The sequence below is a fragment of the Hirundo rustica genome, chromosome 9 (assembly GCF_015227805.2).
Source record: "Hirundo rustica isolate bHirRus1 chromosome 9, bHirRus1.pri.v3, whole genome shotgun sequence".
Taxonomy (NCBI): Eukaryota; Metazoa; Chordata; class Aves; order Passeriformes; family Hirundinidae; genus Hirundo; species Hirundo rustica.
In genome coordinates, this window is record NC_053458.1 from 6,587,667 (window position 1) to 6,709,562 (window position 121,896).

At 41.1% G+C, this 121,896-nt stretch overlaps 1 protein-coding gene and 1 long non-coding RNA gene across 9 annotated transcripts; both read right to left on the minus strand.

Moving 5' to 3' along the window:
• Positions 1–1,105: 1,105 nt before the first annotated feature.
• LOC120756241 (uncharacterized) lies at positions 1,106–2,248 on the minus strand. The gene is made up of 2 exons (XR_005702093.1): positions 2,113–2,248; positions 1,106–1,223 (listed from the first exon to the last, which is right to left on the minus strand). It is a non-coding gene; the product is annotated as an uncharacterized LOC120756241 (long non-coding RNA).
• A 33,325-nt stretch (positions 2,249–35,573) lies between these two features.
• ELAVL4 (ELAV like RNA binding protein 4) lies at positions 35,574–115,320 on the minus strand. Of its 8 annotated transcripts, none has more exons than XM_040072772.2 (7): positions 115,267–115,320; positions 76,784–77,024; positions 54,279–54,382; positions 44,091–44,244; positions 43,491–43,716; positions 42,058–42,096; positions 35,574–37,814 (listed from the first exon to the last, which is right to left on the minus strand). In XM_040072772.2, exons 1-7 carry the CDS (start codon positions 115,309–115,311, stop codon positions 37,487–37,489), a joined length of 1,137 nt encoding a protein of 378 aa, XP_039928706.1. In that variant the 5' UTR covers positions 115,312–115,320; the 3' UTR covers positions 35,574–37,486. The 8 variants fall into 8 exon arrangements, with proteins under 8 accessions (XP_039928706.1, XP_039928705.1, XP_039928703.1 ...); XM_040072771.2 differs by lacking the exon at positions 115,267–115,320 and adding an exon at positions 99,143–99,413; XM_040072769.2 differs by lacking the exon at positions 115,267–115,320 and adding an exon at positions 98,711–98,894.
• Positions 115,321–121,896: the final 6,576 nt, after the last annotated feature.

The following is a 121,896-nucleotide window of genomic DNA, read 5'->3' on the forward strand; positions in this document are numbered from 1 at the left end:
CCTTCTTCTCTGATAGGAAGGTGAAAGTAAGGACAGGAGTCATATCTTTCTGTCTAGGTGCTTTTAAGTTCATAGTAATTATGTTTCCACAGCAAAACCCATGTGTTTCTTAAATGTGCATACTTTGTACAAACACATGCATATGTGCAATTTTAGTACTTGAAATATGGATGGATTCTTTCATTCTTCTCTAAACTCTCCTTTATTCCCTTCTAAAAATCACTCAAAAAGAAGAATATTTGATTGCCCAGTTTGACTCACAAGGATTTTCATTGTCCAATCCTTTAACAACAATCTGTGGCTGTTCCTGCAGGCAAAGGTGCAGTTGTGGGATAACTGGGGCCAGTCACCCTTTCCTACCAGTCCTGATGGGTGAAGGATGGTGCAGATCCCAAAGCAAAGTGCTTCAAAACAATTTAAAAGAAGGAAAAAAAAAAACCAAAAAAGATTTATCTTGTGCATACTGCCTATTTGCTGCAGTTTACCTTCAGAGTCTTGGTGAGGTAGCAGTACCAGTGTTATCAAGTTAATGTTTTTGAATTTGCAACTGTTCAGTCTCATTGTGTTTTCTTGTACTTCTGGAAGGACAAACACAATCACAAGGAACAGAGCGGGGCTGTTAAACTGCTTTTTTGACTTTTATCATAACCTCTCAATCTTTTTTTAGTGTAAATAGTCCCAATATCTGCAATTTCTCTTCACATTCAGTTTATGTTTCCATCCAGTAAAATAAAACCATTTTATGTTACCTTAAAAAAAAAAAAAAAAAAAAATCATTAGATTGGGAATGGTGCAGACACTAATGTTAATGTTTTTTTCCCCAGTATTTGTGACTATTCCTGTTTATTTGTGATTTTATGCTTCAGCAAAACTGTATGCAGCTTCCAAACTCTTCAGCTGCAATCTGGTGGGCTCTGATGGAATTAATTTTGACTTTATCTGCTCTTAAATATTTACCAGTACACCATAATCTCTTCTCTGTCCAACACTTTGTTCAAGGCATTTTTAAAATTTGTTCCATGTTCTTTTAGAGTCTGACTGTAATAATGGCATTACATGATGTCACTGCCTTTTCCTTACAAATATTTCAGGTCTAATGGTATGATCACTGAATTCTAATTGTGTGTTTTATTGCTCAGCTTTGTCCATTTTTGGAAACAAAGCCCAGGGCACTTATGGATCCTCTTGCATCTCCCGCAGGTGGGGTATAAACCCAACAGACTCTGAAATAGAGAGAGTCCATCAAAAATGATGGTTTTGCTACTGTTTTTTCCCTCCCCAATTGCTGCTAACATAGTTTTCAAATTGTGAATATTGGTAATCCTGCTTGATACTTTTTTTTTTTTTTGATATCTTTAAATCTACCTACACATTTATATTCTGTTTTGAAGATTTATTTATACATATAACTCTCTTTCTAGCTCTTCCTTCTTATGTTCCCCTTCTCCTGCTTCTATCACTGCTGTGAAATCTAGAGGATTTTTTTCTGTATTACTGGATTTCCATGATTTACTCGAGTCTATATTATTTTGGAAATTAATATTATCAATTTTTAGGCTTCTTAATGCAAAAAATATAATTCAAGCATTATACACACTGTATAAAATTTGTTCCAATACGGAAAAAAATAGGCTTCACTTAATTTTTTTTATTGATAATAACATTTTCTTGCTGGAAGGAGCAATCAGCCATTCCATTTTCTCTTACCTTGTTTTTCTCATTATACCTTTTCAGATTAATAGTATTTTGCTATCACCTACTTTCACCTGAGATTCAATGTTTCCGTTCCACTGTATATCCAGTCCTACAATTAGCACTTGCTAATTAAAAACACCATATTTCACCGTTAATAGCCACTGTGTCCTCTTCATTTCTTTGTTCATGTACAGTTTATTTTTCTTAGTCTGCATTGTTTAAGTACCATGTCAGGACTGCCTCAATGCAGATTCAGAGCCTTCATCCATCAGTGACAAACTGAACTGTTTGTTCATCAAAAATTTTTGCTTAACTCCCAGATTCCTGAATGACTATAAGTGAGCTTGAACTCTTTCCCTCTCCTCATCTCCCTCACTTCACCCCGGGGACTTAAATCTTGTTTTTGATGCCACCTACCTGGTCTGAATTCTGGCCCCCACTTCTCAGTAGTCTCTGGTTTTTTTTGTGTGCTCATGGACTCTCCTCTTCATGTCAGCTCAGAGGCAATGGTTGCCAAAAAATACCTAGCACCGGGTTTCCAGCCTGGTTCCATGCGAGGCTGCCAGCAGAGACAATGGAAAGAGAAAGACACAGCCACAGAGCAATTAATGTTATCTTAGGCACCTGCCTCAGGACAGGCAGGAAGCTCTGCATTGGCAGTTTCTCTTTCTCTCTGCAGTTTGAGCTCAGGTGACCAGCTCAAAGTTAGTGCCTTGTCTTACCTTGGGTGACCAAAGCAGGTGTGATGAATCCCACCCCCAGGCTCGGAGCATGGCACCCAGTGATGCAGAAGATGTTACCCCATAAACCAGTCCTGTCAGCAAGGAACTGACTGGTCCATTTGGGATCCAGGCTTTTAGGCACTGTGGAAAGAAGCAGGCAGCCCCACTCCACATGGACATGGTCTGGACTGAGTAATCTCACTGCCCAGAAGGGAGTTTGCTGCTGATGCTGTCACTGATGGAGCCTTCAGCTCCTACCAGCACTGGCAGGTTGTTCAAAGGCCCTGGGTATCCACACGCTGGAGCACAAAGCCTGTACTGCATTTTTCACAAGTTGGCATCTCATGCAGCCAACATGTGTACCCCAGTGACCTGTGAGGTCATTAATTTAATGTGTATTTAATCCTGTCTCCCTTATTTCTGGTCTGTCAAAAAATTTCAAATTCACCTTCGAGCTTAATTTTATAATAACCCACAGGTAGTTTAAATATTTCAGTCAGTTCACCTCCTAATCACCTTTCCTTGAGGCTAAATAATTCCCATTTCATCTTTCTCTCAGCTACTCTGCCAGCATTCTCCAGTACATTAATCATGTTGGTTGCCCTCTGCTGTACTTTCTCCATTTTATTTACATCTGTCTTCCACTCTCATGACCAAAAATGGACATTATATTTCAGATTTGGTCTACCACCACAGGGTCTTACATAGTAAAAATGTAATTTTATTGGCTTTGCTACAGATATACTTCTTTCTTAATGTGTACTAGCATCTTACCAACCCTCTTCAGTGCTGAAGGAGAGCAGGAGCTGGATCAGTCAAGTACACCCAGGGCTTTTCCCTCTTCATGTTAACTACTTCATTGCCAACTCATCCTTTTTTAGTTTAGTGCATCTCTGTTAATAACAACATTATTCACTGTGTATGCACTAATTTTCTGCGAAAAGAAGAGGACATTGTAATATGAAGTGAGGATATTGAAACTAATCAGTGATGTCTTTTCCCAAAAACCTGGATGATTTCATTGGAATTTGTCTTCTCTTCTGCTTTATATTTCATGTTTCCTTTATGCCCTTCACATTTACATAAGTGCTATCAAAGATATTCTATAAACATAAATCTTTCAGAGTTTCAATGACCAGCCCTATTTCAGTGTCATTTGTATTATTTAATAAATTTAGAGCAAGTTCTTGAAAGGGACAGTCTGAGGATAGCAGAGTAGGGGATATAGGGAATGTTAAAAATCCTATCTGAATTGTTGGTCTGATTTTCTCAGAGGTACAAGTTCATATTTTTCCTAAAACACCCGAAGAAAATACTACCATAACCAACCAACCAACCAACCAACCACCCTCACAACTCATGTGTAACGTGGACAAAGTTTCTGTCCAGGTAAATATGGATGATCCTATTTTCTGGACAAAACCAAGTCTAATTTTCTTCCCTCAAACACTTTGTCATGTAATCTTCCTAGGATTTCATGGAACATATTTAACATATTTAGACAGATTCAGAATTATGAACCTTATCATAAATCAAGACACTTTGTTCTTAAAAATTTATAAGATACTGATCCAGAGTAAAGAAACAGAATCAAACACCATATAAGGTAAGTAGAGAGGAGCATGGGTAGAGCATACTATTTTCTTCTAAATTTCTTATTATTTTAGTGACAGATGATTCCAGTAGTTGTCAGGTTGGGACTCGGGAAATCTGAGTTCAGTCTGAGTTCAATTGAGTTCAGTTTCAGGGCAAGTCATGTAATTTATCTTTGCCTCAGTTTCTCACTGGTGATGAGTCCCCTGTAAATGCTGAGCACACTGGATACCACGGTCATAGAGACCATATAACAAAATAAAGGGCTCAGATGACAAGCTCATTTTAATTCCATTTTACTGGAAGCAAGGGCAATGCTTTTATGCAGCAATTAGACTTAAGATGCTGATGACCAAATCTTGAGACATGGCCAGGAATCCTGCCTGCCTGGGTTTAAATAAGCTGGAGGAAAGGACAGCGGTGATTTCTGGAGCAGCCACACATCATCAAACCAGTTTGCCTCCTGCACTTACCGGTAAAAAAAAAGTGACTTCCATATATCTCATGAATCCTTGTGAACAATGCAGCCAGAAAGGTATGAAGAGGATTTGCAGGGGCTAAAAACACGGGCCAGGATTCCCTGGAGATTAGTATTGTAACTAGACATTGTATTCTGAAAAAATATTCTGTGTCCTCCGAGAACAAAGCTACGATGAAGACATTCAGGAAAAAGTACGCCTTTTGACTGGAAACATTCCAGGTTGTTTGGATAACTTGGTCACTTAAAAAAATAGGAAAGATATACATGTAAAGTTTTTCATTAACCATCTAGAGCCTTCCTCTATTCCTTTCTGCTCACATCCTGCCTTTATTTCAACCTGGATACCAACAGGATGCCATTGAGAGCTATATTTAACATATATTTAACAGTTACAGATTTTTATTTGCTGTAGATATTTAATAGTTATGGGCAACTCATTGAAATATGATGCTTAACTACATTCAAGTGGTAAATAAAATATTTGAGGAGCCCCGAGTTTCTCCCTGCCTAGAGTAGCAGCAAATATTTCAATAGCTGTAAACAAATAAAGGAGATGCAACTTGCTACTCATCTGACAAAGCTCTGCTAATTCAGCTCACATGAGGACTTGACTCCAGTGTTTAGACTGAATACATATGATGGTATTTATTTCTGCCCAGAAGGCAATCAGAGGTAGGATTTCAAAACACAAATTGTACTGGCATAATCCATTTAAGGATGGGATTTAAGGATTAAAAAAGAGAGTAAGAGAATGACTTGGATGCTCATGATGTAAATAAGATTAGATAATGAATCATTTCCTCATGTGTTGAGAAAATAAGATTAGATTGTTGGTGGTCATGTGAACAGTTTTTCACTGATGACCAAATCCAAACCTCTGAAAATAATCCTTTGCTTGTCCTCATCTCTCACACTGTATCAGGAACATGTTCCTGTTGCTGATAATTTTAGACATCAAGAGTGAATACTGCAGTTTTGTGTGACTCTAGGATATGAGATAACAGAGGATTGGCAGTCCCCAGTTTACCACCATTTCTGTTGCTCAATTTTTGCCATTATAGTGAGTTTATGAAGATTGGAAGCAAGCTGAGGACATGGGAAATAATGGAGTTCTGCCACCACTTTCATCACAGCCAGAGTTTATTTGGGGGTTTTTATGTAGTTTTTCTTTCCACCATATGAGGAGCTGAACTCGACCAATTTGTTGTGGGATAATAACTAATAGTCCTGGAAAACAGCACTTGTTTAGCCATCAGCTAAACCTGGAAAGCAGACAGAGCAAATGCTTCATTCATTGAATCTCCATCTTTTATACCTTTCAGGTTTTAGCTGTCATTCAACTTTTTTTTTACCAAAGTAGTTTTAAATTGCCACATTAATTTCAAAATCAAGCTAAGTTCCTTAGTAAGTAAACCATTTTCATCAGTATCTGAAAGATAAAGTTGATTCACAAAGAGCTCTCAACTTACTACATCAAAAGAACATCACAATTTTCACTATTCATTATATTCTTGCAGTAGAGATTCAAAACATTTATTGAGCTGCTTACATTAGGGGATTCATGTAAAACATTATAAAAGTATTGCTGATTTTTTTTGGCCTTTTTTTTTGTAGCAATTTTTCTTCCCATACATACATATGGGGTCAGTATGCCATGGCAGATGCATATTCAGCTGCTCTAAATCAGCACAGGTCTATTGACCTCCTCCAAGCTACTCCAGTTCATAGAGATCTGACCTATGAAAAATCTTTATTTCTGCTTTTGCATGTTTATATCCTAGTCAATTTTCGGTGATGGGAAAGGTTGAGATGAAGGACTAGATCAATGTGAGACCAATTGTTAAAATTTTAACTGTGTTCATTTGTAGAAATAATGTATTACTGTGAGATTTATATAACACAAAGCAGTGGGGTCCATTTATGAGATGAGCTCTTCTGTGCCACCACAACACAAATAAAACCCTTGTTTTTCTCATCTAGCAGTGGCAGGTAATAAAACTGAAAGAATAACTGTACAGGGGAGAAGGCAAGCAAAGGGTTTGGACAATTGTTTACCCAAATCCTCAGTACTGTGGTGATGTGTTTGCATCAGCCCTTTTTTCTTGATTGCTTTGTATTTGTAATGGAGTTTTGATGTAGTTTGAAGGAACTGTATTTGCCAAAATCAAAAGTATATTCTACTGAGTAAACAGCAGGAAAATCTTAGTATAGTCCTTGTTTTGTAAGTGAAATGAAACAATTCCCTTCAAAATGGTGTTTCCTATTGCATTGAGCGTCCTGTTAAACTGAAAGTTAGAAAATTGTGCTCACAGCTAGTGAGCAGTTTCCCGGGAAATCTGATTTTACATTCGACATGGCAAAGTGACTTCACCAAAATAACACAATCACTGTGCTGCCTGTCACACCTCTACTGTAATAGAGCTTTCCTGTCAGAGAGCAGATGGGAGATACCGGTCCCAGAGACAGCCTAGAGGCTCCAGGCTGTGATGATATTGGTTTAGAACTCTGAATGTCCCTTTTCATAGCATGTTATAGTGAGCAACTATGGCTTGTTCCAGTCTTTATTGGTAGCCTGCCCCATATGAATCATTCCTGTGCTTCTGAAAACCATGGCTTATAGGGAATTTGTCAGAGAATAGTTCTGGAGTTTATCATTCCTGAAGAAATTCTTCTCTTGGACATTTTCATGGAAAGAGATGCTTGGTTCCAACATTTCCAAAAGCAGATCAATATCTACAAAAGCAATAAAACATCTCAGCAGAAGGACAGCAAGAGCAATTCAAGAGCAATTTGCCTCTGCCAGGAGAGCCTTGGGCAACAGGAAGCTTGGTGAGGAGCCGTGGATCACAGCAGCACCGTGTTCCACACCCAGCACGGACAGAGCAGGAACAGGGCACAGGGAAGGATAAGAGGCCTGATTACGAAGAGGAGACAGGTCTAGAGCAACTAACACCTTGCCAGAAGAGTTATTAAACCAGGAGTTAATGAATTACATGAACTGGATGTTTTCTGTAGGGTACATGTTGCTCGTGCTCTCCAGGGCAGCACCTTATGCTGGCAAAGGAAAGGTTTGGAAGTCAAGGGCTCATGGACACGGTGGACAGTCCTTCACCCAGCTGGCCTCTGGATCACCAGAGTAACCTAGAGCATCTTTCACCTTCTAGAAGAACTTGCCCCCAGCAGTGCTGTACAACTACTCCCAGGTGGTAACCTGTTCTTCCTAAATTCAGGGATGTTCAGGAGCCCGAATGTTGGGATCTTCTTCCAGAAATGTAACGCTGCACTTTCAGATTGGATATCTATATGCAGGCAGTGTATCAGTGTGTTAATATTCTCTGGAGGAGAAGGCCCTGGGGGATTTGTTTAACTACTTGATGCCTCTGGGTGCATCACGTACCATTTGGGTGCTTTGTGTGTTCTGGCAGTGGGATATAAACTCAGAAAAACTTTCAGCTGTGACAGCAGCATTTGCTACTTTGCCTCCATGAATAACTGAAAAGAAACGCCAAGGGTGTCAGAACCTGCTTCTAGAGAAATTATCAAAGAACATTTGGGGTGTTCAGGCTATGGAGAGGAGTTGTTCTGTGGCAGCACTTTCTGTGGGGAAGTCACATTGTGCAGCAGGTAAGTTTCTGTTTTTATATTATACATTTCTGATTATCCAAAGTTAGATTAGCAGGGGCTGATTTAGGAATTCATTGAAATGAGCTTGTACCTTCCATAAAGGTTAACTTTGACTTGTAAAAATGCATTAAAGATGAACAGTCTTCAGTACTATGCTCCTCAGAATTTTATAGTGAACGAGCTACATGTCATTGATTATTTACAGAGCACTCCACACCACAGTAATTCCAAAGTAATATCAAGATATATGTATCCTGAAGCTTGTTGGAATGGAAAAAAAAACGTTACCAGTGATATTTTGTAAAATAAGTACAGTATAAAGGTCATTGTGGGGAGGTGTAAAATTACGGGATATCTTGACCATGAAATTCAGTTGAAATAAGTTCAGAAATTATTAATCTGTCCTTAGAGTGAAATGATGCATTGGCAAATATGCAGTGAACTGAATTTCACTTAGGTTTTTGTTTTAAGTGGAAAACTGAAGGGAAGAGAAACCCCAGCTGCACAAAGATTTTCGATTTCACCATGTTCCCACAGAAGAACTGCAGTTTTGACAGGGTTTCAGCTTCAACTGGCAGCACGTCCCACAAGAGATTTTTTCCTTTCCTTTCTTATACAAAGACAGTGTTTAGTATTGTACTCTGTGTGTTTGCCTCAAGCAATCTAAGGTACGATGGCTTTTCTAATAGCAATTCACATTTGATTTTCATACTGTGGCTGTTTAAGGTTTGCAGTAGCGTTTTAGTTTTAATTTGACAGAAAATAATAAGTTTAAGGAGAAAGATATCATACATCAGTGCTGTACAGCAGTATTGTCACATTTCCTAATTTGTTAGACAATAAGAATAATCTACCACTTCCAATTTAGACTCAGTAAAATAAACACATGTATATTAATGATTTAAAAATATTTCTGTTCAGTCAAGCATGTCTTCTTTGTGCAGAATAGCATCAGATCAATAATTAGTTGCCATGCATTTTAATAACAAGAGTTTTTGCTTGGGATTTTTTTCATAATTTTGCATTTATGTTTGACAAGTTCAGGAACTTGTCTTATTTGAAAGAAAAATATTAATGCAGAAATTACTTCTCATTGTATTATTGCTTGCCAAATCTAATATGTAAATACCCAGTAGAACTCATGTTTATGTTAATGGAGAGAGGATCATAGAAATCTTGTAGACAGAGTCTATTTGTCCCACTTTGTTCCACACATCAGTATTCTCTGTGGTACTTAATTATTCAGCATTTTAATTTTAAATTAAAAATAAATACTGTACACGAATGATAATTTGAGTGAAATGATAGGAAAACATTGTCACACTGAAATGCCAGATAAGTTTCCTTATGGTGTTCTCCTGGTCAAAAAAAGTGTCATGGAGAATGGCTCCTTATATTTCCTAAATTTAACTCCTTGCCATCATTATGGATCTAAAGAACACATATCAGTGACTGGTTATAATGTGTAAAAGAAAGGCAGTTGAAACCATTGTATAGTCAAAGGCACAGTGAAATTATTATTTAATGCTGGATTTATTACCTCTGTGCACATTTTCTGGAGCATGAGGATTGCCACTTTTAGTTACAAAATTCACGCCTGGCATAAGATGATTTTATGTATAGATTCTCATTTTTCCTAATAAATTTCCTCAAAATAATTAATTACCAACAAGCTTATAGCTGGAAATTTTGCCAATATGTGAGTGACCTAGAAGGTTGCTCTGACTGTAGTTGTTGGGTGGGCTGCAACACCGTCTGAAACAAGAGGAAACTTTTAATTCCTGCATGGACACATCTGCAGAAGTGACCTTCCTCTAGAAAACGGGTTTTCATTTCCTCTAAATGCAGAGATTGACATCAGACGCAGTTTTCTCGCGATAACAAAATGCTACGGTTATGTGAAAGACCTAAAAATGGACTCCTTTAATTCAATGGCAGGATGGATATGAAGCTTGATCACAGGAATAAAGAACTAGAACTATCTGCTTTCCAATCCACTTTTGAATTTTTGGTGTGATCAACAATGGCAAATGATGGTGACCGCTACCATGAGGCTGTCACACCAATACACCCCTCCTAATACACCCCTGCTACCACATACCTGCATAATGAGAGAAGAAGCCTCTTTTCCATCTCTGCTTTGAACATGGATTTTGGTAGCTGCAGCCTTCCGTGTCACACTGAAAAGAATATTTATTTGTGTCACCTTTCACTTAGAGATTACAATTTTAAAGGTGTTCAATATTATTATTTAAAATAATAGGTGTACTATGGGTGGGAATGTGGATTAATGCAACCAGGTGTTAAATTGTATGGAAATAGATTTAGTCACTTGCCTCTAGGTTTCAGAACATGTCAAAATAATCTTATCATAGAAATAGGGCTAGAATTAGAAGGATCTTAATGGGTCACTTTCAGGATTTAAAAATACTCAGCTGTAAATTTTGAAGTTAAATACAGGTGCTGACCTCTTTTCAGAGTTATCATGTATTTATTCTTCAATGCCCCATTTGTGTTTAGGTGGCTGTGCTGTTACTTGATACAGGGCCACCAACAATGATCTAGATATTAAAACTCTTGCTTCCATTCTCCCTCAGCCTTCAAACCTATACTAATATGTAGAAGCAAATCAAATGTCACAATTCCTTTACCTCGCTTTCTCCCTCTCAGGAACCTGATTTCACTTGTGGGCTTCACCTGCAGACAAGGGTTTTGTGACCAGGGATCTCCCTTCTTCTCAGCCCAGCTCTGGGATAGTTCCCTGGAGGGCTCTCTGTCTCCCTTCTTGGTTGTGTGTGAGTTATGGTTATATGGTTATGGTTTTCTTTGCTCTCTTTACATTAGAAACTATCTCAGATTTTTCTTTACTGTGGTTTGCCACCTTTGCTTTTCCAGACAAGTTTGGACCTGGACTAAGTTGTGATCCGGTCACTTTCCACCTCATTCCTTTTTGACACATTCCACTTCAATCACATTTTCAAACTCACCAGCTTGTTAGCTGCTTTTGCACTCATTGCATTTCCTTTGGGGAGTTTGGAAGATGACCTGAGCTCTAGCAATACACAAACCATAAAATTACACATTGTTTTTGATAATACAGTTCAAGTAAAAGTCTAATTGTTGCATTGTTAATTCACAGTGGAAACAAGCAGGAGGTCAAACTCCCAGTTGTTTCTGGTGCTCAAATCACATAAACCTGTACATTTATACTGAGTTCCATCTTGCAGGTAGCTGGACTTTCTTTTGTTGCACTACTCTTATGGAAGTCTCTTCTAGAACAACTTGGCTCTTATGATTAGAAACCTTCTCCTTAAGTTATCGCATTTATACTTTTTTCTTTAGTGCCAACAACTACCTGTAGCAGAGATTTTTTTTTCTCTCCAAGGCTTTTTTTTCCGTGTTAAACTGTTTATCCCTCTTTCTCTTGCTTTTGCCTCTCATCCCTCCTGTCTCAATTGTCCTTCTTTTCACCTGGTGGAGTTTTTTATTCTCGATTCTGAGGATGGTTTCAAAGGAGGTGATGATACAAGTTCCTTGTGCAGTGGTGTCAGTCCTTTGCAGCTGGAAATACCTTCCTGGATGCATCCTGCAGTTGCATTTGTCTTTTTGGCAAGTGCATTACTCTGACACCTCACAGTACCTGCAATCATGGGGGAGCCTGGGCTGGTAAATCCAGCAGCTGCTGTGAGCAAGCTGGGCAAATGCTGCTTGTGCATGAAGGATGGGAATATTTTTTGCAATAAATCAACACTTAAATCTTCACTTTGAAAAAAGTATCTGTCAGTTCTAATTGGTAAATTTTAATAGTTTGTAGGCTATAATTTAATAATGAAGGGCTGGGAATTCTAAATGAAACAGAAGACAAGTATCAAAGCAAAATTCATGATAGAAAAAAGTTACTGCTAAAAGTCACATTATCCATTTATTATATATGGCCTTGTGGTTATCTGAATAAATATTCTTCTTTCTGTGCCAATGAACAAAATGGAAAGGTTTGCTTCAAATGTTGAAGCATGAAATAATATATTATTTTTTGCCATCTTGTTAATGGAAGCAAGATAATTTTCAGTATAGGGGAGCCGGCTTCCTTCACTTAGAGGACAATTCAATAAAGAAAGGGCTAGAAGTAAGCCACTCACCTTAGCAACACATTCCTGTTAAGTGGGGCAGCAAATCAATACCACAAGACCAGAGGTATAGGACATTAATCATCTTTTCTAGATGTTAAGGCAAGAATAGCCTTTTCAGTGGTACCAAGTCCAGGATGTAACTGTGTACTAATAGGAGATACTTAAAATTAAGATTGGAGCCATGTTTAATAATTAATTCCTACTTCACAGAGAAACTCTAATCTGATTTATGAAGCAGGGTAGGATTTCAGTTGGTTTTGAAATGAGTTACAGACATATCTCACATTAAAGTGAACTGACCATGTGCATGAGGCTGAAATGGTGAATTCAGTTTTGACTTGGCAGTCAAAATGGAATTCTCAGTTATATATATATCAGTCCTGTCATTAGATAAATCACTGAACCTGTATGTTTCCATTCCTATACATGAAACCTTCCATCAGGTACTAACAGTTACAATCAAGCATCCCTGAGCATATCTAATATACCAAATATTAGGAATGGACAGATTTGATATTACAAAGAAATTATTTGAAATACATCTGCTTCTGTATGAAACAAGATCACAACTGCAGCCAAGAGCACTCAAAACTTTCTCTTCTAGCTCTTGATTTGATGGAAATAAACTATGGATCCATGGCATTGTTTTGGAGACTAAACTGCATGGTGGGAACAACAGCGTGGATCTTCGTGCATTGCAGAGACATTTCCACTCCCCAAACTTGTAAACCTCCAGAACCGTGCACCTTGCTAGGAGTGCCCATGTCCAGAGAAAGGGCTCTGCAAGTGTGGAACCTTGTGTTTAACCTGGAACTCTGATGAGTTCGTATTCTAGAGAGTTGTTTTTCCCTCTGTCAACACAATCTCCGTTGGACTCCACAATACAATTTTAAGCTCAAAGCCCTACAAAGTCAAAATTACTGTGGAGAGATGGTTGGATTGCCATATCCCCTCTGTAGTTCCAATTGAAAGGGTCTGATTATGAAACGAGCTCACACTTTGGGCTTTGCAGTGGGTCCTGAACTGTCATTCATTTGCTGATCACACAGCCTGGTGCTGGTGATCAGGGAGGAGGAAATAAAGGCAGGACTTTACTGCAGACCTCAAAGTGAGATTTCAAAGCTGACATAAGAGAAACCCTCTTTTGACTTGCAAACTTAACACAGAGTCAGAGAAAGATTAAATCCAGGAGCTTTGTTTTGATGGGGGGATATTTCCAGCTGCAGTGACACATTGCATGGATGGGTTTTAGCTGAATCAAGATGCTTGATGGATGGGCCATACAGAACCCTGGTCCAACTGCTCACAGCATCAGAAGTTTGCTTTCCAATCAGACTTGCATGTTCAGCTTCAGTGAATTTGCTGTTCTGAACCTGTGGAGCAATGCTTTCAAATATAAGACATTATTGAAGTCAATAAATATAAAGAAATTGTGTTATACTGTAAAAAGAATATTTTGGCAATTTTGTAAAAAGAAACAAATATTTTGTAAAAAGAAATTTTGGCAATGCCTTCGAATATAACGTTCTTCTGATATTGTTCCATTGCAGGTGTTTTTACTGAGAGGAAATGATGAAATTTCAAAATGGTAAAGTCTCCGAGGAATGCAAACAGTGACCAACAGGAAGAGTAAGATCCAGAATCACAGAGGTAGAATGGGAATTGAAGTCAACTCAAAAGTAGCAATAGAAATGTAAAAGAAACCGTGGAGTTTTCAGCCATCAAAATTAGATGACAGTAAGAAAAGTAAGTGAGGTTGGCTTGTGGGAGGATGGGTTTAAGATTGGCATAGCTGCTTTCCAAAACTGAGATGATTTTATGGCTCAGTGTTCAATTTGGACAATGGCTCTGAGCTTGGATGGGAGAAAATTGGCTTTATGGGAGTGAGCTTGGAAGGGTGAAAATGATGCCTTTGAGGTAGAAGTAAAATTCAAGGAGTGGTTTCCAAGCATCTGCGTCCCAGCTGTCTGAAGGAATTGGCATTCACAACTGCACTTCTGCTTGAAGGGTATTTAGAACTGTGTTAAAGTAGGAGTGGCAAGAGAAATTTCAAATATGATTCTTGTATTCAAAATAGGAAAAAAAATTGTGTTCTAGTTAAATGTAGGCGTATTAACATGGCATCAGTAGCACACAAGGCATTAGAGTGCTTCTGGAAAGCAGAGGAATAGGGAGCATAGCAAATGGAAAAAGTAGGATAACACACAGAATAGGTTTACTGAAAGCAGATTTACGAGATTAACTTGATAATCTTTAGATTATCCTGATCTTTTTAGACAAAGAAAATGGCATTGGATGTGATGTGTATGTACTGTGAGAGAAACATCTGACACAGAGCTACATGGAGAATTGTTTGATTGGGAATGATGGAGATTAGGCTCAGGATTGTAAAATAAATAGAAACTGGCTAAAGGAGATAATAACAGATGATGCTGAAAGAGGAAATAACCAGGCTGGAGAGAGCTAAAAGCAGAATTTCTGAAGGCACAGTCTGGGGACCAATATCACTTAATATTTTCATTAATCAACTAGGCACAAAAAGAACCTGCTAGAGGAATGTGCTGATGGCTGGAGGTGGGAGGGTTTGTCAATAGCAAGGAGGCTGACAGCATACAGAAAACCAGAATATCCTCAGGGACAGGAAGATACAAATGGGATTACACTGAACAGTTCAAGTAGCAAGGTCAGGTAGCTGCCAACTAACGACAATTTCTAATGTTAGGTGAGGCTTGTTGGTTGGACAGATGCAGAAGGATGGGGCATATATTTGGCACTATAACAAAAAAAGCATTTCCAGTCAAGCTGGGAAAAAAAATAAACCCTTTAGAAGGCCACAGTAAGACTTTTTCAGGAATGTAGTGACCAGCTGTAGCCACCTGTGTTGAAAGAAAGAAATTCAACCTAGAGCAGGAGCAGAGAATGGTGAATAGTTCAGTGAGAGAAGAGGAATTGTGCCTTAGTGGATTAAAGCCTGCAGAGAATCATCCATAAACATGGTAGGAATGAAGGGGATTGTTTTAAGATTAGACAAGAAAAACCTGTAAGCTAGTCATCAGCAAGTGACCCTGTATTTTAGGAAAAGCTTTCTAATGGGAGTTTCTGGAGAAGCCCTCCACAGCAGCAGTGAGGAGAACCCGTCAGTGTTTCTGTGAGGGAGGTGGGTATGTGTCTGGGGGATGCTGCAGAGTTCTGTCTGCTGTAGCAGCACACTGGGCTCTGTGACCACTGGACTCTGTCCTCTCCTCCTGCTCTCATTCATTGTGATCCCACATTCACATAAATCCATCTCAGCTTTTTCCCCTGAAGTCCCCTCAGGTGAGCTCCCAGCACCCCTGATACAAAGCAGCGTTACAAGAGTTCTGCAGCTTTGGCAGACAGGGGCAGCAAGGAGATCCTACAGCCTTAGGAAATTGGGGAAAGGAAAATATTTTGCATGTATCCACCTCTTTGGTAGCGAGAAATGTGGGGGTTGGAAGGGGTGGGAAGCAGTCTCAACTTTATTGCATAAATATTTGAAATAGAGCTCCTCATAAATAAGAGGTGAGTTTGTCCAGTTATTATTTTGCCTAGTCAGGCCATGGCTATTTTAATCCAAAATGTTCAGCTGGAAATATCAGCTGCTCATTGACAAAATGAATACTGTCCCCTTCCCTCGCCATTAGGGTTTCTGGGTATCTGCTAATACCTTTTCCATTTTCCATATTTAATTTGCCTAGCAGAATGGAATAAAAACACGCTGACATTTTCAAGGAAATCAGATACTTCCCCGGAAAGTTTTGATGGATTTTTTTTTTTTTTTTTTCCCCCCGAAGAGCCCCGAGATCAGGAGCTGCTCGCATCGGGGTGTGGCCAGCTAAACCCGCCGCCTGAATCAGCGGGGGCGATGCCTGAGCATCTCCCAGCCCCTCCGGACCTCCGGGTGATTAGTTCTCGGAGGAAAAAGCTCTTTTCCAGCACCCCACGTGCCCTGGGTGGCTCCGGCTCTGCTCTCGCAGCAGTTTCTGGCTGACCTTGATGCGAGTGGTGCAGAACGCGGAGCCGCCGCTGCCTCCCCCTCCCCTTCCTCCCCCTCGCACTGCGGAGGCGCAGGAGAACTGACCACAGCCCAGCCCTTAAACGCCTTATTTTTAACTTTCGCCAGGCGACACGTGTATCCGAGGCCGAACAAAAAGAGCCCGAGAATGGGGTGTAAGCGCTCGTCAGTGTCAGCCCCGATCATTGTCAGAGAGGGGCTGCATCCTGCAGCTCGGCGCATGCAGGGCTCGGGATCCTCGGTGCCGCTCGGGAGCCGCAGCCGTGGATGCCTGGAGAGATGGATAAAGGCAGACAGACATAGATACAGGCTGACACAATCAACACCCGGACGGACGTTGCTTGAATTTACCAGAAATTAAGATGCCGAACTGCTTAAGAAAGAGTTCAGTGATCTGATTAAGTCTCTTTTATGTCTCCCATTCTATTTTATCCTCCACCCTCTTACAAAAAAACCCCCAAACCCCCCCAAGGTACTTCCTGTTATTTGCAGATTGAATTAGAGGAAAATTGTCTATGGGCTAAATAAAATGTTTGCATACTTTTGTACTAGCATTGTGGTTTTTTTAAAGGAGAATGCAGTAGGACATAATAATGTCATACATTCCGACTTGCTCTTGCAAATCAGGACTTCATGATATTTTCTTTTTCAATAAAAATGCTATTTATCATCATCAAATGAACTGTTAACGGAATCAACTCGAACACAAACTCATGCATATATATACATCTATATAAATAAATATAATATATACATTAAAAAATTCCTCACTGCTGAGAATGATCAAGCACCTTGTCAGCAATCCATATTATATTCGTTAATTTGATTCCTGCCAAAAAATCACTTAAGTGAGACCTTCTGATTTCTTTCTTTAACGCTTGAGGCTCCTTTCATCTAAGCAATGTTTATTAACCTATTTCTGAAAATCAGAATAAGCACAAACTATATTTAATTTGTTCTTTTCTTGTGCTTTGGGTTTGGTTGTTTTTTTTGCTTGGTTGTTTTTTTTACTCCCAATGTGGTTTCTTTTAAAATCCAGTATAAGAATTAGAAATTGAATGTTGGTCAGTATGACAATAAACCACTGGTTCAGAGTGTAACAACTGAGAGGACAAAAAGTAAGACTTTTTATATTCTTTTATGTTCTTTCATTTTTCTCTTTAGGAGAGACTGAATTTAGTTTAATTCCAGGACTAATAGTAGTGACAACAAGGAAAGGCACCTGAAGAATAGCACTGTGACATGATGTCTGTGGTGTGGGGCACAGCTGCACACTCTCTGCTCACTCCCTGTCTTGCCAGTGTTCCCCTTCTGCTCTCCCAAATAGCAGCTCTCACTGGGTCCCCATCAGAAAGGTGGGTGAAAATTTACTGAACTCCTCAGTTAATTTGGAATATGCATATTAAAAGTGATTTAAAACTAGATAAACTAGATTTAAAACTAGATAATCTTCATACTTCCACACCAAAAAATGACTTAAACACCCAGTAATCAATAAACTCTGCAGCAAAACCAGGACAAGTTTGGAGACAAGCAACCATCATAATTTCTGCAGACCTGGTAGATTCAGCTATCCCTGCATGGAAGAAACCTGGTCCCATTCCCATGAAAGGGGTTTTGCCACTGAGGTGAATGTGTCCAGGGTTTCACTCACAATTTCCAACACCCAGGCTCGAACAAGGCAGACTGGAACAAGGCAAACTTGCCCCCGTGTTCAGCAGGGTTTGTCCTTTTCCCAGCTCTGCAGCCAAGAAAAAAACACTTGCCAAAACTAAACTACCTCTTGTAGAATTTACCTGAGGTGAGGTTGTGGCTCCAGATTGATATAGGAGGGAGCTGTCCTGTCTGGACACTCCCAGGATTCCTACCAGGAAGGATAAATTTATTTTCCAAGTTGCTGCAAGAAGATGATTGTGGTAGTGAAATAGTCCTTATAAAAATGATCATGATTTGAGAGCTGGAGCAGAGAGATACCAAATGGGGGAAGGTAAGGTAAAGGTTTCTTTTTATTTTTTGACCCTGTTTATTCAGAGAAGTGGATGGCCCTCTGTCAGGACTTGACATTGCATCCCTTAGAGGAAGTCCTTCACCTTCCTCGTCAGGCAAGCAGGAAATCAATAGGATAACTTGAAGAAATTTAGAGGCTGAATCGCCCTCAAATTTTCTGAGAAACCCAAAGAAATGAGCTTTGCTCCAGTCACTCAGTTCAAACACATGCCTGAAAGATGTTATAGCTCACAAGTATCACTTGCATTTGTATACATTGGGAAATAGAGTGGGTAATAAATCTTCTTACTATTTATTGCTCTGCCAATATGTATCTTGGCAATATTAAAATATATGCATGCATGCTTATGAATTTTATTTCTCTTCAAAGGAACCAGCTCCTTGTACTAACAACCACAGCTCTGACTTGATAGACTCCTCTTTACCTGGCATGCCTATAGAAATCTCTAGAGAATTAGAATTCTCATTAAGTGCACTGGAAAGCAGAATTTAATCAAATGTACGCCGAAGCTCGCTGTTAAAAATATGCAACTATAAATTGCATTTCTGTAGAAGTTGTTGCAGTCCTACAGTGACCACTGAAGTCTTTTTATTTATTGTACCATGAATACAGAATAGATCAAATTAAATTCCCCATAATCAATGGCTCCCATTTACATGTGTTGCTTGTCAAAGTGACTTTCTCCGGTCCCCACAAAATGCAATATAATGTGACATCTCGCAAGTCTTCAGGAACATCCTAAGATGAATCTGAAAGATAAATATTGCGGTTGTGAGTCTTTCTGTCATGACTCAAATAATTTTAAAATTGCAGAGATATATTCCTCTAACAATGTTAAAATTGTTCTAATGCAGGATAAAATTGTAGTTTTACTCTCTGTAATTTTTATAGCAGCTTGTAATTTCCACACACTCGTTACAATTCTCAGATCAGGAAAAATTACAGAAGAAACTGTTTTCAATGGAAAATCTGCTCTGCTGCTCACCTTCCCTGTGAAGAATGCACTCAATATTTAGAATCCAGGAAGGCTTTTATGAGTTGTTTGATGCAGTGTCAAAGACAGACCATTTGACTTGGATTACTCATTCCTGGAGTCTGTTAAAGGGATAAGTATGAGCCCACCTCCTGCTTTCTCCCCAAATATACTTGCCCAAGTGCTGATGAACTCATTCAATCTCTTCTGTTTAGGCCACTCACAAGCAGGCTGGGAGAGGTTTGAGAACCATAGAAAGTCAGAGTGAAAATTTTTTGTCCTTTGGTTCTGCTCTGAATTGGTTTTAAGCTCCCCAAATTAGATGATTATGCTATGATTACCCCAAAAGAGGTTTTAGAACAAGCACTTGAGCAGTAAACCCCCTCAAAATGCAGGTACCTGAGGTCTGCTGGAGAGCTGTTGACATGTGCCACTATCAGTAAACAGACTGCACTGGGGTGTGAGGCTGGTGTGGGGATTTGTACCTCAGTGATCCTTTCAGGTGCCTGTGAAGGTTAATGCTGTGCCAGGCTGCACAGACAGGCACAGATCCATGTTTTCCTTGGATTGAACTGCTGGGGATACGCTCTGGAGAGGTACAAGGCAGCCCAGGGGAAACCCTGCATGGGTGTTTCGGTACATATGGAGGGTGGTATTACTCCAGGTAGAATTTAGAGGAGGGTTTAGGCAGCTGAGGAAGGAAGAGTCCCTTAGGAGATGTGAAAACATACAAGGAGATATTTTGAGTTTGTGTACAAGGGGACAAAAAGGAAAATCATCTGCTTTTTGTGTGTCCAGAGCCAGCATCCCTGTGCCTTTCCGTGTACCTTTGGGAATAGTCTGAGTTTCCTGGCTGGAGAAGGGTCAGTTATTCTTTATGCCTGTGGTTGGTAGAGAACTGCCTGCATCCCTGCTCCATCCCCACGACAGGGAAAATAACTCTGCACTTAGGACAAAGAAGTTGTCCACAAAGCAAAGAGAGCAGACTCCCCAGGGTAGGATAAGGGACCAAAATGGCACATCCTGTCCTAAATCCATCAGGCTGGAATTAAGGGGAGGCGCAATATCACTGGCAGTACCTGGCAGGAGGGAATTGGAACTGGGGAGTGAGATGTTTTAAGGGCATGAATAAATAACACTAATTGCTTGTGTTTGACACTGAGAAACATTTTGTAACTCTGAAGCAGGTTTTGAGAGACCTTATTTTGAGACCTGTTTTCTTCCTCTTATAGATAGTGCACAGCCTGTGTGCTAAACCCTGTTCTGGTGCCTCGAGGCTGGCGGAATATGGGGTTGAGACCAGGCTCTCTGTGCAGTCTTTGCCCCTTTCTCATTCTCTGACTGCCAGGACTGTCTCTGAGACATGGCCCTAAATAACAAACCTAGAGAGGAACAAACCTGGCCTAACGCTGCCTGTGCTTTTACACCCTTGACCTTATCTGAGTCAGAACCCAAATAAACACCTTCATTATTCAAAGAGAAACCGCTGGAACACCAGTGCTGTAGCACTCAGAAGCCAGTTTGCCTGAGTGCTCGGTGCTAAACCCAGCCTTTCTGCATCAAATCACATCTTTTTAGCTCATTCTCCTCATTCGTGATGTCTGAAATTCTATAATTACAAATTAAGACAAGTGGGCAATACAGACTTTGAGCTAGAAACTGATAAACTTCCCTCCTCTCTTAAAATACATTTTGTTCCCATAAAGAGCTGTTGGATACAGCATCACCTCAATTATAATGAAACAGCAAAGAGACTCCACGATGGGAAAGGTTTTCTGAGGCTATATTCTCAGTTACTGCTGAAGATTAAAAATAACCTTCTCAAGCAATAAATTGGTTGAGACAGTAACAGGACCAAAATCATAGTGAAATCTACTAATGAAATATTAATGCTAGCATGTTAAGATGGGAAAATAATAAAAATTCATCTTGCAGAGCTGCCTGGATCATATTAGTGGTGTCCTGAGCAATCTCGATTTTAATGTGCAGAGCTTTCTACCTGCACGCTCTTCCTGTGTACGATTCCTCAATTCCTATTAGCAGAAAAGATGACCGAACTCTTAAGTCAGGTAACTGCTTCAGGAAAGCAAAGAAACCCTGTTGGAGTACATGGCAGTAGCTCTCCAGAATTAGAAGGCGTGTTGCGAGTGACACAAAAAGAGCTGTCAAGTACCCGGTGCTTTGCTTTAGTGCTCCACTGAATGGCCATTGTAGAGCTGCGCCAGACATACTGGGGAATTTCATTTCTAGGGCAACATTATTTTGCGTGAACTGAAATAAGATAAAAACTAAGCGTAAAGGTATGTTTGAATTTCAGATTGTGCTTGATCTTTGTATGCCAAGAGGACCTCCCTTGGATACTCAGCTTAGCTGCAGGCTTTCTTTCAGGTCCTGGAACCTGCAGCTTTCAGAACTCAGGCCAATTTAAATTGTGTAGACTGTGCTGCTCTACATAACCCATTTGAATTTAAAAAACTGCAAGGTAAATAGGTACATTCTGCATACGCCTGTCCTACTGGCTTAGGGGTAGCTTTAATGTCACACAATTAAACCAAGTGAGGAGAGGAAGCCCAGCAAGGTCCGGCCATGTGGCTCTAGGTGTGCACAGTGTTCTCTGGAGCAGGAATGGTGGCTGATTCAGTGCCCAGCTGAGCTTACTCCATTGCACGGGTGTCCCTCATCACCCAGCTCCAGGGCCTCGTGACTCCACAGGGCATCCCCTGTGTTGTTGGCAGAGGTTGTATCCCAGCTGGAGGTGGCTGAATTGGGCTCATGGGTGTAACAGGACTGTATTTGTTACTCCGTACAGCAGGATCTCCAGAAGGGCAACGCTGGAAGCAAGGGGCTGGGCCTGAGATGGGCAATGAAACCCACAGGACAGACATAAAGGCCTTGGAACAAATCCACTCTGAGGGGAAGGGATGTAAATAAGGATTGAGGCTTTTTACAAGGGGGAATGGCTTTAAACTGATAGAAAGCAGACACAGATTAGCTATTAGGGGGGATTATCCCTGTGAGGGTGGTGAGGCCCTGGCACAGGTTGCCCAGAGAAGCTGTGGCTGTCCCATCCCTGGCAGTGTCCAAGGCCGGGATGGATCGGGCTCTGAGCAACCTGGGACAGTGGAAGGTGACCCTGCCCATGGCACAGGGTTGGAACAAGGTGATTTTTAAGGTCCCTTCCAACACAAACCATTCTGTGAGTTATGATTTTGTGAAATACCACAGGCTTGTTCCAAAGGCCTTCAGAAACCCTGCTCCTCACTCCAGGCCGGGGTCTCTCCTGATGCCAAGCAGCCACCGAGTTTCAAGTCTGAATTAGCTCCAGGACATCACTAAGGAGCATTTATTTTGCCTCCCTAGGGCCTGAACACTCTAGGGGTTTGCTCCCCTTGAAGCCTCAGTGAAACCAAATACAGAGCTGCTTTGCTGCCCGCGTGTCAAGGATAAGAAATCTAAAAAACCATCGCAGCAGATTCCTGGAGATCTTCCTGCCCATGAGCATTCCTGGACAGCCTTCCTGCTAACATCACCTGGCACCAGGCCCCTCAGGGACAGACCCCCTGGATTTGGCCTGGATTTGGCCTGGATTTGGCCTGGATTTGGCCTGGATTTGGCCTGTCCCTCTGAGATTAACCTCACAGCCCTTTGAGGGGCCACTCCAGGGTGACTTTGCAGAGCGTGGGTGCGTGTGCCCCGGGGCAGAGCCTCGGCAGGGTGATCCCGGAGGATGAGGACAGAAATGGAGCACAGAGCATAATCTGTTTTAATGGATCCTTCTGCTGCTGCTGAATAACTCCCCAGTTTGGATTACTTTTACTGCAGGCACGATTAGTTAGCAATTGACAGGGCAGGGGGTATCAGTGGGGAGTCCGCAGCTAGCTAAGAATATGAGCCAAACAAACATTATTTTCCAGCTTATTGGGAGAAAAGCCTGCAGAGAGCAGAAAGTTTTTCCCTCACTGTTTTCCTGGGTAGGGGTGCAGTCTTGAAAGTGATGAGACAAACACTTGAGGATTGCTGATAGCGCTGGAGTGCAGAAAAAACAAGGAAATGATACTGGATCCCAAGGTGTAGGAAAAAAAAAAGACCTGCTAAAGGCAGCTCAGTATTAGAAGAAAAGCTTCCTGAAACCATGTGAATTCACTAAAACAAGTCTCTGAAATGCTACACAAATGGTTCTCACCTCCTTCCACCTGAGAGAAGCAGGCACGTTCACAACGTGTTTCTTCAGTGTTTGCCTTTGAATAATGAAACAAAATATACATGGTTAGCGAAGTTAAGCCACTAAGAGTAGATCAGTTCTGTTTCCCTCAGAAAGCAGGCTGAAATACCCAGTGCCACTGAAGCCATCTGTAGCTCCCACATCGATTTTCCTCTCTGCAGCACCAAACATACAAAATCAGCAGGTGCCTTTGAGTGCTCTCTCAGCCACATGGAGAAAACAGATAAAAGCCCTCTGGGCCTCCTGTATGTCTATGTGCAACCTCACCTGTGTGACACCCGGCTGTGCCCAGCACAGAAATAAGCACAGGCAGGCTTGGCAGCCTGCTGAATCCATGTATTTGTGCTGGAGGAGAAAGTGCTGCCAGGAAGCAGTGACCTGCCTCTCTGCAGGGATGATGGGCAGTGTCCCACCAGGAGCAGCCTTGCTGTGTGCCAAGCACCTCTAAGACCAAGGAGGCCGTGCCCAGTTTGGTAGCAATAAAGCTCAACCTCCTCATTCTCTTATTTGCTGTTCTTGTGGAAACTGCTTCCCCCGATCCACTGCAAAAGGCTGTTCTGCTGTTTTAGCTTTTCAAATTTCACAACCACAATTGTGGCCTTTTCAAGAGCAAATGCCTTTTTAAATGCATCTGAGGGCATGGCAGCTTCCTCACTACCCTTAATGTTCCATTCTCCTGCCCCTGCCTTGCCCAGGCAATGGCACGGTGCTGTTTCCATCTGAGGCAGCTCCTGGCGTGTTCAGTGCCTGGAAAACGCGCTGTCTCCATTTTCTCAATGGCTGAGCACTCACAATTCCTGTGTTCCTCCTTTAATTAGACACTCTAAAAACTGAGAACACCATCAAACAAGGTGAGGTCCCACTATTACTAACTAGCAATTGACTGTATATTTAGATACTAAGAAAAATCCAAGTAAAAACCTGTGAGCTTAAGATCAGAGACAAAAAAACCCCTCTTTTATCTTTCTGAGCTCATTTGAGCTCTCAAGTCAGGGAATGAGCCCACTTCCCAAGCCCTCCGAGCCAGAGCTGTGCCTAACCTCTGCATTCAGCATTTCTGCCACTGGTCACAGCACAGGCAGCAGAGACCTTGGCAGTCATGACCTGCCCACCTTGCAGTGCAGGGGTGTCCCCTAGAAATTTGCTTTTGCTGGGCACCCAGGGCACCAAATTCAAGGGAACCCAGGGCGCCTGCAAAGCAGAAGCAGAGGAGCAGGTGCCTGCCTCTTTCTCGGGGTGTTTGCTGTGCTGGCAGGTGTGGGCAGCAGGGCAGCAGTGAGCCCTGTGTCCTGCAGAAAGCCACAAATGCCAGAGGAAGATGAAGTATGAATCCAAAGGTTAGGATATTTTTTTGCCCCTAAGCTCTAAAGGAGGGAATCACTACCTTCTGAGATGGATAGCATCATTAATCAGGCACTGGGAGTTCAGTCCCTTGTAGGATGCCAAATCATCTGGACTTTTATCTTCCTAGCCCAGCACAGAAGACAAATCCAGGCCTGCTAGTGCTTGGGAAGGGGGGTGGGGAAGAAGTTGTTAGGAGAAAATTTCTGAAGCATAAACAAAATTTCAGCAAAAGATTGTTCCCGCCATGACACGATTATAAATGAGTTGATAAGCCACAGAGAACACTCTTTTTTCGTGGCTTTAGCAAAATTCTGTTTCTGTTCTAATGGTAGAAGTAAAATATTTAAAGGGAGAAGGAGAGGGCTCCTTTAAAAATTCCAGATATTTTAATTAATGCCAATAGCATTAAAATATTATGGCTTGAGATGCTTATGAAAAGTCTCTTTTATTCATTAAATTTTCCAGACCCGACATAATTAGAATTCTTAACATTCGTGATCTCTCAGCATTGGCTTCCAAAATTAATGGTCTGAGTAATTTCTTACAGCAGATGAACTGAGTTTCAAAATAAATGTATTGCAGTAGTAAACATCAGCTTTCTGTAAAGGAAGGACATGCCAGTCAAAGACAACTCTCAAGAAAGAAAGCACCCTCCATTTTCTCTCTCCTGGATTTTCATATTCACAGGGCATAATGAAGGATTGTATTCCTGTAGTTAAAATTTAGGGAATCCACAAACAGCAGCTGCCTGCATCACTTGTGTGTGCAAACCACGCTGTGGTTTCGGTGTCACACGTTCCCTCTGCCACCCTGGGTGCAGGAGAGGTTTGGGTTTGGGAGCACAGGTGAGTCAGGGATGCTTTTCCCACAGGTGCCTGTTTTGTTTGCCCTGAGGTTGAGAGGGCTGTGGGAATGCAGCTGGAGGCTGCCCCAGTTCAGCTGCTTGGATCCTCCTGCCAAAAGCTCTGTGGGCCTGAGAAGGACGTTTAACCTAGCGTTTTGCATGGGGTCACTAAATGTTTGCTGCTCATTTTGGCACCTGATTTCCAGAGTGTGGAGCACTTCCAGCTGCAATTCCTGCTGGTGGGCTGTGAACCCAGGAAAAGCCACGCCGAGCTCGGAGCTGTAAAACCTGCCGCATCCAACTGGGCACAGTGGGATCCCCCAGCACTTCCTGGCAGCCTCCTGATGGTGAGACTCAGGATCCTGGATCCCATTCCCAGCCCTAGAAAGCCAGCAACTCTGGTGGGTGCAAATCACTCTGCCTGTTGCCCTCCATCCCCTCCTTTTTCCAGTTCTGCCTTTTCTCTCTTTGCCTTTGGGATGGAGCCACTCCCTTCTGCACAAGCTGGAGGGCAAGATGAGTCCAGCTCCTCAGAGTTTTTAGGATTCCCAATGAAAGAAAAGTGTTTGCTGAAGAAGTCATGTTGGAATTTTTCCAAAGGCTTTCACTTGGCCACACTTGCATAGATTTTCATGGCAGTAACAAAAAGGCACATCCTTAATACAAAGGTCACAGATCGACTAAATTTCTACTCCCCTATCCAAACTGCGAGGAGCCGTGGTGCATCTTAAAGAAGAGGATGTCAGTTCTTTTTCTCTTTTACCATTACAAAACAGTGCATTGTTCCCTGGCCTTGCCCTTGGGAATAGCTATATTGTTTTGGCTGAAGCTTTCCAAAAAAATTCAGCCTGCGGCAGATGCCCAGGATGGAAAAATGACAAGTTACTGGTCAAAATATGACAGTTATAAGCAGCTGAAAATAGAGTCTTGTAACTGGAAATGTCAGACGTTCTTGACAGTAGGCAGTGCTACCAGCCCACCAACCTCGGGAAGTTTGCTCAGGATTTCATGGGTAGGTAGAGGCAGCGTGTGCAGCTCCTGGTAGTCTTGGTAATACTGTAAGTGGCACAAAAAGGAGTAGCAAAGTTTTCTGGGTGTCAAAGCATGGTGTGAACAGCATTCCTGATGCTGGCAGCTTTGCCATCTATTTGGGCAGAAGCTGGAGAACTGCTGTGCCAGCTTAGCACAACCCCACTGCTATCCCCTGCCTCTGGGGCCAGGGGTGGCTCCCATCCACTCCTCAGCTTCCCTGAAGCTGGTGCTTTGAGAGCAGAGCTGGATTCCCTGGCATATGAGTTGCTAGAATGAAGGCAGTTTTGCAGGGAGGGAGGGCAGGTCTGTATCTCCCAGCCCCTGTGAGCAGAGATCTGGCCCCAGCACTGCTGTGTGGTGGGAGTGTTGGATCTGCACTGCTTTTCCACTCAATTCTTGGCCTGGTGTGTGTGCAGAGACTGGGTTTGATTCTCACAGCTTTCCAACTTTAGCCACCCATTAGATTTTAGAAAGCCATTTGACTTCTGTGAAGTTTAGAAGGCTCCAGCCAGAGCTTGCACTTGAACCAGCCGGTCACTGCCTGCCTTTCAGACACCTTCCCAGGAGGGAAATTCACCTTTCCCTGGTGCAGGGGCAACCAGCCAGCCCTGCAGTCAGTCACAACAGTTTCATTAAGTTTTATATTTAACTTCCCCTCAGCACCTGGGACCAGAAGGACAGTGTTAGTGTCTTGGAGCTGGAACACTACATTGAATTACCTTGTTGGTTTATCTGGTCATAATAGTAGGAGAGATCCCAGTGCTCCCGTTAAGAGTCTGTCAGCATTTCCATTATAAACCCCGTAGTCTCAGGGGGTTTTAACTTAGCTTTAAAAATCTGTTCCATTGCACAAACTTAGTTTATAACATGGCAAAGAACAGAATTTTACCTCTTAATATTGAAAATACACACAGAGTCAGTTCATATTGAAATATATATGTGTGTAGCCAAAGGTACACTGGGTTTAGGCAGTGACCAACCTGATTGGTGTCTTCTCTGCTTTTTAATTTAGCTGACATGATATTATTGCTCTGGCTATTTTAATAGATAACGACTGTGGTTTCACAATCTCTTCCATTACTGGCACACAACTCCTCTAATATATGTTAATATGATTATTCACAAGTGCAGCAGAGCCACACTGGGGGAAGCATAAGAGGTTTGGCACAAAGGGTGCTTGCCCTCCTTTTCCCTTTATTCCAGACACTCATTCAAGGACACTTAACTTACCCTCTGAAAAGCAAAAGCCTTGACCAGCTGCTTGGCACTAAAGATTTGGCAAATGTGTTTCTTAAAACAAAAAGTTTCTTGATTTCCTAGCAGAAAGCAGCTGGGGCAGGGTTGTTCAGAGGAGCAGTTGCCTGTTTGTCTCACCTGAAGATCCAACCAAAGGATAATGTCTGTGGATGGGAGGGTTTGAACTCCATGACAAAAACTCCACGACAAAAACTCCATGACACTATTCCCATCTGGGGCACGGGGCCGGACAGCAGGGCTGCTGCACATGATCCTGCAGGGCTCACTGAATTGTTTCCAAGGGTTTGGGGTTTTTTCCCAGACAAAAGCTGGCATGGAAAGGAAGCTCCTCTTCTCAAAGCCTCCAGCCATCCTGAGAGCAGGTGAAGCTTGCTAGGCACCGGGCAGGGTAAGCCTTGCAAGGAGCCTCCACAAGGAGTGTCAAATAAAACATATCCCCGTGACATTTACCTTTTTACTTTTGCTCTTTATGTATTAAGGATTTCCCCCCCCCCCCCCCGCCCCCCCAGCCTCTCTGACTTCTGAAAGCCCAAGGCAAGGTAGCTCATGCCCAGGAGACCCAGAGGTGCTCCCATTTCCTGGTATGGTTGCATTGGTGCTACAGCCTGGTTACTTTTGCTTTCTATCCCCACCCATAGCACATGTCCCTCATTTCTTCCTGCCCTTCCCTTGGTGGGGCTGTGGAATTTGAGGTGGGGTTTGCTCAAGCTGGGATGCACCTGCAGCTGCTGCCTCTGGCTGTGCTTGTCGGAGGCAGCTTCCAGGTGGAGTCAGGATTTTCTTTCTCACAGCTTTCCTCTCTCTTCTCTTGAGCTCCACTTCCCTTTTGACACTCGTGGTTGGAGTCTCTTCTCATACACACACTCCCACCCCTTTGACACGGCTATTTTTCAGGTCTGAGATTTTTAAGATTCTATTTCTCATAAAAACGCTGGCAAAGGGCCACGCAGGTCTCTGGACCAGCTGATAGGGATTAATCTCAATCCCAGGCTGCTGGTTTCCCATCGATAGCCAGGACTATGCAGGCACGGCTGCAAGCCCATGATTCAGCAACTTCCACTGATTAATCAAATCACTTGATTTTTTATGCATGCGAGTGTGCCCAAGGCAGCTGCGATAAGTCAGCTTCCAGGCAGAGTGTTAGCAGTGCTGGGGATGTCAAAGGGTTGGTGATATTGATATAAATATATAGAGAGGCGTAGTATTCTGATTAGGTTGTGGTTTTAAAGAGTCTTCGGCAGTATTCGTTCCGTTGATAGAATCCTTTCTGCAAATTTCCATGCACGTTGTACCTCTGATGCAGCATTTCTTAATTACGGATACACTTTATCTGAGTTAAACACGTAGCAGGCCCCTCAGCATAAATTATACTCAGGGTGTGTGTGCTGAGAGCACTTCCCAGGTGTGCGAGAGGATAAGTGCGTGCTAAAGCAGTACATGCATCTCAGAAAAGATTTAGGAAATAATTTCATTTTTCAAAAAAATCCCCACCCTGCTAAAATCCCTGAGAACACCAACCCAGAGCGTTTTTTTGTCTGTGGCAAGGGAATGCTGTGCCTTGTGTTTCCTACCCCATTGTTTTGGGATGTGCAGGTAGAACTCCAGATGCTGATGGGCTCAGTGGCATAAGTGTGTGCTTTGAGACAGCGTTTATAGCTCTTTTATTGATACAATCAAGGAGTAACCAGGGAAAATGCCAGTACGTTTTCCCAGCATCCCATTAAAAAAGAATGGAGAAGGGCACCTGCATTTCAGAGATGACTGGCACAGCTTTGGTCATCCTAAAGCTGTGAAAGATAACTTTTTTGAGGTGCACGGCTGGTGAGAGTGTGAGGAGCAGGTCCCAGGCTCATTTACAGCCCACTGCTGCCAGCACGTGCCCAGCAGACCTGGGGGGTCAAAGCCAAACACAAAAAAGGCAGAGGTGCAAAGAGTTTGGCTTCCAGGCTGCTCCAGCCTCCTCCTCCAGCCTCCACACAACCCTGTGTTTTACTGGTGTGTCCAGGTCCAGAGGCTTCACTGCCCTTCTTGGCTATCAAGGTTTCATGGCCACTTCCCCAGTGCAGGAGATCAGGAAACGTGACCTAGTCTCAGGTGGTTCTGCCAGGTGTAAAAAAAAAATGAAGAGCAGTGTGTTTGAAGGACATGGGAGGCAAAATCAGAGAATGAAGGCTTGGCTCCAAAGGAGTCAAAGGGATGAGGATATTTGTGCTTGTCAGAGTTTTTTCATGGCAGCAGTAATTGTTGATATTTATTTTTCCTCACTTCAGTGGAACAGTGTTTGTTAATAAATCTAATAATAAAACATCCACAACAATTGCCAGATTTGCCAATTATTTTTTTCTTCAATAAACTGAGTATGAAAAAAAAGGAATTTTGTTTTCTGTTTTGTTTTGTTTTTCCTCCCTGTAAGAATAGAAGACCTGGGTTAAAGGAACTGTAAGGAGCACCTCCAAGAGTGACTCTTCCTGGCCAGGAGAGCTCAAATATAGTTTACAAAACTTGCATTGTGAGCTGCATTTATTGCAAATGCAGCAATATTAAAAAAACAAAACAAAACAAAACAAAACCCCAACTCTGCTAAAACTGACTCACAGATGGACAAATTTGTTATTGTTTTCATGATCTTTTGCAATGTGTTTGCAGGTTTCCACAGCCTTGTTTAAATTCAAGCAAGGACCTTTTTGCACCAACTTTGCAGGATTTAATTTGTGAGTTGTACATTTAATTCTCCACAGCAGATGGTGATGTGTGGGTGTACTGCTGTATATTTGCAACAGATTCCTTATCTTACAAAATTAATTGTCTCGTGTGCTGATTTAAAATCAGAATTGTATTGTTCGTAAAAAGCTAATTCTTGCATATCATTTTGTTGGGACCTGTGCAATTCCGACAAAATGCAAGGGAAGAAAAGTCTAAGTGCTGCTTTAAAACAAATTGATAGTGGCAGCTCTAGTCAGTCCTGATGCTCAGACTGAGGAGGTAATGACTGTGTGTGTTTAAAAGTCACTAAATAACATTTTGTATTTTGGGACTGCCAGGTTGCCTCGATGTTGCTTGAGAAGGTTTCTGGGGCAGTTCAGCCACGCTCAGTGACACACAGTGACACCCCAGCACAGCCAAGGCATCCAAACTGAACCCCTTTTCCTTTGGCAGAGTTTTTTTCTTTTTTTCCTTAGTAGGGATTTGTAAATGATTGCTCTTCCAAATGTTAATTTTTAGAGGTCAGGGGATTTTTGTTTCCCCTAATTGGAGAAACTCTTGTACCATTATGAAACACCCGTGCTTTGACCGTGCAGCATCTCTCTGCCTGGGTCTTGGAGGAGAAAGAGAAGTTGTGAGCATTTCAGTGGAGGTCAGGCACTGCCAGACTCACCAGCCCCACGGCACCACCTGCTTGGGCAGCCTTGGGTGACACCAAAAATGTAGTTTTGTCTAGGACAGGGTCACACTGGTGGCCTTGGAAAGGGGGAACCCAGGGCCTGCATGGCTGTGGTGTTAAGCAAGCGTTCAGGATGGACACAGCAAGGCCAGAGGTGGTCTTTCACCTGCTCCTCCTCTTGAGTGATGGCTACTGGGCCACTGGCTGGCTTATCAGAAATGGAATTTAGGGAATTTGGTTGTTTTAAGTGAGGACAGAATGCAGTGGGTGCTGCGGGCCAGGCAAGAGAATGGCCTGCAGGGAGAGTCCCCAGTGCCAGGGATCCTGCCATGGGCTGGACTGACAGAGAAGGAAATCCTGTCCCATTTGTCCTTCAGACACCGGAGCAAGGCTGGGCTCACCCTAAGGATCACCCCGTGGCAGGATGAGGATGTCTCACCTGACAAGGCCCAGGGGTCTCAGCAGAATGAGGCTGGTGGCTTGGCTGGAGGGATTGGGGACAAGACATGCATTTTTGTTGACAAAAACAAGCTTCTGGACTCGTTGGCAGAGCAATGCTCCATTCAGCACATGGGTGTGCTTGCTCCCTGGGAGAGGAAATAGGAACCTGCTTCAGATTGTGCTTGCCTGGAAGCAGCAGTAGCTGGGTCTTGCTTGCTAGCAGCTCCAAACCCCAATGATGTGAGACAGGAGGTTTATTGTGTGATGTGGCATGAATAGAATAGTGGTTTTAGGATTTTTTTTTTTCTGTAACATTTAAAATCTCAATGAAATTCGAGATGAAATATTTTAAAATATGCTGGACTAGCATGTAAAAATATCGGTAATACCTTAGGAGCGTGGCAAGTAAAACTTCCATGTCTGAAAAGCAGCTGTTGCACACGTGTGTGTGTGTGTGTATCCATCTTCCCAGTTATTTCTACTGGGAGTAGAAAGAGTCTTTCAAAAAATTGCTAATCTGGAAGAAGCAGTCTGATTTCTTTAACTGTGGGTGAGTTAAATCCAGGTGCCTTTGTATGACCCCCTCCTTTTGGGCACTTCCTAAGCCCTTTCTAATGCTCAGCTCTGGAAGATACACAGAACAGGCTTTTTAAAACACAGGTTTTGTGTTATGGGAGGTAGAAACAATTCAAGCTTGGCGACTCTTCAGAGTTTCTGTTCTCCTGCTCACCCTGGTGCCGTACTGCATGTGATCCCACTGGAATTTCTCGAGCACACCGTTTCTTGGAGAGGCCTCAGAAGCACCTCTCGCACCAGCACCACCACTCCCCTGGGCGCTGAAGGCACCCCCAAAGCACCTGTGATGAAAGCACTGCCCCGAGCATGGGGACAGGGGCTGCCCTGCAGCAATGCCCCGCTGCAGCATCCCGCAGCATTTGTGTCTTTGTGTGTGGTTGTTGCCTCACGTTTCCCTCCTGCAGCAGTCCCTGTTTGCGCCCAGGTGACGTGTCCCCTTGTCAGCTACTGAGAATCAGCTGGATTTGGCTCCATCCCATCTCCTGGGTTTAGGAAGTCAGGTAGTTTTAGAACAGATGCCATTTTAGTTAGTCTGAGATGTCAGCGCTTTTGCGAAGTTACGCTGGATTTGATCTCCTTTCATTTTGCTCTGTATACACAATGAATTACTTCTGTGCAGGGACCTCAGTCTGCAAGGTGCCCAGGGCAGGGAGCAAATCTTTACTGTCACCATGCTCAGACCCGGCTTTACCTCATCTCTGTAACCACGTGAGTGAGATGAGCTCGGCAACAGCCTTGCCTGGTTCTGGTGGTGGAAAAGGCTTCCCTGGACCTGCTCTGGGATTGCCTCTCCCCTCAGTTTTCCTGAGGCTGATCCAAGTACCCAGGCAGCCGCCTCCACCTGATGCAGCACATCCAGACCCCCCTCCCCACCCTTCCCACTGGAAAGGAGGAGCAGCAGAGTGCTTGTGTGTCTGGCTGCTACAAGTTCAGGGGCAGCAGGAAAGCTGAATGGCCCCAGAATGGACTGAAGGGTAGCTCCTTGCTCCCCTTGGAGCTGCCAGCCATCATTTCCCAACACACTCTCCCCTCCCAGTGCATTCCACACCCAGCTCCGTGGCTAAGGTAAGCTGAAGTGGAACTCGAAGTGAATGCACTTGAAACACCCTCCCCCAGGTGATTTTCCATTTATGCAGCAGGCTCACTAATTGCAGAAAGAGTGATTACCCTTTCAAGAAGGAAATATAAACCTTGATTACTTTGAATGTGTGTTAGTGAAATGTGATTCTGATCCCAGCTGGGCAGAAACTGTGTTTCAGTAAAACTTTCTGAAAACGCTCCCATAGGAACAGCATGGGGAACCTGTCTGTGATTGTTTTTATCCTGTTCCCATTTGTGATACCCTCAAAAGGGGGACTGAACTCTGCATCCCAGATCCCTAAAGCTGGCAGAGTCCTTTCTCTCTTGTTTACTGGCGTGCTACAGCTCACAGGAGCTCACCAAGCTGCTGAACAGAGAAACAGGTACTTTATGAGATGTAAAGACAAGGAGCCAACCTTTAAGTGGAAGTGGGGAGATAATCTGAATCAAGTGACCCCAAATGCCAGACGTGTTCTGCCTTAAGAGCACCCAGATTGTACAATGATTTTGGTCTCACCACTTTCTGAAGAAAGGACTGCAGAAAAATTAGGTGACAACCCTAACAAATGCTATAAAGCAGGCAGAACCACGGTAAATAGTGCTGCTTAGAAAAATATCACTTTCATAAATGGAAAGTGCATTTTTTTTAAAAATGGGCTGGTGCATGTTGTAGAGTGTATATATGTATATAATCAAAATATGTGTATATACATATATATATAGGTACATGGATGATGTTTTTCAGAGCCAAATCTTTAAACATACCAAATTAACCACTTCTGCTTTTTGCTATGGCATGGTGAGGTGGATACAAGGATGAATTAAGCAAGCTGTAAATTTAAGAACAGACTCATTCTGTGGCTTGAAATTAATTATTATAACCAACATGGTAACTTAATCTCACAAAAACACGAGTTTATTAATAGGTGAAGGAGCTGAAGAACCACACAGTCCATCCAGCCCTCTGATAGAGTTTCCTAATCTCAGTTACGAAATTCAATGCTGCAGTTTTACAAGGTACATATTCTCAATTAGTGAATGTTACAGAACATAAACATGAAGTGAATATTTGTATTAATGAGATTCAAACAAGTCAACTGAAAGAAGTATCAACTCTAGTTATAACACATGGTGAAAAGAATCAAATTTGGAATGTGATCATATATACTGTTGTACATCAGACAATATGTACACTGTTTCATATTGCATGACATTCATAGCATATTCATAGAAAAGTCAAACTAAATGATGGCTTAAAAACTGTTACCACTGAAATTTGCTCGCTATGTTTTAAAGTGTTGATATTGACTGAGTTAATATTTTCATTGTGTAAAAATACTGTATATAGTAGAAACCCTTCAGCATCTTCCACATTCAAATAAATGAAAGTTACAGTTTGGTATTTGGTGTTCAACATCTTAAATTAAACGGCCGATTCTTTCTGGCCTTCGGAAGGAAAAACAAATCATGAATATGCTCAATCTGGTTTGACTAGAACGCTTCTCTCTTGAAGACCTTGCTTCTGAAATCAGAGACTAAACCTCTGCCTCGGCTGAGGTGCGGCTGGGAATACTAAAACATCTGAACACACTTAAAAAGGTGGAAAGTCCATAGCCATTCTACACACTTTCATTTATTGTCTGGACAATTAAAGTACAAATAATTCAAACACAACAAGGTTATGAAAAAAACATTTACAATACTTTCCCTCAGAAATGATCTAAACTAGCAAGGTTAACATGAAGTCATTCATTATAACTAAAGTATACAACTGCCTGGTCCTAAGAAAGATTTTTTAAATTATTATTATTATTCAGATAGTAAAACACATCGTAGAGAAAAGATTCTGACATGCCTTCCCCACTAATGCTTAGCAAATGCATCAAAACTTTCCCAGCAAACTGCGCTCATTCATAGCAGATGATGTATAAAGGTTTCCCTGAACATTGAATGAGTGTTCCTTTAAACTAAAATCTAACATTGTTAAAGTAAAAAACTGATAAAATTATGATGCAGCCTTTGCTTTTAGTTATTTGTCTACTACAAAAGTTTGCCTCTTCAGTGTGAAAAAACAATACTTAGTCTACATGCAGTTAGTGGGTATAGCATGGAAAAAATGCACAAAATAAGCACAAGTTATAAATAACCATAACGTTTTATTACCATTAAGACTAAACTTGTATTGAAAAGATTTTATATAACAAGACAAGAAAAGCAATAGCAAATTTAACTATCAACTAGATTATGCATAGCGAGTAACTGTTTCTAGTACTCAGGGAAGAGCATGACCCTTTTTTGTTTTAAATATATAACCGTACAAAGCACAAACATACTAAAATGATCAGTGCACTGGACATGGGAGAGCACCCCCTCAGTCATTTTGTTCCCTTAGCTCTGTTTTCCCCAATCTGAATTACATTAAAATAAAGACCCAGTTGTTTTCTTTTCTACTGTGCAGTAAGAAAAAATATTCACAACAAACATGACAATATATCAAACAATATTTCTACACAAGTTACCTTGATACCTCTGTCACTTAAGTATCATAAGAAAACATTTTAAGACATATACAAACAAAACTAGCAAAGTGTTACAACTTATAATAAATTAACCAAAAGAAAAAATAACTTTATATATATATATATTTATATTATATATACACATACACACACAACAAAATGACACAATAATATGCTTCTTCCCATAGTTTAAGTAAACAAATAAGTAGACTAGCCAAACTAGCTATATTTGATTTTGGCCATATGCATCACATCGGCAATTAAATAAATAAGTGTTTCAAGCAACATAAACAGTGTTCCAAATGTGCCAACACAGCCCAATTATATTAGCTTGGGCTATAAAGTGAATTTGAAAATTCTTAACAAATTTAAAGCAAATGTATTTTTTTCTAAACACATTACATTTAACTATGATACTAAGATATGTAAATAATTTTGTAGCACCTACTGCTCAAACCAAGGAAGTTTTTGATCAAAAATTAATTTTTTTAACTTTTGTTCTGCTGATATCCCATACTGATGACTTAAAGAAAAACCGTCTTGCAACTCATCTCCTTGCTTTTGGGTTTTGACTGTGGGTAACTGCGTGCCTGGGAAGAACACTCTCCCGTACTGTATTTAATATTTTTATTACATGCTATGAAAAGATACGAAGATCATCTGTTTGTAGCCCATCCTTCAAAAAACAATCTACTAATCCAGTTTAAAACACACATCTTGATCTCTAAAAAGTTACCAGTGCAGTATGAACATGACAAAGTTGTCAATTTCCCCTAAATTAGCCAGTCAAAATATTTTTTCTCAAATCCAGATTCTCTTGTAAAAATTCTTTATATTTTATAAAAATAGATTTTTCTTGAAACCCATTTTCAGCAAAGAGACCACCTCTTTGGCAACATTGTTAATGTTATTTAAATTGTTATGTCATCAGGTATCCCCCGTTACCCCATTCCCTAACAGAAGACTGTTTAGTTCACATGATACAAAAGAAAAAAGGAAAAATAAAAAAAGTTGCAAAATTATGTTCTTCTTTTTGCAATTTTTATTGTTCCTCTTTAATTTGTGTGGGGGGTTTACCAATCTGATTCAATCAATGTTTTGAAAAAACGGAAAAGAAAACAAAAATCTTTTTTTTTTTCTTGCTTTTAATCCCATTAGTTCGTAAAAATTGTTTTTTGTTTTATTATTTTTTCAAATGAGTGAATGGTCATCTTAAAAAGACCCACCTTCAAGGAAGGTAGTAAAACTAGCTGGCCGGGTAAAAATCCCTGCACATTGTTATCTATGTATATTATATTCAACAACGACAGCTATGAAAGAACATTCAATGCATCAAAGGTTTTTTTTTTTTCTAAGCATTATAAAATCCTTTCCTGTTCCTCACAGGATATCCAATGTTTTAATACTTAGGCAACACTGGCTTATAAAGTCCATGGTTGAATATAAGCCTCGAAGAGTTTTTTTTTTTTGTTTTGTTTTGTTCGTATATATATTTATATATATATATTTTAGTAAGTAAGGATATGAAATTCAGGATTTGTGGGTTTTATTGGTTTTAAAGGAAACTTGCAATACTCTGTCTCCTAAACGGTATCCATTAAGGCTGGCAATCGCCATGGCAGCTTCGTCGTAGTTGGTCATGGTGACAAAGCCAAATCCCTTGCACTTGTTGGTGTTGAAATCACGGATCACCTTGACATTATTGACCGCTCCAAAGGGACCAAACAACTGCCACAGCACGCTCTCATCCGAGTCGGGGGACAAGTTGTAGACGAAGATGCACCATCCAGTCCCGGTGTGACCAGGGATATTCATTCCCACAAGGCTCGTCATGCCATCAATTGTGATCGGAGAAAACCTACCGAGCAAAAAGAGGGGTCTATTCTAAATATATCTCTTGGCACGAGCTACAGGGGTCCAAGACTTTAAAGTATATAAGCTAATGATACTGAAGGTTCTGGATCCTGTCCCCGGAAGATGACCACAGAGCCACCCTTGCTCTCTAACTCCTGCTGAAGCGGAGGGGAGCTGTACTAAATAAAATCGCCAAATCCGGGCAAAAATGCACCTCCCTCCGAGGATAAGCCCTGCTTAGATGTATGTGCACAAAGACCTCAGAAAAGAAATGCTCGAGGACAATCTGAGTCAGAGAGGGCCTGCACATGCTGTGATAAACAACAGCTCGTGTAAAAAGGGCCTGTAGAAATTTGCCACTAATTCCCAGCACTGATGTAAGTTTCAGGACAACCGAGAGCTAATGCTTTATCTCCTACTAGTCTGCAGTGAAAAAACCCACGCAAACTTCAAGACCTATTTTAAAGATTAATAAGAAATGCCTTTGTCAGGATTCAGCTGTAACGGTAGCTTCTTCAGCTAAAAATACTATTAGGGAGATGTCTCTAAGTGAAAGATTTTATTTCTCCTCCTAACATAGTCCTTAATTGACATACACCGGGGAAAAAAATCCGGGTAATAAAAAGTCCTAAAGCCAGCCACATATCAAAGAAGGTTTATGCAGCAATTGTAGAATAAGTTGAACATAAATACAATTAATGAGCACATCACTTGATACCTTCATACTGTGAGGCTTCATTTCCATGACAGCTTAAGGTTCTTCAAGAAGTCAATGGAGGGACTAACTCCCAGAATTCAACAGAGATCCCTAACGGTTTCTCCCTCCTTGTCCTTTGGGACTTTACCTCGAATATCCAAAGAGAGCAAATAAAGCCAGGTGTTTATGAACACAGATCCATCATGGGATAACAAAGGCTGGGCAGGATCTATGGAGATCATCTGATCAGCCTCCTGCTCCAAGCAAGGCAAACTCCTCAAATGAGATCTGCTGCTCATGGCCCTGCAGAAGGAAGCTTAGGAAATCTCCAAGGACACGAGCTCTGCTCCTGCAGCCCCTGCAGCAGGACTCCATCCTCACTGAGAATGAGTTTCCCTTATCCCCAGTTGGAATTTCCTCTGCTGCAGCCTGTCACTGCTGACTCTTGTCCTCCTTCGTTTGACCTCCGCGAAAAGCTCGGCTTCACCTTCTTTCTAAAGCCCCTTGTAGGCAGCTGAAGGCAGCAGTCAGGGGCTAAACGCTGCATTTGCCTTTCCCGAATCTCAGCGCGTTCCTGCAGCTTTCCAAGGTCTCCCCAGTGGCAGCCGTGGCCAGCAGCAGTGACAGCCCCTGCTCCTCACCAATTTAGTGTCACCCGCTAATGCGAGCAGGGCGCGGCGCAGCCCATGACTCAGGTTATTAATGAAGATGTTAAGCAGTATCAGCCCTCAGGATCAACGTAATTTTCCTTTCATCAGTGTGGAAAAAAAACATGACATGCTTTTTCTGAAGCTACACTTTGGGATATGTTTTAAAATAACAACTGCACAGTGGAAACGTCTTAAAAATCCGGTTTCACGTGTACCTTCAATATGATGAGTTTTAATACCAGAACAGAATAATAATTCCTCAGGATTTTCTGAGCGATGATTGAGGGAGCAGAGGGAGGGAGGGACTCTGCCGCTGAGCGAGCTCTTGTGCTCTCCAAAACTTTTTACACTTGTAATAATTTTCACATACTTTTAGCAATCTGCACAGTATTATGCAGCGTATATTAAATAACCATAAAGGAAACTACACACTTGATGGCTGCTCACTGTTCTGTTGACGCCTGACGGCGCTTTTTATGTATATTCAGGGAAAAAGAAGACACTTGGAATATACATCTTAAGCTGAGGATCATCACTGGGGTGTAGCTACGCTGTAAATGAGCAGTTCACAAATGCTCACAGCATCAGATCCTCAGGAAGGTTTGCAGACAGTTTATTAAAAATACATGGCAATTTTCCAACTCAACTTCACTTCTGCAAATCCTCCTCTCGACACATTTTAGTTTCTCTCCTGCACAGCGAAACCAGTGACATTATCGCAACGGTTCAGCACAGAAAGGCTGGACAAGGCCAATTTCTACTGCTCCTTCCACCGCGGGTGGAAATAAGGATTGGAAATAAGGCACAGCCAGGGCTTGTAGAAGCCAGCAGCCACAGCTCACTTTGAAATCTGGAAGATGGGACTTTGAGCCCATCGCTGGCAACTGCTAACTGTGCCAGTAACCTACACAAAGCCAGCAAACACTGCTTTTCTGTAATGTTTAAATTTAATGTGAAATACAACACTAAGGGATACACCACCCTCTAAGTAAGGATGAGGTAAAACCTGTACAATACATAGCTGTGCATACCACAATGCATTATAAGGCTTTGCATTTTAAAGAAATGCTGCATTAATGTCAAGGGTTAAAGCTTCCTACAGTTCACTGGAGAGCAGCTTTTCCCTGGAAACCTTTAGGAGCTATGCAGCTTTCAACTATTTATGTGCCATGAGCACAGCAGCTGCTCTAAATCCAACAAAACACGCACGAAACTGGTGCAAGTGTATTGACACAAATACAAGATCACCTATCGCATAAGGAGCTTTGCTACTAGCAAGTGATCTGAAATTAGCCTCAATAAAGCCTTTTTTCCACATCAGCATGTCTCATTTTCCATCAGTACCACACAGTTAGCAACGGAGAGCCAATCTCCTGTTTCTGAAGCAGCTTCAGAAATTATCAGTGCGGTATTTTTTGTGACCCTGCACCTATAAATTCAGGTTTTGCTAGTGCAGGTACAATTGCCAAGGTTTGCTGAGAGGAGATAAGAATTAATTTAAGATGCCTGCAAAACCACTTTAAACACTGCTGTGTTTTTAGAGTAACACTGCAGACAATGTTGAGAAAGCAGATGCATAACCTATAAAGGCAGGTAATTGCTCTTTTCCTCGGTTCAGACTAAGCCTATCCTGCACCACATGCCGGCCCAATTCCAGGGAAGGAGCAGCAGCAGCAAAAACCCAGGGAAACCTCCCAGAACGAACCCATCCTTCTGACATTGACTTACACCTGGACAGACACTCAACTGGGAGCTCTCCATGTTTCTGACAAGATATCAAGGAACAAATAAGGTGGGAGAAGGCAGGAGAAGGGACGTGTGATAAAATCAGGCAGGGAGTTCCGACTCACCACATCCCCACCACCACTAAGCATCACCTGACACAACTAACCTGCCCATCAACACCAGCACTGGTGCCTCTGGGGAGAAGCTCTGCTTTGACTTTCCTCTTGTGAGTACCCAAGATTTCAGATCTGTACTGAGTTACTGAGGAGTTAAACCCCATCTTACTGTCTGCTACTAGCTAGTGTAAAGATATACTTACCATACCTTTTTAGAGGATGAGCTTCAAAAGAAAAAAAAAAAGCTCAAGCAATTTTCAAGCATGGTGAGTAGACCATTTCAGAAGATTAAGTAGTACTTTCTCATCTTAATCTGGACATTTTAGGGTAACATCAGGAATAAGACTACACCTTTGTTTTGCTGCAAGGGTCGCTTATGCTGATGTTGCCATTAAAGGAAACACTAACAACACATCTCATTTTTGCTACCAAACATACTCATGGAACAGCAGAAATGTGGACAAATCAGCTGATCTTTCACACATGCGTGCACATACAAACACACAGCTATTTTAAACGAACAAACAAAAATTTTCAAGGACTGAAAAAAAATCCAAAGTATTAAACCTGTAACAAAAGAAACTTCGGGCTGATTGAGGTGCACACAGCTGTTATTTTCAAGTCAAATTTATGATGCCAGATGTGGGAGAAACGTGGTCTTACTTGTGAGACAGAAGAGCAGCCTAATTCTGATTTTTGACTTAAATTTTCCATTACCAGATCAGAGATCTGTTAAAATCTCAAGTTAATAGTTTTGGTTCTGGAGAAAGCACCACTTAGCAGAGAAACTGCAATTTAAATGTTTGTAGCTGTGGCACCTAAACCATTTGAGAAGCCCACCTGTAAATCAAAAAAGGTTGAAAAACCCCACAAGAACTTGCGTGTGAGGCCTTTAAAGTAACAAAACCAACTGAAGTCCAAACTTAAAAAGAATTTGACATGCTGGTGGAAGAAAAGAAGGGATAAAAAAAATAAAGTTAGTGAATTAAAAAAAAAAATAAATTGTAGCACCAATCTGTGCCAACACGGACATCTGGCAATCTGTGGAATTCTAATTACCTCTTTACGCCATAGGCCATATTAAGCAAATTGTCCAGCCTGAAAAGAGAAGGAGGGTCTTTGGGTTAATGTCTCACAGATGGCAAGATCGCTCAATGGAACTATTATTAATAGTGTTCCATTTTCAAAGAAGAAACGTTCAACAAGTTTCCCACACATCTAAGGAGCCTAACAACTCCCAGCCTGCTTTGTTAAGTCTGAGGTTGTGCTTAAATTTTCACCAGAGCATTTAAAAGCCCTTTTTTAAACTTGTCTACAGTCTTAGAGAAAAGCTTAACCTCCAGAGTTTGGTTTAAAAAAAAAAAAATCACTTAGTATTTCTTTTTTTAATAATTCAACTTTTTCTTGGTAATTCAACTGCTCACTTTATATTTACAGTTAATTTGGAAATAAAATATTAAGTCCAAAACTGCTGGAACTGGAAAAAATTCTTGATAATCTGCTTTAATGTAATACATTTCCCCCATTTTATTATATATATTTAGTATTAATCCTTCATGACATATCAATCTAAACTGACCACCAAATTTTGCAGAATATAATCATCTGGTTTCCATGGCAGTACAATAAAGTCCTTCTGTCCATGGAATGATTCAGTGATAACCTCAATGGACACAGCTGCGTGCCAAAGACACAAAAACAAGTGTAAATTTAATGTATCCAATGACTGACTTTTTATGATCTTTAATTCATTAGCACTTTTCATCACTGACAAACTAAAATTACTTCTGAATAATTCTCTAAAGCCAGTTTGCGACTCAGTTATGCAAATATGTCCAAGTTTTCTTTCTTGAAGGCAGATTTTATTTGAAAGCTGGGTTGCCTGAGAACTATTAAGTATAAAAGTAATAGGAACATCACATATTGCTAGCTCTGCCTTATGCATCAGATGGAAACAGTATATTCAAAATGCAAAGCATAAAACATCCCCAAAAGCATCTGAAGACTCACACCGAAGACTAACACAAGGGCTCTTTATACTAAGAGCAGTTATCTCAGGCTAATAAATTTAATGATACTCCTGCTGACTGGGACAGACTCAGCTTTTTTCCTGCTACCAATCCACTGCCATTAACATCAAAGTCTAAGCTGCATCAAAACTGTAATAATATAGCAGAAAATAAAAGCATTACCCAAAAAGAGAGAAAGAACAGGACAGTCACTGCTCATTTGATTACCAGCGTAACTCTATCCTGTCCTCCCTTTTTCTGTGAGCCTTCATGAGATCTGATTGTACAGTACTTCAGCTGTTTTAGTAAATACAACATGACTACTGCTGTCAGCAGATTTTCCTCCTCAGTCTCCAGGAAAGAATATTTAATTTTACAAAGAAAATCAGGTCAGCCTACACAACTAAAGCTTATTTTCCTGCACAGCACCTGCCCCACATCGTTGTCACTGGTGGAAACTTCAGGTCTTTTCCAGGTAATTACCTGAATCTCTGAGCCTGGTGGTGAAGTGGTCCAGGGTAGCGTCTGTTGGGAGACTGATACAGCTGTGAAAGGAGTGCCTGGCTTGTTTTCTGGCTGGGGTTATTGGCAAACTTCACAGTAATTGGTTCTGTAGCACCACTAGGCTTCTGGCCATTTAGTCCCTTTATGGCTTCTTCTGCCTCTATTCTCTTATCAAAACGGATAAATCCCACACCTCGAGAAACCCCTGGGAAGTAAAAACATGTGAAGAGATGAATATTTGTCGGAACAGCCTCATCTATGTAATGAACATAAACTGAACGCTGGGTTTGACTTCACACAATGGGTGGTCTGCAAATTAAGTCCTGTAAAGAAGAACCCTCTTCCCAACCTGTATTCTCCAAAATCAGCCCCTACCGTATTTAACAACGATTTTAAGTAATATTCTGCTTTTTGACAGCCTCTCATTAAAGAGGCAGCAGTTATATTTCCAGTTATGTTTATAAGGAAACAGGTATTGCATTTTACACTAAAAGTCAAAAAAACCCCCAGCTGCAGACGTTCGCAATTTTGCCATTTCCAGAAAAAACATGCACTTATCAAGAAAAGTTTTCTTTTAACCTGTGACTTGATCAACCAGAATCCGTGAGGTGATGATGCGCCCATATTGTGAGAATAACTGCTCTAATTCTTTCTGGGTCATGGTTTTGGGAAGGCCGCTGACATACAGGTTCGCATCCCGGATGGATGCTGAACTTGGACGGGCATACGACACCTACGGAGAGAAAACGAGAGGAGTGTTAGTGAGCTACAGCCACCCTCGGCATTTTGGACAGATAATGTTCTGTTCTTTCACAAGACACAACCCTGCACTTCAGACAGGATCTGCTCTGTGAAACCAGCAGAGCCAGGAAAGGCTGTAAGAACAAAGGAAGAGCTACAGAGACCTTAAAACAGACAATTCTTGAATAAACCAGTGATAAAATAACTATTGTTCAGAGGTAGATTAATGTGCAACTTCCCACGCGTGGCTTTGTGAATTTGCCCCCCTGGGTGTGGGTTGTGTGGATGATTTGCCGTAGCAAACCTCGCATGCTGAAGTTCCTGCATGTTTTTCTTTTTCCCCTCCGAGTGTCTGAAACCGATCAGGTTATTTGCAGAGTGATCTTTTGTGCTCTCTCTCTTTGTGTTTGCATCCTGAGCTGGCAAGATCTGTTCTGGATGAACAGTAAAGTACTGGTGAAATTAGACTAAATGAACATCTGCTCAGGGAGCTGTAGACTGACACTCATTGTCAGATCTGCAATTTATCACAAGAAGTTCCCTTGCATTATAAAGCCCAGAACCAGACCATAAAATATTATGACCAAGCAAACAAGAAAATCTAGCTGTGGCACTGCATGTGTGCTGTTGGAAAATTACTAATTCAAGCCTCTTAACTGCTCTTCCACCTGTGAATCAGATTTATAATTATAATAGGTGCATAAAAAGCCTTCTGCACTTTTAAAATAATATATACATTTAGAATAAACACACTTAACATCATAAAAACACTTCCTGGAAAAAGCCTAATGGTAAATATTCAGCACAGATCATGAATTACACTTTGCAGCTCATCTGAAAAAGCACTGGAACCCAAGCTGAATATTCTGCACTTCATTTTGATTTATTTCAATACAAACAGATCAGTAGTCTCTTGCATTATGTCTTAAAAATGTGTCTAGAAAGGAAGTAGGAGGGGTTCCCATCACAAATACAATACATTTAGCAATTTTCTTTCCCTCTTGCCAAGCCCCAGCCTGAACACAGATGATGTCAAATGCGTGTCTGTGTGTTTTATGTGTCAAAGAGTTGTCTTTATGCGCTCCACACCTAAAAATAGATGTTGACTCAACACAGAAAATTATGTTAATGACTAATATTTTCTTCCATAATCTTTTCTGCATAACAGCAGACAAACTCTGAAGACTCTGTATTTTAAGGTTTTTGGCAATTTCTTTATAACTTACATGTTTGTCCATAACCTTTTAAATCTAACATTTACAGAGAAGGCTGGAGAGAGGAAGTGGAAAATTCAGGGTAAGAAATATGAAATCGAGGTTAGATAAAACATTTGCATCAATGGAGGCACTTGGGCACACAGCACAAAGGCTCAAGCAGACAAGAGGAGCAGAGAAACCTTGAGGTGCCGAAAGGAAGAAGGTTATTGGGGTACAAGTTATTTTGTGTCACAGCCCATGAACTCCTGATGGGGTGCAGCTTTTCCATCACTTCCCTGCTGGTCCTCAACACCCCTCTGATGGATCCAGGACCGGAACACACACGGATGGCACCACTTGGCTTTTATGTAACAGAGCTCAATCCAGGCCCTGGGGGACACCAGGGATAATCACATGGTGCTTTCACCTACAGCCTGGTTTGGTGCTGGGGCATTTGGAAAAGCAGCATCTCCCTCCCCACTCTGCAAATGCCTCACCTTGAGAGGGTACTCTAAGAGTTCAGGCACCTACAGTTTAACCTACTTTATGAATAACAGTTTAAAAAACACTTAAGAGCCTCTCTGGAGTGAGGGTAGGGATCTTACCTGTTCCTCAAACCTGAGAACAGCAAAATGAATAAAGTTCCTGGGAAAACAGCCAGGGGTTTCCTTTGGGTTTCTCATTCTGGCACATTCATTAACCAAATGCCACATTACAGGGAGGGTGAAAAGTATGGGGATATGCAAAAAACACTACTTCCCAGAGCAATGAGTGCCTGACATTTTATACATATATATATACACACACACTTCTACTTACAGAAGGCTCTCTGCTCTCAGGGGCCTTGCAGGCAGGCAGAGGAAGGCGAGCTGCTCACACTCCCAATCCTCCACTCTCAGCACATGTGAACACCTATGGCTGCTCAGGTCTAGTTTTTATTTCCACCCGCAATCAAACATTCAGGCTGCAGGGGAGCCTGAGCCAAAGAAAGAAGCTGCCAAAAGCAACTCAGCCGTCTTTAATATCAAGGAGAAAAGGTTGCGGAGCTGAATGGACTCAAGGCTAGTAATGTCAATTATTTATCTGCTTTTGAATCTTTTTCATCTTCCCTCTGAGGTCAGCCAATGACAAATCGATCGGTTAGAGTGTGCCATCCTGCTTTCAAGCTATTATTCAGTTAGTGCTGAGGACGGGATGTCTTCCCATGTGTGAGCTATCAAAGGAAGAAATCGCCCACCCTGACCCTCCATCGCACCAGAAGCTCCTTATGCTGTGCGAGTTAAAATGGGAGCAAAAACCAGCTTCCATTTTATCGCTGCAAACTGCTGGGTGAGGATGCTGCATTAATTCTTTATATTCACACTTAAAAATGATTTTTTTCCCCCCCCTTCCTTTGCTCACAGCAGTGTTAGCACCCTGCACTGAAACAGAGCGTTGAAAAAGAAGAGTATGGAATCCTAGCCACCACAGAGAATTCAAATAATAAGCTGGAGAACACCAAGCTACTGTCTGACCCAGGGATTTCTCAGCATTAAAATGTTTGTCCTCTTGTACAACAGTTGAAGGTCGAACCATGGTGTTAGATTTCACTGCATAAGATCATTTTGGAGCTCTGTGGTCAAATTTGCAGGGAAAATAATAAAGTACTGTACAATTCATTTAATGGCTTGCTGGCCTCAGATGTTAGTTTCTATAAATAAATATATAATAACTATGAAAAACATTTAATAGGACATTTCTCATCTGACATTGAGCATTAGCCTGTGTAAAAGGCATCTCTTCATAATAAACATCCATCTCCAGAGGCTGCACCACTCTCTCCCAACACCACTGCAGCATCAGAAGGTCTAGCATTTCATATCTTCCATGAAAAAACACATTTTTGTTCATGTGCACAGAAAATACCTCCAAGTTCAAGTAATTATCTTCCCTATTGATTTCCTACCTGTTTTCCGATATAGAAAACTTTTTGAAGAATTACTAACCTCAAGTCTCTTCAGAACATAAATTGAAGTGGTCTGGCCTTTCCAAGCCACAGCCCACAGCAAAGGCACCCAGAGGCACGAACGCATCCCATTTGTCTTATGGAATGAGCAGCAGCAGCCATTTGAACACTGACACTTAACCACTTTGCTGCTGCTCCCTCTAAGAGAAGCCTTCAGCTCCTGCACTAATCCTGGACCTCTCAAAGTCCATTTGTAAAAGCCTCCTCGTAAAATTTAACTCTGGTCTGCTCTGAAGAGGAACTGCATCATCCTTTCCTGGAATGATACGCTCTGCCAGCAGAGTCACCCTGCCCTGGACACATCTGAGCAGCAGCCAAAAAGCCGCTCATTTTGCAGATACCAACCTTCTCCGAGATGCGTCTTGCTCTGCATCTACCATTCCTCACCGGAGAATGGGGAACCATGCAGGAGCCTTGAACCAGGGAGCAGCACAGGCAGCCAAGGACCACCAAGCCACCACCCAGGGCACCTGCAGTCCCTGGGACACCTCTCCAGCCACAAGCAGTTAAGGTGCAGTCAGTGTTAAGTGACTCCCAGGGCAGCTTTCAAAAAGTTTGTGTAACGCTCAAAAATACCAGACTTCTTGGTGACCTTCTTGGTACAGAGAACTCTGCTTTGTCCTTTTGTGACACTCTCCAAGATACAGCATTTCTTTTATGATTTTTGGGGTGAGACACTTGGCTTTTTTCTGTCTGAAGTCCAGTTTAGAATGGGGACAGCCCTTCCCTCACTTGGCTGCCCCTTGTCCCACTGATACAGACTGGAAGGGCTTTAACACAACCTCTCAAAAGCCTCACACACAAATAAAGCACAGTCTCACTTATTTAATGCACATCCAGAACTAGAAGTAAAATCTGCTTAGCACCAGTGAACGGGCTATGGCAGAAAGGGATATTTCCCACAGCCACTTCAGATCCTCAACTGTGCCCTAATTTTGTGCAAAACCAGATTTGAAACACTCTCCTGTGAAAGCTCTGTGCTTTGTCAGAACAAGCAAACACAAAAGCCCTCTGGTCCAGAGGCTGTAGACCAGGATCTGGAATACTTTCACATCTGATGCTTGCACTGCTCTGTCCTTTCTCTTCCCTAAGCCTTTGGCTGGGGGATGGGGAGGAGTGACGATGCACTTTACTGTTGAGCAATTCAATGCCATTTTACAAGAGATTAATTATAATTGCAGGTACAATGGTCTATCCCATCATTTCAGGAAAGACGTCCATAGATAATAACCTAGAAACACTCTTGGCTGTATCAAGAGCAAGGCTAAGAGAAATAATTGCTCTGGCTCTACATGGAATGAAAAGGACTCATTGGCAAAACTGAGGCAGTAAAAAAGAGAAATCACGATTAAGAGAAGATGGATGAAATTAAGAGGCAGAGACTCTGGTGCCTTCCGAAAGCAGCAGAACCAAAGCTAAACCTTCAAATGCAGCACTGAAAGGTCCTCTGAGCACCAATATCATTGCAGGCACAAAGGGTGGATGAAGGACTGTTAACAAGTGCTACCAAGTCCAAAGGGTTACGCTGACAGAGGGTCCCTAAAGAGCAAAACAGGAATAAACTTAGTTGAAGCTTTCCAGGTCTGCAGCATCTTGTCCAAGACTTTATCTTGGGGAGCAGCAGCCACAGCAGACAACCCCTCTTTGACTAACTGAGCTACCATAAAAGAGAACAAGCAGTTACCTCAATTTTAGAAGGAGCTATAAAATAGCTACCTCCTAAATCTGCAGTTGGTGCCTGCAATGTGAATTTTCAGGAAAGGGGAAAAAAGGAGGTCCAATGCAACTGCACACAAGACACTCAAAAATGCAAATCCCTCCTTGCTGCAGTCCAACATACTCAGCTACTCCCAGAATCTTCCAACACCCCAACCTTCCATCTCCTCCTTGCAGAGCATGCAAGCTCCTCCTGTACCTTGCCCTGATTTCTCTGTACGTGCTCTCCTTACCACCCAGCTTCGCACAACATCCCATTTCTTCTGGGATAGGAGGCTGCAGGCAGTGTCCAGCAGGCTTGGTGGCCCTGGGGAGGCTATGGAAGAACGAGCTTGGAGAACACCGGGTTTCGGCCCAGCACTGCACCAAGAGCACCCAACACCAGATCTCTGCTACCATCACTGCCAGTAACCCGGCGCTTTCTGGCTGCCACCCAAATTGTGCTGAGCTCCCCCCACACCTCCCAAGGAGTCTGAGATAGGGTGCAGGAGATGCAGGTCTCTTCCCCAGCACTCCCTGCTGCAATTCCTCCTCCCGCCCCGCACTTCCCACGCCGCTGCTTCCTCCGCCGAGCACGGCTGGAAGGCAATCTTTTTGACAAATGACTTTGTAGGACAGAGAAGTCTGAGGATGCTGTTATTTGGTTACCATACAGTGACAGGATGGTGTGTAGTTTCGTGGACAATTACAAGAATTAACATGGACAGATTTAGAGCCTGAGTTTTGTGGAAATAGCTGGCATTTTGAAAAATGCCAGAGAAACCAAGATAAATGGGAGGATCTTTCAGCAGTAATGTTAATACTTTATTTTAGAAAAAGCAGGACTGCTTTCTCCCACAGCCTTATTTGCTCTATTTTAAACTAGGACCACCCAAGACCTATTGATCAAAACAAGTGAGCAAAGCAGAAGTACAGAATTCCATGCTACTTATTCACTTTAACTGAAAATTAAAATAACTAGAAAAAGCCTCTGAGCACAGAGGAATCATCTTATCCATTTGGTATTTTACCATCGGATAGATATAATGGATTTAAAAAACTGGAGGTTAACATGGCTCAGAGAACCCAGATTCCTTTCTCCCCTCTCTGGGGACATCTCCCTTGGCTCCAGCAGTGTCACAGCATGTACCTGCTCCTGCAAGGCAAGGAAGAAGCAAACCTATTTCTCAGGCAACAGAGAAAAAGGAAAAGAGGGGTGCACAAGACCGCACTTCAGGGGGTCACTGGCTCTTTTTAGATTTAAAACTTCCTTTCAAAACTGTTCTGCCCTTGTTCCAGTGAAGCCAGGTCACCTGCATCTCCAACTAAATTGTAAAACACTTCCTTCACATCCTTTCAGGCACTGTCCTTTTTTCAGGGCAACCCAGCAGTTTAAACAATCCGTACCTCATGCATCACACATCTTATTTTCCTTCTGATATTTGATGCAACTGAATTGCCAGGCAATCTTCAACAGCAGCAGTGACCTTTCATATGCTTTTATGGATGGGCAAATTTAATTTCTAAAAATAGATTCAATTTCTGGAATATATATTTATTTCAACACACACTGTCTCTTCCCTCATTCTAAGCTGTTTTGCAGAATTATGTCAAGCTTTAGCTGTAAAAATAAAGTGAAGCTTTTCTCCCTCACAAGAAGATGATGCTGCTATGAAATGGCGTAAATAAAATATGCACTATGATCAATTGAGGAGGAACAAAACGTGTATAACCTATTACCACCAAACAGCACTCTCTCCAGTGCTTTTCCCAAGCAGACACCGGGTAAAATAGTCACCTCTCAACTTTGACTTGAAAGGGCATCATGACTTAAATAAAATGCACATAAATATTTTAGCTGCTAGAGTGAAAAGGGATTATTTATCATAACAATGACAGAATAAAAAGAACATTTCTTCAGTTATTTTAGTCCACACATCAGAGCCGACTGCGCCTGGCTGTTCTGCTGATCCTGCTATTAAGCCAGCTCCTCCTGTGACTGCATGGCTGTTTTGCAAGGCATCAGGAGAGAGAGAACATTAAGCTGCCACAAAAACGTTACAGAAGTGAAAAGGACAGCATCTGGGGCCACGTGTAAAATATATATATTCTTTTTAAACAGGAATTAAGCCTGGCAGGGTCAAAAAATGAGTGCAAATACAACTCCCCAGAGCCACCTCATGTTCAGTCTAGGTGCAAGGAACAGCAGAGCCCACAACACAGATGGGACACAGCCAGCAGGACCACACTGACCTCGGCAAACAGAGGGAATTTGCCACTGTTAAAGGGCTTTCACAGATAACTAATTGCAACTTTCTTTCCATCAAAACAGCTTCCAAAAGGCAGCCAGAGAAATTCTACCTGCAGGACTGCAGCTACCCAACATACATGGACAGGGGCCAAGGTTCAGCCCATCCATCGATAAGATATTTACAGATTCATTCTGGGGCAAAAAACCCAGCCACATTCATGAAAAAAAAGCAGAAAAAAGTAATGTTCAGTACTTTTCCAGCTCAACGTTATTCTACTAAATATTTTTTAGCCTACAAAACTATATAGCACCAAATTCCCTTCTAGATGTTCTCTTGAGAGAGGTTTTTTTTAACGCACCAACAGCGCATTTTTAGTAACTGTAAAGGGCATCTGTAACTAAAGTAATTGGGTCTGACAATTAAATATAGTATTTCCACAAGTTTAAATACTTCAATCATACAAGGAATGACAGCGAGATGATGGAAAGCAGCACGTGGGGGCAACAGGCAATTGAGAAGGCTCAGCAGTGCTGAGTCCCATTCCTCATCACCTTGAAATCCTTTGGAAACCAGAGATATTTCAAAAACTCAGCAACACAAATGCCACTGGCAGCACTAAATACACCTGATTTACCCCTACAACAAACACTGGGAAACCTCCATCCCCACTGCACAGTACCAAGGAAAGCAGACCTAATTTATCAGGATTTCTAGAAATAACACAATTAAAAACAGAAAAAACCCAAGGGGGTAAAGGTAAGGTAATACCATTCTGCAATGAAAAATTGGGTTGGAAACTGCTGATTAGATGCCCCTGTGTTCAAAACTTTGGCTGTCGGGATAGAGAGCTCCCTGTAGGCAACTGAACGAATAAACCCTATTTTATTAAAAAAAAAAACCCAAACCCTATGCTCCCTCCCAGTCATAGAAGAACTCATGCATCTCCCATGCATACAGATAAAAATCACTCTTTGCTTATTATTAAATTGTAACAGCTGTCAAGAACCCCCCACAAAGGTCCTTTATTCTACACCAGTCTACGAGCTACTAATAAACATCAAAACACCCAAACAAACAAATCACTGAATTACTAAAATTTATACTGAATTAAAAAAAAGAACCTCACAAAGAAGATTTTGCATAAGAAGTTCCCAGATAACAGAGGTCTTACTAGAGATGATTAAGAAAGGCATAATAGTTTAATTTTGCATATGAGAAATGTATAACAATAATTGCTGTGGGCTGCAGTTTCTGGAGGCCTTTTCCAGCATGAGTTTCCTGTTACCTTGAAATATTATGAATGCAATAGCATTACTCTGGTTCACAAAAAAGAAAAACAGAGGCAAAGCAACAGAGGTACTTAGGGATAAGAAATGCAGTTCCTTCCTAAGGCTGAATAATGTCCAAAATACGCATGTGCTGCATGAAAAACCGATCTAGATTTTTCAAGTTCTCCTGAGTTTTTAATAAGTATTTTCAAAATATTTTTTCCCCCAATAATGTGCCTTTAAAAGCAATTTGGACAGCAACTTTTCCGTCTAAGTGGAAAGTGCTGAGTCCAAGCCTGCATTTCCACCTGCAGCAGTTGATAAGATGGTAGATTTTGCTGCCTTGCCTTACATATTCCTGTAAGTGTTTCCATTAACTCCACAAAACCATGGAGTGAGCATTTTGATGTATGGCCCACATGCCTATCTGTGGGATGGAATCTGGATGGTCTGAGAAAGGTCTGGAAGCAGCCTTTCCTATAAAATTGGTACAGCTCCTCCACTACTTTCATAACCCTCAGCTCAGCACTTCTGCTCTTCACTGCTCAAACAGATCAGGGGAAAAACCTGCTCGAAACAATCCTTAGAGATACACCAGAATCCAAGAAATATTTCTGCTTCAGGGAATACCACTTGGTCCAAACCACAGTCTTTAGCCAGAATGCCAAAACCTATAACACTGACCGCATTACATTGTATCTTTTCTGCAAGATACAAGATCACGGACATTACTTGTACCAATATTCAATACAGTAAAAATTCTATTTTTATACTACCATTTTTTAGCTTTGAAATACAAATTAACTACAGAGGAAAAATTAAGAAAATGGTGCAAATCAAAAGCCAGCATTTGAAAAAATGATCAAAGCAGTTTCAGATAATTTGAATCTGATCTGCTGTTTGTTCCCCTTCAATTTTTTGATTCACATCCCTTAAGCTGTATTATTTGTCAGAATTTGGGATGTGGAAATCTTCTGTAAGCTGTTTCAGAACAGCTTTATCAGCCATGCAGCAAAAACTGAGACAGTGTAGAATCTTGCTTTTCTTGTGAGACCACTAAAGAAGGTCATTGAATAACTAATGGTCTATTACAAACAATGAAATAAGAGACTTCAGTGGGAAGCCTCCAGCTTTTAAAAGAATAAATCAAATTAAGGACATGGAAACTGAGAAAAAAATTTTTTTGGAGAATGAACATATTCTAACTTGTGAGAAACATGCTTTCAACACCTGATAACAACAGGAGTGTCACTAAAAGAGAACTCTGTGACAAAGTATTTCCCATTAAAACATATAAAAACATAACTTGTTAATACACCATCACATACTTCACCTGTTTATGGATAATGGTGTCACTCTGGCTGTTTTATTCTACATTTAAGCCTCACTGTCACATTTTAAAATGCTTCCTGCTACTTTCCCCCCTCTTTAAAAATAGCAACAATTTCAGAGAAGAGATTTCATCTTCTGCATGTCTGCTCATTGTTCCAAGGAGGAGCTTGTTAACCCCCTTACAAAGGAAAACAAAATAGTGGTGAAATTGTCAGAAACAGCTCCAATTACTTTCTCCCCTTCCTGAACTGAGCAAAAGGCATTTTATATTATCTTACCTTTATGGTTTTGGTCTGGAGTCTGAGTCCATTTAAAGTGTTAATGGCTTTCTCTGCATCCTTTGGATCAATGTAGTTAACGAATCCATACCCTAAACTCTGCCCTGTTGAAACACAAGAAATAAAGAAAAAACAACTCAGTATTTTTCAGCAGAGGAAAAACTTCCAAGAGTGGAAGCACAATTTTCTTACACTGTTTGTTTCCTCCCTGCTTTCCTTTACCGTCTCCAGGCTGTTTTTCACCATTTCTTTATCTCCTTTATACAGGGGGAGCCATCCTAACTTTAAATTGCTGCTCTGAAGATCCTTCTGTAAGAAGGAGAAGCAGCAACCCCCCAAGCCTGCCTTCCCCAGGAGTTTACTGAAAAGCACATATGAGGCTTGACAGCAACAGAATTGTGTAATAGTTTTGTGCTGAGCTCCTAACAAATATAACTGGCTGACCTGCCAGTAACGAGGCCACCTCTTAAAATTAAATAAACACACACATATAATCTCGCTGCTGTTTATAAACAAGCCTTGAAGTATTTAAACCGCAAAATTAGGAAAACTGTAATTTTACACTAACCTTGAAGGAGCTGAGGAACAGAAAACCACCTCTACATCTCGTTTAACTGCTCAGTGAGCAGCAGTAAATAGGAGAAGGGACAGCCCAAATTGCAGCCGGGCGAGGGACGGCGTTAAAGCTCCCCTCCGAGTATCTGAGATGACAGCAAACCCAAACAGCGCAACAACTGCTGCTGTGCACGGGATGGCAGGAGCCCACTTCAGCAGCCAAAAGCGTTTTAACAGCTTCTGCTTCAGCAGCGAGACCCGTGCGTGTGCTTGCAGCAGAGACAGACCGGTTAATAGCTGGGGTAAGTGACACGGGGCTGGAGAGGCCGTGCTGTGGGCACTGCAGGGATCATGGACACGCACAGGGCTGGGAGAACCCACTCCACAGGCATCTTTTCCCCACTCCCAAACAGCGGCTCTACAGCACCAATTCTATTAATGCAATGTGACAGACAGCCGCTTCCAGATCCCTTCCTGCGAGCATCCTACTGAAGTTATTTTGCATGTTTGGAAAACACAGCTTTTTTTTTTTTGTTAAGGCCCATGAACTTAGAAACACACACAGATAATCACATTTAAAGAATCAGCGAGCCCGAGCAGACACAGGTGAATTGTCCTGTATTCCAACAACGCTCCCTCTCATACACTCTTCTGTGTATCCAGCACAGCTAGCCAGAAATCCACCTGCCTCTCAGCACTGATGTGCAAGAGATCAAAATGCTCCTGCTCCCAGGCAGTGAGAACGGAAACATGTGAAAATCCCTCCCCCAAGGAGAGGAGCAGCATTTGTGGAGGTTTCTATCCACGGGAGCAGCAAACAGCAACCCAGCTCCTGCTCACCAGGAGGAAGGGGAGGTTGGGAAGGCAGCTGCACACCAAGTGCCTTGATGTCCCCTGGAGGCACAGATCCTGCCTCCTAGCACAAAGCTTTGTTTCTTTGTCTCCTGGACTACAAAAAAGCATCTGTGTGTTTCTCAAAGTCAGACGCCACCAAAAATACAGCGTTTGCTGTAACACAAATACAGGGAGCGCTTCTGTCTTACGAAATCAGATCAAAGCCCTAAAAGCTGCTAACTATGCAATGGAAGACTAAAAATCCATGGAAACACTGCAGTTCATGACTGAAATGCCCACATACAGGCATAAGGATAAGAAATGGCTGCTTTAACGTACAATACAGCCAGAGAGCAATTCCATTCCATCAATTTAGCTTCAGAAAAAAGTATAAAAACATACTCAGTCTTCCTGGAGAGCTGAACTAATCTCAACAAAAATATTCTTACCCAAGTTACATGACATTAACCAAGAATGACCTGAAGTCTGGCTGAGCACAAAGCCTGGAGCAGAAACTCTGTAAAGATACTTTCCTTGCCATGCCTTCCTCTGCTTGCCTACCTGAGGTATTTTATACAGCCCAAACCCCTGTGCTTCTGAACACAGCAAGTCTTTGATACATTTAACACTATACAATCCTAGGGAGAGGAAAGCCATTCTCTAGGAAACAAACTTCATTTTATAGTTTGAAGGAGACTCAGGGATCAGAGCTTGGATAACCTGTGTTTGCATCCTTTTCCTGTTAATCACCTCTGGACTTCAGAGGTACACAGAGAGCAGGAGTAGCTGCTGAAATTGAGATTTATGTCCAGTGTCTGATCCTGGGTTTCCATGTCCAGCCACTGCTATTCTGAAGGCACATGGAATAACAAACCTCTACAATGTATACACTGCTTATCAACAATCTCCCAAAGAAACATTCTCACTTCTCTAAGTACTCCCACAAGAGAGACCACGGACAGCAAATCCACAGACAAAACCAGCAGTAGGAAAGGGAAATTAATGGCAAAACAAGAACAGAATGAGCTCACAATTACGCAGAACCTTTTTTCTGAGTCCCCCAGCAACATTCAAGTTTAGACACCATCATCTCTCATTCTCACTACCAACTGGCAATGGATAAATATATTTTCTATTAGGTGAAGGAAAATAAATACCAAAATGAATAAAGCTGGTCTTGTCTGCATGTAGGACTGCAGAACCTGGCTTAATAAAAACTATTACACTGCCAAACCATTCTTCTTTCAAATAGCAAGTCTGTGGAAAATGATTTCTTCTTCTTAGTGTATATACTCCTGAACATCAAGAAATATATGAAATTTGTAACAGGATTGCAGGCGTGTTACTCAGAAGCATTTGGTCATGAATTCATATCCCCACTGATTGCTATATTAGCTGTTCTGTACTCTCACAAAAAAGGGTGAATGCTCAGAATTTTGAGCACTGAATTTCTGTTAATTCAATGAATACCCCTTTTATCTTAAAAACTCTCAAACTCCACACCCTTCACAGCCCATTGAAATCTCAGTGCAGTTGTTCCCATCAGCAAATTCCTTCTGCTGCTTCCTGGCACAGACCTCACTGTACCAGTGAAGCCGAAGGGAAAAAACCTTCCCATTAAGAACTTTCCACTTCAGGGGTCTATTTTATTTGGTTGCTTTATGTTTTCAAACATCTCTCCTAAATATTATGTGTTTGAAGATTGACACAAACACCCCAGTCTCAAAAAACTGAAAAGAAAAACTCAGATTAGATTTTTGTCTGTGAAAAGCTTTATGACTACTGTGGCAAACATCAAAGTTTTACTGTGCTAAACATTTACAGTTAAGAAGCCAAAAAGAATTATACATGCAGCTAAAAACACAAGTTTCAAATTCCTCTCAAGAGCAATGTACTGTATGTCAGACAAAACAGACTCTAGATATGAAAGAACTAAAACCGTAACAGGTGAAGAAAGGAAAGGATTTGTTCCAGAATACAATAAACAGTATGAACTTCCCTGTTTTCTTCATCATGTGCTCTTACTGCATGCACTCCAAAAGGGTAACACTTCTTTGGACACAATCTGGCAGCACAAAGCAAGCAGCTGGACCTCTCAGTGGGATCCCACACAGACACTGTAGTTCATTCCCATGCTACACTTCCCAGGAACAGCACCGTAAATAGTAAATATTTTCTGTGATTTGGAATCCAATAGTTCATCACATGCTGTGATTCAGTAGGTCAGGCAAGAGATATTTCTAGATGATCCTAAAACAACACCTTGTTATCTTGCTATTCCCACTGCTCTTTCTGAACGTTTTCTCTAGCAGCAGAAAATGTATAGTGGACCTCCCAGAATCTGGTAAGGAATAGGTCTAAAAATAAGCAGTAACAGGGTTAGAAGTTATCAAGGACTTGACAGTCTTAAAAAAAAAAAGAAAAACAATCCCAAAACAAGCAAAGCCAAGCCCAAGCTGGTAATGTACATGTTTTGCATTTCAGAAAGTTCCATTTCAGAGCTAAAAATTATGCTCAAAACAAGCAGAGAGAATGATGATAGGAAAAAAAAAAGTTATCAATTTACCCTGCATCACTTATCCACACAGCCAAAAACTTGCAACTGTGAAACAGACAGTGTTAAAGATCTGTACTTCCCTCTGTAAGCCAGTCTTCCTTGGACAATTCCATATTTACATTAAGAGGTAAACGGAAAACACATTAAAAAAATCCTGAGAGTTAGAACAGAAATGTCATAGAAAACAGGTAAAAAAGGCATAAAACCCCTCTGGCTAGTAAAAGTTGGAATAAAAAAAATAGGCTTTTATTTTTAGGTTACAGAAAAAAAGATCCCTTAACACTCATCCTGACTCACCAGGAGATACTAACAGTAACAGCACAGAGGCATCAGACATTATGTGCACCTGAAGAAGTATGTGAAGACATCACTAGCAACCCAGGAGAATGCTAAACAGCAGCTCCTAAAATTATGTATGTTTAAAAGAAATGATCTGGATTACTTACATAGAACAGACACAAAAAAAAAGGGGAGGGTCTAATGGCTCCCTTCTGTGATCAACAAAAATTCCAGAAGCCTGGAGGAAAAATGTTTGCACTGAAATCCAAAGAGGGAGGACTGGATGGCCCAAGTACTTACAAGCCCAGCAGTCTAACGTCAAGCTAGGCAAAATTACAGAATATTCAATACTAGACTTTATTATTAAAGAATTAGTGAGGGGTAATAAAATTAATGTCAATCAATTTACATCTATGGAAAACAGATGCTGTCAAACTAAACTGACAACCTTCTTGATGAGATTACAAGTCTGACCTATACATTTTAAGAATGCCATTAAATCAACATTGATATACTTGGTCTTCTCGAAAGGACTTGATTTGGTACTGCTTATTAATTGACTAAAACAAAATTAACATAGCACACATTAAATGGATTAAAAAAAGCCAACTGATCTGTTACTGGGAATTGTGAACAGGAAACCATGAGCAAGATGCTTTCCTACAGATCTATCTCAGGAAACAGATCTTGGCCCTAAGTTGTTTATTTCCACCAGTAAGTGGAAAAAACCCAAAGTCCTTGCTCAAGAAAATTGACTGCAGAAAGACAGGAGGAGGAGAGAATAAATACAAAGAGGACAGAGGGAAGGTACAAAGCAATTTAAGTTCTCAGTAAACCACAAATACACACACTTGTGCAGCACAAAGATTACATCCTGACAAACCAAGTTAACTGTGGCATGCTTTAGGGATGCTGAAATCAATGACTGACACAGGCTACATCAAGCCTGCAACACTGACACAAGAGTTAAAATATTCTTGCCATAAAAGCCACACAATCAGAAAGAGAAATAAAAATTGCTGCTTCTGATCTGCCTGTGCTTTGCTGAGGAAGAGCCCAGTCCTGGCGCACTTGGTGATGGGCCATGAGAATTGACTACAGCACAAGAACTCCTTCAGTTGAGATAAGGGGGTCAAATCTACCTGCCTGATCAAAAAACTCATGATAGTAATTTGAATGAAGCTGAACTTGAACACTACCACACTAGCATTCACCTGAAGTACAGGTTTTTTTTCCAACTGATGTCTGCCCATGGAGTTATGTATCCCAAGTCCCACTGCTTGGCAAGTGAAACCAGACTAGAAGCAATACAGCAAATGCTGTTTTCCTGTGGAAGCCATTTGCTCTGTGTTTCTGACATTGAAGGTAACACAAATTTAAGTACTTACCAACCATTTTGTTAGTCCTACCACTGGAAATTCTGAAGGCTTTTTTTTCCCTGAAAGCTATACTCCAGCTCAAGCAGAAATAAACCCAGGGAATGTTTTGGCAAGATGTGTTAAGAGTTCTATAACCTCTTCCACTCTGAAGCTCTACAAATACACTGTTCCTGCTGGTTCTATGAAGAACAATCATTGCCACAAGCAGAGCAGAAGCAAACTACTTTCTCAGAAAGTCTGAAGCCTTCCTATTGCAGGACACTGTTCTAATAGCAGCTTAGAGATGAGTACAACTTTTAACTGCCCACCTGTGACCAAGTTAAAAAGTGGTTAGAAACTTGTTTTTTATTTGGAAATAAATTACTGTGGGAACGTAACATCACACTGAAGGACTGAGGTCCACACCGTAAGCAGTCACCCATGAGAACAGGCACAGAATGGGACAGCAGCGATCCAAACCGCCTTAAATGAAGGTTTTGTTGTCCCCTGCCGAAATGTAAAACCTAATTAAAGCTGCCCCCCAACAGCCGTACTGCAAGCGCCAATGCTTCCCTGACACAATCGCTCCCTTCAGAAGTAGGGCACGTCTGACAGCTCATCTCGCATCAGCCAGGCAGGAGCCGTCAGACAGGAACAGCCTTCAGTCACTCCGGCTTGGGGACCACAAGATAAATAATGCTCACTGCCAATTCTCCACATCTCCCCAGATCTGTTTTTGCCTGTTCGAACCTCGATGAAATTTAGGGAAGAAACTGGTCACGGGGTGAATTTCCCTCTATTGCAAAAGCTCAGCGCAGCTTGTTGTGCACCTGTGGCTCTTCCAAGCAAACCTACACGTACCGTTCCACTTTTCCCAGTGTTTCTCAAGATTGAAGTGTTTGTAATAAATAGCACCTATGCATGGCTGGCAGGGAGATTGCTTTCTGTCTTTTAAGCAAGAGTAACCAAAGAATTCTGACATTCAAGGCAGTCCCTGCTCCAGCTGGCACATCCATTTCAGAATGCCACCCTATGAGCCCTCAAACCAATTCAGAAGTGTTTAAATACATTCCTGGGATGAAAAGGAATGACTGCAACTCAAAAAAAGCTGTATGAAGCAGAGGCTTTTGGAGAAGGTTATATAAATACCCTTGAGATGATATATTCATAATGTACAAAGAGGGTCAAGTGAAATGACTTTCATTTTTTTTCCTTGTTGCTGTTTCCACAACAGTCACCAACAAGTAGAGCTGTTCACCTAAAAAAGGAGGTAAGCTATGGAGAGAAAATTCAGATCAAGGGAAAATGAGATCTGATCATGAGACCAGCTCAAAACCTGCTCCTTGTCTGATGCTTTTTCACACCAGTAATGTCAGTCTCATTCATCCTCCACCTCTTTACTAAGGAGAATCACTTGCTGTCACCCCAGCCATGCACACTGCAGTCTCAGGAGAAGCAATCCAGGAGGGAAGCATCTCCTGCACACAGTGCTCCTAGGACCAAACAACTAAGCTAAAGGCTGTCACTGTCACAATCCACTGCAACCCATCTATGCAGGGTAACTTGCTCTGGGCTCAGTGCAGCTCCATCACAGCACCCATTTAGTCTATAGCTTACTTAAAATGCAGACTCCTTATGTTTGTACCAACTAGGATTTATTTAATGCATGTTGTCCATGAAGAGCAAGAAAGCATTCTCCCCCTGTTAACTCTCATTTCTGCAAGAATTTAGGGAAAAATGCACAACCTTTCTCACAGCAAAAACCAGACAATCATGAGTGATAAATCACTTGGGTTTTGCCTTTTGCAGGAAGGTTTCTGGGTAAAAGCTTTGTTTCGGAACCTTCCATCAAACTACAGTACTTGGATTATCCTTAGTTCTTTTGAGAAGATCTCACTTCTCCATTAGGAAAGATCAGCTATATTTAAATGCAATCCAACCTAGAGCCCCAGATACGATGTGATGCTACAGTGTCCCTACAGTTAAGAACCATGACTTGTTCTCAGTTATAAACAGCCATTAGCATTATCTCAGTTCAGTAGATCCTTCTTAAAATGCTACTGGAAACAAAAGCCAGGTTGCAGACAAACGGTGAAATGCACTTTCAATAGACCTACTCCTAAGAAACATGCCTGTATTTTCACAAAAAAAAAAAGTAAAGATTTTCCCAAGTCTCTGGGAAAAATCTTCTATGTTCCACAGCTAGAGTACCTGCAAAGGCTACACAACAACACAAAGATCCTCAGGTGGGACAAGATCCCTCAAGCAAACTCTCCTCCCAAGCATCAGAGCTCTGATAACCAAAGAGCAATGGCCCTCCCCATCAAGAATCTACACAGAGAAAATTCCTATCACTGCCTTAATGCCAGAGAGACTCAGATAAAAGCTCATTCATGCAGGAGTGAGGCCTTTTTCGGGGAGCTCAAGGGGAGACATGAGTTGCACAATAATGTCCCACGGGAGCCTTATGCACACAGGATTTAATAAACTCCAGCCCAAGTGGAAGGGGCTTCTTCACACCAGGCCTTCCCCAACAGAGACGCTGCTACGTGATTAAAAAATCCCCCAAAGGAAGCCCTTGCAAACAGTGCGCTACATCCCACGTAAAACTTTCCCTCGGGGAGAGGATAAGAGGGAAAATGAACCAGACGTACAGACACCACTCACTCAATTTTAATATCTGAATGGGAAGTGCCAGATACCATGACAACAAGCCTAGCAAAATAAAAAGGGGAATAAAAAGAAGCGTTGCCCAAAATGTGAAACAAATCCTATAAATGTAGCTAAAGCAAATTATTGCTGCTGGTGAGGTAACTGCAAGCCCTAGGCATTCACATGTCACTGGAAGGAAACCACGAGGACTGGGACACAGTGACCTCAAAATCAAAGTAGGACTCCCCAAACCCATCTGCAAGCTCCCCACAACAGAAAGAAATATCATTCATCCAGCACCTTGAGTTACAAAGCTTGATTTTGCCAGGTGGTGCCACAGGAGATTACAGAAGTTTTGTCCTCTTCTGTAGTTCTGACAAATCTCTAAATGCAAGATGGTGTGATTTAGTGTCTTCAATTCCAGAGATGCTGAAGCAGTAGCAGTTCTTATATAAGTTAAATACCAATTGACAGTAACTACCATTTCTCAAAATTAGATACAGTAATTATTTTCACTTTGGAATAGCCCCATATAACCAACTCAGAACACAGAAGGAGCATGCTTGGACAGCCTGCTGCTGCCCAGTGCCAACAGATCCTTCCAAAAATCCTATCCCCACAGAAAACTTCAAGAGGACTTCCAAAACCACGCAACTGCTCCATTTTATACTTGACCACACCAGCAAGGTAAGACACTTGCTGTTGAAAATTGTGCCTTACGATATCCTAAAGGCTTCTATCATTTCAGATGTTCTACTTCTCACCTGAAACGAAACTTTGCTCTTACCTGCAGACTACAGAGTTCAACCAAGTCAGCTGTGCCACTGCTGGGCTTGAGGACACAGACTAATCTGCATGCAAAGCTTAAGTGGCAGTTTGAGACAGGTGCTGCTGACTTGGCTGGAGTCTTCTGTGGTTCTCATTGCCATAGCATGGAAGCATTTTACCTCTGAAATGCACCTTTCCTTACAAACGCCACTGAGGAAAGCACTTTCATCCCCGTTATCAAGAAGAAAAACTGAAAGGCATCACAATTTCCAGGGTAAACTTGGACAGAGTAACACAGTCACTAAAACAGCGAGCTAAAACTGCAGCTCCCCCACTCAAAGACTAAGACCTTATCATTGGCCCATTGAGAGTTGTGCTGGGCTAGAGATACCTTGTGAACAACACACATTTCATGCTCTGTAGAATATATTATCCTTCTCTTTCTTTTTTGTTTGCTTGCTTTTATCAAGTTCCTTTAAATGCAAAACTGGATTTTCAGCATGGGTGTGTTTGTACTACTGCATGCAACTGATTAAGTAGGTTTTGAAAAGCTACTGCTCCTGATATACACAAGACAAGTGAGTTCCATTTCTGAACAAATATTTGGATTTTGCTTCCCTCATTTGACATCTCTTGCTTCCCTTCTTTTCATCCTCTCCTCCCCCTTCCTTCAAGGAGCACACAGCCTCTGAATTAGCAGCTGTTCCGAGAAGAGCAAGGCCGCACTCCTCCCCGCTTTGTCCCAGAACAGAACAGGGACTGTACTATAAAAATCCAGTGTTCTGGGGACAGGCATGAATGGACAAGAAACAGCCATGACTTGTCTATCCTGAACAGTAAATTCAATGCTGAAGAGACAATTTAAACACAAGAATGCAGACATTAGAAACAAACAGACGAAGTGAAAACAAGATTCAGAGAGAAACAGTGAAAACAAACAGAACCATAAAAAAAACCCTAAAAGACATAACAGCACAAAAATGGTTATCAGCAGTGGGGGAAAAAATCTGCAAAAGGAATGAAAGAAGTCACCGCATTATATTAAGCATGCAATACACTGTGGGAAGCGGTTCTCATCCTGAACAGGGGATGTCACACTGGGGAGAAAAGACACAGCATCACTGAACAAGCAGTACAGAAAGAATGGGAAAGACCACACAACTCCAACAAGGAATGCATGTACCAGAGAAAAGGAAGGCAACAAAATGAAGGCAAATTTCCACAGTCACCACATTTTTAAAATACGACCTAAGGCTCAAGAGTGACTTAACATACAAGCTTAGAAGTACTGTGCTAAAACACTGTATCCTTTGATGACATTTGACCAAAGGGAAATACAAAAGCCTATAGATATTTCTAATGTGGAAAGACTGACTGGAGATTAAATATTAGAACAGTGCTACTTCTAATATTGTTACTCAAAAAAGGATGAAATGACAAGAGGGTAGAAAGAATCACAGTCTGGATCCAAAGAGAAAAGGCACTCCAAGAGCATGAGCCAGCAGGTCACAGAAGAGGTACACGCTTCATTACAGCAGATGTATCTTCCCTCCTGCATATCATCCCAAATGCTGGCACTCTTGAAATCTGGATGAAAGTAGAATGCAACTAAAAATTTAATACTGAACAATGGACCAGAAGCTTAAGGCAAACCAAAAGAAATAGTGATTATTCACTGGTCAGGCTTCAACCACAGGCACAGTAAGTTCAGATCACAGTGAGCTCCACTGTACCACATAACCAGTGTTGGTGCAAATGTACCAAACTTGCATAAAAAAAAAGCAACGGCACACACCCAAAGTTTATGAGAAGCTCCACTAGAAAATGATGGCAGTGAGTGGTAGAAGAAAGGCAGAAGGACAGAACCAAGACAGAGTCTGCTCACAGACCAAGGTTCCTACTTTCATGAAGTGTCAGAGAACTGCAGAGTGGAGAGTCCCAGCTCAACAAAAATCTTGGTTCATAGGTGACAGATTTTTACTAGAAGGCCAAGAACATACTCCGCCAATAAGAAGGAAGCAAGCAGAGAACATGGGAAAGACACAGCTAAGATCTGAAAAAGCAGTGCATCATCAAACTTGGAATAATTTCACACAGAAATGGTGGCAGTAATGCTTCCAGTCTAAAGGAAATGACAAAGGAACATAAAACTAGAAAAAAACAAGAGTACGTTTTGCAAAACAGGCATATTAAGTAAGACATAATATTATACTGCAGCATCAATATCTAAAACCTGTTTGACTGCAAATTCAAAAAGCTCTGGTAATTTTGTCATTAAGTGATTTAATTCAGCAACATTTAAGGTTTTGTACCTCAGCCTCTGTCAGACAAAAAAAAAGAAAAGCCACAACAATACTAACAAATTTCACGGTAATTCATACCAATGACTCTCAATACCTGTTCTGTCTCATCAACAGCCTAATAATTAAACTCTGAGCTCTACTAACCACTTTTTCCAATGCACAGAGGAAAGTAATTTATTACAGTCCAGAATACAAAATTTAATATTAACAACACAACTTGCGACTGCAGCATTTTTAATCTGATCAGCAGAAACATAAATAAAAGCTGCAACCTGACAGCTAAGAAGGTTAATCTGTAATAGTTAGATTTACGTAGATTACTTTACACAGCATCTGGAAAGATGCTGAGAAAGGTAAAGCTACTTCATCATAGTCCAAAACATGCTACCTATAAAAATTTCGCAATGCACTGATAATACAGACTGCAGGGAGCCTAACCACAAATTTGTTTCAGCTTTAAGACAGAACTTCCAAAAATTTTAAAGCAAGAACAGGAATTTGAGTATTGTTTCAAATGTTTATAATATTCCTTTTAGGTACCGGCAAGTAACAAAAGTAATGAAAACTACTTCAAGGAGAAAATGTTATGACTTTGTGTGCACGTACTACTTAGTTCTTTCTATCACTTATATTTGGGTAATTTTTTTTAGAAGAATATTAGCATGAATATGCTCCTCAGTAAGTTTTCTCCAGCATAAAAATTCTGTTCTTTTCAATGTGGCAGATTTCATCTGCATCAGCAAACACCGTCCCTTATGACATTACCTACATGCATGGCACTGGATGCACCATTGACTGATGCCATTGTTGGCTGACCACCACTGAAACCAATTTCTGTGATACACAACTCTTACAAAAGGCTTTTCCCAATATTAAACAGGCAGATGGTGAACAAACTTGTGACTTTTGTTTCCAGTTTGGTAAAATACCTAACCTGGAGCAAGTACCACAATACTACCAACAACCAAAATGAAAGTACCAGAGCAGCTATTCCAATGCAGCAGAAAACATAAGGAAAAAATATGTTACCAGTCAAGCTTCCAAAGCTGTTCATGTTTGGGGCTGGGTTTTTTTTTGGTTAAGAAAAAGTGGCATCCAGAGCAGGAAAATGTTTAAAGAAATAAGAGAACTGGGCAAAGATATGCACTGGTAAATAGAAATGACACAGATACAGCAAGCAGGAGAACAGAGGAGTCTAAAAAAGGAACTGCTGGAGAATACTTCTTGTTACATGTCCTATCTTCTCATGCCCTACCTACCATCCTCACAGCAAGGAAAGTCAATACACCCCCTCCATCCAGCCAACAGCTTCCCAGGGAAGGAGGAGACAGCCTCATTTTTTGAGTCCAAGAATTCTGCAGCAAGGGGAAGGAAGCCTGTTGATGCCTAATTTAAGGTACTTCCAAATGTGTGAGCACAATTATCTGAATAGGGCAGCAGGGAGATTAGAGCTTGTACTGCAGAACAGCAGCCCCTCTAGTGCAGCAACAATTAATCACACTGGCAATGCTGCCATTTGCTTGCTTGCAGGTGAGTATGACGCAGCTTTTTGTCCATCTGCTTTTGCAACACCCCTTGAAAACCATCTAACTAGAAAAAAAAAAAAGGGCAGTTTGGGCTCTTATGAACACAATAGTTAAGTTGTCAGTCTTTTTCCCCCCCAAGCTGATATATTCCACTGATTAAACAGATGCTGAGAGTCATAAGCATAGCAGTACTGTGTCAGAGCAGTGGTTTGCCTGGTTCAATATCCTGTCTCCAGCAGCACTCTCAAGTCAGTAACTTGCACTGAAATTCCTAGCAGGGGAACATCTAGCAGCAACACCTACAAAATCAGAGATGGATCCTGCTCAGAAACAACAGAGAACAGCAGCTACATCCAATAATGTGCAGCAGTGAGTCAGCCAAAGCAGAGGCAGTGAGCAAAGCTGAAGAAATGGACTGGCCATGATGCTTTCTTTCCCTCTTCTCACAGAATCAGAATTTCACAGGAATGAGAGTAGAGAGTGACCATAAGATTGTGGCATCACAAACGGGAAAAACGGCATCTGTGCAAAACCTGTCTTAATAGACATGGAGAGATGCAGAAGAGCCCAAACAAGACTCAGGCTGTATCACAAATGGTTTGATAACTCAGAGGCTGCAGTACCCTATCAATGACTGTTCCAGGAATGAGGCACAGGACACGAAGAGAATGCTGATGAAATCCAGAGATTTGTTGGCAAAGACTGCATCAGAGCAACTTCCAATAGCCCAGATTCCCGAGATGGTTATCTGTGCTGACTCTGAGCACAGGACTGCCAGAGAGCTGCACACAAAGGCTGCTGTGCTCCCAGTTCAGGCTGCAAGAGAAACTGTGCTTTAAGCAGCAGAAAAGAAGAGGTGGTAAGCAGTGTTAAGGGTGTAGAAAACACTCTCTCCATATATCTATCCTTGCATGTAACAGCAAAATTAGAAGCGAAGAAGTTTTAACTGTAAGTCAATTTAAAATGATGGCCTAAGTCTCCAAGCAGTGAACCTCTGGTTTTCTGGAAACAAAGGAGAAACAAGAATAAATTTAAGGCCAGGCAAGACCTCCATTCAGTAGATATCCCAGAAGGAACTTTGCCCTCTACAAATAGCACCTCACTTGACAAACAGATAGAAAAGAGGTTAGCTTGATCACGTAAACGGGTCTTTCCTCAAGTCACAGTTAGAGAAACTCCAAAAGCAAAAACCCGAAGGACGTACTCTGAGAGGATGGAACCTGAATGATGACTTTGATCCGTTTAGGGACTGCACACAAAATGAGGTAGCAGAAAACAGAGGAGAGGCAGGAATGCTGAGGACATTCACACTCCTAGGAACAGCAGATCCCAATACCGGTCTGAAGGTCTCACGTTGACCATTCTCAGGAGCCCAAGGTGAAGATCACCTTGGCAGAACTCCTGGCTGTAGAAAAAGCAAACTGCTTGCTAGGGGGAAGTCAAATGATGATGGATCAGCTCTGCAAGACAGAAGGGGCAAGGAGTCCCTGGCTCACTGATTCAGAGAATCAGCTACCGCAGGCAGGTCGAGTAACCCCGGTCACGAGTTTACTGAACAGCATCTGAAAGTCAAGAACAAACTCCAAATGCAGCGCTGGTGAAAATTAGCCCTGTGCAAAAGGAGAGCAGGAGGCAGATCACTTTCCAAAGCACCTGAACTGGTTTTACACAGGTCACTTCTGTTTCTGGACAAGTTGTGTACAAGAGCACGGGGACAGAGGCAGGCAGAGGTGACAGCCACAGTACAGCTGTGCTGCTCGTATCTGTGGCTGAAGGGCAGAACTCCTTGAGCAGCAGGGAACAGAGAAGTGCTGGGGAAGTCAGCCTTGGAGCCCTGACAGGTACCTGGGGTGTGCTGTCTGCTGCTGCCCCAAAGGACCCTACCTCAGCTGGAAGGGAATGCCTCACTAGGGCTGACAGTCTCCCAGAGCTTTCCTGGCACTCACATTCCTCTCCTTCCTTCTTGGGCTAAAAGGAAAGAAAAGAAAAAGTTACAGAGAAGCAGCTGTGCGCAAGTGCTGAAGCACAGGTTCTGGGCCTCTTGAGGAAAAGTCAGAATGATCCAAAAAGGAGAGAGAACACTAAAAGTAAGGGGTGGAGTGCCATCAGAGGGCTGCACCAGAGCCATTTTTTTGTCTTTTCCCTGGTATACAGCTATCTCCAACGCAGGGCACAGCAGGGATGGAAAAAAAAGGCTCAGAGTAGGAGGCCAGCAGACGCACTGGAAAGCCTCGTAAGTAACCTTGTATCAGGCAGTCATGATTTCAGAGGCGTAGGTGAGCTTGTGCTGTTGAGGAAAATCACACTGGTAATCCTTCCACACCGGGCTTGATGGGAAGGTGATGGTATTTACTCAAACCAAGCAGCAAAAACTGAAGACTAAATATGCTTTAGAAACATTTAATACACTTCAGAAGCAGCTCAGGATTGAAACTGGTGGAGTTAATTAAAAAGCTCTCTTGCAGCACAAGGGTCATGCCTGCTTGCTTTCTGCCTATTTGCCCCAACACTCATTTCAATTGCTTTTTTCCAATAATCAAGAAATCAAAATTCTTTTGTTCGTCAGCACAGAGTCTGCACTAGGCGACTGCAGAGAAGTGATAAAGAAAATGATGGATGCTAATTTGACCATTTTCCTCAGCGTTCAGCGCAGACATCCAACCACACAAAAAAAACATTTGAGACCCAGCACTGAGAAAGTCGCTACCATTTCTGTGTCTCCTCCCCCACAGTGCTAAGTTCAGATACTTAATGCAAATGTTCATTAAAATAATCAATATTTGGGGATTGTCTTGAATCTGCAGGACTTAAAATAGGATATGCAACATGGAAATTACGTTTATCTCTGCTCCAGAACAGAATATACTTCAGGAAATAAGCTATAAAAATAACTAGGCTATGAAATTAAGATCAATTTATCAAAGGTCTTTAATAACATTCTGAGCCTTATATTTAGTCCTTTAAAAATAATTCTAGATTTCAAATTTAAAAGACTCTGAAACATGTCTGGTTTTCTATATCTTTTAATATTTCATACTCTGCATAAAGTGCAAAAAATAAAGCATAGTCTGTATTCCATCTGATTAACAGAAAGAAATTTTTCCTTTCCGTTCCAAACTACATTATCTTAGACTTCTGCTTCTCTGGGCACTTGACTTTCAGCTGCACTAATACTGCTCTAACCACTCTTTCCTCACTGCATTTGTCTATGCATTCAACACAAAGAAATAACTCCCATACAAGTCTCCTTTACCTAATAAATACAGGGAGGCCAACGTACAGTCACTTCCTGAAAAACCTAGGGCAATTCACTTAATTTGGTATTATTTTTTCAGACAAAAGAACCCTAGCTGAGTACTCTGCTGTATAAATACTTTTCCTATTTCAGCAAATACCAAGTATTTCGCTTTCAAGGAAGTCAAATGCAGCAACTCCGCTGCTTCTTACAGAGATTCCCTACACAGTCAATTTGAGGGGCACTACTAAATATGGCTTTTAAATGCAATCAAGCCAAATGCCAGAAACACATATTCAATTTATGGTGAACACCACAGTATAAAAGTTTTTTTCCCCCCTGTTCTGAGGGATTGTATTAATTCTCCTCTTTTACCACAGCAATAAAATTGCTACTAATACTCCGTTGAGGACAACAAGATCTGTGCCAAAGAAATGACCAGAGATCAGTGACTAGTTACCACTGCTTTACAAAGAATTACTAAAAGCCCCTTCCAAGTCAACAAGGGAATAAACTACCTCTACAAGGTATTTTTCTCCTAAACCCTGTTATTAGGTGGGCTTATGCTATGAGGCATGAGTGTTTACATAGTTTGTAAAGAGTTTGTAAGTCTTATCTAACATAATCCCTGCATTCTATAATCCTATCTGTTTAATGTATTTTAAGTGGGGAAAACTGCTGGAACCAGTAGTATCTCAAAATGGAAGGCACTTCCAAAGCACAATCAGTGAACTGGACATCAAATGCAGAAGGGGTTTATGCTCAGATTACAATTTCAATCATCGCAGATCAGGATTTCACTGTAAGCTACATTTATCGACGTATGGATCGGTTTTTTTTCTTTCCACAGGACACTTTTGGCACACCATTTTACAAAATTCTTAAAGAAAATACAGATGAAACATCACCAGCCTTTGTATGCAAATTTTTCAGTGAATACATGTTCTATCTGCAGCTTCTATGCTGTGAACTGTTTCCCTTAAATAAAAATAAATGTTTTCTCCCCTTGACAAAGCAGCATAGTTTTACTAATATCTCTGCAATTTCCAGCCTAAGTGTTTCACCTGTAGACATAACCATGCAATGGTTACCTACTGTCATGAACTGCATAAAGGCCACTTCCCTATAATTAAATTTAGCCATTAGTCCCACTTTTACTTTGTGTCTTTACGTTATGATGAGATTCCAGAGTCCTCCTTTGACTCCAACCCAGATGGAACCACTGGGACCTCCTGGTTACCTGTTCTATCATGCCTCAAAACCTCCAATTAAAATACATAAAATTTGGCTGGTGCCTGCTGCAAACAATGGGCCAACACTAGGTGATCTCTGCTTACCAGGGAAAGCTTAGGGAGTGTTTCCCTGCTGCTGCCATTAGACCCCAGAGCTTCCCTCCTGGAGAACACAACCATTCCTGCCTGCCTTCTCTCCTGCCTCCCTGAGCATCACCAGTGTGCAATTAGCGGCTTCTGCTCCTGAGCATACAGACCTTCTCCATCCCTTGCTTTCAAAGCAGTCACCAAATCCAGATGCTGAAATTAAGGCTGCTAAATTAAGCTCCAAACTTCAGCAAACTGCAAACCTGCAGCTTTCAACAGCACATTCTAGATAGAGACACACTAGTTCCCCATCACCTGCTGAACACACTTGGTTAAATAAAACCTGGGTCTTTGCTTTTTGCAGTAGCACCTTTTTAGTACAGGCTTCTCATTTTATAGGAAAGATGGAATTTTTTTTTTTTCTAGAGAGCACATGAAACTCAGTGTGGATGCACTTCTGGACTGAAGGAGCAAAACGGCCTTCCCAGGGCAACAATTAACTGGTTTCCACAGAGGAACAAGCACTGGACACTTCTCATGTGAAAAATACCTTCCTGTACTCTCAATGCTGCATGATTTGATTCTGCCATTTTAGTAGGTTTTTTGGTTCTTGGATTCTATGCTTGAACATCCAAGGAGTAAGGAGGGGACAATCCGTAATTTCTAGAGAAGACAACAGGTAAAGCAGCGAGTATTTCTTTCTCTCCTTTTCACTCACTGATATTTAAATTATATTTACAACGTCATGATTATTTCTGATCTGCAGTTTTATTATAAGCCTGCATCAGTACTATTATAAGTAGCTGAAACTAAAGTGAAAGACTTTGGTCTTCATACATAATCTTTAAGGGATTGCAAATTCAAAAAGGAACAATTAAATAAAACCAAACCAAACAGAATTACATTCTGGGCAGAGGAACAACAAAGTTCCTGATTATACATGCAAAGAACATCAAATTGTACCACACAGCAGAATTATGCAAACCCTGCCATAACTTGAGGAATGCACAGAAATCTTGTATCAATAAGTATTCTGCTTTACAGTGTTCCTGGATCATTTCAAGATGCGAAAGATTTGCTAGCCAAAGATTTTTTGGATACCAATCATCTGAAGATGCAAAGATGTAAGTTCCTGGGTAAGTTACAGAGAAACAAAAAAAGGAATCTTAAAAAGCTACCAAATGAATTAAAATATTAATAACAAGCATCCCCTTCTCCCACACACAAACGATGTCAACAAGGACAACTCAGCAGGCCCGCAGCACTTACAGTGTCTGACGGACATCACACTGACTGGATCTTTTGTTTGCAAACACAGGACAAAACAAGTTCAGCATCTCTTCTCTGAAAATTCTCATGAATTCAAGCCCTCTCCCTCAAGCGATGAAGATATTTGTCACTGGCTTTCTTCAGACAAAATAAGAAATACAGAGCATCTGCAACACTCTCTAGCTTAGCATCTCTGGTTAGTGCTGAGCCTCACTCACATCCATCTGAAGTCATAGGTTTCCTCCCTGAAGTCACCTCCTCTCATCTAATGCTGCAATGAAATGTTTATGCCACTTAGCTTTTTTTTTTCTAAACCCAAGTTCCTTCTCATTTTTTGAGCGCAGCTGATTAAACCTGAACAACTGGGTTGTTGGACGAAATATGCTGTAGCTATGAAATGGTACAGCAGGGACCAGTTTCACTGTTAATTTAAAATGCTAGAATTAATTAGGTAGTGTAAATGAAGAATTTAATAAGCACACTTTACAACCACAAGTTCTGCTTTTATTAAACACCCCTGCCAAATGAAGGCAACTATCTTCAGTCTGGTTTTCCTTGCCTCATTCCCTTAAAATCTCTGCAGTGGAAAAAAAAAAAACCAAACCATTTTTGCTATTGCAACCCCTCCCCCATAATTAAAATGTATGCCTGACTTCCATCTCCTCTCTCAAGTCATTAGCATCTTCAAAAAATGCTACTGTATATCCTGCCTGTTCTGAGAAGCTACCAAACAAAACCCAAGTTTACGATTTTGGTTTTGAATACCAAATTAAAGGCTGTCTTAGAAGCTGTCATTCCTATTCAACTCAGTGTGGTGTACTACCAAATTAGCATAGTTTTTTAGTAAAGGAATATACTTGTTTTAACATGTGTCTTTCCAAAGCGAGGGGGCAACTTCACAATCCAATTTTTATTAAAACTCCTACTACTGTTCTAAGACTGCAAGACGACTTAGAGCAGATGACTATTCCTGTCATACATTGTTTAACCAAATTTAAAGTTAATAAAAGAATTCAGATCATGAATTTTATTGGAGAGATCTAGTATGTTTAAACAGACTTTCTATACCTTTTAACTCCTTGAAAAAACTCAGAAGACTGAACATTATGAAAAAAAAAACTTTGCAGCTTCTTGACAGGGGAAATAGAATCTTTTACAGGAGCCAATTCAATGCTACCTAGCTTCAGAAATACATTTGAGATTTTCTACTATGGTTTTGCCAGGATAACTAATCATGATTTGGTATATGACCTTTCCTATTTTTCTTGAAGCAAGCTCTCTCTATAGCTTTTTATTCCGACTTTTTTTGATTTGCCTGATAATTCAGCCCAGCAAGAGGGAAGCAAACTTACAACATGTGAAGCCAATTTTAACAGAGAGAACAGCACACTTGTTTAAAGGCGTAAATGAAACAGAGCATGCTTAGCTTAGATTTATTAAAGCCACAAAATCTTCAACAGAAACAATGAAAAATCCAAAAGCAGACAAGATCTAAACTGTTTCACATCTTCACTGCTTCAGCAACAGCTTAAAAATCCACTGGGTTTTTTTCCAATACAGCTTTCACTGTCAGAAAAAATACTTCTATTGATTTTTAATAAGGAAAAAGCAAAGAACCCCTGAAAAGCCAGTCATTCCTATAGCAGCCTACTGGCATATTTCCATCACTCCCTCCCCAAAAACCAATCCATGGGCCTAATGAAGGAAACGCTTACATGATGATCCAGAAAGATGACCCAGGGATGACCTCAGTGCATTTCCAATTTGTTACTCTCCATGTTCTAAGAACCTTAAAAACATGAACTGCTTCTGGCAGAGGACTGCATTTGATTTACTAACTCTGAATTCAATGTGAGGAATGAACAGGCATCCCCCAAATTCAGTAATGTTGCACAATGCCTTGATAACAGGCCTGAAAACCTCAGCAGATGGAATTCTGTTTTCAAAAACAGAACAGATAATTTAGAGAATGATTTTTTCTTTTTTTTTTTTTGCAAATTTGGCTCTTTTGTACTTGTATCACCACTTAAAACATGTAGGGGTGATGTCCTCAACACATCTGTCTAATTTTTTTTAAAGAATGGTTCCTTTTAAGTATTTTAGTGATTAAAGATTTATGTACTTTGTATGGAAAGAAAAAACATATGCAAAAAAAATTCCCAAGAATACATCAGCAGATCATACAGCAAATTTTTCACAGCTTCAAACACAAAGACAAAAGCGTGGAGATGGAACGAAACAAAAATTATTGCTCATAGCAGATGAAGTAAGGGTTCTCTGTCCAAAGACAACCCATTCCCTATGAAAACATCAAATATCTAAAGTCTTGAAAATATATTTTAGGAACATCATTAATTTCAGGGATAGAGTAAGAAGTAAAAGCCCACAAAACAAGATCAGAATTCAAGCTAGGCACCCTAGACTCCTGTAGATGAGGGTTTCACTTCTGCCTGAAATAACTGAACTAACCCACAGTTAAATTTTTCAGATTATTTTCAGTCTAGAAGAAAAACAAAGGTCTGTAGGAAAAAAAAGCCCTAAATAAAAGTCAATTCCATTTTTCAATCTTCTTTTTAGAACACCTGAAGCTGTGTCCAAATCCGAAGATTTATTGCAATAGATACATCATGGTCAGCGTGCTAAAGAAAGCTCTGCTGGACTACACTTGTGAGGACTCGAGCTGCCCTGCAGCTACTGCCATTTGTTATGTGCCTTGTGTTCAACCAGAGCATTGCTGTGTGTCAGGAAGTAAATAAAAAAGCAGTGCATGTTGAAAAGCACTAAGCAGATCATACTTATGCTGCCAGTACAATGGCTGCCAGGATGTTATGGAGGCAGGTATGAAGATTTGCATTTTAATTCCTCATCTTCCTTCCCATGGTGCCTCTTCCCACAGAGCACACACCCTAGTTGTCAGGAGAGCCTCTGAGGGGAGCTGACTCCTTTTCTGGAACCCTTTCCCTCCCAAGGCTGCTGCTCTCTGTGCTAAACATAACAGCACTGGTGATGCACTGAACAGCAGTGAAATTTCAGCTGCTCCCACCTACAGTGCGAGTAGACACACAGCCTATAAAACTAACCTATAAAGCAAGCTCTAAAAGCTGATTGTTCATCCCATCTTGTGCACCAGTGGATTCCTGGCTGTGGCAGCAAGGACGTGGATTAGGCCAGGTGCATCCGCACCTATCTACACCTCCTCTAGTGACAGTGCAGACATCTCTCCTTGTTGAAGCAGCATCTGCCACAGGAGGCCTTTATTCTGAAGGCACCTACCAATGGGTGCAGCTTCATATGAAAAAGGATCGCTGCAACCGAAGATGTTTTTGGGGACCAGAGTTAATGAACTCTTACCCACAGGTGTCGCAATGAAGTCCAGAGCAGCGTGTCTCAACAACAGCCCACTGCTGTTGCAGAACACCGTGGTCAATAAGCTGTGATGGACATACAGAGCCACTTCACCTTATGGTGTTCGTAAACAGGCAGAAATTTAATGAGGGTTTGGTGAAGCCCAAATGGCAGAGTCAGAATTAGGAACCGTCAGCTGGCCCAAGTCCATGTTAAATAAAAAAAGAATGATCACGAAAGCAAGGGCACTGTCTAAGCTCTCCTACAGGAAGCTGTAGTCTAACACACGCAGACTCACAATGTTCAGACTTTCCCCCCAGATCTGCAGACAGAGACAAGGGGCTTCTCAGCTGTTCTACATCCAGTGTGCAGCACTGAAAACTAAAGGCTTGCCCCTGAAGTTCAGCCCTGCATCTGCTGCATTCCCTGTGTCAGCACTTGCAGTACAAGCACCAAGGTTCTGCTGACCCCAACACGGGCAGAACCCACAACACCAAGCGCTTACCTGTGATTTTGTCTCTCACGAGCTTGCAGGATTCGATTTCACCAATGCTCCCAAAGAGACTCCTGAACTCCTCCTGGGTCATGTTCTGGGGTAAATAGTTGACTATGAGGTTGGTTTTGCTGTCATCTGTAGCAGCCCCTGTCTGCATGGGGGAAGGGCAGTTTCTACTGTTGCTGGAGGGTCCATTGGTTGTATTGGAAGTAGGGCCATTCGACACCTGAGGCTCCATGGTGCTAATTATCTATAGCAAAATAAGAGAAAGGAGAAAAAAAACCACCCTTAAGTTTCATAGATACAATAGCTATTTTTAAAGATACTCACAAACGAATGAGTAGGTAGCGTTCATGGCCAATTTAGATACTTCAACAAAAAAACCCGGCTTGATTCCTCTGTTATTGTTGCAAAGTAGGTCATGCTAGTCTTTCGCTGTGAGCATATACTAAGATGCAGTTTAAAAAAACCTTCTTTTTTTGTTAATGCGAAGCTGATTTCTGCTTTCATCACGCAGCCATTTTCACAAATGTAAATTTAAACCACATAAATTTAATTATAATTTAAGGTAATAATCATAATTAAAATTATAGTTCCATTAAATCAGATGAAGTAAGTGTATGGCTCTATACGAAAAGGTAAAATATTTTACCTATTTAATAACTGTATCACAGAGTGCAATGACAACAACATTAACCAGGCACAGTCAATCTGCACCGTGTCATCACTCAGCTTGCCTTCAATTAATAAACTTGGTGTCCCAAGACATACCATTTACTGGTTCCCAGCAATGACCTATATTCTCCACCTATATTTTTCACTAATGAACTGACACCTTTAAATAATAAAGCCCTGGATTTGCAATCTCTGCAGATACAAAGGTCTTCAGATATTTACTAGAATCCAAAAGGTTTAATCAAAGAAAAATCTTATCAGGCACAGGTAAAGGCTGGAATTATAACAAGCACATCTATCTTGAAACACAGAACTCCAGTTTTCACAGAAAAAACTCAAATAGACCTTTCCAAAAAACAAGTAAGAATCCAGCTTAGCAAAGTGTGTCGCAGGACAGCAGCCCCATTGTCACCAGTGCCACCCACCACGTGAGCAAAGCTGTCTGCATGTTTATCTGCAGAACACAAGTTTTCATCTCAAAACTGCACAGGCAGACAAAGGAAGCAGAAAAACCTGGGTACTTCAAGCTTTTTCTATATAATTTGCCTCTACCGTGGCTTCTAGCCTGTCTCCACTGTCACCAGCGCTGCCAAAGGAAGGGCATCATCTTAACCTCAAATCTGGATAAATTAAAGCAATGCAAATGGTGGCTCCTGCTGCCCGCTGTGAAGTTTGTGATGTGCAGCTTCACTCGATCATCCCTCGGATGGGCTCAGCCTCCCTCCACCAGAGAGCTGATGATGCAGCAAACTGCTGCCCCAGGCAGGAGATTCCACTGCCCAGGGACAGACATGGGGGAACAGAGGGCTAAGGGACCACACACTCAACCTGGTATTCTTCCGATCCTGTAATTATTACATTTACTCAAGACTTAATTTGCTTTCTTTTTTAAATCCAGGGAGGTACATGTTGTGACAAATTAGGCCTGTAATTCAGGAGGATGGGGACACACACACCAAAAAAAGGGTGTCTATTCTAAAATTAACAGCATAAGGGTGGCTCAGAGTCTAAATAGGTTATATTCTGGTCATGTCTTTTTTTTTTAATTGAAATGCTTCAGTGTTAGCTTAATGCCTCATTTAGGAAATAACCCTCTTTTTTATCAATGGAAATAAGTTTTGAATTACCATTATTTTTATTATCAAGCCCAGGAATAGCTACTTGGTTTAACAGCTTTTAAATAAAAAGAAGCCTTGCCACATTGTGCTTAACAGAAATGCCTTAAAACCACACAGCAGAATCATTTTGAAAATAAACTGCACAAAAATAGTCACTTCTTGAAAGACATGGGCACATCCAAACCAGAATCCCCTGCCAATTTTACCAGCCACGTGGCACCAAGCACTGCTGGCATCCTTGGCCAAGCTGTGCCAGCCCCACACACTCTTCCTTCAAGATTTCCCCCTTCTACCCGGCATCGGCCATAATTCCTTCCCTTCTCCAATCTAATTCCATCCATGTATTTACTCACACGTACTACTTAAACGCTTCAGATGCCGCTAAATCTGTTTAGCTCGGGATTCCAGCTGGAAGATCATCCTTTGATCTCCGCACCTCCGCGACCCCACGGCAGACACGGGCTCCGAGTTCTGCCAGCAGCTGCTGCGGAGCCGGGGTTCGCACCCCAAGGCGGCCGCGCTCCAGCTCAGCACAGCCTGCTCCTACGAGCTGCATCCACATCCACTCGATTGAAATTGGGGGAAAAAAATCCCAGTCCCGACGCTAACGCACAGTCAGAGGATGAGTGAAGCAGCTGACATGGTTAACGGCAGCCTCCTGCGTGCTTCTACATCCCTGGACCGTATTCTTCCCAACACAAAACCCCACAAGATAAGCTGTGGTTGTAGGGATGGATCCTGCCCCTCTGGGGCCGGCAGGAACACCAGACCACTGGTTTCAGTTTCAGCAGAAGCAGGACTTCAGCACAACACACCGAGGAAGGTACAGCATCTATTATTAGCAACAGACTCAAAAGCTATCTATAGTTCCCTGTGGTAGACAATAACCCATGATCTTTTAAAATCTGTGAAAGAAAACAAAATTCCAAACTGGTTGGTGTCCTACTTAGGCATTTTGAAAATGCTTTTTAGTTAAATTCTCAGCATTCATACCTTCCCCACCAAGCAAAGGAACAGAATTCAACCCAAGACTTCTAACACATTCAGAACATTAAGAGTAAGCTGCTCGGTAAAAATCTGTTCTGAACAAGTACATTTCCTCATATACTTCAAAGTACCTTGGCATAAGCTAATTTTGCACCAGGTGCCAGGTTTTCTTCCCAGTTACTCTCAACTCCAATTAGGTTTTCCTGATTTTATTTTAATAGTAGAAAGGAAAACCAAGGCATTTATTTGGCCTTCAAATTACTGCCAAGTCATAGGTTACTGAAAATTCATTTGCTATATACATATTAAAAAAGAGATAATGGATAGAAACATTGAAGAATTATTAAAAGCATCTCCAATAAAGGATTTCGTATTTTTTTACTGCATAATTTTAAGCCCCCATTTACAGTGATGTCTGTGCAGAAGCAGTTCTGTAGCAGAGCCTGCATTCGGAGCCTTCACAGGCACAAATGAATAACAATTATTTTAGGTGTGCATACTGACTCCTGCCACGAGCAAAGACTTACATTACTAACAGTAACAAAAAGGTGAGCCCTGGCTCCTCTTCCCAGACATTCAGCCCTGTCCCCAACATGCCTGAAGCTCAAACCCCGGGCAGAGTTCAGTATGCATGCACTGGGATATTTATTGTCAAGCACTGTTTTTAATATTAAGTAGCTGTTGATTTGACATCAGTCAGCACATTACATAAGAGGAACATTATTTATTCAAATAGATTTCAACATGACAGTTGCAGTACGTTTTTTTTCCCCTCTATCCACAACACTAAGATTTAAATTTTTAATTCAATGCCCGTATCACAATATGAACTTTTTTTAAATCAATACTCCAGCTTTCAGGGCACACAGTTAACTTACTGTGTTTTAATTACTGGCAATATTTTTTTAAATACAGGAAAGTAGTGGGCTGCAATTGAATTCTACCAAAAGACCAAAGAAGGCTTTAAGTCTGCCTAACTCATCAACAGCTTATCTGGATACAGGCATAACAGATACTGAAAATTAAAGAGTGACTTAACCTCAGTGTTAACTTCTTTAAAAAACAAAATATACTGCTATCCCTGAAGGTATTCTTAAACCTCCATAAGCAAGTAAAATTAGCAGTATCTGTGCTCTGAGAAACATCTCTTTTGATAGACCTTCTCTGACCCAATTTAGGCAGTTACTACCAGTCCTGAAATATTACAGTGCAAATGGCATGTGTGATGACATTCACATGCTACTGGTATAGAGAGGCATTTTACTTTTGAGGGGCAATAACTTCCTAAACTCCCAATACTGCAATATGATACTCTATAGAGTAACAGAATCTTTGAAAGAGAATCAACTGCAGTTATTGCTAATAGACCTTTGATCAGACAGCCACCAATAATCTGAATATTCTAGCACTGACAAACACTACCTGTGATAGAATTTCAACACTGATTTTATAAGTTACATGTTTCAAATTGTGCATGTATTTCATCAGACTGCTGCTTTTAAAATGTTCTATGTTTCCTGGTGTACTACTTTTCTCACTATGGTAATGTATCAGCGAAGTATGAGGTATTTTAGCTTGACAGATTTCACAAACAAACACTTTGGGGAAGACAACATAAGCTTTGCCAGTGTTTTGCAAAACACTGCTTACCAAAAGGCTTGGTATAAACCACTCCCACAGAGTATCTGCCACAAATACCCATTAGAGCAATTCCTACATTACTAATGTTTCAGAAATACTTCCATCCACATCTTCATTGTTTTTTTCAATTAATCCAATTAATTTCAATTTATTCCTGCTAAAATGGTAGCTCCAACAATAATGCAAAAAATACCTGTATGTATAAACACAACTATTACAATTATAAACTATTACAAGCTGGAGTAACTGACACTAATCTTCACTTATTACAGTAAATGTGTGACATCCATCTACCATTACAGAGCACAATTAATGAATCATTTGGAAAACTACCCACAGAATAAGACAGCCTTATCTCCCTATTGCATGCATAAGCAATAGCCAATGGCTCGATAAATGTAAATATACATTTTTTATATTTACAAAATTTCTTTTCAGCAGTCTAAAAGAAGGTCTGCATCTTGAACTGAGGCTGTACACTCACATATGCACACTGACAGGAGCCTGCATTCAGCAAATAATTAGCACTCGTTCTTGCTATCTGAATTATGCATACTCCACTGACCATATTCCACAATAAAGAGAAACTGATTTGGTAGGTACAAAAAAAATTCACAATTAAGAATATTAAGAGTAAGTGTTATTTATAGGCACTAACAAGAAGTGTTTTTAAACATACCATAAACAATTTTTTCCTAAAAATCAAAATCTGAAAAAAATTCTAAACCCCAGAAAATTCATGCAGGCATATCCATTTTGAGGACTCAGAAGTCAAAAAAGTTCGCTATGAATAATGAACTGTTCACAGCACCTAAATACCAAGAAAAATGATCGTGGCAAATTACACCTCATGAAGAATTAATGAGGTCTAATTTTATATTATTTCTAAGTGTTCATTAATGAACAAACTCAGAACATTCTCCCATAAAAAAGAGTTTAGATAAATAATGCAAAGCTCTTACTTTATCAAAAAAAGCTCTTTAATTAGCATGGCAAGTTGTTTGCTTTTACAAGTGAAAACAAATGGTGCCATGGCAGAGGTCCCACAGCCATCTCGTGAAAAACGATGACAAAAGAACAAACAAAACCTCTCAAAGAAAATAAATGTAGATTCACAAAAGGTTTCCCTCACACAATGAAAAACGCACTTTAACTCCCTGCATATCTGCTCTTTTGAATGGAAATCAGCACAGTACAAGTCTCTGTTCCCCTAGAACTTTTCTGCAGGTGAGAAAAAGCCCCATTTACAGGAGCTGCCTGACCAATCCATCCACAGCCTTGCCATCTGCTGAGCCATGAACAGCCATGCCAAAGCCAGGAGGCTGGTCCACGAGCATGGAGCAGAACACAAACACATGCAGGTCCCTCAGCCCTGTTCCAGCCCAGGAACCCCCCCCCAGTTTAAAATGTACCCACTGCTACTGGCTCCATGGGGATTTAGCACATTTTTGCAGAACGAGGCACTGGATCACAAAATGTTCAGGACACATCTCACCACCTTTGCATAGGAGTGTTAAAGGAAAGGAACAAAGTGATTTTAATCCTTGCTTGGCTCAAAACCACAACTTCAGCCAGAGCAAGAAGTAGGTGCACCTGAACCACACGTGGGCTTCTCTCTAAAGTGACCTCAGGAGCAGCAAATGATGCTCTGTGTGCAGCATCACTACAGATTCTCTCCACTGGAACAACTGTCGAGTTTCACTGTCAATTACATTTTCATTAAAGCTTATGTACCGCACAACTAGACTTTGCTATTATTTACCTAATGAATACATCATGAACATGATATAAAGGAGGAAAATGAAGCTTTTTAGTCTATCTGCCTGGAGGCAAATCCAATACCCCAGAAACAAATCATTATCTAACCCTCCGTATTTTGACACGTTCCCCACTCATATGCACTTCTATATGCTACATCTTTACCTTCCTTGGAGTAAAAGTCATATTTAATATTTTAAATATAGATATAGCTGAAAGTCTCAGCTCCAAAAACTAGCATTCTCTGGCTCTCATGGCACAGATAAAGGCATCTTAGCTTGCTTTCAGAGCGTGCTGCACTCTGGTTGAAATGACGTTCAAACATTTTCAGCAAACCCACATTTATGGGTGCCACAAAAATCGTACAGAGCACACAAACAATCCAAATGAAGAAGACAACAAATGGATCCATTTTAAGATGCAAGCCTCAGTTCAAATAAAGGAGAAAATTATTTTCTTTAATAGCTAAATTTATCCCAAACCAGTCCATTATAGGCTTTTGCATGAATATACTAAACGAAAATATTCTGTCCCCAATCTGCAGCAAAATGAATGCAAAGTTTATTGGCAATATTACTTGTTACCACAGCAGTGCCCAAAGGTCACAACCCATGGCAGCACCAAGTTGTGCTGTCCAAATGGGCAGTAAAGCAGGGACTGCTGCTCTACCAACACAGTGACAGAAAGCAGAAAGGCAAAACCTGTTATTTTTATTCCAGATTTAACAGAAGTGAAATAAAGTCAAACCGGATGAAAGGATATCTAGGCAAACTGCTGAAGTCACACACAGAAAGCTGTGACAGCCTCATAATGCAGCCCCCTGCCCTCAAACCTGGCCTATTGGTAAGATACAACTCCAACAACTTTATCAAAAACGAAACCAGTATCATAATGTGCACCAAGCTTCAGATTTTTTGAGAGTTTCAGATAAATGTCTTCTGTTCCCATAAAGTGTGGACTGTACAGTTTTGCATTTGATTTTAAGGACAAAAGGGAATGAGTAAGGGGGAAAAAGGTAAGTAACCAAATAGTAAGTTGCAACTATTTCAACATCAATAGCTACTAGTTGAGCAGTAAGGGAAAACACTCCTGGAACGACACATCCAATAACTACTCTAAAGATAGGAACAAAGGCACCATATCACACACTTTGCATAATCTCTTACTCTTCCTGCAGGTACTCTGGGGGTAAGAAATTGGAGGAGGAGAACTACAATTATCATTCATACAGCTCAGCACTCTGCAAAGCTCAGAGGAAACACACAGGACTGGGGAGCAGGTGCACAGACAAGCACTCCATGTGCAGGAGTTGTTGGGAAGCGTGGCACATTCTGCTTCTGGACAGAGAGTGTTTGTCCAGAAGCAGAATATAGTTATAGTTTTGTGTTGTCTATTACCTCAACTCACAAAACATGAGAATCTTTATGAATGTCTACTGAGCTTTACTTTCAACTGCCTCTTGCAAAAATTAGCAAGAACTGATGCTTGTTGGAAACCTAAGTTGTTCGGCTCTTTTCTTCAGTGTTCTCCCAATATCTTATTAAAGCCCACAGCAACAGCACTTGGGAAATGGTGAGGAAGAAAGTAGTGTAATAGGTGATGGGCACAGAAGTTTCCTTCTGTCCCTGGATCAGGGTTGTCCTTTTCATTCAGACAAACTGGCTTTTGGAATGCCAGCCAGTTATCCCCTACTTCATTTATAACAGTTTCACCAGAATTTGTGATAGTTCCTATCATTAAACAAAATTCATACATGAAGAGATGAGAAAACAGAGCCTCGATTTCACAGCATTCAAACACCACTCCAGAACACAGCTCCAGAGAAAGCCATCACCAAAAACACCAGGGGAGGAAAACAGATGTGTCCTAGGTATTAGATGGGTTACCCAACCAGCTTGAGTTAAAAACCCTTACAACCGCTTGTATCCCACAGACCACGGACTGCGACAGAGGCTGGTGGCAGGGAAGTGTCCTACTTCTGTGCTGGGACACTGCTACCAATGGCTCCTGCCCACCTGCGTCTCTGGGGGTCACCCGCCGCCTCTGCTCAAAGGTCTGCACTATTTTTGAACTGAAATAACGACAACACGCTCAGGCTTTTGGTTCTGAAGGAACATCTATTTCTTCTTCAATCACACTTCTACTTCTGCCAAATTCATACCAGGCAACCCTGTACCTGAAATTTTACACGGGCTTCATTTTAGTAATTTCATCATTGCAGACTGCTTCTTATTCCCTCCTTGTCTTTCACTGAGGCTACTACTCATTCTCTCAGGATGCATACGGAAGTCTAAAGGAGTCCAAAAAACCAAATCTCAGCAAAAAGAGATCTTTCTTTGATTGACACATGAAACCATCCTCTTTCTCCATGGGCTGCAGTTTATTAGATACCACAAAGCCAAGATGTTTCCCACTGACTGCACTGTCCCTCTTGTGAAAAGACTAACAGAAACCATATTTGAAATCTGTGTTAACAGGGTGATAAGAAGCCAGATATACTACCAAAAACATTAGTACACAAGTACATGAGGAAAACTCTGAGAGACAGAAGAGGGTCTCAAAAGCCTACATATTAGACAGTAAGAGCTTGGTAGAGATCAACATTTAATACAGAGTCTCAGTCTAAAGGACATGAAGCCTAAAAATACACTGAAATGAAAGCAAAGGAAATTGAGAGTCTTTTTATATTTCTGGTTACTTTCTGAATTTTATTTTTATCTCTGTTTTGTTTCCTAATCACTACTTACTTGTTTGGTTTACTGACTCCCTTACTGAGTTATATATTGCTAATCTGTAACAGAATTCTATTACTGACTTGAGAATATGTATGTAGCACTGTGTACTGACGCACAGATTCCCACGGGGACGTACACGTTCATGTAAGAAGCAGACAGCTGCAAGTCTTCAACTGCTATAGACCTGTCACAATTCCACTTTATTTTTTTTTTTCCCCTTTAAGAAAATAATCTAGAATCATTTGCAGCCCTGGAGTTTAGACAGTGAAACCTGTGTTATGAGCCATACTGAAACCTAAAAACATCTACTTACCAGAAGGCAAAGCAAAGCAAGGACAGCGCAGGCTCTCCATGAAGCCTAGGAACATCCAACCCCCCACTGCTGTTATTTCTACTGAAGCTCTAGAAACAAAAAGCTACAATTTTTAGAAGCCCTTAAGCGATTTAATATTCATTAAAGTTCACTGCAATAGGATTTCAGCTCCTAAGCCATAAGCTCTTCTGAAAATGTTGCCCATATATTCTTCATGCAAAGAAAGGCTTATATTAGGCATGAATGGATGGCTTAGCAAAACACACACCCCAACCAAGATGTTTTAAGGCTCTGTCCTCAACAGGACCTTAATGAAGACACACTGCTAAATGCAATTAGGAAACACTAATCAACATGTGTACATCTCAACTGCTGGCAACAGCATCTCTATGGATACTGCAGCTTGCAGGTCTAAGCGAGACAGACCCCAAAACAGAAACCATGATGTTCAGCTAAGTCCTATCTCCACCATTAGAAGTGTTTGCCTGCTGCAAGCTATCAGTATTTCTCTTAAAATATAACCAGATTAGTAATAAAAAAATAAATTTACATCTTTTCCACAGTTCACCTGTTAGTCTACAGCTCTGCACCACACTAACATTGCTTCTGGGAACAACCATCTCATAAAACATGAGCATTCTTACTTCTGTAACATACCTATCGTAGACAAAGTTACAATGAATTACAGAAAATAACATGCCATCACTATCTTGAAGATAGTGAGCAGATAATAGAAATTGTAAACTTAGAAGCTTCTGGGAGCAAAATAATCAAAAATCACCTTTGAGTAAACAGAGGCAGCTGTTTACTCTGATGGTCTCACAAAATAACTACCCACAAAATGGCTTGAATGAGTGTAAGTTTTAAAGTACTGCATGGGATAAATACCTCAGTATTGCTTAAATTCACACAATCTATGCTAAGCTCAAAGACATTATTATATCTTAGGAATATATTATTCATCAATAAAGGACAAAATATCAAGTTCATATCTATCACAGCACAGGCTAACAGATCCTTATGCTTTATCCTAGACAAACTATTAATCTCCGTACTACAGAAGAAAAGCATGCCATGGGACAAAGCAAACACCTTCCTTAATAAATATAAATTAACAAACATACACTGAATAGCAAGAACTTAAACATGTACCAAAACTCCCCTCAAAAGGGTGAGCCGACCTCACAGGTAACAGTCCTCTGGTTAAAACACAGTTCTGCTCAAGGACGCAATAGGTGCCCTGCCAAGCTCAGTCCCTGTTCAGGTTCAGGTGCTTGGGGACAGGAAGAACCCAGACCACCCCAGCTGTCCTGACTCCAAGTCCCAAAAATGACATTTCACACAGCTGTCAAAAGGGAACTCTAAGTACAACAGCCATTCCTAGAGATCAGCAAGGAGAAACGTCCTAAGAGCCTAAACACACAGGAACTAATAATGCCTGAGTACTAAAAAAGTCAAACCAACCAAGTTAGTGTCCTCTGTTGGCTATGCTTTCCTTACAATGCACAGCAGCCACTTTAAACCTGGATCCACTTCCATCCATTTCACCTCAAACAAGGTGGTGACAAAAGTGACACTGTCATTATCAAAACTACATCACCCAAGCACCCCGGCCACGGAGGCGCTCAGCCCAAGTGTCCTGGTCCAACCTGGTGTGGAAATGCTGGAGGAGAACGTGGCTCCTCCAGCAGCCGCATCAGCTATGTACAGCTGCAAAGCGCCTTGATCACCACAAAGAACATCACACAAGTAATATTAACTTTTGCACTTAGCAAAGACTAACGATGGAAATTAAACTCAATTTCTATCTGAGCATTTACATTTGCAAGTACTTCTTTCAGCAGTTGGGTGATGACAAGCACAGACAATAAAAAAAGTATTCTAAAAATATACTACTCTTTTTTTCGGTGGATTAGTGTGTCTACAGTTAAATATAAACTGTGCTCTATAAATTATCAAACACAATGTCAAATTCTGAAGTGCTCTCCGGAATCTCTCACAGAGCACACGAAATACAGAATGATAATTTTGTCCTGGCCCAGTTAGTCTAAAGAACAATATGCTACTGTGCTGGATCACGAAGTTAGTTCCTATCAACGGCCACGCTAAAAATGGCCACGGCCACCACTGTAGCTGCAAACTGAATTTTTCAGGACCCTCCGCATCAAGCAAAGAGTAATTCCCTGAACAGCTGCTCTCACAGGAAGGGAATCGACAGCAACATTGTCACAGTATAGCTGGCACAGGCATATTAGGAAGAATTTCCAGCATTCATGCTTTTTGCTAAAAATCAACTTCCCCCTACTCAACTACTGCCAGTAATTTCATTTGGAACAAAGATATATTAGAACTATTTTTATTTAAGAAGCATTTATTTACATACATTATTACTTCTACGGAGTCGTGACTGTGCCTTCTGCTTTACAGAAATAACATCTTTGCCCACAAGATCTCCTGCACATAGTAAAGCAAAAAAAGTCACGGACCACCATTCAAAGATCAAGAAGGACCGACAGAAGATTAATACAAGACTGCAATTAACAGCCACATTTAGAAATCCTTTAAGCAGACAGAAAAGCCAAATACCCCAAATACCTCTGATCCCCAAAGCAGAATGTGTTAACACTCCACCACAGTGTAGTGACTTAAAATATGGGTTATTTCATGCTGTTGAGTCATGAATTTCACATTATCTAACATTAAACTGCTGCTGACTATGGGTGTCTACATATCAGCTGAAGGGGATTGAAAAAAGGCCTGGCCTCCCCTCCAGATTAGAATTCAACTAATTAAAAGGGTTTGTTAGTATTTTGCCCATGTAGTTTTTTACGACCCTCTCTAACCAGAACTACTAGAACCAGGTTGACTTCCACACACACCAGGCACTTTACAGACATCAAGAGTCTTAATTAAGCCACGTATTAAACAAAAAAATCCCCATTATCAAACCTTCCAATGAAGCTCAGTCTAGCAATAATTCTCAAACTCACAAAAACCAGTTTTGCTGTTAAGAGCAGTAGGGAAACATGGACTTCTGGCAACTTTCCTGACCAGCAGCAGCAGAATCAGGATCTGAAATTCCATATTTTTGCTGGGCAATTAGACATAACATTACAAGAGGAGGCAGTCCTACCATCAGATATGAATTTTGATTAAATTGCTGTCTTTGTTAGTTTTCCAGAAGGTAACCACGAGATATTCTTAAAAGGAAGAAAAGCAAGGACATGCATCCTTCATCCCTCATGTCCCTACAAAGGCTTTTCAACGGCACTCAGCCAGGGAGGAAATACTTGGAAGTGCTCAGGAGACCACTCAGCCTCTCCAAAGGGGGGTGCATGCAATTACAGGCCAACAGGTAGGACCGGGGCACAGTTACCTGCTCCAGCAGCAACCTTTTGGGGCCTCTACATGGAGATCAGGTGGGACCTTCTCACCAGCTGTCCCTCAGGAAGCGAAAACCCAGGGAAGCGGTTTGGGTTTCCTTCCCCGGCTCGGTGAGCGCCGCCGGGTGTGCGGCAGAGCGGCTGGATCGGAAGGACTCTTCACTACTAGAAAGGCTCCAGCAGCATTGCTGCCCTCTGCCAACACCAACATCACTTACGTGGGCACAGACGCGTTACGTGTGGAACCTTCTCGAAGCACAGCAAGCAAGAGCCACCTCCCATAGTCACTGGTGTCTGCTTTGAAACAAACACACATTATCGTGCCGCCTTCACCTCCAAGGGTTCCGAACGCTCCAAAGCCACCAAATGCCACCGCCCTGACTCCGAAAAACGCTGGCGCACATCTCCAGACTGGGAAAACCACCAGCGGCAACGTATACGGAATTTTATAGCAATTAGAGAAGTTTAGTTCCAAAAGAATAAAATAAATGAAAGCTTATTTTTCCACCAGAATTCAAGGACAAATAATTTCCCATCACAACAGCATTGCTGACGCAATCGCGCGTGCCTTAGCAACGAAGGCGTACTACAGCATTTTATATACATCATGCCTCTAAATATTGTCAAAGCCAGGTTTGTATCTTACTGTGCAACTACATCTCATTTCCAGAGAGGACACACAAAGGTTTAGCTATCCCTTTGTTTCAAAGAATTATTTTTCTTAATATTCTGTCTTTTCTCCCTATTTAATTAAAAACTCCTAACTGGTTCTCAGCACTTCCCAAATTTAACAGATATTCTTAGCCACTGAGGTGAAAGTCCTCATTAAGACACTGTCAAAGGTAGAACAATAGGTAAGACTGGCTTCTCCGCTTCCTCCTTACTTTTTGGGTCTGTGAAGAAGCAATAATGCATTAGGAGCTCCATTAGGGATCACAGATTTTCACTACAGAAAATAAAGCTCAACCTAACATCGCTGAGCTAATTCTTAATGAATTCATGCAAGCAATGTAAATGCTACAAATAAGACAATGTTAGGCAGTTCCAAGAATTAACTTCATTCTTATTATAATCTCATCTGAAAGTATTTAATTTCTAACACTGATGTTCCAACACTATTGCAAACTCTGAATATTTAAATGAGTAAACAACAAACAAAAGGTCTCATCTTCAGTGCCCCAAGCTATCATCCAAAACTAGTTATAATTAAAGGTGTGAACAACAGAGTAACAAACCTGCAAAGTCAAGGTTCTGAGAAATTAATGGGCATCACACCACTGCACCAGTTCAAATTTATCACTCATTATCTCCCTGACTAGCACAGTGCTGTTTCACATATTAGTGCCTCCTTCTTTCCTCCAAGCCTTTCTGCCTTTTCTAGATGGCTAATTTTATACAATTACTGCCTCTGACACACTGAGACCTTTTCTCCTCCTTTCTTCTTCTCGCTGTAAAGCTAGTGACCTACAAAAGCCCCCTGCACCTAAAATATTCCAGCACTTAAACACTGGTCATTTGAGGGAAAAGGCCAGAAAAGAGTCTCTAAATATCTGTTGCTCCAACATGTTCCCTTTATCTCAAATGGTTAAATGTACCCAAAAGGCTAAGGCAAAGTACAGGTACCCTTTAAACATATTTTATTAGGAATAAATCTGTCATACTTGTTGAATTGCAACACTGCCCTCCTCTTCACAAAGTTCCTTAGAAAATTAAAAATGTGGCTTCTTTTGAAGTTGCTCCAAGTCCTACACTGTTGGTAAGTGGACACTTACAGAAACGATTGGGAAGTGTTACATTACACAAACGCCCTATCCCCCCTCATCCAAATCCCAGCATTTTCCTTAACATCCATTCAAATGGGAAGGGAAAAGACACACGCACAAACAAACACACAAAAGCACATTCGTACCCATCTCTTCCTCCACCCCACACAGAAAGGAAAAGAGCAAGAAAAAGAGAGGAATGCAAGAGGGAGGGGTGACTTTCCATCACAGATTAGCAAATTTTGCAAAATCTGGCCTATCCCTTACAGAGGTACCACGCTTTTTAACATCACCTCACTTGCAAGAAGACTGTTTGTGCCCACTTCTCCCCCAAAACCCCAATGACATTGAAAAAATACTGCATTGCAGTATTTGCCAGTGCATCAGAGTGTATCCAGTTAGCTGCCCCACAGACAAACAAATGTACATTTTAATGTGTCCAGGCATGTAAGCAAAGTGTCCAGAGGACACAGATTGCCAAAACGCACAAGCAGATTTGTCAAGTTATCTGCATCTCCCTCTCACCATAATATTCTCAACCACTGTCCATTTCTTGCCTGGGCTGTTTGCTGAAATTATTTTCCAAGTCTAAACTCCCAAAGAAGACACCAAATCCCCCTGCCAGAATATGGGACACAATCATACCTTACATCTTTTGAAAAACCTCAGGGTATAGAGTGGCTCTAGGTTATGTACCAACAGTATGACAATTACTCACAGAAAATAACCCGCATTTATTTAGTACACTCCCAGCATACCAAGTAGGAAGGCTGAAGAAAAAAAAGATACCCTGTTACTTAGAAGATACTATAAAAAAAAAAAATCCATTAAATATATGTAAGAATAATGCAACTAGATTTTCTTTCAATAGAGTCACAATATTTAACAGGACCAAATAAAGATGATGAAGACTATTTCAAACCCATTCAAATGGGATTTTTAAGTATACCCCTTCCAGCTCATTTTAACCATCCTTTGTCACAACAGCTCGGGCTCACTTTGAGAGAGCTCAAAAAGGTAAAATTAATAAAGAGGAAGAAAGCAAAGGAGGCAACCAAGCCAGTCACCAGTGGAGAGGCTTCCCTGTATCTAACACAAGAACTTGATTAGCAGAGTACACAGGGACAGGATTTCAAACTGATGGCTGGTATTCACATTGCATCAATATCCAATTTTAAGATTTCCTCCTTTCTGACTAGTACACCAAGATGACAGTTTTTAAAAAAGAAAAATGTCATGTCTAAGGACAACTACATTTTCTGTATCTTTTTCTCTCACCAGAAAGAGGTTTTACATTTTCATCTTTTAGTATTACTAACAATCTTAATTCTATTTCACTAACTTAATAGCTTTTTTCTATAGGAAGATTTACAATGCAATCTTTTACACGCAGAAAGAAAATGTCACTATGTACATGCAGGCTGTATTCATTAATATAATCTTAAAACAAAGAAAAGAGGAAGAACAGGGCAGGAACACGTGCACCGTAAAACAAGGATTACATTATTTTAAAATCTTTGTAGAAACACGAAACTGAACAGAAAATGAAAATGTAACTACTAGCTGATGACGCTTAAAACAAACAATGCAGCTGTGTATAATAAAAGGCACCCTTATTTATTGTCATGACTAAGTTAACAGATTTAGAACACAGTATCTCTGTTTTGGACAGAAGAAAAATTATTTTACTCTCACATACAACTACAATGCATGTCAGAATGCATCTCTGCACATGCACAGACTGTAAAATACGGAATTTTACACACGCACACACCCCCTCAAGATTTTTCTTCTCCCCCTCTACATTGTAAAAGCAGAGCAGTTTACAGAGGGCCATTCAATCACTTTTTCACAGAAAGGACTACAGCAGAAGCAATACTTAAACCAAAGCAAATTAAAAGGGGTATTTAATTTTTTTATTCCTATTTCAACTAAGCACTACCATTCCTGCTTGAATTTGCATTCTAAGTAACCCTGCATCAGAGAAAGGAATAAAGTAAAAATATCTGCAAATCCGAAGACAGAAAGAAAGGCGTGTTCTATATGCTTGCTTTGCTTCTTATGCCTCCTGATTTGTGATAGATGAGCATCTTCTGGGCAACCACATTTTTATATCTTTTAGGCTACTGTCTATCACTTACCAGTCTACTACGCTTTTTAGACACTTCTAGCACCAGGAGCTATTTCCCAATATTGTTTGCCACTACAATTAAGAGACCATCACGATTAAAATATTCAGCCGCGGTTTAAAAAGTAAGAGTTTCCACAAGAAGCCCGACACTGGAACTGGATATTGCTCCAGCAGATATAGAATAGACTGTGGCTAAAGGTGGGGCTGGAGATGAAGACAAGAATAATTTCAGTATTTTCATAAATTCCGCTCAGTGCCTAAACCTTAAAATATGGTGAACTTCCCTGAACTGATTATTCTGCCATATAACCATCTGATTTCGTAGAAATACCAATATCACTTAACACAAAATCACTGCTTAGGGTAAATTCATTCTACCTACTGTTCTCATAGGGACATTTGCTGGAAAATTCTAAGAAATGATTTGCAGAAGCTATCAGCTGTGGGAGTTCACTATTATACCTCTGTCAACTTCATTCAATATAATTTACATTTTTTTTTTATACTGCCTCACAGGATTCCTTGCAATTTTTTGCACGTACAATTTCACAGCAGGGAGGGGGAAAGAAAAAAAAAGATAACCCTCTTTTGCAAAGGAGAAAGAACAGATGCTTAAAACCAGATTTCTAGAAATCACTGTAAGCCTGAGCCAGAAATGTAATTAACACCTATTTATAAAGAATAATTAAAGTTGTGACTGCCACAAAGAACAGCAGAGATAATCGAGGTAGCCCCTGCTTTTTTTTTTTTTAGATTTTTTTTTACACTGTTTGCAGTATTCCCACATGATTGCCACCTGCTCCCCCACTCAGCTTCCCCTATGCTCGTTTCCCCGGCAACCTTTCATTGGCTTTTCCTCCCAGCTATCGCTTTCAGTTCGGCTGCTCAGTCTAATCTTATTTGTTTTACACCCATCAAAACAAGCAGCTAGACAAAGACAATCCTGTAAGAATGGGAAAAGACCGTCGCTTTGTTTCCCCGGTTATAATAAATATCCGCGGCAAAAAAAAAAAAAAGTCTGGAAAATGTTAAATTAGGGGGAAGGGGGGGTCCCCGGCGCCCCCCATCCCGAGGCTGGCAGGAGGGCCGGGTATTGTGCGGGCGGCCCCAGCCCCCACCCGGGTCGCCCCGCTCGGCGCAGCCCCGGTGCCCGCAGTTGTGTGTCTGATCATGCCATTTTGCACAATCTGTAAGGAAAAGCACAAAAGAGGGGACGAGATGAGCACGTCCGGGCTCCTCCGCCAGGAGAATACGGGCTAAAAATAGAAATACTATTTTTCACATAAATGGCTTTGACTTCTCTCCCGGCATTTAAAAAAGCACAAAACAACGCGGCTCCCTCCGCCCCCCCCCCACACCCCCACCAACCCCAGACCCCAACAATACTCAAACAAAACACTCACGTGCTTCCATCCATCCACCCATCCATCCTCGACAGCACCGGCTCCATGGGAAACGCGATACCTGGATTTTTAGAGGCGATTATTAGGTTTGTATTTAAGGCTGGTGTAATAGGAACGGAGATTAAAAGGCATCATCGGCCGCCCGCTCCGCCAGGCACACGCGGTACCATGACACCGTGACTGTCAGCAGAGACCATCCGCGCTCAACTGAAACGCGGCGTTCAATGGAAACGCTGTGGAGTGCCATCGCAGCTAGAGACGGTAAATGGATGTACAGATACATATGCACACACACAGGCAGACATATCCCACCGAAAAAAAAAAAATAAACAAGGCTCTCTAATTTTATTTTATGACTCACGATCCGCCGCCCTGAACAAAAGAAATTCGCGAGGCACACGAGAAACGAGACAAAACCCCACGAGCAGGCTCTCCCCGTTCACTTACCATTTTCAAGCCATTCCACTCCATCTGTGATCACAAAGATGGACCCTTACAGCCCCTCACAGAGTCAAAAGCAAAAAGAGCGTTATGTAAAAGCTGACATTCCTTCTTACAGCGCTGCTGCCCAACGATGCAACAAAATCGACATATACTAGGCACTGCAACACATACAAGCCTCCTCCTCTTTTTATGAGGTCACGACAGGAAACTCTTTGAAATACAATATGCAGCATTTACTGAAGCTCATATAAATCACCCTCTTTTAAAATTACCATACCTATTGCGCAGTCCACCAAAAAGAAAATTACCAATCTCGAGGCTTTTTTTTTTTTAAACACTCTCCCCCCCCCAACCCCCCCCAAGGATTTTGCTCTGCATTTGTATCTCCAAAATGTCAATGTGGAAATTAACTCTCCCCCACCCTTAAGAAAAAAAAAAAGCCTCTTCTTCCTTTTGCATTTCAGTTAGCCACATACCAGCCTTGCATTAGAAATGAGCTTTTCTCTTTATTCTGAGAGAAATCGCTATTACCTTAAAATGACAAAGTACATCCTTTATTAAAGGATACGCAGGCATTAAATATGAAAGAGAGCGAGAGAGAGAGGGGGAAAGAGAAAGGGAGGGGGGGAAAGGGAGAGATCATGTACAAACAGATCAGAAAACTAAATTCATGGGAAAACACAGACTGAGAATGATGCAGATTTGGGGAAAATCTGTATGTTAGCTTCTATATCTACCTCTATATAAACCCGCTACGATCAGATTTTAAATCTACTAATACCTACCATAACCATTCTTAATGGCAAATATTGGGTGTCTTGAAAGGCTTCAACTCTTCTAACGGTTTTGCTAAGGTTTCAGGGAATTATTTTATTATTATTATTTTTTCTCTCTCTCTTTTTTTTTTTTGTTTTGGAAGATCCACAAAGCACACTGCTAGACGTTTGTGCAGCGAGAAATTATTATCGATAATAATAATAGCGGCAGCAATAATAATAATAATAAATAATAATAATAATAGCTAAGTATATTATCTCGTTGTCTCAGTGTGGTGCTGCGGCGGGAGGGCGGCGGCGGCGGGCGGAGCGCGGAGCGGCGCGGGGCGGGACGCGCGGAGCGGAGCGCGCGGAGCGGCGCGGGCCCTGCTGCGACTGGCGGCCGCCGTCGCCCCTTTACCGCCATTTATGGGACCATCTGTCAGCGGCGCCGCGCGCTGATTGGCCGAGCGCGCCGCGCGCGCGGGGGGCGGGGGGGGGGGAGGAGGGGAGGGAGGGTGTGTGTGGTGCGTGTGGGGGGGGGAGGCGTTGCGACATCAGGTGCTATTGAAATTAGCCGCTGCCAGATTGACAATGTTAATGATGCGGTGACCTCTACAACAACAGAGACCAGATTTCTGAACTGCTGCTTGTGTCTAGTAATTAAGGCCCGGTTGAAGAAACAACACGCAGCTCTGTATTTTTTTTTTTTAAATTTTTTTTTTTTTGGTTCCCCTAGTTCCCACCCCTGGGCCCGGCGGTGCCGTACCTCGGCCATGCTCCAGTGCCTACATCTCCTTACCTCCTGCGCGCTCCCAGGTCCGGCGTATTTTAACCACCTTATCTTTTTCGACAGTTGCTTTCCGGAGAAATGCATATTTAATGATGTGCCTCTAGGCTTAAAGGCACAACAAAAGCACTTTGACGTGCATTTAAAGCTGCATTTATTTTCAGGTGCTATTGATTTTAATAATCAGCCCATCTCGCCTTCCTTCCGCCCGGTGAGATTTTTAAAAAGACGTATTTTGAAAGGAGTGGATTTGATGTTGCTGCCACTTGAAAATGTCTAAGGCACAGCAGACACCTCTCTATCGGGCGCTCCCCCCCCGAACGACAGCAGTTATTTCAGAATTATTTTGCCACCTCGTTTCATTATTCTTCAGCTCGACAGGAAATAAAATGACAGCAAACTTCGGGTATTTAAAAGAATTTTCTTTTCCAGCCTTAGAGTAACGTGCTTAACTTAACAATGCACACTCATTAATCCTCCACTCGCTGCCACTGACAAACTAACAAAACTTCACTTCCAAACAGCAATATTTTACCCCCTTCCAACCACAGCAAGTTTTTAAAGAATTCTCACAAGTCAGAAAACATTCATTTCTTTCTCTTACTTAAGAGGTATTTTCCTAAAGCATGTTTTGTCCAAAGTAACAAGGCATAGCACTCTAATTATAGCAAACCTTAAATTTACATTTATCTCAACTAAAGCAACCAAGTATTCCTCTCAATACACATAGGATCATTCAGCTTTACCATCCACAGATTCATTTCAACAATTAACTATGCTTAAAAAAAAATTCAGTATCATTGCAAGCATTTTTAAATGTAAGAGCTGAAAACTGAGAAAGCTACGATGGGCCACATTATAAGCTCACTTAGCTCTTTCCTAGAGAAAGAAAACCTGACTAAAAACCACCAAAACCATTTTCAAAACATGTAAATCAAATCATTGGTCTACAAGGTTCATTTTTTAAAAAGTATAAATATTCCCTCCACACTGCTAAGCTGGGGACTGACATTCAGTCCATTTTAAATTTCTTTAAACCATAGACACGCTTAAAGACACACAGAGACTAAACACACCAATAAAACATCTGAAATGTAGTAAAGCTCATAAAATCTATCTATACACAAACCAAGCAAGGAGAAAAATCACATTTAAAAAACATCATGCAATCTATTTATGGGATGAGCACTGAATTAAATTAAAATATGAACAATATGAAAGGCTGCAGAGGATTTCTCTCACCACACATCTTTCTGAGCACATTTGTAGCTTAGTAAAAACTAGCTTAGATTAAACTAGCCTGTAAGACACATTTCCTAACTCAAATTTAGGTGACTGGTTAGGCTGAACACACAGACATCAAAATGCTACAACAGCTAGTATATTACCATAGATTCTTGTGCAAGCAAACATCAAAAATTAAAGTTAGATTTGTAATGCAAATTTTTTACTTAAGGTCTCTTCAGGGGTTAATAACACTGGAGAAGGCATTCAGAAAATATTTTTAAGTCTCTTCAACTTCAGCTTACTTTGTTACTATAAATTCATTATGCATATCAAGATTCAGCCATTTTTCTGAAACAATAATCGTACGCTGCTCCTCTAAAAAATTAGCTAATCTTATCCGTCTATAAATCCAGGTACTCAGCACACCGACCACTTTCCCAAAAAGCACCCCACACACACAGCCTTTCCGTGAAACACTAAAACAAATGCTCAAACATCCTCAGAGGCCTCTCTGGAAAGACAAAGGCAGAATCCTATTGTTGGAAAAGTCAACCTTATTCTCGTGCTTCCAATAGTACCATTTATCTTTCAGGGAAAGGGACTGACCACCGCATCACGGTGGTGACATTTGTAAAGCATCAGATTCTCTACACAGTCTCTCCAGCATCAGCCAGCAAGCCCCTGAGCAAAGCATATTTTTAGTGCAATCTTCCATCCCCACAAAAAGAAACTTGTCTTAAACAGCTAATCCAATATCAAAATGAAATCACAGGGTTGTTTCCCAGCCCCCCCCCCTCCCTTTCCTCTCCTTACCATAAATGAGCAGTTTCTTGACTCATTAATGACAGTTTCCCTTAAAAGAAGTGATCTCATATCACTGAGCCCCTCTCCACCACGCATACATCCCAAAGGTTGCGGGTATCTTAGCATCAGTAGCCGCTAGCAAGCTCTCTCATACAGAGCCCAGATGGACTATACCAGAAGCCAATTCAGCGTTAATAACTACCTACTCTGTGCAGTTTAGAAGCCTTACGTGGCATAATGTCCTAGGCAACAGCAGCCGATTGAAAACCGCAAATAAAAGACAACCCAATTCTCCAAAAGCATCAAAAGGAAAAAAATAATAAATTGAAGAATGATTTTTTTGAAAAAATCTTACTTGCATAAGATTAAACTGAATCCTTCACCAACATACGAAAAAGGAGAAAAAACAGATGCTGCCCAGAAAAAGTGACAAAATATTACCTCATTATTTAACAAAGCAGCATTAAGCGTCCTGCTGATTTCAAACATCTTGCCACAGATTTTGGTTAAGAGAAACAGAAAGAATCCTTTGCAAGCCCTCTGTCTGCAAAGGGTTCTTCAATTTTCTTGCGCACAACAGAATAGTCAATATGTTATTTCCCTAGAGTTCGCACATTAAAACATCTAGTCAGTGAGCTGAATTTTCCCCTTATCACACTGTAGACTCCTGTTATATGTACTGCTCTCTTTGCAAGATTAGCCTGCCCCAAACATGGCTGTTGTTTAAACTATTCTTTAAAGTAACAGTTCACTCCATAACCACCAGGTGGGCAGTGTACACAGATCCAAGTAACCATCTTAAAGATTTTTCTTGGAATAGCTGCTGGTTGTGATATACAACGTAAATCCCCCCTACACTTATCAAGCAGGAAAAAAAAAAAAAGTCACTGTTTTAAGCCCTTTCCTCCCCAGCAGTGAGCCCACAAACAAAACCCTAAAATCACTTAGCTTTTAACACAATTTTTTTTTAAAGGGACCTTAAAATTTATACAGGAGTTTTTCATTCAGCAAAAGTAATAAAATCCAATCAGTTTAGAGAACAAAGTGTAATTAAAAGGGAAAGCACACCCAACTAACTGGTTTGTACTACAGAAGAACAAAAGTCAGCATTATGTTCACGGGAGGGTTCTTCCATAGAAAGGCAAACCTCAGCATGTAATTAATTCTGCTAGAAAATATGAACTATACCTTCAAGCAAATTGAAGACAACTTGATAAGATACTGCTATGACTTACCGTGGCTTAAACTCATTTATGAAACCACTGTTGCACGCATCAGAGGACAAGACTGAAATACATGGAAAGGATCCAGTGTTCAATAGCACCTAAGTCTCCAAGGTATCAAAGTGTCCCTATTTCATCATGTCTGCAAGCTATTTAAGTATTTTTTCTCCACTTTATTTAAGGTCAAATACCTCAAGAAATACTTCCATTACTATAAAAAATACCAATTCACTCAACGCTCTACAGCAACACCCAGAGGCTTGAATGAGATTGGGATCTTTGTGTAAGGTGCTGTACAAACACATTTGAAAAGTCATTTCATACCGAAGGATTTACAAACAACATTTACAAGACTGAAAGCACAAAGCAGAGGTGTGAGAAAGAACAATAAACAAAGAACATCACAAAATGTCTTTACCAGCTAGGAAGAATTGCTGGAGGAACAGGGCATCTCTGGCAACTACTTGTGCTAAGGCAGAACCCAGAAAGTTACTTACTGAGGTTAAAGAATAAATGCATTAAATGGACAAGATCTTCTTTAGATTTACCACCTACAAAGCACCACCACCTATTTCTTTCATTTATAGCAAACCATGCTGAGTAAGTATATGCAGAATAGTGATTTTCTTTGCTGGCCTTTAACTAATATTAAAGTGATGCAGTAATGACTTAACCTTCTTGAATATGTATTGAGTTTCAAGTCATCCCTTTTTATATGAGAAAGGTTATTTGCATTGATTTCTGTTTGCATGAAATAAGCTTATTTTCTCATTCACCATATGCCTTGAACACTAATTAAAAGTGTCACTTTCTTCTAATGTAAAAACGTAATCACTTAGTAAATAAGTATTCTTGGCTTTTTGGTCTTTGTGATAATCTGTTTAAAGACTTTTTATTGCCACATAACATCAGTGCTTTGATTACCACACACTCCTCTCATGTAAAGAGAAGTGTTTTATTTTTGTTGGATTTTTTTCCTTAAAAAAAAATTAAACAAAATCTAGAATTACATCTTTAAGGACCCACACTCCTATTACCCCCAAGGCAAATCTATCCAATCAATAAGAAGCCATTCACATGCCACCATCTGCCAAGCTGTAGAGCAATGTGGCTGGAACAGATCTCTTATAAAGCAGCAGTGGTCTCATTTCCAGCCTATTAGGGAAGAACCAGAGCTCTCATGTGCAAGGACACAACACTCCAAGTCAGACCTCCTCACACCACTGTCTCCGTGCACTGCTGCAGAACTCCAGTAATTTTTGCTGCTTGAGTTTTCACACTAATCATCAAAGCAAGAGGGAGGGGAAAAAGATCAGTAACAGTCCTATTCCACTGCAGCACAAAATAAAGAACTCAATTTAATTCTATCCTAATATGATTATGGCAAACCATTTAAATGCTGCTGCCTGTGAACTAAAACCTGGCATTTTCCATCACCTCATTTTTCACTGTTCTGGAGAACATTTATCTCTGGAACAGTTTTACTCTTTTCCAAGACATTCCTCTCAAAAAATTAATTTTTAATTCTTATCAAAGAGTTATTTTGTTGTTTGACAGATGAGAGGGTGCAGGTGGATGAGGAACCAAGGAGAGGCACATGTGAGCAAGAGATGGATGTCATGTACAAAATGATTTAATAAAGATAACAGGCAGGGAAAGGACATTACACACTGCAAGCACCCAGGTTTGTCCGATGCAGTAATTCAAGAACCTCTGTGGAAACAGCCTCCAGTTCAAGATACCATATCAAGACTGTCTTCAGCAACACTGAGCTCACACAGTCTTTTCATCAGAAGATCTCATAATAATTTAAAATATCCACCACCACCTATAACCCCATGCAAATATGCACTGCGTGATTAACTAAAAAAAGAGCACTAGGAGAAAACAGGAACATGAATGTGTGCAAACCCTCATAAATATACAGAGAGGAAAGAAACTAACTCATTTAAAACTATCCCTGAAATTATAAGAAACTGAAAAGCTAACCATCACATAAATTACATGTTAACAGTCACAAACTCAGATGTGAGAGCTAGAGCTGAATTGCTCATGGCATCTAACCCAAAGCCAGATTTCAGCAAAGAAAACAGGACAAAAAAAGAAATTAGCCCAATTAAGCTGAATGTCCTTTGCTGTACATGTGTGCAGGAGGTGGCAGGGACTGGGGGGTAGAGGGGAAAAACAATAGCTAAACTGGTTATTTACTTATACAAGTTTTTTCCACTGTTACTTGTACAGTTTACAATTAAGTGTATAGATACATAACTTAATTTGTTTAGCTACTGAGTAATTTAAAAAAGAGCCAGCAAAATAAAACACCTTACTAACTGCCCTGTGGAAATCAAGCAGGAGTGGGTGATTGAGACTAACTTTGCATGACACTGAAAACGTTTTTCAGGCTCTTAAAGGTTAGTGAATTAATGTGTTTGATGAAACAGAGTCAAATTTTAAGGTTTCACTGCAAAATATACAAGTCATGATAACTGAACACTAGCCATATAAAAAAGAAGCACCATAAAATTTCTGAGAAAACAGTAGGTGAAAAAGATGACTGACATGGTCTTGCACTTTTACTTTCTTTTATTTGATGATCCACTCAAAGACAGGAACCTGCCCCTGCCTCCTGTCCTGCCCTGCTGTGGAACCCACCAACAAGCTGTACAAGCTCTGCTACCGATGCAATATTCTTTGTGGTGCAATAAAATTCCTCCTGATGCCAAGGAGATGAAATACAAACACACAGCTACCTGGAAAAACGATCACCTTTTGGATTAGAACCCAGAACAGAGTGAAGAAAAAAAAAAGAAAAAAGCAATAGTCAGATCTACCTCCTTAAAGAGCAAGACACTAGATGCAAAACAAGACAGAAAGCCTTCCTAAATACTTCCAACCCTAAATGAGGAATTTAGATGCACAAAGCTTAGGCAAGTAGTCACAGTTTCCACTGAAATCACACTTCAGCTGCTTTTGCACAAATATGCTATTTAATGTTGCTTGCCCACTTTCTTTTTCATGCCTTATGAGATGTGTAATTCGGATGCTGCATAGCTGCTCTAAGTATCACATGCCAATTTTCCAAAGATGCATGTATTTGCAAGCCCCACTGTGGATACTTATGTTTGAACACCAGGAGACTGGAACAAAACTCTCCAGGGCACAGCAGAGCACAGAGGTAACAAAATGAATAGATGTAAATAGCTCCGAGATGGTGAGAGAAGCCTTAGTAGTGATAGGAGCCACATCCTCAATTCCACAACTGGAAGCTGGGCAGCCACACAGATTCAGGCATGCACATGTGCCAGTGAAAAACCTCAGCAAAGGATTCCTCTGACTGTTAGGGCACAGGCCAGCCAGGGACGGGGGCCAGCAGATCTGCTACAGTGCAAGAAGGGTTTGGAGGAGATGATTCAGCACCTTCCCAGCAAGTTTGAAGGCCAGCAATGTCCTTGGCTCCACACTCCTCTTCCCAGCTCTGAACTGCTGCTCTGCAACACAGACCATCCACTCGGTCCCAGTGTGTCCTGCCCAGCCAATTTTCAATACATTTTAAAGAGCCCACTGTCAGCACTGCAAGACTGAAAAGCAAAAGGCAGCATATGCTCCAAGGTAAACATGTTAACACAGCAGAAAGGTACCATTAATTATTTCTCCCCTTTCCAATTCTTTTACTTTTGGCTCAGGAATAGATATTTTAATGCCTTCAGTCCCCTGATTTTTGTTTTCCTTGTTTTAAATTCAGAGATACTGAAAGTTATATGCGACAGACATCCTAAATCCTACAGCTTGCTTTCCTATCACTACAAGCAGGACTCAATCCTACCTACAGGGAGAGTTAAAACATTTCTATATTGCTGTCAATTTTGTATAATACAGTTAGCAAAGTTTCAGCTGAGCACAAATGAAGATGTTTTCAAAGATTTATGATTGCATTTTTAAAATGTATTTACTTGTAAATAATGAAAGGACCTAGACACTGAAGACTCCAGATTTACCAGGGAGATTTACATGAGTTCAGCCATTTTTAATGTGCCTATGTATAAGCACAAAAACCTTCATAAAAAATGTGAACAGGGTCTTTCAACCAGCATTGCCTAATTTTAGAACAGCTGATGGATTTGCTATAAGTCCATCTGTAATACAGTGTGCTATACACCTTGCACTCAGGCTAAATAATATCAACAACAAGAACAAAGATAAAAACCTGAAAGGGGATTAATGTGCTGATGTTTCCAAGCTTTGAGACAGTGATCAGAAAGATCTGGGGAAGAGTGCAAGGTGGCTGGATCAGAACAGAGGTACAGGAGGAATCAAAGGAGACCTGTGAGCAGCACGCAGAAGGGTTATGCCCCCTCCAACTTGCAATTACACTGGATGGATGCAGAACCAGGGAAGATACAAAAGAGAATAAAGACAATAAAAAGCATCAAAAACTATTAATTGTCCAAATTACTTCTTGTTAGAGCAGCTGGCACTTACATAGAGTATTTTACTAGTAGAAGGCAGAAGGTAAATTTTATTACAACTTATTACAATTTCATGCATTACAAAACAAAATCCCCAGTAATTTCTGGGTATACCCTTTCAAGCAACCTTATCCCCAAACCAAGGATGCTGGAAAGGAGGAAGTTTAAAATAGCTTTACTACAGAAGCCAAGCTCACCTCATGCTCCAAAGCTTACACCTGTATGCTCAAGTGCTGGAACTTTCAAGAAGCTTCTGATGTACATCTCTTATTTTACCCCTTAAAAAATAAAGGTTAGGTAAGCTGCCTAAATAAGGTACCCAAATTTCAGGGATAAACAGCTCCCTCATGAATATGGCTCACACAAGTCTTTAGTGTATAATTCAGATTACAGAAATCATAATTTTATAGTAAGGAAAACAAGGTAAAATACAGAGAAGGTAATGGGTATAAAAAGCAGAACTGGTGCAGTATTTAAGAGAAGGGCAATGCCAACACTGAACTTTCCACACTGACACAAAAGCAGGAAGAAGGTAAAGACAGACTACCAAGAGCAATAATCTGCAGCTACTCTTCTTGCCCTGTAGAGTTCCTGGAGCTCATCTCTTGGGATCAGGATGACTCTGGTTTTCCTACCCAATTCTCAGATTTTCATGCAGATTTATGTTTTTCTTTAAACTTCTTGTTGCAAACTGTGACATACCTTCGCAGATGATTTTTAGCTTCCTTTAAAGTAGGGCAGAGGAACAATGGGTATTTTTAATACTGTCCTTTTTTAAAAAAAAAATTAAAAATATGCTAGTAAGTATAAAAGCTGTTCTGGAGGCTAAACTTCCTAATAAATAACTGTGGGTTACAATTACCTAGCAATAGTTATTTGGTGCTTGGGCTTCAAGGGATTTGTGCAGCCCAGCTGGAAAAGCTGGCAGGTTGGCACCCAGGAGTTCACTTCTCTGCTGAGCTGCCTCTTCTACAGCCACAGCTGATTGATTTTTTCATTGCACAGGCAGGTAAAAGATGAGGCAGCAACCAGGCTGCTTATGGTTTCTCCAGTCTTTGGAGAAAAGCTGTAAGACGATGGGCTTTCCCAGTCCTAGAGACCAGTGTGGATGAATTTAGCTCACCCAAAGGTGACCCATCTTCTGGGCAGTGACTCTCTTCAGCCCTTTGTACAGGAGGTTCTAAGAAATGGGCACTTCCAAGGTACAGTTCATCTCTCCAGCTCTATAAGCCTCTGAGAGGAAGATAAATCATGCTCTTCTTCACTGGCTGCACACTAGGGAGGTCTGCAGCGTTCACCAGGGGACCCTTGCTCCAGCAGAAAGTCCACCTTTGGTCAGACCAATCCCACCATGGGCTTACCAGGTGACCAAGGCAGGTGGTCTCCAGCTGACCCTCACCTAAATGAACTCTGGCCACACTGGGGTCTCTTAACACCACAGTGCAATCCTCAATACAGCTCAGCATAGCTGTTCAGAAGTACAAATAATTATGTCAGTGAGTAGTGATTCAAGCAAGGCAAGTTTAGCACAGACCCAGACCACAGACCCACACTCAGTGCACCCTTAACAGCTACACAAAGCAAATCCTGCAAGACTACATTGGGCTGTACATGGAAAAAACATAACATCTTTGGAAACATGTAAACAACTTATCAAAAGAAAAAAAACAGCAAAATTTATTTCATGAACTCTAGGCTACATAATCTCACTTTCACAACCGAAGCTTTGATTCTGGACCTCCAAACAGCAAAGCTTCAAGAAAAAAAAGGGTTCTAGTACATCCAATTTATGACTGTTGGGAAAAGCAACAATCACATCAAAACAGCTGCTCTGAAAACCTATCCAGCTATAGGCCATCACCCTGCAGTTTAAGAATATTTCACTCCATTGCCTGAACACATTTATATTCTTCCAGGCAGTTTTCCTGATGTTTTATAAGGATTCCCCAATGCAACAACAAACGATCTTTCTTTTAATAGTATCACTGGATGCATTGTAACCTGCACCTAGGGACACCCTGCTCTGCTCAGATAAAACTTAATTGTTCTTCTGACATGGTACAATGAAGGAACTTTAAACTCACATAATAAACAAAACAGTTCTCTATTTTTAACATTTTCCACAGCCCTAATGCCTAAAAAACCTCACTTAATATTCCAAGCAAGCACAGATAACCAACATAGACCTAGTGTGCAAAAAAAAAATTTTTTTAGAAGGTGCCAAATAAAGGATAAGATTTTATTCTGCTGTGGTAGAGGGACCTGCTTCTGTGAGTAAAGGAAAGCCAGATATCAATGATGCTGTGGAACATTTGACAAAGAATTTCAACTGCTGGCAACAAACAGCAAAATCCCTCCAATATATCTGTGCTGTGTCTTTCTCCAGACTACTTCCATAATTTCAAGCTTTCTGCCAAAGTAACAGGGCAGTATAGGTGCACACCATGAATTTCTGTGGCTTGGTAGTGGAAATTTCAGCTCATGACCTTTGAGGTTAATGGTGCTATTTAAATTTAAGACACAATGAAGCTATTAACCAGTTACTCTCACTGACCTCACTGTTAACTGGAAGACTGTCAACACAGAAAAGGAGGCCAATTATTTAGGAGCTATCATCTGTTCAGGAAGCCACCCTCTTCAGCTGGTTGGGAGACCATCCCAGGCTGGAGTATGATGACATGGCTTCATTCCCACCGCTGTCACATGGGCACAAAGACTTCAGTGCTTAGGAAACTCCTACTAGCACAGAGCCTTCCTCAGCAACCTGGATGACTTGACACACACGAAGGTTCTCTTTTCTCTTTCCACTGGCACCAGTCAGGCTTTAGTACACTCAAGACTCCAACCACCACCACCAGAGAGCCTCCCAAACACATGGCCTGTGCCCACAGCACCAGGCATGAACACTTCATGATAAGGACTGCAGCTCTACACATGCTGCTCACAGATGCAGAATTTCCTCCAGTAATGAACTCCCTGAATTTCATCACTTGCTGTTCCATGTGGAAAGCAGAGCCAACCTCTCCTTCTGTATCATTAGGATCATAACAGTAATTTATTAAAAGAATCTGTCAAAACTAGATGCTATTGCACATTTCATAAGCTTTTAAGTAATGAATGAAAGAAAAAAAAAAACATCTCACAGATACAGTCACATCAACTATGCAAACCAAAATAAGACCAGATACTAAAAATGAATGTTGGGAAAAAAAACAATGTGTAAGTGTACACAGTAAAATCTTGCTCCAAATGCTTCCACAAGACCCAGATAGAAATAATTTTAAAAACACTGCAATCAAGCTTAATGGAAGCTTTACTTGATTCATCTATTTAAGAATCCAGAAAAAACCCCCTCACAATTTCTACACAGGAGACTGCTTGTAAGATTCAGATTAAGATGAACAAGCCAGATGCTCCAGTGTACCAAATTTGCTCCTCAGCATTTTCCTATCTTGCCCACAAACTCAGCCTAACCATTCTGTGAAAGGGCAACTGCTGAGCATCAGAGCTGACAGTTAACAGGACAGAGGGAAAAAAAAAAAAGCACATCCGTCAATGACATTCCCATACTGCAAGAAGATCCCAGATGTGTTGTTCAACACTACAAAAAGCAACATAACCTGGCAAAATTTCAAACAGGTTTCCAGTAGAGTGACCTGCTGAGAGCAGCATGAGATTCAGGGAGTCAGGCAAGGAAGAAGAGCTGGGAGCACGGCACTGCCATGTACTCCCAGGGTTAAGTGCCCTGATGGGTTCCACCTGCAGCCTCCACAACCACCCCAGTCCAGGGGGTCCATTTAAGCTCAGGGCTGGGGTACAGAGGGCAAAATTGGCTTTTCAGTTTCTAAGTAGACCATTTTACCATTGAGAAAGTAGATGGAAAAACAGCCAATAGGCTGCATAGCTCCAGCTCTAATCTCCAATACTATATCTCAGGTTGGGATTTTCATCAGTCAGACATTTGCAGGGTAAGACTAGTAAGATGCACGGAGAGGCACACAAAAAGTGAGTGTCTGTACCACAGAGCATCCCAGTACTCGAGATGATTTAACTCCATGGTTCCATGAAGTGTAGTTAGTTCTGGGTGTTAATAACCCTGATTCAGAACTGTTCAGCAATGTACTCTCATTAGCCAGACCATCTGTGTAAAGGGAACAACCTACGCTGCCACAGCACACGGAGCCTGGGGCTGACCTTAATATCTTCCCCCACATACCAGCAGAGGACAAGAGGAGAGAAATCTGGCATCAGTTTGTCTTTACTGCTGCCAGAGGAAGATCTGGGCTGGAGAGGAAGTTCCTCACCTCTCCAGTCACCCTGCCAGCTGTGGCAAATGCAAAGTGGCAACTGCTCTTCCCCCTAAGGTCCCACTAAGGAAGTGGGAAATTTGGCTGTCCTATGATGACAGGATAAGTCCAGTTTAGATATCACAGGACTCTGACTTATTGGGAAAGAGAGGCTTCACAGATCATGTGAAACAGTAAAACCTCCTGACATTATTCAGTCAGTGTAAATTATCTGATGGACTGAAAAGTGCTCTGCATGACATGGAACGGCATTCCAAATATAAACTATTTGTCTCTTCTTGCTCCTTCCTCTGTGTCACACATCTGCTAAGACAAGCTGCCTGGTGGACATTCCTGGAGATTCCTCCTACCTGCACAAAAGTCTAAGATCCTTGAGCTGACTCCTACAGGAGCAACCTACACAAAAAATTGATGCAGATCAGAAGAAATACAGGACAGTAAGGATACGTCCCAGCTTTGAGCGAAGCATGCAGTGAAGCATGCATCTTTAAGCATGCTGAGGTATAGTCCTTTCTTTCCGGGCACATCATTCTTCCAGAATCTGCTTTTCTGGCCAACAAACATCATGCTTCCTCCTCAGAACAGAAAAAAAACAAACCAAACCATTCAGACGCAATCTGCTTAATGTGCTACTTACTTCTGGAAATGCCATTTTTTTCCTTCTCTACCAATCTCTTTTCATCTTTGATACCTTCCCTGCTTTCATCTGTTGTGTTTATTGACTTCCTCTGACTGGTGCCACATCCAAGGAGAGCTGCAGAGAGCAAAGCCAGTGCTGTGGTGTGCTCCCTGCTGCTGAGAGAGCCCGAGAAGAGCTCCAGTGAGCCCAGCACAAACCACAGTGTGGAGCCCTGAGTGAGAGGAATTTGAACAACCCTTCCAAGACATAATTATAAGTTGATGTTTTCTTTAGAGTGGAATTCAGCAATGAGGACATTAACAGAAAGCTTGGTATTGTGAACACCGACAGGCATCTCAATTCCACCAAAAGTAAATTGTCTGGATTATGAGATGTTACCTAGGATGCCAGTAAGTTGTATACAAAGTGCTTTATCTCTTCTCGTCATGGCGTGGCAGAAATAATCTCCCATACATTAAGGCTGCAGGAACCTTGTCCAGTGGAAACAATGCTTTTCTAAGGCTTCAGCATCCAGTTTTGCTGCTGTGCAATTCCCTAACAGATGAGATCAAATTAAGATCCTTTTGGGACATTTGATTTTGCAAAAAAACCTGCAGTAGTTTAGCATCTTTGAAAATGCCACCTTTCTGCTATCTATTGAAGACTTGCCAGTGGGTTGGAAATCTATTAAGCAGGGAATACATGAACAACAGATAAGCAGGATAGAGAAAGGACTTCTCTTGCAAAACTAGGAGCACGAGACAGAAGTTATTCAAAACCAGAAATACTTGGATGAGGAATAATAATTAAAACTGTTGGCAAGTGACAGACCTAGATACAAGAGTCTGTATCAGACCAGCTTTGTATCACAACAGCTTAATAAGAAAGCTTCTCCTTTGACACACAAAGCTCCTCCACTAGAAGTTACTTCTTTTAAATAATGTCCACTTTTATACACATTTGATGATTTGGCATTCTGCATAAGCAGTGAGCAACAGCCTGGCAAAAGGTGACTTAACATGGGCTACTGCAACTAAAACTGGCAAGGATGTCAAAAATAGATGAAGTGAGACATCAAAACTCATTAAAAGACATTTAGAATTATGCATTTGTAAGAAAAAGTAAATACAAAAGGATATATTGACATGATTGTTGGGGGAAGCTCAGGAAATCCACTGTTATATATTGGACATAAGAAAACATTCCCATGTAGGTATTTTACAGCAAGCGACTGTGCCTAACTGAAAAAGGCTAAAAAACACAGGGAAACTAACAACAGCAAGATGCAATGACTTCAGCTACACAAAGACTCTTTAGCTATACATTGCATGAAAATATGGAGGACAATGGTTCAAATAAAGTCAACTATGTTGGAAATAGTGCATGAAATCCCAGAAGTGATAAAACTACTAGTCAGTGAAGAAAATGAAAGGAACCAAGTGGAAGAAATCAATCAAGAAGAAAAAGTAACCTTTTTTTTTATAAAGGCAGGCAAGGGGCCAGATAACATAGACTGACACACATGCAAAAAAAAAAACCAAACCAAAACAAAAAACAACCCCATAGGAAAGTAGCTCAGTACAGTAAGTGATAAATTTGATAAAAAACTAGGAAGCTCCAAACTAAGGAATGACAGCAAGCAGTGAGGAGTGAAAACAAGTTTTCTTGTGCTAGGAAAAAAACCCACCTTCTAATGCAAATGGATGAGCTGATTAACAAAGCTTGCGGAGCCTGTTGTGAAAGATGGGTGAATGGAGAGAACCCGAGGGAGACACTAAGAGCATGTAAACCAAATCAGGGAGCAGCTGACTGCATTCAGAGGGAAGAGGCTATAGGAGCACTCAGAAACGCGAAAACAAGAATATGACCTAGGCTACATGAAGCACCAGTAAACACACTGAAGTGGAAGGCAACAGGAGGCATCTGTTCAATGTGTTCTTAGACTGCAGAAGTGTCAGCACTTTTACAAATACCACCATTTATTAGTAGTACTTTTTATAACCAGGGGAAAGCACCAGAATGCTTATTTTTACAGAAGTCATACAAAACCCACAGAGAAACAACACTTGTTTTTTCAGTACTAAAAACCCAACTGTTGAAAAGTGAGAACTCCCCTTAATTTATGGAAATCCCAAACCCAACCTCCCATGCATTAACTTTAAATCTTTATGGAAACACAGGCTGCATATTTTGTCTATTGTAAGGATACTGAAGTGCTTTTTTTTTCTAAAATAGTTTACTATGTCAATGAAATTGCACATGCTTCTGTGCACTTCAGGGACTTCAAACATTGCATCAATTATCTGAATAAGTAATGAAAAGACATTGTGAATAAAATGGTTCACCAAGCCTGGTTCACAAGTCAATTGCTTTCTGAATCCAGTTATATACTGTAATATTTGACATGTTATTTCTTTTTGCAAGAGGTTAAGGGTTTTCTGTGCTTCTATGCTACACTTGCTGCAGAGTTTGGAGAGGAAAAACCCCAACAAAATACAAAAGACTGCAAGAAGGACAACACACTTTTAGATTCTCCACTACGAGCCTCTTTTCACACAAAACAGAACAAAGAAGGTCACTGAACCCAAAACTTTGAAGGCCAAGCAAGGCAGAATCATGAAAATCCCCCAGCAGATTGCTTATCATTATAGCCCAATATAATACTTTAAAACTCCACCTTTGACAAACTGGACTAGGTGACAGTAGAACACAAAATGTCTGTTTGTTGAGCTCTCGTTTCCAGAGAGTCTCTTTCTGGCACCTGGAAACAGAGCAAGCATAAGGCTGATTATCATTTCCATAACCCCCAAGGAAAACTATCGTGCAAGATGTTTGAGTAAGAGCAGTGCTGTTCGAAGGCAGCATTCATAAACAGAACAAAGACTAAACAAAAGGCTAAACAAGTACATCATAATTAACAACTACCACCAAACTTTTAATTAAGATATGTAAGAAAAATCAAGGAGAGCTAATTAAAAAAACACCAGCGTATATACTTTCTTAGAAAAATCTGAATTGGTACCGTGAAGTAAACAGGCTAATTAGAAGTGACCACAATTATTTTGTCACTGTTACTGAGTTTAGTCATGATTTTTCAGCTTGCTCTTTAATCCTACACCTTGTTTGAACTCCTGCCGTTTGAATGCAGGATTCTTCCATCAATTTATTCAAAAACTGAGAAAAAGTGAAGAAAATACCACAGAGGTTTGGCTCTGTATGGCAGGCATGTTTTGTCATTAGTTTTGAGACACACTCTTTTCTGCCTAGGACAGGATCATGCTTGCAGAGCCAGAATTATAATTATTATACGCTCCCCCCATTAATCCTGAACAAATCCACAGTTTCTACAAATGGATCCTGATAAAACTGCCACATCAATAATACTACACTCCACATGTTTTTCTTTTACCCAGGCAGCTAGACCAGTGTAAGAATATGATGCTGTTTCACAAAGATTTTACTGTTAGAGGTATCAACTTCCCTTAGGGCCAGAAAGCAGTTACAGATAATAGGAATCTAACAGGCGATATTAAGGTTTTACTTCTCTCCTCTTATATACTACCCTTTCAAGAAAATACATCCATTCTCATTAGCTTTGCCATTCGTCAAAACTGTTACTAGGCTGATTTGAACAGTAACAGTTAACGCTGATAGAAACAAGCAAAGAAAAATGCTGACACAACCAGGAGTTATTTAAGAACTTATTTGCTACACATCTATTTCCAAAAAATTAATAAAAAGTTGCTGACTCCCGGCTGTAAAAACCCCAAGTATACCGAGGCAAAATAAAACTGGGTAGAAAAGGAATTCCCACCCACAGCCCAGAACGCAAACAGCAAAGTGACATGCGATTAACAACTTCTGCCTCTCCCCTACAGTGTTGGCACAAAAGCCAACACTCCATTGGGATACATATTAACTCTTTGTGATTACCAAATTTAGGAACCAACTTTCACGTTATTTCTGCAACTACACAGAAGCCAAATACCACTTAAAATATCTTCTTACGTTTAAGAGAAGTCTATGAACTCCTAAAATTCTGTTCTGATGTACCACTACACACTAATAAGGTAACCCTTAAACTATCCAGGAAGAATTGGCTGCCCACAACAGCACCTTTCTCATTCCACATTTAAAGTTCCAGACAATTGCTGTCCCGCCTGTAGGGTGTCACCTTTCACAAAAACCAGTAAACATCTAAAACAGTCTTCTCTTAACTAATGACACAGTACACACCTTCCTTGAAAGTCAATTGTAAGCTTTTAAATTTCAGGTGTTTCCTCCATATTGAGACAAAAATAACAAGTACTTCCTGCATACAGCTAAAAAAGTTAACTGTGTTTCAAAAACCCTTTAAAATTTAGATAAAAATACACATGCCTGTGCCAGGTAACTCACCAGCAGTGCTGAAATGGAATCTCCATTTCCTTAGACTATTTCCAGGCTCCTCTACTGCCAAAGCTAGACAAGCACTTTTCCCCTAGTCTACATTTTTCTGTTCAATAGGTGGAATAAAGTAAAAGGCTTATTTCTGTGCAAAGGCTTCTTCCGCTGCATAGCAATAAGCCTCACATTGTAATTGATTTTTTTTTAAAGTGTCATTTAAATTATTTTGGTATGATTTATCTTTCCTTACTTTTTCCTAAAACATCTCAGAATATTAACAAGGAAATAAATGTAGTAATACTCTAACATCTTCAAACATTACCTAATTTAAAAATCTAATTTACTTTCCATCATTTAGGCTTCCTTACTATTTCAGACGTCACTCAGTGTGGATAGTAAAATTAGACTATCAATTTCATTTTTGCTTTGAATGTGTTGCAGGCTCTGCTTCTCAACCACTAGAACTTTCTTGTTTAAGGTTTCCAATATTGTTCTGGAATTTTTGAATTAAAAAACAGGGGGAACTACTGCTTTGTTTTTATTAAAAAAATTCTCAACTGCTCTCCCTGGTCCACCTTACAAGAAAAGGCTGAGTGCTGGCACAAAACCAAACCTCCAGTATACCTGTTAAATAATATTCAGTGGTCCTCTATTAATACAAGGAGATAATAAAAGTTAAATAGCACTGAGGGTGCCACTGGATACAACATCCTTCCAATGACGCCAGCGGGAGGCCTACTTAAGAACCAATAAACAAATTGAGCAAGTGATGCAATATGAGCTGTCCTGCTCTTGCTTTGGTGAAATTTAAAAGATGATTTATCACCGTAGGCAGCCTTACTGCCAGCCAGCCTCCACAAGCAATGAGTCTTACTCAAGGCGTGCCATTACACTGAAAAAAGAACTCAGAGAAACTATTTAGGGAAATCTATAGTCTTTAACACAAGTGTTCACTGTCAGAATTTGCTTTAGGAATTCTTTTTTATATATGGCATAACAAATGAACAGAAGTTTAAACTCTATCCATGCCAACCTTCTAACACCTGGGAATACTTCACATACCATCAGCCTGCTGCAGGGGAAAAAAATGCTATAGGCACCAAACCTGCACTAACTTTCCAAAGTAACTATTAGGCAATTAAACCTACACAGTCATGGGTAATAGCTTTAATTAAAACCACCTTAATTGTACTCATCACAGTAAACGGGACTAAGCCTGAAAAAAGAAGGGCCCAGGAGCCGGGCACGGGCCGGGTCCCACCCCGCTGCCCGGCATCCGCACGCCCGCCATGAAAAAATGTTCCTTCCAAAACCTCTAATTTAGCAAACGTAGCGCAAAATTACTTTCTTGCAGTTAAAAAAAAAAAAAAAAAAGTAGAAATGAGCCCTTCTTTAGAAGCAGAATGAATTCGGGCGGCATCACCCGAACCGATCCGAGCGCGTCCCCGGGGACAGATTCACCGCCTAAAGTGGGGGGAGAGGGGGGGTTTAACCTCCGCGCCCCGGGAGCGCTCGCCGAGGGGAGAAGGGAGAAGGGAGAAAGGCCCCTGCGCCCCGTCCTCACCGCTGCCCGCCCCGGGGCTCCGCTCGTCGCGCTCCGGCCGCGCATCTTCCGCCGCCGCGGGCAGCCACGAGGGGGGCGCGCGGCCGCACGTGGCGCTGGCACCTACGGGGTCTCCCGCGCAGGCGGGCGGGGCGCTAGGCAGCGGCGTGAGGGGGCGCCGCCGCCATTTCCCGCTGGCAGCTGTCGAGTGGCCGCAGCGGGCGGCGCGGGCGGCGCTCTTATGGCGCACGGAACCGGCGGCAGCTGTGCGGGCTGCCGGGGCGAGCCATTGGCGACGACAGGGCACACGTGCGGGGCGCGGAGGTCCACGCGTTGGTGCCGGGAGGGAAGAGTTGGAGCCGGGGTAACGCGCCCGGGAGGGTCCGCGCAGCTCCGCTCCCTCCCAGGTGGCTCCCGGTGTGGGAAGGAAATGAATAAAGTGCGGCGAGGTTTGTGCTGGCCTCTACCGTGCAGGTGCTTCCCCCTGTCTCTGACTGGGTCCGTGACCCTCGGCCGTAAAGATGTATGAGGAAGAATTCTGAGTAGGTTAAAAAGCCTCTTTTCCAATTGCCACTCAAGGAAAGGATAAGATGATGTGACACAAATGTATGATCGTGTGCCGCAAATAGAACATTGTGGGAAGCTTTTCCTTAGACATAAGCTTTGTCCTATATTTTTTCAAACAGTTTATTTTCTTGCTGTGTAGGTCATTCTTAACATTAGGCTAAATTTAGATGAAGATGTATCAGCAGGAAAGATAAACAGTCTGAGGAAGCTGAGATAGACCCACAGCCTCGGCTCTGGCCTGGTCAGGAACCTGGGTGTGAAATTATTTACATTTTTTACTGAGTTATTTTTGTTTCAGGTAGCTTGGTTAAAAGTAACAGAATCTCAGATATTTAAATAAAATACCTAGAGTCTAAAAGAATTAGAAGCTTCTAGCTTGCCTAGTTTACTTCAGTGCTGCAAGCCATATATACAACTAGCATTAATTTCAAAGGTATTTCTACCACAGAGTGAGGGAAGACTGAACATCTTGGGCCTTCTGAAGCTCTGTATCTGCAGCTTCAAAACAGAGTCCAATCTCCACTTCAAGTAAGGATGGCAGAATTTGTACTTGTTTATGCACTTTGATTTTCAGTTCTTTGTGTATAAATTTAGCTGTGGGTGGAGTATCCTGAGCCAGATTCCTCCCTATGTGCTATACATACAGGATTACTGAAAGACACGTGATTTCTGTGTTAGATTGACAAGGAATTGCATTTCCCAGCAAATGCTGGATCGGAGCCATCTGTTTCAGAAATTAGCATAGCAGCAATTTGTTTGTTTGGCTTCATCTGTCTATTAGTTTGGTCCAAATCGTCTTGTTTTAGAGACATGCTATCACATAGGGAAAGGATCTGTGATACACTCTGTGCAGGCAGCCCCTAAAATACATGAATTATTCTAAACAGAGGAGATATGAAATGTCATTGTCAGAAATCCAGACAAAGCTAAAGTAAGATTATTTGTTTTCCTGTAAATAAGTTTGACTTTCTCACAGCACTCTTATATTAAATCATCTGCCCCTAACCAGTGTCTTGGTCTCAGAATGCTTCTCTCCTACCCAACGTAGTGTTGCTGTACTTTTAGATGCACTGGATATTTTCCTTGTGTTTACTTTGACAGAATGATGGAAAATCCTTCCTGACTTACAGCCTCTACAACTTTTGAAGAGGTATTTATATTCTCAAAAACTGAGAAGTCTAGCTGCAAACAACAGTCAGGAAAAGGGCATCAATCCATTAAATGATAAGGTATCACCACATTAGACAACAGCTTTTCTAAAAGTGTTTCACTTTGAGCTCTATACCCAAGAAAATGACATTTCTTACACAGCTTTTTTTTTTTTTTGTGGCATACCCAGGCTGCACTATTGAGAATTTCAGTTATTTGCCTAGACTTTTTAGGTCTTAGGAAAAAAAAAAAATACTACTTCATACTTCAAAAACGTGCATCTACCATTTTATATTTCCTACTGGATCTGGTTACAGTGCAAATATTTCTCTACAGGTGTAGAGAAAGGTCTACACTGTTGTACAACTAATGTTCATTATGTGGCATTGGCTTGATGATGAAAGTTTTAATTCAGAGGATATTCCTACCAACTCTTAAAAATGTCAAAGAATAGTCTCATAGGAAAATCTTCTGTACCCTTGAGAAGTGTAAAGACCAATGTAGTTATTTTGAAAAGAGAATTCTCGGTAGATCTGCTCAAATAGGAAGTAAATAACTGAATACTGCTTATGCATGATTTAGAGACTACACAAAGTAAAAGATTTAGCTCATTTTTATGTTACTTCATTTCTTAGTTACATGGCAAAACCACCAACAAAAACACCTTCTAAAATAAGAACTTACGTTTCTCCTTCAGAAAAATGAGTCGTGTGTTGTAGGCAGTGAATGTAAGGTGAAGTCCCAGCTCAGAGGATGTGAGTGCTCATTCTACCTGCGCTCGAGATCACCTGTGTGTCCCTGTGTGTCTCTGTGTGTCCCTGTGTGTCTGCCTTTACCTGAGCACCTTGCTCACCGTTCTCCTCCCTCCGCCCGCCCCGTTCCTTTGTCTCCTCGGAGCCGCCGGCAATGGGATCTGCTGGAGTTTGGAAACCTGCGCGGAATGGAGGGGGCGGGAGCTGCCAAGGAGAGGCGCTTACCCAGGTCACAGCTGAAATCACAGCGCCCAAGGCAGAGCTGTGCTCGCATCACCCGATGATGAAATGGCAGCAGCAGTCGGAGTCAGACGGTGACAACATCTGGTGACTTCCCTGTGCTGTCAGAGCAGGGCGAGGAAATTGCCCGTTCAGAAGATGCTTTGTGAATCGATACATGGGTAATGTACACCACCGTGTTTAGAACAAATAGCAAATGTCAGAAGTAAATAGTTCTGTATTTTAAGCAATGGAAAGAGAGTGTAAGTGCTTTTCCAGGATAAGTGTAGAAAGCCATTACAAAGCTTATCTTTGCAACTGACCTATAAAAGCTATAAACACATCAAAGGCTTTGAGGACATCGGATAGAAACTTTAATTCTTCCCACAGTCAAAACTCCCATAAAGTCAGTGTCCCGGGATCACGACTCCGAGTATGTTCAGTAATGCTAATGGAACTCAGACTTCCATGGGCAGCTTCATTCTCAACTGTAATTTAATTCAGGTTTCAATTTTTTAAATAGTGATTTCTTGTAGTGATTTTTTCCTCTAAATCGCTGGATGTAAGGCAACACAATTTTTTAGAATAGAGTTTCTTGGAGGTTTTATTATTACAGAATAAAAAACTTTAAAATGTATCTGAAATACTTTTTCTTCAAGACGACAGCTTTTTGTTTACATTTAACAGGTTAAGAGGTCATATTTGTGTCACAAGTAAAGGCAGGCAAAATTTCTTCCAGGTAAAGAATCTAGATTTTCATAGGAATCTTAGCTTTTAGCAGCAAACAGTTTTTCTTATATTTTTTGTCCATAACACATTTACTCAATCATAGCACCATGAATTTTAGCAACTTTGGCTTTTTTATTTTTCAGAATGCTATGCAAAGATGTCCTTTACTGTAAATACTTAACGAGTTAACCTGATATCATAAGCTATCAAATACAGAGGGGATGAAAATGCCAGTGGATCCCTCTGAATGTTTTAGCCTTAAGGCTCCTGCAGGTTTTATTCGGATTCACAATAGTAGGAGTGGGAAGGAGGAGATAAATAAAACATTTGTTTCAGAAAGTAGGTGACTTTGACAGAACACTGATGTAAACCATGAAGCCTCGCAGATCAGAGGGATATTGTTAAGAGGGGAGGCTGGTGAAGAACACTCAACACCAGCCCCCGAGTGGTGCTGATCAGAACAGTTCTGCTTTGCTTTTAAGTATTATTGCACCTTCTCTGCTATTCTGTAAAGAACTCGGTTGGTGACTCCCACTGATGTATCACAGTCACTCAAACATGTTTTTACACCAGTCACTGGATATTTTGGTAAAGGTCTAATCTTATTTGGATTTATTACGATTTATCTCGGATTAAGCATTTATCTGCTAAGGATTACGACCCATACTATGAGGTACTGATGAACCATCAGAGTTCAGGAATGTCTAAGCACATTAGAATGAATCAGCAATATTATTTTTTGACACAATCTTCACACATTATCTTTTTCAATCAACTTTGCTACATTCATACAGATAAGTATCTAATTTTCCTTTAATACGGGCAGTAACCTGGAAAGCTGTTAACATCCAGTAAGAGCAAAGCTGCACTTAATTAGGAGCAGCTTAAAAGATCAGGCCTCAGAGCCACATGACTTTGTATTCACTCTGCCTTCAATTGTCAGTATGACTATTGATTTTTTTAATACTAATTTAAATATTTTTTTCTTAGTTTTGAGATGTATTTTGGTGAGTCTTCCACTGCTATCACAACTTTCTACTTTTTTCTAATGTGCGTAGCCAGGCGTGAAAAAAAGAACAAGGATAAAGAAGAAGACCATGTTGTTTATGTCTTTCTGGATTTTTAAGATATTTTTTTCTGTTTGAAAATCTTTAAACTGCTTCCTCTAATGATATACATGGTACTGCACCTCAGGAAAAATGTTGGATTTCTCAAGGGTTTAAAAGAAGTTGGTCTTTGGCTTTAGTTTGTGGCAAAGCCAACGATATACACTATAGTTTCCCCAAAAAGACTTCTGGCTATTTTCATGCTTAATCATTTTGTATATATATCATATCTTAGAAATTCCATTTTATGTTATTTTAATTGCACAAATTTGGAGAATTCTAGTTGTCACTTTATAAGTGCATGTTTGGAAGATTTCCTTACAATTCAGATTTTTTCTTTATGATGATACACACGAAGAGGTTTAAATACTTTCTGGCAGTGTTTTATAATGCTGGAAATAAGACCTTGGATATGAAACTGCACAACTTAATGTGTGTAACCACTCTTACTAAAGGAATTGGGGAGAAAATATATGGTTCATTTCCAGTATACATTTCCACTGCTTGCTAAATAGTGTCACATTTAGGATGTGCAATCCTGTGACAAATGACTACACTGCAGTGTTACTGTTCTTTTTGAGGATTGCCTGCAATGTCGGATTTGTTAAGCAGGGAGTTTGCAGTATGAACGTAGCTGTGAAGAAATGAAACCTCTGAAAGGTTGTGAGGGACACCAGTTTCAGTGTGTTTGACTTCACTACATGGAGTAATGTAATCAAATTTTGGGTCTCACAAGAACAGTGCAAAACTCACATTTCTTTACAGTGTTGGGATATAGCATGCCCTTTTACCAATTTGCATCACAGTTTCTTATCCAATTGACGTTCAGAGCTATGGACACAGTGGTGCATGTGAAATTTAGCTCTCATTTCAGTTAAACATGGAAAAGATTCAGCTGATGAAAAATTAGATGAAACAAAAGAGAAATGAATGAGCAGAGAAAAGAATTGATCTACCATAACTAAAAACATTGATGAATAAGCTGTAAAGAGACATAATCAAAGACAAAATTATTTTTCAGTACCTTTTCTGAAAAACATTGAATAGAAAATCATCTGGATTCAGAAGAGAAAGGTTCTTTACCTGCTTTCACATGAGTACGTGTGCAAGGAGAGAAAAATATTGAGTGAAGGGTATTTTCTGCTAATGGGATACATTAACGTTGCCATGGAATTTGGGATCAGCATGCACAGGGTATTGATCTTAAACCTGCTTCTGAGCTACAAGGATGAGGAGGACATGTTAATTTACTTACTTTTGACATCAACCCAGAACTACACATATATAGGGAAAACATAAGGATAGGATGGATAGCAAAGCAAGCTTTGAAAAGCCTCTTCCTCAGAATCATGGAATCATTCAGTTGGAATGGACTTTAGGAGGTTTTCTAGTGCAAACTCCTGCTCAGATCAGGGTCAACACTGAAACCACATCCATTTGTTGAGGACCTGATGCAATGAAATTTTGAAAACCTGCAAGGATTGAGATTCCCCAGACCCTCTGGGCAACCCATTTCAGTGCTTAAATATCCTAAAAAAAATAAAAAGGGATAAATAATCTGTGATCTGTGTTTTCCTCCAGGACACTGACAGATATTCTGTGGCTTAAGTCTAAGGGGAGATGGCCAAGGAATGCTGCTGGTAAGCAGCTGCCAGGTGGAGTAGGACTCATTAGCCCCTTGGGCCTGGCAGGAGATTTTCACCCCTGTTGCAGTGTGCCTATCCACACTGTAACATTCCAGCTTGGATACAGTGTGCTGTGGAGATCGTGCTGAAAGCCTTGCTGAAGGCAAGGTCAGCAGCATCTACACCTCTGCCTTTGTCTGCACATCTTCCAGGGCATCACAGAAGGTCATTAGGCTTGGCCAGGTGAGGCAAACCTTGGAAAATCCATGCTGGATTCTACTTCTAATTGCCTTTGTTTCTTCATGACTGGCTCCTGCACACTTGTACCATTATTGTCCCAGAGGATAGGCAGTAGTTCCCTGGATCATCATTCTTGTGTTTCTTTAGCATGATGGGCTTTTGGATAGATTTAATTGTGAAACCAGTCTTTAACTTCACAGTTAAAAGATTTGACATAGTCCACAGTGATGCCCTCCTTACAAACTGGGACTAGAAGTCTGTAAA

Bases quoted from the DNA above. Each gene is read 5' to 3' on its own strand.
- ELAVL4 (XM_040072769.2), bottom strand. From the start codon at position 98,827: ATGCTAAGATACCCGCAACCTTTGGGATGTATGCGTGGTGGAGAGGGG. The intron at 77,025-98,710 runs GTAAGGAGAGGA...ATTTTGCTATAG, and splicing joins CAAGAAACTGCTCATTTATG to ATAATTAGCACCATGGAGCC. The intron at 42,097-43,490 runs GTAATTACCTGG...TTCTCTTTTCAG, and splicing joins CACCAGGCTCAGAGATTCAG to GCTGGACAATTTGCTTAATA.